The sequence below is a fragment of the Mauremys mutica genome, chromosome 1, assembly GCF_020497125.1.
Source record: "Mauremys mutica isolate MM-2020 ecotype Southern chromosome 1, ASM2049712v1, whole genome shotgun sequence".
In the NCBI taxonomy this organism is placed as follows: domain Eukaryota; kingdom Metazoa; phylum Chordata; order Testudines; family Geoemydidae; genus Mauremys; species Mauremys mutica.
In genome coordinates this window covers 110,207,814-110,338,269 of record NC_059072.1, presented here as the reverse complement: position 1 = coordinate 110,338,269, position 130,456 = coordinate 110,207,814, and the positions used below count along the sequence as shown (strand labels likewise).

Sequence of the window (130,456 nt, the reverse complement as noted above, 5' to 3'; positions counted from 1 at the left end):
AGAGAGCAACAATACCCAAAGTCCGAAGGTGCAAACAATTTGATGTTTATTGGGGTGAACTTAAGGTTACCATACGTCCGGGTTTACCCAGACACGTCTGGCTTTTCGGGGGGAATTTGTAAATGTCCAGGATTTCCCCCTGGACCGCTATTTAAAGACCGAAAAGCGGCTGACAGCGGGGCCAAGCCAGACTGAGCTGCTGATTGGGGCCTCTCCGGCAGCCAAAGCCCCTCCCCAACTCCTCCCCTCCCCTGCAGCCTCAGATCACCGGCAGCACCGGGGTAGTGGGGCTGGCAGCGGCAGCCAAAGCCTCCCCGCTCCCCTTCCCCAGCCTCAGATCGCCGGCAGCGCTGCGGGAATGGGTTCTCCGTGGGGCGCAGAGCCTGACATGCTGCTCTAAGCTGCAGGTAAGGGGGTCGGAGAGTTGGAGAAGGGGCATGGGATCCTGGGGGGCAGTGAATTGCCTGTCTGTATGTTCTAAATAGTAGCTGTTGTTCCCTTAGCAAAATCCTCTCCTCTACAATTCCTTTCCATTTTTGCCTCATTTTTTCCAGTTTATAGTTCTGTTTTAAAGCCTATATTATCTATTCATGTTAATCTGTCTCTCTATTTCAGACAGCATTAAATATGTAACTTGTTTTACTTAGAAAAATAGCTGGAGAGATAATGGTAAGACTATATCACCCAGCATTCTAAAGAGGATCTGTCCGTTACACTTTGTGAATGGGAAAAACAAAACTTGTCTTTGAATTTTATTAACCAATGTAATTGCTTTTAACACATCAGGAAGAAAGGCAATGACTTTAAGAGCTGTTTGTATAATAATGGAAATACTATGGTTTCTCACTGGCTAACTGTTAAACCATCATTTCTTTTGTTTACAGCCACTTGCAGTAGCTATATAATCCCTCACCCACAATGGTGTTCTGTAACATTTGCAATGGCTACTGTCTAAATTCTTGCCAAGCTTTTCATCATATCCAGAGAACAGAGATTAAATTAAGGTAACTGCTAGCTTCAATTCATACTAGTGCTTGTAAAAACTGCTTCATCAAAGCACTTAGTTCAATTTTGCAATAAATATCAGAATCCAATAAAGACTATTAAATCTGACTCATTGCCTACATACGTATTATATTTGGAGACACAGTCAGCTATTATTCAACAGTGATACAAACTGTGGTGAATATAAGACCTGGCCTTTCAAACTTCCTCATAAAAACTCACTGCAAGTCATGCATTAGGAGAAGAATTAAGTGCAAGTCTGAAAATGACCAATATTTATATTTGACAATTCAAGTTCTTTGATCTGGCAGGGAGGTGAATATGAATCCAGAAGAAAATAAAAACACTTAAAGTGCTTAGCTTTTGGAGATCTTCTTAGAGCTTTCTCTATTGACAAAGATTTCAGAGAACTTTTTAGAAGCTACTTCTATTCTGCTTTTATTTACTGAAAGATCCCCTTTTCTATGATCATTTATCAAGGTTTTTATTACAATGATGGAGAATGACTATTTTTGGTTTATGGGAGTGTAGCAGTAATTTTAAAATGTGACTCCCAAACTCTTGAGGACAAGTGCTGTGGCTGGGCATGTAACTCAAGTCACTGAGGTCAGGGGACAGGTAGGGAGCAGGATTCTAGGGGGGCAGTTAGGATGGGGGGGTCTCAGAAGGGGGCAGTCGGGGACAAGGAGAAGGGAGGCTTAGATAGGGGGTAGAGTCCCGGGGGGGCAGGAGTCCCAGGAGGGGTGATCAGAGAACAAGAAGCGGGGGAGGGTGGATGGGTTGGGGATTCTGTGCGGGGCAGTCAGGGCAGGAAGTGGGAAGGAGTGGCTAGGGGGCGGGGCTACACCCCCCACCCCTGGTTTCCTCTTTTTTGAAACTTCAGATATGGTAATCCTAGTGTTGGGTCAGTGCTCAGATGGGAGACCTCTAAGGCGCACCCCAGGTGCTGCAAACAGTGGTGTTACTGATTCAGTAGGTGGTGCTCTGCCCTCTTACTTCAGTACTGAATCTCAGCATGGGACTAGTGGGCATGGTGCTGCTGGAGTTGGCAGCTTTGGGGCGGGGTTTAAAGGGGACTCCTGACCCGAGTGGTCAGTAAGGATTCCGGGGTGTCTTTTACAAGAGCTGCTCTGCAGTGATGTGGCCCAGTTGCAGCGCAGGGTTTTACATTCTGCCTTGCTAAAAATTCTTTCAACTGGATAGTGCAGCTTTCATTGCCTGTCCTAAACTCTCGTGGACCCTTGCTCTGTGCTGGCCTGTGAGAGAGTGTTTTGAAGGTCAGAACTTTTCAGAGTTTCATGCAAACCAAGCCCTACCCCTGTCTCATTTGAAGGCTATTGGAGCATCTTTATCCCTTTCTTCCTTCCTTGATGGGACCCTCATGAGCACTATGTGCACAGTAAGCTGCTGGGCCTGGTTCTGACCTCACGTCTATTTGTGTAAACTGGGATTAGCCCCATGGAAGTGAATAGAATTCTGCTGGCGTAAAAACTGGTGTGAAATCAGAATTGGGCCCAGGTTCCCTTTTGGCAGTGGGAGGGGGTGATTCCTGTGTGTGGGTTTCTCGCTTTCTCTCTGGCTCCTTCTGTCTCTCTTTGGGCCTGATTTTTGAAAAGCTGCCCCTGATTTTGCACCTGCAATTTTGCGCCTGGAATTAATTGCAGTCCTGTGTTGTAGCAGTGCCTGTAGAATTAGGCAACTAAGCCAGCTAAAATTTGGGCCCTCAATGACTTTTGCCTGCAAAATTGCACTCACAGTTATATCTGGGTGCAAATTTGGAGTCAGTTGATTTTTTTGAACATTAGAGATATTGACCTGTGGGTCTCTTTTCCCATTTCCCACTACCAGGCTTATTTTTTTCAGACTATCCTAAAAATAACTCTGAACTCCTGGACAGTGACTTATCCTCTCCTGCAAACGAGAGGCTGCAGAGAGAGCAGGGATGGGATCTGGGGAAAACAGGATTTCCACAGAGGTCCCCCCAGTGCAGATCGGGTTTTGGCCAGGTTGGGCTTATAAGGGGAATGCTTGTCATTGGGCTCTGTCAGGAGATGGTGGGGCCGGAAGGTGCCAAAGACCTGAGTTGGTTCTTTTTCCAGCTGAACAGCTTGACCTGTCCCTTAGTTAGATTTCTTCTCACTCTCTTCTCCCTGCTTGGACCCTCCCAGGTTCTGCACAACTATTTCTAGTGCTATAGATTGAGCCTGAATCTGTAGACCCAGGCTGTGAGACTCGCTGCAGCAGGTTTCTGCTGGCCGTGTAGACATACCCCTACCGAGCAGACTCCCACTTTAGCTCAAGTGGCCTGTGGTTTGGAAGCCAAAGGCTCTAACCCAGCTGCTGATCACCATGGACATCCATGAGTGGGGATGGAATAACTGGGGGAGGGAACAGATCGCCTAGGACTGCTGCTAGGACAAGCTCTTGGCTGAGATAACAAACACTAATTGAAGGGGCAGCAGCACCCAAGTGGGTCTGATGGATGCTCTGATTGTTGCCCCTCAGGGGCTGTCTGTCCCAAGGAAGTCCTGCTGCGGGTGTGAAGTCAGAAGGGAGATCATGTTGACTAATGGCATTGCTTCCCCGCTTCCTCTCTTCTTGGCTTCTTCCACCCCCCCAGGCGACCTTCCTGTTTTCTCTGATTAAATATACCCCTCTGACCTACAACAAGAAGTACGTGTACCCCTGGTGGGGAGACACCCTGGGTGTTGTGTATTTGGTTGTCATGGGTTTTGTTACTATGGCAACTGAGTTAGACTATTAAGGGATAGCTCAGCCGGTTTCAACCGGCTGAGTGAGCTCTCTGTTTCTGTAAATAAAATGGAGGTTTTGGTTAGCTGTCTGCTCTCTGGCCTCAAGTGATTGCTTCCTACACCGGCTGCCCCAAGGATACAACACTGGCGACGAGGGTGGGATCCTGGTGCTGCTCCAGTAACAGAAGGAAGTAGAAGTCAAGGTAAAGACCAAACAAAGAAAAAAAAGCTGCTTGTTTGCACTGACTGTGAAAGTGAAACTAAAAATCATGGCTACTCTGACCAGGCCCCTGGAGCCTTTTGATGAGAATACAGAGCAGTGGCAGGTGTATACTGAGCGTTTTGAGCTTTTTGGTATTGCAAATGACATTACAGAAGCGAAGAAGGTGCCAATATTCTTAACTGTTGTAGGGGCTAAAACCTACTCTCTGCTACGCAGCTTACTACACCCTGTTAAGCCTGAGACTAAATCTTACAGTGACATTGTGGAAATCCTGGGGTCTCATTTCTCCCCAAAACCACTGGTAATTGTTGAAAGATATAGGTTCCACAAAAGAGACCAAAAGGAAGATGAAACAGTTGTACAATTTGTAGCCATTTTAAAAAAGCTAGCAGAACACTGTGAATTTAAAGAGATGTTAAATGATGCCCTGCGTGACAGGTTAGTGTGTGGCCTCTGCAGTGAAGCTATACGGAAGCGCCTACTGACAGAGGCTCAGCTTACATTACAGAAGGCTGTTGATATTGCTGTCTCCATGGAACTGGCTACAAGGGAGGCACAATACATCGGTGCATCCCCTAGGGTGCAAAAAGTGTCACAAGAACTGACCCACAAAACGGTGCAGAGTCAAGAATGTTACCGCTGTGGTAAGCTGGGTCACCAGGCATCAGAATGCTGGTGTAAGGACCTGGTGTGTCGACACTGTGGCAAAAAGGGACACATTGAGTATGCCTGTAAACAAAAGAAAAAGAGGCCTGTGGTCTGGCCGACAAAAAGAGGAACCTTGCATACCATAGAGCAGACCCAGGATGATCAAGGTGACACCTCCTCACAAGAGGAAGTGCCACTGCATGTTTTGTCTTTGGCAGCGGGCTCACATGAATACTGGGTAACCCCCTTATTGGAGGGCAAACCTATACGCATGGAACTAGACACCGGTGCAGCTGTCTCGCTGGTTCCTGAGACTGTGTATAAGGAAAAGCTACAGCATCTTCCGCTTAAGGCAACAAAAACTGTTCTGAAGACGTATACAGGTGAAGCTGTGCCCATGTTGGGCACTATTGATGTTAAGGTGGAGCTCAATGGACAGGCGGCTAAATTGCCACTGTTTGTGGTGAGAGGTGACTACCCAGCCTTAATGGGTAGGTCTTGGCTTGGGAAGATTCAGCTGAACTGGGCAGAAGTGCACCGGATGACTAAAGAAGAAACCAGTCTAACCCCTATACTAAGGAAACATGCTGCTGTTTTTGGAGATGATTTGGGAAGTATGAAGGGAATCACTGTGACATTGAACATTAAACCTGGCAGTCCACCAAAATATCTGAAAGCCCGAACTGTGCCATATGCCATCAGGCCAAACGTTGAAGCAGACCTGGAGCGCCTGGTCACCAATGGAGTCCTAATACCAGTTACCCATAGCTCATGGGCCACTCCTATCGTTCCAATAGTGAAGAAAGATGGCTCTCTCTGGATTTGCGGGGATTTTAAAGTCACTGTCAACCCAGTGTTGTGTGCAGAGCAATACCCGCTTCCCCGCATCGATGACCTCTTCGCAGGCCTGGCTGGGGGACAAAAGTTCAGTAAGATTGATCTGAGTCAAGCATATTTACAGATGCACGTCGATGAAAAGTCCCAAGAGCTGTTGACTATTGTGACTCATAAGGGGCTTTATCGATACTGTCGCCTACCCTTCGGAATCACATCGGCTCCCGCCCTGTTCCAGAGGGCTATGGACCAGATCTTGTGTGGCTTGTCAGGAGTTCAGTGCTATCTGGATGATATCCTGGTCACTGGAAGAAATGAAGAGGATCACTTAAATAATTTAGAGGCTACCCTACAAAGACTGGAAGAGTATGGCCTACGAGTTCGCAAAGACAAGTGTGAATTCTTCAAGCCCTCTGTTGAATATTTGGGACACATCATCGATTCTGCAGGTCTTCATAAGGCCCCTGCAAAAGTTAAAGCTATTGTGGAGGCTCCCCCACCTTGAAATGTAAGCCAGCTACGCTCATTTCTAGGACTACTGAACTATTATGGAAAGTTCATCTCACAGTTAGCCACACTGCTAAAACCACTTCATGAGCTCCTTGGGCAGAACAAGGCCTGGAAGTGGACTGAAGCCTGTGATGTTGCATTTAACAAAGCTAAGGATGCATTGTTAAATTCTGAAGTTCTAACGCACTTTGATCCATCCTTACCCCTGCAATTGGCCTGCGATGCTTCCCCTTATGGAGTGGGAGTGGTCGTGTCACACATTATTCCTTCGGGAGAAGAAAGACCTATTGCTTTTGCTTCACGCACTCTAAGCAAAGCAGAAACTAACTACGCCCAAATTGAACGTGAGGCATTAGGAATTGTTTTTGGAATTAGGAAGTTTCATCAGTACCTGTTTGGGCGAAAGTTTACTCTTCTTACAGACCATCGACCTCTGACATCAATTTTTGGACCCTACAAAGGCATTCCCCCATTAGCTGCTAGTCGTATGCAACGTTGGGCATTGATACTTTCTGCACACACATATGAAATCAAATATCGGAAATCCACTCTGCACGGCAATGCAGATGGCCTCTCAAGGTTGCCTTTACCGGTCAAACATCAAGATAGTGCCCAAAAGGAAATCTTCTACTTTGAACAGGTAGAGAATACACCCATCACTGCTACTCAGATCAAGAAGGCAACCCGCGTTGACCCAGTATTATCCCAAGTTATGGACCTGGTGATGCATGGAAAATCTCGACAAACCTCTCCGGTCTCACCCGACCTTGTTCCCTACATGTCCAGGCGGACGGAGTTATCGGTCCAATCTGGTTGTTTGTTGTGGGGGAGGCGTGTCATTATTCCACCACCCCTGAGATCACAGATGTTAGAACAGCTACATTCTGGTCACTGTGAAATAGTGCGCATGAAGGAAATTGCACGAAGCTATTTTTGGTGGCCTACATTGGACAGTGCTATTGAAGAGAAGGCAAAAGCTTGTATGTCATGTCAGAGTGTAAGAAATGCACCCCAGTGGGCACCCCTACACCCATGGGACTGGCCTGAAAACCTGTGGCAACGTATTCACGTTGACTTTGCTGGCCCCCTTGAAGGAAGCATGTTCTTGGTGGCAGTAGATGCCCATTCTAAATGGCCAGTAGTCTCTATAATGCAGTCCACTACTGCAGAGAGTACTATCCAAAAACTACGAGGACTCTTTAGTCATTTTGGTCTGCCAGAACAACTTGTGAGCGACAACGGACCGCAGTTCGTCTCTCAGGAGTTTCAAAATTTTATGAAGGCAAATGGGATACACCACATCACGTCAGCACCATATCATCCGTCCACCAACGGATTAGCTGAAAGATTTGTGCAGACAATGAAAAACGCTTTGAAATCAGCAAAGGGACAACACTCCATTCAAAAGCGTCTGGATACCTTCTTACTTTCCTATAGAAACACACCTCATGCTACGACCCAGGCTTCCCCAGCCTTTCTAATGATGGGACGACAGCTGCGCACTTGCTTTGATCTGCTGAAACCTTCTGAACCCAGACAAACTGTGCAACATCAGCAGCAATATCAAGTCATCAGACGGGCACCCAGAGCAAAAGACCGAACCTTTAGCCCAGGGCAGCCAGTTTTGGCTCGGAATTATACTTCCAGAGCTAAATGGGTCCCGGCCACAGTCATCACTCAAACAGGACCTGTTTCCTATACAGTCCGGACTGCAGAGAATCTTACCTGGCGGCGACATGTAGATCAGCTGTTGCCAGGTCATGCCAGTCTTCAGGACCCATCTGCAGTTGAGGGGTCTGACTTCACCCCTCCTGGTGAGACACCGAATCATGAGTCACCTGTTCCTGACTGTTCTCCTCCATTACTGCCGGCAGCTGAGATACCCCTTTGCCCAGGACGAGCTGATACCACCTCCTCACCTATTCGTGCTGCGGACCCTGAGCCCCTAGTACTTTCGGGTGCAACAACACCAGAAGTTCGCCGTAATCCACCTAGAGACAGAAGGCCTCCTCATCGGCTGGATCTTTAGTTAGGGCGAACCCACGGTTATGGGGCAAAATAATCCCCAGGGTTTAGCCGGGAATGGAGGCAGTCTACCCTCCTTCTCTAGTTTAGTGTGTGTTTTATTTAGGGGATGTTCTTATTAGGGGGGGAGGAATATGTTGTGTATTTGGTTGTCATGGGTTTTGTTACTATGGCAACTGAGTTAGACTATTAAGGGATAGCTCAGCCGGTTTCAACCAGCTGAGTGAGCTCTCTGTTTCTGTAAATAAAATGGAGGTTTTGGTTAGCTGTCTGCTCTCTGGCCTCAAGTGATTGCTTCCTGCACCGGCTGCCCCAAGGATATAACACTGGGCTGGCTGCTGGCTTTCTCATCTATGGTCTGCATCCCTCTCTGGATTGTCTACAAACTCTCCATGATCAAGGGCTCCCTGAGAGAGGTGAGGTTGCTTCTTCGGGAGCAGGGTCTGGGCCGCAAAGAGGCTGATGGGGGTGGGGGGAGGGCTTACAGGTCACTGGCATATTGAAGTGACAGCCTCATACTCCAATGCGTTTGTTATTCTATAAGGTGCCACAGAACTCTTAGCCTCTTGAGGTGTGATTGGTGTGTTGTGGGTTAATAACAGGAGTGTAGAATTCAGTTACTGGAGCTCAGTCTATTACTGTAAAGAATTAGTGACTTTATTGAATTCAAGCTGGCTGGAGGGCTACACAGAACTAGCTGCCTTCCTGTGCCTTGCAGTTATTGGCTCTCCATCACTTGTCAAACACCGAAGGAAAACAGCTTTGTGGGAAGTGCTGATAGGAGACCAAGTGCAGGCCCCAGGCCAAAAGCAGTCCACTGGGGTCTACAGTTAGCCTGTGGGCTGCCCTCGTCTCAAGTGTGGAGGTCTGGCCTGTGGGGACTATGGAGGCCAGTGTATGATGCAGGCTAGGCTGCATACTGGGACCTCTAGGTCCCCTGATGAGTCCCCACCATCTCATTGTTGGAATGGAGAGTGGTGGGGGCATCAATGGAGGCTTGAAGCCACTTTACACTGCCTGTGTTGTGAGGCAGCCAGGTGCCTACACAGCATTTGGTGTAAGTTAGAGCAGCCTCAGGGCCACTCTTGCACTGTTTTTTCTCCTGGGCCAGAACACAACATGCTGTGACCATGCACCTCCCTCCAGAATGTCCTTGTAACAGGCCGGTGTGGCTCCCCTCCTCCCCTGGGAGGGTTGAGCCCCGGACACCGGAAGGGGCGGGGCTACAGAGCAGTGAGCCCGCCCCTCAAAGGGTCAGGCGGCGACCCGGAAGCATAAAAGCCAGCCATCAGAGCTCAGTCGGAGCCCAGCCGCTGCCGGGAGCAGATGTGCCAGCAGGAGCTCCTGACTGGGAACCCCTCAGGATCTGAGGCAGCTGTCCTGACTGGCCGGAGCTTCCCCGCGCCCGCTACGATGAGGAGCCACCGGAGCTTCCCCGTGACCGGTACTGGGAGCAGCCGCTGGAACTCCCCCACAAGCCCTACGAAGAGGAACCACCGGAGCTTCCCTGCCCCTGCTGTTACCCAGAGGAGCCGCCTGAGCACGCCTGGCCGGACTTCCCCGAGGAGCTGCCAGACCTGCCACCAAGCCCTGGTCTTGAGGAGCCTATGCAGGTTGACTGTCCTGGAGCTGGTGCCCCGGACGAGGTAAGCCCTGAGGGGGAAAATGGAAGTAGCCCGGGGGTAGCCGACCCCTGTCAGGCTACAGACGCAGAGGTCCCAATGTCAGTGTGTTGCGGTCAGGACCCCACTGACCAGCAGCGGTGATAGCCGCTGCTAGGGCCCCGGGCTGGGACACAGTGGAGTGGGTGGGCCTGTGTCCCCCCCTGCCACCCCACTCACGGGTGGCAGTTTTCCCCCTCGCTCAGCCCCTTCTCCAAAAGGGCCTGGGCCTTCTGTATTTGTTGCTGCTCAGCCCCTGCTCCAAAGGGCCGGAGCTCTCTATATACTGTTTGCTGCTCAGCCCCTGCACCAAAGGGCCTGAGCTCTCTGACTGTACTGTTTGCTGCTCAGCCCCTGCCACAAAGGGCCTGAGCTCTCTATATACTGTTTGCTGCTCAGCCCCTGCACCAAAGGGCCTGAGCCACTTTGTACTGCTTACTGCTCAGCCCCTGCACCAAAGGGCCTGAGCCACTTTGTACTGTTTACTGCTCAGCCCCTGCACCAAAGGGCCTGAGGCACTTTGTACTGTTTACTGCTCAGCCCCTGCACCAAAGGGCCAAGGCCTTCCTGAGCCCTAATTGACTCTTATATTGTTGCTCAGCCTGGCAGCAGAAGGCCTGAGCCCTAACTAACTCTGAGAGTGTTATTCAGCCTTAAAGGAACAGGGCAGAACCCACGTAAGAACCACAGGCCGGTGTGGCTCCCCTCCTCCCCGTGGAGGGTTGAGCCCTGGACCCTCACGTTTACAAGTGGCACCTGACCAGGGACTTTGAACCCTTTCCCCTGTGAGAAGGGGCCGGTAAGAGGGCGGTGGTTCGCCCCCTTTCTAGCCAGGAACATGGATATGGAACGGCTGTTCCAGCTGCTGGTGGAGAGCCAGGAGCGGCAGCAGGTGGCCCAGCTGCAGCAGCAGCAGCACGTGGCTCAGCTGGAGCAGCAGCAGCAGCTAATACAGCAGCTGGGGAGCCAGCTGCAGCACCTTATGGGCCCCGCACCCCGCCCCGCTGACTGGCCAGTGGGGGAGGGCGCTGCGGGGGGCCCACGTTTGGCTGCCCCCCTGCGCCTGACCAAGATGGGCCCGGACGACGACCCTGAGGCCTTCTTGGTCACGTTTGAGCGGGTGGCCCTCGTCGCAGGGTGGGCCCAAGACCAATGGGCCACTCTTTTGGCCCCATATTTGACTAGGGCGGCCCAAGCAGCCTACCATGGACTGGCGACAGAAGAGGCCAGAGACTACGACCGGGTAAAAGCTGTGGTCCTGGACGCTTTGGACGTCAGCCCACAGACCTTTAGACAGCGGTTCAGGCTGCAGGCCTACCCTGCGGGCGCCCATCCCCGGATGGTGCCCCAGACCCTGAGGAGGCCTGCCACCGGTGGCTGCAACCAGAGATCAGGACGGCGGAGGAGGTCACCGAGCAGGTTGTCTTGGAGCAATTTGTCCATACCCTGCCTGCCCGGGGAAGGGCCTGGGTACTCCGCCACTGGCCGGCGACCCTGGCTGACGCCGTCTCGCTGATGGAAGGCTTCCTGGCTGCAGAAGCCTCCATAGGGCCCACCTTCCGGCCACCTACCTCTGGGCCCGAACGACCCCATAATGAAAAGAAGGCTACCAACCTGCCCAGCCCGCGAGGTCCGGGTCACGGATCAGAGTCTCGGCCGGGATCCCAGACCCAGCGCTCGGACACGGCTCCCCGGCTGGCAACCCCGGCCTTCAATCAGGGGGCCCCGAGGGCCCGTCGGAGCCCCCCCCTGAACTACCCGAGCAGCCCTCCCTCGGAGCGGGCGTCCCGAGCTCGGTCCCTTCTTTGGATGCGGGAAGGCGGGGCACCTACAACGGGACTGCCCAGAAATGGACTGTAGCTTTGGACAGGTTTACGCCGGGGCCGGCCGGACCCGATTGCCACAGGTCCCCAAGCTCACGGTTCTGGTGATGGTTGGGGACCAAGCCACGCAGGCCTTGATTGACTCTGGGTGCGGCCAGACGTTGGTTCGCCAGACTCTGGGACCCCCAGTCAACCCCCGTTTGAAGCCGATCCGTCTGCAGTGTATTCATGGGGACGTCCGGCCCTACCCGAGCGCTCAAGCCCGGCTAACAGTGTGTGGTGTCACCCGACAGTTAGTAGTCGGCCTGGCACCCCGCCCCTGGCGTACCCCGTGATCCTGGGGCGGGACTGGCCCGCCTTCGAGGAGGTCCTCCGGTCAACGCCAGCGTTCGAGGCCAAACCCCAGGAACCTCCACCAGAGGCGGAGAAGGACGGTGAGGAGAACGAGGCAGGAGGCCAAGAAGCCAGTGGACCACCGGGGGAGGCCATAGCCGAACCCCGCTTCGACACCGACTTCTGCCGCGACCAACACGCGGACCCTACTCTTAGCCGGGCCTATGAGCAGCTCGTGGCCGTAGACGGGTCCGTGATCAATCCTTATCGGGCCAGCCAGTGGCCCCATTTCGAACTACGCTGAGACCGACTCTACCAGGTCGACTGAGACCCCCACACACGGGAACCACAAACGCAGTTGCTGGTACCCTGCTGTCACCGGAGGGCCACGACGTGCCAGCCGCTGGACATCTAGGGCACGAGAAGACCCTTGCCCGAATCCTGGCGCGGTTCTTTTGACCCGGACTCTACCAAGATGTGAAGCGGTATTGCAACTCCTGCCCGGAGTGTCAACTGGCCGCTCCGCCTCAGGTACCCAGGGCACCCTTAGTCCCCATGCCGTTGGTCGAAACCCCGTTCGAATGGGTCGCCATGGACCTAATAGGCCCACTCCCCAGAAGCGCGGCCGGCTTCCAATACGTCTTAGTCCTTGTGGACTACGCATCCCGCTTCCCAGAGGCTATCCCCTTGTGGAGCATCACAGCCCGGACTATTGCCGGGGGAGTTGGTAAACATTTTTGCCCGCGTAGGGTTGCCCAAGGAAATCCTAACCGACCAAGGTACTAATTTTACGTCCCGGCTACTCAAACAGGTCTGCAAGCTCCTAGGGGTGAAGCAGCTGCACATCTCTGTGTACCATCCGCAAACCGATGGGTTGGTGGAGCGGTTTAATCGCACCCTCAAGGACATGCTGAAGAAATTTCCCCCGGGGGAGCTGCGCCATTGGGATCAGTTCCTTCCACCCCTATTGCTGGCTGTCCGGGAGGTCCCCCAGGCGTCAACAAAGTTCTCCCCGTTTGAATTGTTATATGGATGGAGAACACGGGGCCTCCTGGATCTAATGCAGGAGAACTGGGAACAGTCGGCCTCCCCATCCCAAGGCCTCCTCCGCTACGTCCTCCAGTTGCGGGAACACCTTACTCAAGCAGGTACCTTAGCGCGGGAGAATTTGAGGATAGCCCAAGCGAGACAGGGGCAAAACTACAATCGGGATGCGCAGGCACGGGAATTTGCTCCCGGGGACCGGGTCCTACTGCTCCTGCCTTCCAGCGAGTCGAAGTTATTGGCCCGCTGGCAGGGGCCGTATGAAGTAACGCGAAGAGTGGGGCCCATTACCTATGAGGTTCACCAGCCGGATCGACGAAAAAAGACCCAGCTATACCACGTCAATCTGTTAAAGCCTTGGCGCGACCAGGAGGGCCTGCTGATCGACCCTTACCCACCCGAACCGGAACTGGGTCCCGAAGTGATCCAGACGGGGGACTCGGAGGAGCCCCCGCTGGGCAACTTGCTCACGGAGGAACAACGTAAACAGGCAAAATGTCTCCTGCGGGCCTTCCGGAAGACCTTTACGGCGGTACCGGGCTACACGACCCTGGCCTGTCATACGATCCAGACCGAGCCAGGGAAGGCGATACGAGAAACCACCCGGCCCTTACCGTATTGGATGCTCCAGGAGGTCGAAGAGGAGGTCCAGACCATGTTGGCCCTGGGGGTTATCGAACCGTCTCGGAGCGAGTGGCGCAGTCCAGTGGTTCTGGTGCCCAAACCGGACGGCACCCGCCGGTTCTGTATCGATTTCCGACGGGTAAACGCCATCTCCCGCTTTGACGCCTATCCGATGCCCAGAGTGGACGAGCTCCTGGGACGCCTTGGAGAAGTGCAGTTTATCACCACCCTGGACCTCAGCAAAGGATATTGGCAGATCCCGCTCGATGAGGGGTCCAAAGAGAAGACCGCCTTTGCCACCCCATCGGGGCTTTATCAGTTTACCCGAATGCCTTTCGGCCTCCATGGCTCCCTGGCGACCGTCCAGCGGCTGATGGACCACCTACTATGGCCGCACCAGGAGTATGCGGCTGCCTACCTAGACGACGTAGTGATTTACAGCCGCTGCTGGGAGGATCACCTAAACCGGGTCGCCGCGGTCCTAAGAACCTTGCGGGAGGCAGGGTTGACAGCCAACCCCAAGAAGTGCCGGATAGGTGGTCTTCTGCCAGGCTATCTCGGCTACACAGTGGGAGGAGGATGAATAAAACCCCTTGTGGGGAAGGTACAAGCCCTTGCGGACTGCCCAACGCCAACAACAAAACACCAGGTGTGGCAATTCCTGGGCCTCGCGGGGTATTACCGGTGGTTTATCCCGCAGTTTGCCTCGATCGCAGCACCCCTCACTGAGCTGCTAACCAAGAATAGCAACCCCCAACAAGTGCGGTGGACTCCTGAGTGTGAGGCTGCCTTCAGGGCGCTCAAGGGCTGCCTGTGTCAGGAACCGGTCTTGTATAGCCCGGATTTCAACAAGCCGTTCATCCTCCAGACAGACGCATCAGAGACAGGCATAGGGGCTGTCCTGTCCCAGGAAGTAGATGGGGGAGACCACCCGGCACTGTACCTAAGCCGGAAATTATTCCCCCGCGAGCGGAATTATGCTGTGATTGAGAAGGAAGCCCTTGCAGTGAAATGGGCCTGTGACGCCCTCCGGTTTTTCCTTCTGGGCGCCCCATTCACCCTCGTCATGGACCATGCGCCCCTCCAGTGGCTAATGTGCATGAAGGGTAACAACCCCCGTATCATGCGCTGGTACTTGGCCTTGCAACCCTATGCCTTTAACATCCAGCACCGGGCGGGTAAGGACCACGCCAACGCCGACTTCCTATCACGCCTTGGGGAGATGGAAGGATCTGGCCCCGACAAGCGGGAGCCAGACTTGAGGGGGGGGGGTGTAACAGGCCGGTGTGGCTCCCCTCCTCCCCTGGGAGGGTTGAGCCCCGGACACCGGAAGGGGCGGGGCTACAGAGCAGTGAGCCCGTCCCTCAAAGGGTCAGGCGGCGACCCGGAAGCATAAAAGCCGGCCATCAGAGCTCAGTCGGAGCCCAGCCGCCGCCGGGAGCAGACGTGCCAGCAGGAGCTCCTGACTGGGAACCCCTCAGGATCTGAGGCAGCTGTCCTGACTGGCCGGAGCTTCCCCGCACCCACTACGACGAGGAGCCACCGGAGCTTCCCCGTGACCGGTACTGGGAGCAGCCGCTGGAACTCCCCCGCACTCCCTACGAAGAGGAACCGCCGGAGCTTCCCTGCCCCTGCTGTTACCCAGAGGAGCCGCCTGAGCACGCCTGGCCGGACTTCCCCGAGGAGCTGCCAGACCTGCCACCAAGCCCTGGTCTTGAGGAGCCTATGCAGGTTGACTGTCCTGGAGCTGGTGCCCCGGACGAGGTAAGCCCTGAGGGGGAAAATGGAAGTAGCCCGGGGGTAGCCGACCCCTGTCAGGCTACAGACGCAGAGGTCCCAATGTCAGTGTGTTGCGGTCAGGACCCCACTGACCAGCAGCGGTGATAGCCGCTGCTAGGGCCCCGGGCTGGGACACAGTGGAGTGGGTGGGCCTGTGTCCCCCCCTGCCACCCCACTCACGGGTGGCAGTTTTCCTCCTCGCTCAGCCCCTGCTCCAAAAGGGCCTGGGCCTTCTGTACTGTTTGCTGCTCAGCCCCTGCCACAAAGGGCCTGAGCTCTCTATATACTGTTTGCTGCTCAGCCCCTGCACCAAAGGGCCTGAGCCACTTTGTACTGCTTACTTCTCAGCCCCTGCACCAAAGGGCCGAGGCCTTCCTGAGCCCTAACTGACTCTTATATTGTTGCTTAGCCTGGCAGCAGAAGGCCTGAGCCCTAACTAACTCTGAGGCCTGGTCTACACTAGGACTTTAATTCGAATTTAGCAGCGTTAATTCGAACTAACCGCTCAACCATCCACACCAGGAAGCCATTTAATTCGAACTAGAGGGCTCGTTAGTTCGAATTTGGTACTCCACCCCGGCAGGTGGAGTAACGCTAAATTCGACATGGCTAGCTCGAATTAGGCTAGGTGTGGATGCAAATCGAACTTAGTAGCTCCGGGAGCTATCCCACAGTGCACCACTCTGTTGACGCTCTGGACAGCAGTCTGAGCTTGGATTCTCTGACCAGCCACACAGGAAATGACCCGGGAAAATTTGAATTCATTTTCCTGTCTGGGCACTTTGAATCTGACGTCCTGGCTGGACATCGGGGCGAGCTCCGCAGCACCTGCAACGATGCAGAGCTCTCCAGCAGAGGAGTCCAGCCAATCCAAGAATAGAAAGAGGTCCCCAGCCTGGACAGACCGGGAAGTCCTGGATCTGATCGGTGTGTGGGGCGAGGAGTCTGTGCTGTCGGAGCTGCATTCCAGCAAGCGGAATGCAAAGACCTTCAAGAAGGTCTCCAAAGCAATGATAGAGAAAGGATACAGCCGGGATGCAATGCAGTGCCGCGTGAAAATCAAGGACCTGAGACAAGGCTACCAGAAAGTCAGAGCAGCAAACGGACGCTCCGGAGCCCAGCCCCAGACATGCCGCTTCTACGAGGCACTGCATGCCATTCTAGGTGGGTCTGCCACCACTGCCCCACCAGTGACCGTGGACTCAGTGGATGGCATAGTGAACCTGGACAGTTCCTCCTCGATGTTCGCCGATGTGGAAGATGAGGAACTGTCTGTGGAGGACGGCGCAGGCGACAGCGAACACAAAACCGCTTTCCCTGACAGCCAGGATCTCTTCATCACCCTCACAGAGATCCCCTACCAACCCTCCCCGGCCGTTAACCCGGACTCTGAATCAGGGGAAGGATCAGGCGGTAAGTGCTAGAAACATGTAAACATTTATTTTTTATAAAACAGGTATAAAAAATAGAAATACTATATATAAAATTTTCAATGAAAAACTATATGAAAAGTAGGTCCACACATATAGGGATTGAACAATAATCCTCCAGGGGCAATTCAAGAAAGGTCTCATTTAGGTCCTCGAAAAGCCTCCGCAGGAGGTTCCTGGGGAGAGGTGCCTTGTTGGGTGCTCCGTGGAAGCACACTCTTCCGCGCCAGGACATTCTTATGTAGATGGGAATCATCGCCTCTACAAGCATGGCCGCATATGGTCCTGGTCTCTGCAGGGCTTCCCTTAGCATCCGCTCTTTGTGACTCCGAGGGACCCGCATCAGGGTGATCTCGTTCATGAAATGCTGCATCTAATTAGGGCAATTAGTGTATTGTTACTGTTGTGAATGGTTGACTTTTACTTTGCATAACAATGACCCTCGCTTAACAGCCACGTGTTGTAGGCCACATAGGAAAAGCATACATTGATCTTTCCCGTGCACTGGCGGGAGTGGCTGGAAAAGGGTCAGAGTATATGATTTCCAGATTGCCTTTAGCGGGAGGGCACAGCTATCCATTAACTGATAAGCAGAATGTACTGTAAGGCTTACCAGGACTGTCTGCTAGACAGATTCAGCTGTCTCTCCCCACTTGTCCGCTCTCCTGTGCAATGCCGCAGCCAATGAGAGCGTATTCCGAAATCTCGAACTTGTCCCGAGATCTCGTGAGACTTGTTGCCCTGTATGGTCTTGTTCAGAGAAACTGACTAGACTGTGTTCACTGTTCGCAAACATGTATCTGTTCAAGGAAATCAGTTACTTTTCCCATCACACAGCTTCGGCTCTTTCCCGGACTTCCCCGGCATCCCCCTCGCAGAGGCTGGCGCAGATTAGGCGGCGAAAGAAAAAGACTAGGGACGAGATGTTCGCGGAACTGATGGCTTCCTCCAGAGTCGAGGCGGCAGAGCAGACACAGTGGAGGGAGACCCTATGTCAACAGCATCACACACACATCGAACGGGAGGATAGGTGGCGGCAGGAAGACCAGCAGGTGACTCAAACGCTGCTTGGGCTAATGAGGGAGCAAACGGACACGCTCCGGCGCCTTGTTGATGTTCTGCAGGACCGCAGGCAGGAGGACAGAGCCCCCCTGCAGTGTATCTGCAACCGCCCTCCCCCGCCAAGAAGTCCTGCCCCCCCCTCACCCAAAAGTACAAGACGGAGGGGCGGTAGGGGCCGTGAGAACTGTCACTGCACCACTGCATAGCGCTAATGTACCACACACCTCTCACGCTATAAATTTGTAGAAGTGCTTCCCTTACAGGCTCACCCAGTCCCAAATCCAAGTTTCATCCCCCCACTGTGTATTAGATTATTAAAAGCTGTTTGCTGTTATTCACTGTTTCGGTCACGTCTTTCGTGTCAGAGGATTTCTTTGTGTATGGGGTGGGGAGGGGATTTATAATTGCACGATATAGCCTACATTACCAGGGTACAGACTTGGGGGCATGATCAACTGCAGGGCACACACACACTGCAGTCAGTAGGCACCAGGGTCACTCTGTGTGGTGTATGCTGCCCCGGGTCATTCTGTGATGTGTATGCTTGTCCAGGGTCCTAGCACCTGCCACCCCCTTAATGTTAAGGCACGCTGCCCTTACCATGCACTTCCACCGTAGCAACGAGCCTCTCCGCTGCCCTGAGCCCCAGCAAGAGCCCTCATCCACGGACAGATACTCACCCTTCCCCCACACCCCTCACCCCTTCCTACGCCCAAACCCGCAGCCCACTGCCGTCATCCAAACCCCTATCCAAAGAAGGCACCACTCGCCCCTTCCTGCAAACCCACCCCTTCCTGCAATCCCTCCCCTTGATGCACAACCACTTGCAACCGTCCCCCACCCCAGAGACCTATGTAGGAGCAGGAGGATGTCATTCCTCTATGGAACAAGCGGTCTGTACATCAGTGCACACCGTGCCCAGCACAGTATGCGTCCATGTTTCAACAACTGAACAGAAATGCAAAGTAAAACAAAGATTTATTAATAATGAGTGTAACAATTAATTGTATTTAAAACGTGCTTTGGAAGTGGGGGAAACTTGGAGAACGGGGTATGTAACCGCAGATCGAAATCGACACATACAGACACAGGCCCAGGGTAATTTTCTATTGAAAGCAAGTGGAGAGTCAAAGGCTACCCTGCTCTCCGAGGAAACTAGCTTTCAAAGCCTCCCGGATACACAGCGCTTCCCGCTGGGATATTCTCTCGGCACGGGTGTCTGGCTGAACGTAAACTGCAGCCAGGCGATTTGCCTCAACCTCCCATCCGGACAAAAAGGTCTCGCCATTGCTCTCACAGAGATTGTGGAGCACACAGCAAGCAGCAATAACTACGGGGATATTCTTTTCGCTGATGTCCGAGTGAGTCAGTAAGCTCCGCCATCTCCCCTTGAGACGTCCGAAAGCACACTCCACCACCATTCTGCACTTGCTCAGCCGGTAGTTCCTTCTCTCTGTCCAAGGCGCCTGTATAGGGCTTCATGAGCCAGGGCATTAGCGGGTAGGCTGGGTCCCCGAGGATCACTGTAGGCATCTGCACATCCCCAACCGTTACTTTGTGGTCCGGGAAGAAAGTTCCTGCCTGGAGGCGTCTAAACAGACCAGAGTTCCTGAACACACGCGCATCATGAACCTTGCCCACCCACCCAACGAAGATGTTGGTAAAACGTCCCCTATGGTCCACCAGTGCTTGCAGCACCATAGAAAAGTAGCCCTTTCGGTTAATGTACTCGCTGGCCTGGTGGGCCAGTGCCAGGATAGGGATGTGAGTCCCATCTATAGCCCCACCGCAGTTTGGGAATCCCATCGCGGTGAAGCCATCTATGATGTCCTGGACGTTTCCGAGAGTCACTACCTTTGAGAGCAGTTGCGCAACGATTGCGTGGGCTACTTCAATCACAGCAACCCCCACGGTAGATTTGCCCACGCCAAAGTGGTTCGCTACTGACCGGTAGCTGTCTGGCATTGCAAGTTTCCAGAGGGCTATGGCCACTCGCTTCTGCACACTCAGGGCTGCTCGCATCCGGGTGTCCTGGCGCTTCAGGGCAGAGGACAGCAAGTCACAGAGTTCAAGGAAAGTGCCCTTACGCATCCTGAAGTTTCGCAGCCACTGTGATTCATCCCAGACCTGCAGCACTATGCGGTCCCACCAGTCCGTGCTTGTTTCCCGGGCCCAGAATCGCCGTTCCACACCATGAACTTGACCCATTGCCACCATGATCTCCACGGCGCTGCGTACCCTGCTTTGTGAGAGGTCGGCGCCACTCTGTGAATTCCTGTCCTCACCGCGCTGCCAGAGCCTCCTCACCCGATTTCTCAGCAGCTGACTGTGGAAGAGGTGGACGATAAGGTGCGAGGAGTTGACAACGGCCATAAGTGCAGCGATGATCGCAGCGGGCTCCATGCTCGCAGTGCTGTGGCGTCCGAGCTGTAACCGACCAGAGAAGGGCGCGAACAGATTTCCCGCCGGAGCTTTCAGGGAGGGAGGGCGTGATTGACGGTTCTATGATGACAGTTACCCAAAAGCACCCTCGACACATTTTTCCCCCCAGCAGGCATTGGGGGCTCTACCCAGCATTCCAATGGGCAGCGGGGACTGCGGGAACTGTGGGATAGCTTCCCACAGTGCACTGCTTCCAAAGTCGACGCCAGCCCCATTACTGTGGACTCAGAAATTCGAATTAGTGTATTTACTGTGGATCCACAAATTCGACTTCATAAGGTCGAATCCACAAATTCGACTTAAGTAGATTCGAAATAGTCTTGTAGTGTAGACAAGGCCTGAGAGTGTTATTCAGCCTTAAAGGAACAGGGCAGAACCCACGTAAGAACCACAGGCCGGTGTGGCTCCCCTCCTCCCCGTGGAGGGTTGAGCCCCGGACCCTCACGTTTACAGTCCTCTACCTGCCACGAGGATCCTCTAAGCTGGCTTTAGAGACCTTCTGCACATGGGGATCCCTGAGCTTTCTTCACCAACTTTTGCCCCCTAGAGCAGTGCATGGGGATGGACTGTAAGGAAGAACTGGGCCCGTAACCTCTGTTGTCTCCCTGTCTGGGGAGAAAAGCTGCTTTTTGCTGACATTTCCATCGGCAGAGCACCTGTTGATGTCCACAGGGGCTGGGTTAGTGCCGTTCTGCACACCCTAGGAGTGGCCTTTGGATGTGTACAGCCCTGACTATGAGGAAGCAATGGCTGGGTGCTGCTGTTCTCAAGCATTGTGGGTTTGGTCTGCATTTGAAACATGTGCTGGATGGCTCAGGTGTAAAAGCTGGGGTCAGTACGTGGGAGGCTGACTTTGTTTTGGCAGCATCACAGCGCTGGTCAGGGACATGGAAGGGAATTTTCCCTGGGTCCCACACAATTCCTGGGGATTCCCAGCTGCTGTTCAAACTGTCATATCTGGATGTGGGAACTGGGGCTATTCTAGGGCATCCCTGGACTTAAGGGGCTGGTGTCCCAGTACGGGGAGGGCCTACATGTCATGAACTGGGAATCATTCAGCCTGAGATCCAGACGTGATTACCAAATTCCTCCCTGCCTCTCCCCTCCGTGCTGCCTTTGCTGGAAGGCTACTTAGAAAGGGGCTGTTTGCTGGGGGCGCAGTTTGGGGGATGAGGCTGTGGTTGAGCCAGATCCACCCCTACACCCTTGTTCAACATCCGACTTTGTCTTTCAGAGATTCCGCCAGTTGGTCTGCCCAGATGAGGACTTACCTTTCAGTCTGGGTGCAGGGCAGCCCCTTCCTTCCACCAGACCCAGCCTCCTGATGCTGACAGAGCTAGAGTCCCATTGTTAGGGCCACTGTGGCCCCCTGGATTGTTTGATACACTCCTTCCAACTGTCAGATGACTCAAGGATTCTCCACTTGCTGAGGGGAGCAGGACTTGTGAGCTGATCTCTCTTCTGCTGGAGGATTTGATGGGATCAGCAGGGGCTGCCATAGAAGGGTCTCCAGGGACAGTGTGGAGTCAGCAATGCACCTTGCTCATTTCCTGGGGAGCGCACACAGGAGCTGATTCAAACAGCTGAGAGTCCCCAATGCTCCAGTGGGTGGGACAGGAGAGACTCAGCCCTGGAATGGAGACTGTCAAAGGGTCACAGAGGCTCTTCTCCAACATGGACTTTGAGGACCTCTCCATTCATTCCATTAAATCTTTTATCTTATCACTTCTGAGTGGCTCTGCATCAGTTTTGTCTCTTGTGCTCTTTTTGTAAGGGAACTGTCCCTTCCACACCAGGAGTCATTGCTCTTAGAGGTGCTGCTTGTTTCCAGAACTACACAGAGTCCAATCTGCCAGGACCACCACTCTGGGCAGGGGTGATGGGTATTTTGGTGGCCCAAGAAGCCAAGTTCAAGGTGGTGATGCGTTGTGTGTGGCTATTCTAAAGGGGAAAGTCCACACTAAATTAGATGTGACTTCCCCTCACTCATCTCCCAGAATTAGAGAAATATTATATACTCTTACTCCTTTTTTACCTAAGTGGTTAGTAGAAGAAACTGATGATGGAGTCAGGCATTCCTGTTTTATTTACAAGGAATGTACAAAGTCCCATTTCTCTGACCACAGTAGGAATTAAATCAGAGATTGTGTCTTTACTCACAGTTCCAAGCCTCTAGTCAGCACTTAGCCCAAAACTCTCTCTCAGCTTTTGTTCAGGGCCACATTCCCAGTGCTTATCCTGACTCTGTGCTTGCTGTGATTCTCCCTGCTTCTCTGCCTTTTGGCCTCTCTCTTCCACAGACACACAAACCTTCTCAAAACAATATCCAGCAAAACCTCTCCACCCATGCCTTGTGCCTGTGTTGTGGATGGAGGCCTCTGTTATTTCAGCTACCTAGTTCCATATAGGAGCTTAAATGTTTTTTATAATTATCTTAAATGAAGCAGTAAGTTCCCATGTAAATATTCAGGGTGGGTGGAGATCATAATGTCTCCCTGGCTCCCGAGATCAGCTGCTCTTTTTGCTCTCCTCACGTAATGTGTTCCAAAGCAGGAGCACACAAGAAGTTGATCCAAGTCTCCCAGCAATTTATGGATTGCAGCTGAATCCTTGTATATGTTATTGCATGATTTCAGTCCCCTGAGCCCTTACTGTGATCTCTCACTGGGACTGCTCAGGATATCCCAACTGGGTGTTTAATCAAAAACAAAACCGAAAAGGTGCAATTGCTGCTGGTAGTCACAAGGTGGCCTCGCTACTTTAGATCCTGCTAATATATTAGCAATCATTGCAAAAATATGTCATTGGGGTGAATTTACAGCTAAGCTGGCCAGAGGCTTGGGAAGCTCCCAATTTGTGAAGGCAGCCAGATTCACATCCCAGAAATCACATTCCTGGTGCAAGGAGGAGCTACAGGCCAGAACAGCTAGTGTTCAGCTTCTCATTCCCAGCCTCCCCGGGCAGCAGGATCCTGATCATAGAATCATAGAATCTCAGGGTTGGAAGGGACCTCAGGAGGTCATCCAGTCCAACCCCCTGCTCAAAGCAGGATCAAACCCAACTAAATCATCCCAGCCAGGGCTTTGTCAAGCCTGACCTTAAAAACCTCTAAGGAAGGAGATTCCACCACCTCCCTAGGTAACCCATTCCAGTGCTTCACCACCCTACTAGTGAAAAAGTTTTTCCTAATATCCAACCTAAACCTCCCCCTCTGCAACTTGAGACCATTACTCCTTGTTCTGTCATCTTCTACCACTGAGAACAGTCTAGATCCATCCTCTTTGGAACCCCCTTTCAGGTAGTTGAAAGCAGCTATCAAATCCCCCCTCATTCTTCTCTTCTGCAGGCTAAACAATCTCAGTTCCCTCAGCCTCTCCTCATAAGTCATGTGCTCCAGCCCCCTAATCATTTTTGTTGCCCTCCGCTGGACTCTCTCCAATTTATCCACATCCTTCTTGTAGTGTGGGGCCCAAAACTGGACACAGTACTCCAAATGAGGCCTCACCAGTGCTGAATAGAGGGGAATGATCACATCCCTCGATCTGCTGGAAATGCCCCTACTTCTACAACCCAAAATGCCATTAGCCTTCTTGGCAACAAGGGTACACGGTTGACTCATATTCAGCTTTTCATCCACTGTAACCCCTAGGTCCCTTTCTGCAGAACCATGGGGGGACTTAGACATTAACTTGGGTCTGTTGTGGTCAAAGCTGGTGCCATAAGAAGTGGGCAGAATGGTAATTAAAATCCCTACAGGGGACAAGAAGGATTTTTACACAATTGAGGCATCAGCAATTGATCACAGCTGGAGACAGGACACCAGACAGGGTGGACCGGTACATTGAGGTGGCGCGCAGAAGCCTCTTTCGTTGGCTATGTCTGCTGTGCAGTCAGAGGTGTGATTGCTGCTCGGACAGACATAACTGCACGAGCTGTAATCAACCTAGCACAGCTAAAAATAGCAGTGAGGAAGCAGTGGAATGGGTTGTTCCACATGTTCCTAGCCCACATTGGAACCTGTGCCACCATGGCTTCACGGCTAGTTTTAGCTGTGCTAGGTAGACTACAGCTAGCATGGATATGTCTGTCCAAGTTGCAATATCACCTCCACCTGCAATGTAGAGATCTACTTAGGTGCATGGCTGGTTCTTGCTCACATACTCAGGGTCACATTGATCACCAGAATTGGGGCTGGGAAGGAATTTCCCCCCAGGTCAGACTGGCAGGGACCCTCAAGGGGTTTTGCCCTCCTCTGCAACATGGGGCATGGATGACCTAGTAGCATCATCTGGGCATGTCTTCTCCTCTAATCAATTCCCTGCCTTCACAGGGGCCTCAGGAATTGGTACCATCTTTGTAGCCGCTGTTCTCTGCCTGTGACACACAACAATGTGCTCTCCTGAGGACTGAAATGCTTTGGTTGAACTAAAGTCATTGGACTCAACATAGGGGAATCTGAATGAACTATAGTGGCCTGTGATATACGGGAGATCAGACTGGGTGACTTGTGGTCCTTTCTCGTCTGAAACTCTGGTAAATTCCAAAGGGCTGAGCAAATCTTTTCTTCAGAAAGATTCTTATGAAGTCATCAATATGAGAGCACTTTAACGAGAGGGTCACGGCCCTCTGACTTCAGTCCCTGGGGTGGATCATGTGCAAGGAAAAGGCTCATAACTTATCAGCACGTGTGACAGCATCCACCCTCTTTCAGGGTGGCAAGTTGCAAGAGGTGGGCCTGGGAAGCCTGATTTCTGTCATCCAGAGCAAAAGCACCAATTTTCCATTTCCCAGAATTGCTCATGGGACCATAGAGCATTTTGATTCATTTATAGGATTTTATTTGCATGTGGGACCTGTGGCCAGACTCTGTTGTCACCCCCGGCACGGTGCCATTTGAAGCCCCAACCGATGACTTGGATTTCTGAAAAGACTCCGTTACTGTTCCTGTATATGGGCGAAAGGCTGGTCTGGTTGTTCAAGCACAGGACTGGGAGGTAGATGATCTGTGTTCAGTACCTGGCTTTGGCACAGGTTTTGTGCGGCCTCGAGCAAATCTTGTAACCTTACTGTCCCTCAGCTTCCCCCATTTGTGATAGAGAGGGTAATACTTCCCTACATTGCAGTGGTGGTATGAGAATCAATATTTGAAAGTACTTTGAAATCTATGGAAAGGTCCTTATGGAAAAGTCCCATAGAATTTAATAGAGATGTTACCAATAGGATTCCATATGAAATTAGTACAGACCTATAAAAGTGACACTGAAAACCAATGGGATTTAATAGAGAATGAAATCCTTTCCGTAGGATTCTTGGATTTTTTTGTTTTTCAATCTGCTGAAGAATGCAGTAGCAGGGATACTATTCTCCACTGAATTTTATAGGATTGTTCCAAAAAATCTATAGAGATTTTCATTTTCCATTAATTTCTGTAGGGTTTTCCTGTGCAAGTTACTATTAATATAAATATTACTGCTGTGTAATGTCCAGTGAGTTGTATTTAATCAAAGAGGGAGTCCAGAGGTCCATGGAAAGGGTTCTAGCTCAGTCTGCTTAATCAAAATAGTCTTTTTTTCCAGTGACTAGGACACATGGACAAAACCAGCTCATTGATGGGGTGAAATGTCCTAGCTGCTCTAAGTTCCCCCCAAAGGCAAACTGATGATGCAACAGGTAAGTTAAATGTGAATGCTCTTGATAAGGACTCTTGGAGCTGAAATCAATCTACAGGGTCATTACAAAAGAACCAGTAAAACAAGGCACGTGAATTTAGGATAACTCTTGGAAACCAAGGAGCCCAGCTTGGTATGTACTGGGATCTACCCTGTATACTGAGTCTAAGGCAGGGGATTGAGTTTGAACTGATTATATTTAAACTTCTCTCTCCAGACGTCCAGTTCCAAAAGTCTTTGCATGGCTCCTCTCTAAGGCAACTTAAGAGTATCCCAGCCTGAGCAGGGCAGGAATATGCACCAGAATTTAGCATGTGCAATTTTCAAGCACTCATGTTGGCCCAACTCTGCTGCCATTGAAATCAGCAGGAACTTTACTATTACTCCTGCCTGGTCCACCTGGGGAGACTCGTATGTTACATTAGCTCAGAGGCATGCAAAGATTTTGAATACCCCACTCGTGAAGTCCCAGATCAGCCACCTAGCCTGAAAAGTGAATTTAATAGTTTGGGAAGATGGAGCAAATATAGAGAGCCGTGTCTCTTCTGTTACACGTTCTTTAAAATTAGAGGTTTGCATAAAAAATTAAGAGGCTAATGAGATTGTGAATTGCCTCAGCAATCCCTGGAAAGAAGTCAGACCCTTCTTTTCCATCTGATCTTAAAAAGAAATCTATCCTCCTCCCCCTCCCCGTCCCATCAGCACTTGCATCAGTGATGCCTGGGGAAGAATCTGGAGTTCCTTTAACCAGAAGAAGATGCGGTGATGGTGATACAACATGGAAAATAAGTGAGAACACCACCCCACATCCAGTGCTTCTCCATTTGTTTTTTTTTTTAACAGAGTTCTGCTGTTTGAGCTATATCTGCTCCTGGGCCCGAGGAGGGAGATTTTTCCAAAACTGACCACTCTTTTGACTACTCCAAATATGATGCAATTTCCCCAAGGGGTTCTTAGGTTGCAGAAAGGATCACATGACATCTCTGTGGCTTTGGCTTCAAATAGTGAGAGAGGTGAATGCTGAGTGTGGGGGGGTGCCCCTGGCCAGCGTTAGGTGGGGCACCTTCTTAGGCGGCACTAAGAAGAAATTTTAAAAATGCAGAGTCCTGAGTACAGCGGTAAGGATGACCTGCTTGGCAACATTGCAGGATCCTGCCAGACAGAGATCCACCGCCATGTTGTTAACACTCTCTCCTAGATGCTTGTGTGAATGAGCATTTCAGTGAAGAAAATGATGAGTGTTTGACAACCAAGACAATGTGTCATTGACCTGCAATCCAGGGAGTCTCTATACCAGCCTCCTTTTGGAGCACCAGGCACAGCCGTGGTAAGGAGAAGTGTATCTGGGGGAGTTATGGTATAACTACTTGTGAAGGGGCTGTACCAGATGATTCAGAGTCTCCACCCGTCCCTTGTTCCACCTTAGCTGTTAACAGTCCCACCACTTTGCCAGCAGGTACCACAACCAACCCCAATTTGACTGTTCTCCCAGATCCACATTGCTCTTTGCAGCCTCACAGCCTGTGTAGTCCAGGTATCTGCTGGTCTCCTGAACCTATGTCTTGTCCCAACAGGTTCACCTCCTGTCCAGTCAGCCACCCAAGCATGGAGAGAACAGATGCCCAAGACTTTGCCGTATTCTTTCTACTGGGGCCCTCTCTGCCAGTGTCCCTAGCAGAGCAAAAGTCTCTGTTACAGAATCACACAGGCCGACTGTCAGCAGATGTCTCCATTATCTACATGCCCCTGCATACAGACACCTCTTCTACTGCTACCACTGACATCTTTGATAAGGCCCTTTCTGCCTTCTCTCCATCTCAGTCTGTGTCCCTACTTTCTGGTGCAGCACAATAGATGATTCATCTCATCACATCCATCCTGAAGCGGAGAGACTTGACAGCCCTTCTCCACCCAAACTAGTGCAAAAGGCTGTGAATGATGTGCTCCCATAGGAGAAAGCACCGGCGTGGAATCCCAGCTCGTGAATCTTTTGTTGACTTTGTGACATCTCCTGGCCAGTATTCAGGATGACTGTTGATGGATGCATGTAAGATGTGAACCAGTCACTCAGCTAGCTTCTGGGATATGGTGAGCAACACATGGGCAAAAAACCCCCCACAAACAAAGAAACAAAAAAACCAAAACCAAAGCCTCATAGGAGGGATGGAGAGCTTAGGATAAGAAATGTGGATCTACCACAAATATATGTGTCACTTCAACAAGGTGTGGCCAGTACATCCAATTATAGTTTTCACTGTGTAAGGAAAGACCAAGCCTGTTTTCAGTTCAGTGGAAGCCCAAGTAGCAACATTGTGGACTGAGTTACAATTTTGGTAGGAAATGAGGTTGGAAGGACATTGCTAAGATTTTTGGCTAGGATTTTTTGGTCTAATATTGGGGAAACAGATTGTCATTAGTCTCCTTTCCCTGCTTAAGAATTCAGGGCAGATGCGGTGTTTCAGGAAGACAGAAGACGTCAGGGAGGTGAGATCAGACAGAATTCACCCTCATCTGCAGGCACGGCTCAAGGCACCAGCAAAGCAAGCACCTGCTTGGGGCAGCCCATTTGCAGGGGCGGCAGGGATCCAGCATGGGAGCTGAGATCCAACAGGGGGCTCTGGGAGCTGTAGTTCCTTGGTTAGCTCCCTGCCTATAGAACCAGCCCTGGAGCAGGGAAATAACTACATTTCCCAGAATTCCCTTGGCCACTACCAACTGGAAAGGAAGGAGGGGGACCTCATGCAGCAGCGTGCTGTGAGTGGAGAGTATCAGAGGGGTAGCCGTGTTAGTCTGGATCTGTAAAAGCAGCAAAGAGTCCTGTGGCACCTTATAGACTAACAGATGTATTGGAGCATGAGCTTTCATGGGTGAATACCCACTTCGTCGGATGCATGTGAGTGGAGAGTTGCACTGTGAATAGTAGGGAGACCATATTTTAATATTCAAAAAACAAGACACTCCACAGGGAGGGAAGCCCCACCTTGCCACCATCCACTCCCTCCGACTGCCCCCCACAGAAACCCCAACCCATCCAACCCCCCTCCTGCTCCCTGTCCCCTGATCACCCCCTCCCAGGACCCCTGCCCCTAACTGCCCCCCAGGACCCCACCCCCATCTAAGCGCTGCTGCTCCTTGTCTCCTGATTGCCCTGTCCCGGGACCCCTGCCCCTATCTAAGCACTGCTGGTCCTTTTCCCCTGATTGTCCCCTCCCGGGACCCCTACCCCTAACTGCCCCTTGGGACCCCACCCCCTATCTAAGCCTCCCTTCTCCTTGTCCCCAACTGCCCCCTCCTGAGACTCCCCCAACTTCCCCCCTAGGACCCCACCCCCTACCTGTCCCCTGACAAACCCCTGGGACTCCCATGCCTATCCAACCGCTGCCTGTCCCCTGACTGTCCCCCCAAACCCCTGACCCATCTAACCCCCCCTTCTCCCTGCCCCTGACTGCCCCCCCCGAACCTGCGCCCTATCCAACCCCCCCCTGCTCCCTGTCCCTTGACTGCCCCCCCCCCGGAACTCCCTACCCCATCTCCAACCTCCCAGCCCCCTTACCGTGCCACTCAGACCAGCGTGTCTGGCTCCGCGCAGCGCCAGTCATGCTGCTGCATACATGCTGCCATGCTCCCCAGCGGAGCCCACAGCCCCCCCATACACACACACACACACACACTCAGCACCTGCCTTCCAGATTCGAACACCTCAAAATTCTGGAGTGTTCAAGTCCAGTTTGGGCAGCTGTTACTTCATTTCTCCCAAATCAAATATACTGATCCACTGTAACTTGCTGTAGAAAAAAGTAGGATAAAATTGAGCAAGAAATGCTTCCCAGTGGTTATTAGGACTGGAATTGCTATTTTCAACAGCCATTGCCATTTGTTTGTTTGTTTGTTTGCTTTGTTTGTTTGTTTAAAAGGAAGACAGTGATATTGCATTGGCAAATTCCCCATAGAAAGAAAGAGTGGAGCAAAAGAATAATAAAGGCACCTCAACTTTTCCTCATTTATGGAGGACAGTCTTATAATATGCATCCAGATATCCTCCAATCACACAAGCTGAAAATTGTTCCACTTTACTGCAGCTCTGTAACCATATGGGGAACCAATCCTGTCTGTGTTCTGTGCACATCCAAAATTCCTGCTGAATGACCCGACCTGGGAGCGATTTACCAGTGACCCAGGGCTGCATCCGAAGGAGGGTGCAGGTGCGGAGGAGAGAGCCCAGGGCTGGGGTGGTAGGAGGTGTGCGTGGGGGGGCACTGGTGGTGGGGAAGGAGGGAGCCTAGGGCTGGGGCGGCAGGGGGGTGGAGGGAGGGCACTGGTTGGGGGGAAAGGGAGAAGCCCAGCGCTGGGGTGGCAGGAGGTGTGGGTGAGGGGGGGAGAGCCCAGACCTGGGGCAGCAGGGGGGTGCAGGGGGGAGCCCAAGACTGGGACGGAGGGCAGCCAAATTTTTTTTTGCTTGGTGCGGCAAAAAACCTAGAGCCGGCCCTGGCTCTCGATGGGTGCCCAGATGAGTTAATGAAAACCATGGTGGTGATAGCAGCAAAGAGTCCTGTGGCACCTTATAAACTAACACACGTTTTGGAGCATGAGCTTTTGTGGGTGAATACCCACTTCGTCGGATGGTGGTGATGAGATACTATGAACCCAACATCTCCTGGCTGCTCCCGTTGTCCTGATCTTCCTCCACCCTCATGTGTAGGGAACACCAGGTGGTGTGGTGTCATATAAAGGTTTTATTGGCACTTTCTTGGGATGGCTTTGTGAGATACTCATGGTTTTTTCACTCCCAAGCAGCTAAGTGATCTACAACTTGTGCTGGTACAGTCTTTATACCATGCCACATCCCCATGCGCCCTTTCCATACATTGTGTGGGCACTTTAGCTTAGAAAAAATGAATGGTGTTTGGGATTGTTCTAGCCCCTTAAATCACTGCCGTGGGGGAACGGATGATAACAGCCCTCTTGGAATATGCCCTCCATCAGGGTAGCTGGTGCAGAACAGACTATGTAACAGACACCCTAGGGCAGGGGTGGTCAATTATTTTTTGTCAAGGTCCAAATTTCTTGGTCAAGGTATAGTCCAGGTCCAGACTCCAGAGAAATATTTTCACACCTCAATAACAACAATGATGATAATAAGCAAATACAAAGATTTTGTGATCCGTGCGAAAGTGTCTGGCAGTCCAGATTTAGCCCACCGTCTGCCTATTGACTGCCCCTGTCTGAGGGCTTAAAAATCACTCTCCCTTCCCCACTCAAATCCATTCTTCCTTGGACTATTTGAGAGAAGCCATTGGGGTCCAGAAGGAAAATCCTCCCTTTTCATGGTGGACTCTTCACTCCAGTCCCCCAAGTTGGGACAATCAATCCAGAGACATGTCACACCCAGGCCGCTGAGAGCAGGTTTGGGGCCTGGTGAAATTTTTTTTCAGGCCCCCCCAGCAAGGGCGGACCGGTGGGGTCAGTTCTTGGGGGGGGATTTGCAGGTGCGCCTGTGGGGGTGCGGGAGACACCCAGCGCAATTATGGCGGGGAAGATGGTAGGGTCCCCGGCTGGGGGCGGGGGTGTGGACGCATGACCGAGCCTGAGCCTGGCGCCTGACCCCCGCTGCCCGCGCGAGGCTCATTGCCTGGCGTGAGGCAGGGGGGCGGGGCCAGGTGGGAAGGGGGCGGGGCCCCATGTCCCCTCTACTCCCATAGCCGGGGCGGGGGAATGTGAGGTCGCTGGCAGGAGCCCGGAAGTGACGTAGCGCGTTACGCGCCACACCGTGGGCCTCTCTGGAGGGGGGTTCCCTCAGGGCCGTTGGAGCAGCGGCGTGAGCCGTGACGTAGCCCCTCCCCCTCCCCCTCACGCAAGGTTGGGAGTTATTTCCGTTAGGGTGGCTGGAGCAGCAGCTGCACATGGCACACGTTATCCTGCTGCCTCGCCGAGACCCACAACTCCCTTCCCAGTCACTTGCGGGTCTGGGGTGGGGTATGTGTGCCCGGGGGGGTGAGCAGGGCCGACGAGGGGGGGAGGGAAGCCGGACCGCCAGGCCCCAATAATTTGTACCGGCTCCCCCCGCCCCTCGTCGGCCCTGGTCACACCCTGTATGGATTCTTCCCTTCTCTGCCTGATGTGGCAGGCTGCTGCCCCGAAGTGTGTGTACCCTGACAGGGCTTTACCATTTATTTCCTTAGCCGTGGCTGGAAATCACTGTCCTGTTCTGTTCTAGGTGTGGATGGATGCAGGCACTCAGATCTTCTTCTCTTATGCTATCTGCCAGGGGTGCCTGACCGCTTTGGGCAGCTACAACAAGTACAACAACAACTGTTACAGGTAGGAGCAGCCTGTGCCTCTCTCTTCCTCTCACATCTGGCTGAGGGCCGTGTGGGCAGGCGAGCAGAATGTAGTTGGGGCTGTGGCACTCACTGCTTCGAAATCACACGTGGGGCCTACGTCATTTCATCCTATGCTCTTGGCAGCTCTTACAAGCTAAGCAGGGCTCAGCGACTGGACAGGAGACTACCCAGGAAAATGCAGGGGCTACAAGAAATGCCTTTGGTGGCTCTGCTGGTGGCACTCTGCCACCAGGGCAGGGAGAGGGGGCACAGGACTCCTGGAAGTGCCATTGTTGAGTTGATGTGGGTATTGTAAATGTTACCTGATATGGAAATAAGATTTAGTAATGCATGTGGCCAAATTCAGTTCAGTTACCTGGGTCTGATCTCGGGAGAATTAGCCAGTTTCACAGTGGTCTGTTCCCATTTCCTCTCAGGCCTGATCCCCAGCCCATTCAAGTCAATGGGAGTCTTTCGTTTGGTTTCAGAGGGCTTTGGATCAGGTCCCTTGTGATTTAAGGATCCTTTTTCTCTCAATATTTATTCAATTGCTCTACCCTCAGATGATGATTCCTGTTGCCCCTTGTTGTGCCAAGTCCCTAGTGACTTCACTGGGGCATCCTGCTTACATTATATGGCTGCAGCCCCCTGTCATTTTTATTGCCAAGTATAATCATGTAGTTCTTGTAGTGCCAAGGGTCAAGGCTGTAGGCTGCCGAGTTCTGTTTTGGGCTGCTGGCCTCTGGAGGAGTCTCAGGCTAGTGTTAGTGTAAGCAAGTGCATGGATTCGTGTCCCATTCAGAAAGCTGAGCACAAAAGCAATTGCCCAGAGTGGTAAATTTGCAGAGGAAAACAATGCCGTCTCTCTCTCTCTCTCTCTTTGGTTCTGCCCCAACAGGGACTGCTTCATGTTACGTTTCCTGCTTCATGTTATGTGCCACCAGCTTTGTGGCTGGCTTTGCTATCTTCTCTGTGCTGGGCTTCATGGCACAAGAACAGGGTGTGCCCATTTCAGAAGTGGCTGAGTCAGGTAGGTGCTTTCTAAATGTGGCAGGGCCAAAAGAAAAACTTAAAGTATGGGTGGACTTTTTAGGAATTGACACCTTTGAATATGAAGTCAACCCATGAGGTTAGCAGTGCTGTTACCTTGAACCAATCCTACATCCTCTGTAATTGCTAGTGTCCCCAGTCCAGTTGCCCAGAACAGTCTCTGCCTATTCTGCGGACTCAGAGGCCCTGTCCTCCAGAACCACTGCTTTATTCTCTGCTATCCTGATGTACTTAGTGCCACTGTCCAGAAGCAGAGCTGCATTCCCCGTTGTTTTGAAATCCCTGATTCTTCTTTCCAAAACCAGCCACTCAGCCCATGTTAGCAGTTATTATTCTGTATGTCAGTGACCATTGCACGATACATTCTGGGGAAGCGAGGTCTTGGCAGGCTAAGTTTTTTAAATGGCACATCAAACTGGTCTCTGTGTTGCTGGGTCGTTTTGTTGGGGAAACCTCATCCTTACTCAGCTATCTGATTGGCAGGTCCCGGCCTAGCATTCACTGCATATCCAAAGGCTGTAACGATGATGCCTGTGTCTCAGCTCTGGTCCTGCTTATTCTTCCTTATGCTGATTGTAACGGGTCGGACTCACCCCTGCGGCGCCTCCTGCTGGTGACTCCGGGAATTAGCTCTGTTCCAGCGTTCGGAGCGCCCTCTGTAGGCCGGTGATCCACCTGTCTTCAGGCCCCCGTGTCCCTCCCTGGACCCGGTGCCCTTTTACATGGGGTGCTGCCCCCTAGCAGTAACCCCTTTCTCTCTGGGTCTCTCCTCCTTAGGGAACCCTCACCCTCTATCCCCACCTTGCCTCAGTATTTGGCTACTGCCAGTCATTGTCTAGCCCCACATCCTGGGGCAGACTGCAGTATCAGCCTACTCATCACAGGCAAGGAGGGTTTGGACCTGCTGCCTTGGCCTACCCCTGGGCTGCCCTCTGCAACCCCCAGTACCTGTTGGCCCACTGCTAGGCCGCAGCCTGGGGCTTTCTAGGCTGGAGCTCCCCAGCTCCTCAGCCTGTCCCCAGCCCTGCTCCACTCAGGTACTCTATGTCAGCTCCTAAGCACCCAGGCCCATCTCTCTCTGTAGCCAGAGAGAGACTGTCTGGCTCCTGGCGTCCCTGGCCTTTTTATAAGGCCTGTGGCTCAGTTTGGGGTGTGGCCTCAGCTGCAGCCACTTCCCCAATCAGCCCAGCCTTTAGAGCCACTGCTCTCAAGCCCTGCCAGGCCACTTTTAAACCCCTCACAGCAGGAGCGGGGTCCACCCCGCTACACTGATCTTCCTGGGACTGGACAGCCAGATACAGTAAATAACCCTCCTCTTTCCCTTGAACTCCAAGGTGTCTGTCACATGTTTGAGAGCCTCATGTAGATCATAACTCGTGGGTGGGAAATGGTGATGTGCCTCTCAGCCACCTGGAACACCTGTCACACATCCATGTTACTACTTCAGAATGATAATACTTCAAGCTGTCCGGTACATCCCAGCAGTCAGCTGGTGTTAGGTGTTACTCCTTACCAGTGACCTGCAGCACCTGTACTTTCCAGCATAAGTCTCTGACAATCCAGTGACAATCAGCAGCCACACTTCTTTGTCCTTGCCACCAAGCCTGCCCTTACGGGCTAGCAGACATCCCTCATGAACCAGGCACTTTGACACTACATGTGTAGTAATCTCCTCTAAGTTCACTAGGACTCCCTTTGTATTGTGACAAGCCCCATCTGTAACTGTAGTTTGATGGCAGCTCTGACTGTACTACGAGTATTCTTGATTCCAGGTGTGACTTGTGACCCTCACTGTCTCCTGGCTCCAGAGTAGCTGCTTCCTGGCAGTAACTTCTTTTATATCACAGTGGTTCCTTGTGACACACAATTTATTTCTTGATAATCCTTTGTGATGAGGTGCAATTCCCTTACTTTCTCCATGTTCCATGTGTCATTTCTGTTGTACCTGAACATCCTCCCTACTCCAGGTGCAAGGCTTGTGATAACCTCACTCAGTTCGAGGTGTGGTTCCAATCACTCCACCGGGCGCTCAATTCCTGATGTTGCACCAGTGGTAACTCCACTTCCTTTGGGACTCAGATGCAGCTACACCTCCCAGTTTGCAAGCAGTTCATGCTTCAGGTGTAGGAAAAAGAGGGGACTAACTGAGTGGAAGAATGGAAGTGGGGAAGAGGATGGGTAGGGAAAGAGAATTAGGTCCTTGGTTTCTTGACATGAATTCTTCTGCAGTTCGTCTGTGTTGAGAGCCTGATGACGGCCATTGTTGACATGTACCCAAAAATTCTCCAGAAGAAAGGGCGCCGGGAGCTGCTGATCCTGGCCATTGCAGTCATATGCTACCTGCTTGGGCTGATGCTAGTCACTGAGGTAAGAAGGGAAGTACATGGTGGGAGAGAGGGATATGGACTTGTTTGGAGCAGTATTATCTGCAGCAAGTTTGTATCTCACACTGTTAGTTATTCTCTCTCTCTTTAGCTTAGTTTATTAGCTGGTGAATATCAGAACCAGTAGTTCTTCTTTTTTATATAGTGCCAGGTGAGATGTTGTCATACTGTATAGCTGAGCCTTCCTCTGGGGTATGTCTCAGAGAGAACCTAGCACAGGGGTCAGCAACCTTTCAGAAGTGGTGTGCTGAGTATTCATTTATTCACTCAAATTTAAGGTTTCGTGTGCCAGTCATACATGTTAACGTTTTTGGAAGGTCTCTTTCTATAATATACAACTAAACTATTGTTGTATGTAAAGTAAATAAGGTTTTAAAAATGTTTAAGAAGCTTCATTTAAAATTAAATTAAAATGCAGAGACCCCCCCAGACCGGTGGCCAGGACCCAGGCAGTGTGAGTGTCACTGAAAATCAGCTCGCATTCCGCCTTTGGCGCACGCACCATATGTTGCCTACCCCTGAACCTAGCACCAGGGAAGGGCCACCTGAAAGGAACTGTATATTCAAACTCCAGTCCTGATGGCTCTCAGGTCAAAAGTAGAGGAGCTACATGTGAGATGAGAATGCTGCAAGTCTTTGCCATGGTGGAGGCCTTCCAAGGGAAGGCACAGTTGTCTGGCTGTCATCTGTGGAAAACAGGACTTGGGGGTATGAAGGCTGTTGATAGCAGGTCCTAGACTAAGTTAGAGCAGTGGCTCTCAACTTTTCCAGACTACTGTACCCTTTTCAGGAGTCTGATTTGTCTTGTGTACCCCCAAGTTTCACCTCACTTAAAAACTACTTGCTTACAAAATCAGACATAAAAATAGACAAGTGTCTGTCGGAGGGAAAAACAGAGTTCTCACTCTCAGGTTGGGTGCAGCAAATCAGATACTTTATTATCTCTAGCAATTACGTGGAGGGAGAGAGCAAAACAGGTCTCTCTCTAGGTAAACAATTACAGCAAGCATTTATACCTTTTGTTACAGACAATAATGGGCAACAGCTGCATTTTGTTTATACATAGGTCATCTTGATATCTTATTTTTCTCACCTCCTATTTAAACTATAGTCTACATTCTATACTTATCTAACACAAGGTCGCAACAACTTCTCACACAGTTCTTTCCCACTCGCCTCACACAATCCTCGCTTCTACAAATCTCGCGTTATTAGGGTTACAGCTAGCCTGACTCTTGCTCACAAACTACATTATTTGCATTAAAATCCCCTTCGTTTCCATCTCTAATTCCACACACACCCCTTTTGTGCTTCTAGCACAACAAACATTCTTAAATCTCTATTTGCATCAAGCCTTGGATTTCAGATTCTATATCAAATGCGACAACCTTAGGGGTTTTAATTGGATGCAAAGACAATACATGATTAGTATGGACATGAAAGGTATTACTATTATTATGTCCTTTACAACAACAATAACATATTCCTAGACTAAACAACAACAATAAAAGCAGTAACATTCCCACAGTAATAATATGATGGGGTTATTGTACAATTTTAGTCACAAAGCACAACACCTCATACTTAGTACATAAAGTAGACACTCTATAAGCTGTATGAAAGGCATACTTTTCAACTTTATATCTATTTTGAAGCATGTGAATTTCCCCTTGTAATTCAGAGATTCTTTGAACCTCTGGTAACAGTGAAAGCAAATTTTGAAATCGATCAGGTACTAAACTAGTCCAATTAAAGGGTATCTGAAATCTAAGGGCTACTTGTAAAATTCTATCCACAGGCCAGTAAATAATATGACTGCCTGCAGCAGTAGTGAGATTAAAATGTGTATCTCGCAACGTGGTGGTTTTAGCATACACACAGCTATCATTAGCTTGAAAAAGTAGGTGCCCTGTCAGGGTAGTTCCTCCCAGCAAACATTGTCATGAACAGTGACAACTTCCCTTTGCTTCTATTTCCTTTATGCACTGAAGCTGCCGGAGTTCTAAGAGCCATAATGTCCACTGATTCCCTATTCTAATCCAAATATCAGGTGCTATTCCAGAAGCACTAACAGAAAATCAGCTAAGCATTACCAGGTGGGCTAAGCTCCCAGATATCACAGTGAATAATCCAGTCCCACATGCATCCTCCCCATAGACCCGACAGGATTCGGTATGTGGGAGCCCCCACCCCTCCTACTGGCCCCTATGCTTGGGAGGAGCACTGCGAGTATATACAACTCCATCCTGAAAATCTCCAAGTATGTCTCCATGGCCACAAATCAGATGGCATTCCTGAGGTATCTGTAAGGGCAGTAGGCCATGCCTCATGCTTGAGATCACTCCGAATGGCCATCAGCTGGTCATTCAGGAAACCTTGAATTTCTGAACATGCCAAATCCCACTGCAATACCTTCCCAGCCTCAGTGATATTCAATACCATCTCTGTCCACAAATCCTGGTTATTGAACTAAGGGCAGAAATAACATGTAATTCACCAACTCCAGCTTGCACCTGGGTCAGCAGTGCTCCAGTAATAAGACCTGTGGCTTTCTCTAATTGTCTTAATTTCTCATCATGTTCTTGGCTTTTAAAAATATTCCAAATTGCTGCTGCACTATTGGCACCAATCCATAGGGATCTGGCCAAGTCCCTCTTCTTTCTAGAGGAAATAACCCAGGCCCTTTGCTGTGCTAATCTAATGGCAGCCCCTTTTGAGCAGTTTGAATATGTGGAGGTGATCTGAAAACTTGATAAGGGCAGTGTGAATTTAACAGTCCCTAGTGTAGTATTAATCACAGTCCGTTGATATCCTAATACACTTCTCTTTGGTGTAGTACTATACCACATCTGTTAGTTGTATACCTTTATATACTTCCAAGAGGCATTCGCATTAATGGCATAAGAGGGGGTATATTGCAATAGGGTACAGGTTACATTATTAGTTACTGGAATCATTTCAGTACAAGTAAACTTTCCAGTGGCAGAACACACTCTTTGAGTATGAGTCTGATTATTTACTAATTGGGTAACCGAAACAATAAGGACCCCTTTCCCCTGATATACTACAGACCCATGGAATGGCCATTATATCAACCCCATTATAAAACCTTAATTTCAAATTCTTGAAGCTCATTTGTAGTGATGTCATATCTTTTATCTCCTCTGACCAGTCTTTTTCCACTCATTGCTCGCTTATATGGGATGTCCCGAATCTTAAAAATAAATTTTTCCAAACAATATTTAAATAAATCAACTAAAGTGTGAAGGCCTTGGCCATTGGGTTTTATCAGATATATGGCATTGTCTGTATTTGGATGTGTTACAGGGATAATAATGTAATGGAAGAAATGGCAGAGGCAGTGGTAACAAGGTGCCTTTGGTATTTATAATTTAAAATCCAGTTAGGGAGGGCAATATATGCTGAAGGCCTTATCCAAAAACACTGAGTGCAGCCTGTAGAATAAACCCCAAAATCCAATCAATACTACATTCCCAAGCATGGTCCCACAAGTTTCTTCCTGCCAGTGAATAATTCTTTGTTTCTTCACCAGAGTCAGTTCTTAATGTCTTTTGTAGTCAGGAATCCCTGGACTTTGGTGGTTTCAGTGGAGCAGGTGTTCCCTTCTCTTTTCCTAAAACAGTCGTGGTTCAGCATGGTACAGGGGAGAAGTTATTAGCACATTACCCTGTAATGCAGGCCTGCACTACTCGTAAAGTGACGAGGGCCATATTACTTCAAATAAAAGAGCTGAGGGCCGAAACCCCCTCGGCCCTGCTCGACTCCTCCCTCCTCCGCCCCGTGCCGCTGAAACAGCCCCCCCCAGTGCCACCCAGGCCCCCAAACACACACACACACAGCACCGCCCAGCCCGCGGAAACAACCCCCCCAGTGTCACCCGCCCCATGGAAACAAACCCTCCTTCCCTAGCACCGCCCCACCGAAACAACAGTATTGAACCTTGGTAATATGTTATAGCGGGCCCCTAAAGTAGAATAATTAAGGTAAAAGAAAACTGTCTTTTTGCTAGAAGTAGAATAAGATCTTCCCCACACTTTGTAATCAATTGCCCTATTGAATGAATGAGGTGTGAATGAGGAAGGCAGCACCTCCAGACAGCTGCAACCCTTGGAGAGGGGATGGGAGTCAGACCAGATCAGGTCAGCCACTGACTCACTACTTGCCTCCTCAGCTCCCCTTTCCCACCGTTGGCTCACCTGCCTCCCTGCCACTGCCCACCCGCTCACCTCCTCAGCCCCACCCCGGCTCGCCAACTCACTCCCTGCCACTGCCTGCCTGCTCGCCTCCTCAGTCACCGGCTCACCTGCCCCCCCGCCACTGCCTCCCCCCCCCGCTCGCCTACTCACCCCCAGCCATGCCTGCCTGCTTGCCTCCTCAGTCCCCCGGCTCGCCTACTCACCCCCCGCCACTGCCCACCTGCTTGTCTCCTCAGCCTCCCCCCCCCCAGCTCACCTGCCCCCCCCACCTACTCACCTCCTGCCACTGCCCATCCGCTCGCCTCCTCAGTCCCCCTCCCTCAACCACTGCTTACCTACTCACCCCCCCGCGGGCCGCACAGTGAGCCCACGTGGGCCGCATGTTGTGCAGGCCTGCTGTAATGGTTTGATTCTTCTAGAAAAATCCAAAGGCACAATAGGTCTGTCAGTGGATAAGGGAGAGGTTACTAGCACTTCACCTTATTCTTTTTCCCTGCTGTCCAGAAGGCACAGCAGAGCTAGAAGGAGAAATAGGCTGATCATCAGTCGAAGAGTCATTTCCAGGAGGAGGGGTCTCTTTTTTTTGCAGTGAGTAGCGTGGGTCCAGGTAGGTAGTCCTTGGCACTTCACAGCAGTGTTGGTGGTTAACAGGACTTGGAAAGGGCCTTTCCAGCATGGAGCCAAAGCAGTCTTTCATTGGTGGACCTTTACATAGATCCAATCTCCTGGTTTCAAGGAGTGGCAGGACTGCTAGGGATTTGGGGGGGGGGGAGGGAGCACTTCTTTTACCTATGCGAAAAGAAACCTAACACATTTCATTAATGCCTGGCAGTGTTTTGCAGATTTTACAGCTGCTTGGGCACATTCAAGTCTCCCTTGGCTTTTTTTAATCTACAAAGGAAACTTCCACTCTTCACTCATACACCTTTTCCCAACAATGAACACATACACATTGCCATTATACAGTACTTTAGTCTTATTATTCAATGTATGCCACGTAGACTCTTCCAGTAAAATAACTTTATTACAGAGCTTTGGAGCAACAAGTCAGGACAAGCATACCCACTTTTGAGGAGTCCACTTGGTACAGCCTCTGGTGTCCAATAGATTCCCTTCCTCCCAGCCCTCTGGCTAGAAATCTGGGGTAGCCAGAAGGATCCGATGTGCAATATGGGGAGTTGGTTAACCTTTCATGTCATTTGTTTCCAAAGACTGTTGGTGTGCAAATTTTAACAACAATTTTTTCAATTTAAAAGATCTGGCCAATGAAATTTCTTTTTTCTTACTTAAGCAAATGTATTAGACTTTAGTATATCACATTTTCCTGATTTATCCAAACGCTTTGTATTTCAAGTTGAATAAAACAAGTATCTGTATTTTGATGTAACCCTTCCATTTGATTTTGAACTAGACTGTCATATGAAAATATTAAACACAGCAATTCTGGCCATGAGACAAACACTACAAAACAGGACATAGAACACAGAACATAATTCCTATTGTGCCAGTAAATGCATGGTACGTTGAATGCTGTTCAGCTGGCATTAGTTTTCTCTAATTATCTGAAAGACAATACCCCTTCTGGGCAGTCAGTCATTGCTTAAAATATTCCCTTAATATACGAATACTCTTGCTGATTTCAGGCAAAACAGAGGAATTACCCCATATTTTCTTGTATTTGTTTCATAGGCAGCCCAGGTTTCAGTGGCTTCTACCACATCAGTTAGATAATTTGCATTAATACAGATGCTTTCTGGCTTGCTTCTGAATCCAAAGCTATCTACACCTTAAAGACTCTTACTTAAAAGAGACACAATTGTTTTTACCAGAATTTTGATTGCCTTTTACTTTTAACTCTTGCTTTCAAAACACACAACGATCTGAAAGAAAACACCACTTATTGTATCCCCTTAGAGCCTAATAGGATTTTAATGATGTAGCACTGTATATTTACATTTCTTTAGCTAATTCGATTAAATTGTTTATAGCCAAATGATAGCAATCAAATAATTTCTTTGCCTGGATTTATTTATACTTACTCTTTTCCTTCCACTATGCCCTCAAAGTTTCCAACCTTCTTTTCCAATCTCTCTATCTGTTGCCTGACCACTTGGTCCTGATCCTGCTTTTCTCGCTGAACAGTCCCTTCCACGGGCACTGGCTTTGTTCCACTACCAATTTAGCTAGGAGGGTGGGCTTCTCAACTAGCCCTCACCTTTCCTGCTCTCTTCCCTTAAGCATTCTTACTCACAAAGCTACCCGAGTTCTCCTCCATGAGGCTTGCCACCTGGGCAAAAACGCATGGCCCATTAGCATTTAACTATTCAAATTCGTCTTTGTGGCAAATATACTACTGTTACGGCGTATGCTGAGCATAAATGGTTAAAATTTGACAAGTCCTTGAAGGACCTGTATTTGCTTAGCAGTGCTTCCTTTTCTGCTTGGAAGTCGTGTCTCAAGGCTTGCAACTTGCCCTGGGCGTAGGTTTGAGTTGCTGCCTGGTTCATAATCTAAGCTCTTAATTGCTCAATTCTAGTTATCAAGTACATATCTCTTCCCTTTTCTCCGACAATTTGGGGGCTTGTCTGGGATGGCAACGCCTGCCGAGACAGCGGCAACTGCTGCGGGTCATTCCCCTTTGAACCTCATTGCACCACAATAGAAGTAAGAGACCTTTTGAAATCTCTGGGTACGTCTACACTACGGGATTATTCCAATTTTACATAAACCGGTTTAGCAAAACAGATTGTATAAAATCGATTGCGCGCGGCCACACTAAACACATTAAATCGGTGGTGTGCGTCCACGGTCCAAGGCTAGCGTCAATTTCTGGAGCATTGCACTGTGGGTAGCTATCCCGTAGCTATCCCATAGTTCCCGCAGCCTCCCCCGCCCCTTGGAATTTCCGGGTTGTGATCCCAGTGCCTGATGGGGCAAAAATCATTGTCGCGGGTGGTTCTGGGTACAGCCTCACCCCTCCCTCCCTGAAAGCAGCAGACAAGCGTTTCGCGCCTTTTTTGCTTGGTGAACTGTGCGGACGCCATAACACAGCAAGCATGGACCCTGCTCAGCTCAATACCGCAATCGTGCATGTTTTAAACACCTCGCGCACTCTCATGCAGTATATGCTGAACCAGGACCTTCAAACCGAGGCGAGGAGGAGGCGGATACGGCAGCGCGGCGATGACAGTGATGAGGACGTAGACACAGAATTCTCTCAAACCGCGGGACCCTGCGCTTTGGAGATCCTGATGGTAATGGGGCAGATTCTATCCATTGAATGCCGATTTTGGGCCCGGGAAACAAGCACTGACTGGTGGGACCGCATTGTGTTGCAGGTGTGGGACGATTCCCAGTGGCTGCGAAACTTTCGCATGCGTAAGGGCACTTTCATGGAACTTTGTGACTTGCTTGCCCCTGCCCTGAAACGCCATAATACCAAGATGAGAGCAGCCCTCACAGTACAGAAGCGAGTGGCGATAGCCCTGTGGAAGCTTGCAACGCCAGACAGCTACCGGTCAGTCGGGAATCAATTTGGAGTTGGAAAATCTACTGTGGGGGCTGCTGTGATGCAAGTAGCCAAAGCAATCACTAAGCTGCTGCTACGAAAGGTTGTGACTCTGGGAAACGTGCAGGCCATAGTGGATGGCTTTGCTGCACTGGGATTCCCTAACTGTGGGGGGGCGATAGATGGAACCCATATCCCTATCTTGGCACCGCAGCGCCAGGGCACCCAGTACGTAAACCGCAAGGGGTACTTTTCAATGGTGCTGCAAGCACTGGTGGATCACAAGGGACGTTTCACAAAAATCCACGTGGGATGGCCAGGGAGGGTTCATGATGCTTGCGTATTCAGAAGCACTACTCTGTTTAAACGGCTGCAGCAAGGGAATTACTTCCCAGACCAGAAAATAACAGTTGGGGATGTTGAAATGCCTGTCGTTATCCTGGGGGACCCAGCCTACCCCTGGATGCCATGGCTCATGAAGCCATACACAGGCAGCCTGGACAGTGGTCAGGATCTGTTCAATTACAGGCTGAGCAAGTGCAGAATGGTGGTGGAATGTGCATTTGGCCGTTTAAAGGCGCGCTGGCGGACATTACTGACTCGCTCAGACCTCAGCCAAACCAATGTCCCCTATGTTATTGCTGCTTGCTGTATTCTCCACAATCTCTGTGAGAGTAAGGGGGAGACCTTTATGGCGGGGTGGGAGGCTGAGGCAAATCACCTGGCCGCTGATTACGCGCAGCCAGACACCAGGGAGATTAGAAGAGCACACCAGGAAGCGGTGCGCATCAGAGAAGCTTTGAAAACGAGCTTCATCAATGGCCAGGGTACAGTGTGACTGCTGTGTTTGTTGATGAACACCCAACCCCCCTTGATTGACTCATTCCCTGTAAGCAACTCACCCTCCCCCTTCGAGTACAGCTTACTTATGCAAATAAAGTCACTCTCGTTTAAAAATCATGAATTCTTTATTAATTTATTATAAAAAGAGGGAGAGAAGTAAGGGTGTGGTTTGGGAGGAGGATAGGAAGGATGGAGAAGGCCATTAAAAATTTCACATTAACGACAGCCTTCTGGTTGGGCTGTCCACGGGGGTAGAGTGGGCGGGTGCACGGAGCCTCCCCCCACGCGTTCTTACACGTCTGGGTGAGGGGGATATGGAACATGGTGAGGGTTGAGGGTGGTTATACAGGGGCTGCAGCGGCACTCTGTGATCCTGCTGCTGTTCCTGAAGCTCCACCAGACGCCGGAGCATGTCAGTTTGATCACGCAGCAGCCCCAGAGTTGCATCCCGCCACCGCTGATCTTCCTGCCGCCACCGCTGATTTTCCTGCCAGTCTTCCTGCCGCCACCTCTCATCTCGGGTGTCCCTCCTGTCCTCACGTTCACTGGCCTCTTTCCTGTAATTTGATACCACGTCCTTCCACTCATTCAGATGAGCTCTTTCATTGCGTGTAACTTCCATAATATCCGAGAACATTTCATCTCGCGTCTTCTTTTTCCTCCGCCTTATCTGTGCTAGCCTTTGGGATGGAGTAGGGATGGTTGAAAAATTTGCAGCTGCATGAGGGAGAGAAATATTTAGAAAGATACATTTTACAGAACAATGGTTATACTCTTTCACAGTGAACAGCTCTATTCACCTTACATAGCACATGTGATTTCCCTACAAGGTCGCATTTTTCATCTTAATAGTGAGTGCCTGCAGCTCTGGAGTTACAGATCTCACAGACACAGGTCCAGGCTTCAGAATTCAGCTTGCATGCGGCCATGGTAAGCTACTGTCTTTCGGCGTCTGTAGTGATTTACCCCTCCCCCCAACGCATGGCTAATACCACGCTAGCTCCCTGCTAATCAACACCCTTCCCACCCCCCCACCCACTGCGTGGCTGGCAGCTTGGGGAAGCCCCGCTGACCAAACACAAAAAAGATCATCGGCATTTCATTCCTCCCCTCCCCCCGCTTGGCTACGTGGAGGAAAGGATTTTTTTTAAGCTGCTGCAGTCCACGAACCCAGTAGGAAAATGGCCATCCCCCTTAATTAAATTCCTGATTTTTAACCAGGTTATCCTGAACGATATCACTTTGCTGAGGATAACACAACAAGATAAAGAACGGATGCTTCTTGAATGCCAGCAGTCACCGGGACCATACGCTGCTATGCTTTGCCACGCAATGATACCTGATTACTTGCTACATGCATGGCGTGGTAAAGTGTCCTACCATGGTGGGCGGAACAAGGCTGCCTTGCCCAGAAACCTTCTGCAAAGGCTTCTGGAGTACCTACAGGAGCGCTTCATCGAGATGTCCCTGGAGGATTTCCTCTCAATCCCCGGACATGTTAACAAACTTTTCTAAGTAACTATACTGTCTGCGAATGCATCCCAAGTCCTCAGGGCAAATCAATCATTAAAAAACGCTTGCTTAAAAAACAATGTTTGCTATTTACAAAGGTACACTCACCAGAGCTCCCTTCCATGGCGTCATTGTCTGGGATACTTGCTTGGGAGGGCTGGGAGGAGGGTAATTCCGTCAGGGCGATAAAAAGCTCCTGGCTGCTGGGGCTCACGGAGTGCTGTGTGCTCTCTGCTAGGTCTTCCTCCTCTTCTTCATCTTCATCTTCCCCGTCTGCATAATCCTCAGCCATGGCAGAGATTACAACCCCCACCTCGGAATCCACGATCAGGGGTGGGGTACTTGTGGCGCAGCCCCCTAAAATTGCATGCAGCTCAGCATAGAAGCGGCATGTTTTTCGACCTGCCCCGGACCTTCCGTTTGCTTCTTTGGTTTTCTGGTAGGCTTGTCTGAGCTCCTTAACTTTCACTCTGCACTGCACTGAGTCCCTGCTGTGGCCTTTATCCGTCATAGCCTTAGAAATTCTTTCAAATACTTTTTCATTTCATCTTTTGGAACGCAGTTCTGTTAGCACTGAATCCTCTCCCCATATAGCGATCAGATCCAGTACCTCCTGTGCAGTCCATGCTGGGGCTCTTTTTCGATTCTCAGGAGACTGCATTGTTACCTGTGCTGATGAGCTCTGCGTGGTCACCTGTGCTGATGAGCTCTCCACGCTGGGGAAGCAGGAAATGAATTTCAAAAGTTCACGGGGCTTTTCCTGTCTACCTGGCCAGTGCATCCGAGTTCAGAATGCTGTCCAGAGCGGTCAGTGGTGCACTGTGGGATACCGCCCGGAGGCCAATACCATCGATTTGCGGCCACACTAACCCTATTCCGATATGTTAATCCCGATATTAGCGCTACTCCTCTCGTCGGGGAGGAGTATAGAAACCGATTTAAAGAGCCATTAAAATCGATATAAGGTGCCTCCTAGTGTGGACGGTTGTGGCGTTAAATCGGTTTTACGCTCCTAAAACCGATTTAAACGCCTAGTGTAGACCAGGCCTCTATTGGGGTGTTGGAGGAGGACTGTCCGTGGGGCCGTTTGTCCCTCTTGGGCTTATGCCATCTGAACGTATTGACTGTGCAGCAAGATCAGATGCAGAGTGGTACTGGGGAACTGTTTTGCCACCCCCAGTAAGGTTAGTTTGAAGTGGTACTGAGGACTTAGTTTGCCACCCTCAATAAGGTAGTTGTATGCGGTACTGGGGACTATAATTTGGCTGCCCCCAATAAGGTTAATGCATAAGGGAAATGCATTAGGTTAATGCACTGGTGCTGAGGGGTTGTTACCGCCTCAAAAAGGAAAGTGTATTGAGTCCGGACATAAGGTAAAGATGCATCGTGATATTTAAAATAGAGGCCTGGGAGGAGGGGGGGGGTGATGTATACACCAGTGTGAATGAGTGTCATAGGAAGATGCCCAGAGCCATCTGTGAAGCCGTAGGCTCGTGACCAGAGATGCTCCAACGCAAGCCCTGTGACTCCACCTAGTGGACCGGTAAAAGATTCTGACTAAGGTGTCTCTCTCGGACTGGCGTCGTCCGGCGAGGGGCCTGCCTGGGTCTAGGATTGTGTGATCCCATCTTCGCTTCCCTTTTCCTCTCCGCGTGAGCCACTGACTGGTCTGATCATCTCACTGGAACCAATTAGAGTAAGCAGCGCCGTCTCTCTGAGACTAGCCGACGCTCTTTGCTGAAGGGAGGTGTAGGAGGGTCGTGGACATCCTCATTAACCTTTCCTGTGTGAATTACCTGAGCGGAAGGTGGTGTGATACCCTTAGTTTATGAGCCGCTAGCGGACAGGGCGCCTCTCTGTGTATGTGATTGGAAAATGAATGGCGGACAGTTTAAGCATTCCCTCTCACCCTCTAAGGGTACCCCCAGCATAATACATGTATGTACATTATGGTCCTAGAACCTGCAGATATTTAGAAAATTCAAATCTTTACACGTGTGAAAATCCATCTAAACAATGCCCACTGGAAGGTACCTTCAATCTAGATAAGATCATACATCTCAGAGGAGATTTTAATCACCAAAAAGCTTCTGACACACAGTGGGAGCAATTTGTCTATTGAGGAAAGGAATTGGTTAATCGGAAATTCAGCTTGGCCCAGAGACAAAGAGAAATCTATGCTTTTAATTGCTCAATTCTAGTTATCAAGTACACATCTCTTCCCTTTTCTCTGACTTCTCTATTGCCCAGTCCTGCTACGACTGGGGTTAGATCCACCTGACACCCTTCCCGGTCAACCAGGGTGGAGAGAGGAATGCTAAACCCCTCTTTGGTTCTCAGACTTACTACGGCTGAGAGTGGGCACACCTTTAATCATGCAGTCCTCAACGTATAACACCAACAGTACCAAACAAAGCAAACATAAAATAACAAGGGCAAAACAAATAGATGGTGTGCATTCCGCAGGGTTCCCCCCTTACTCAATTTTCCACCAAACTGTGACAGATTTCTGTTATCAATCTATCCCTCGTGTCAGGTAATCAGGCTGACACCGCAGGATTGTTTGGGGAAGATAAAGAAAACACACCATATGACTGAATTTTAAAGCTTCATTAATAAAATAAAACAACAACAACAGAGAGCGTTGGGAATGCTCCCACATCACTCAGGGGAAGAAAAACGTTAATGACCCAAGCCCTAATCCACTTTCATACTCACACACGTTCGTCCAGGCTGGCCACATCTGTGTGTAACGTCCAGAGAAAGGGGAGGAGGTGGACGGGAGATTATCCTGTATGCAGCTTTTCCAGAGATACGCTGTGCAATCTCCAACTTGCTTCTGCTCTTGGGAGGGCTGTTCTTTTACACCCTGGGGTCTCCTGTGGTGTCTCTTTCAGAGATTCTAATCCAGGCCGGCTGCCTGTGGCTTCTTCAGCGTCCCCAAACCATGCTGGCTCCAGGGTCGCAAAGGCAGACTGTTGGATCTCACTGGTCAGCTAAGCTTTGCAAATGTAACCTCAGTCCTGTAACTTGTATTGCCTTTGGTTTGCCTCTGTCTATATTTTTTCACAGCCAGCTGGGGCTGAAAACAGTTTTTTCTTTGTACTTGGCATGGTCTGTGTTGATTCTTGACCTTGAATGCTAAATTTTACTGCAGTACCTTCCCAGCATGTGGAGGAGAGGGATATGGACTTGTTTGGAGCCATATTATCTTCAGCAAGTTTGTATCTCACACTGTTAGTTATTTTCTCTCTCTTTAGCTTAGTTAATTAGCTGGTGCATATCAGAACCAGTAGTTCTTCCTTCTTATACAATGCCAGTTGAGATGTTGTCGAACTGTATAGCTGAGCCTTCCTCTGGGGTATGTCTCAGAGAGACCCTAGCACAGGAGTCAGCAACCTTTCAGAAGTGATGTGCTGAGTCTTCATTTATTCACTCAAATTTAAGGTTTTGTGTGCCAGTCATACATGTTAACGTTTTTGGAAGGTCTCTTTCTATAATATACAACTAAACTATTGTTGTATGTGAAGTAAATAAGGTTTTAAAAATGTTTAAGAAGCTTCATTTAAAATTAAATTAAAATGCAGAGCCCCTCAGACTGGTGGCCAGGACCCGAGCAGTGTGAGTGCCACTGAAAATCAGCTTGCGTGCTGCCTTTGGCACACGTGCCATAGGTTGCCTACCCCTGAACTAGCACCAGGGAAGGGCCACCTGAAAGGAATTTTATATCCAAACTCCAGTCCTGATAGCTCTCAGGTCAAAAGTAGAGGAGCTACACGTGAGATGTGAATGCTGCCAGTCTTTGCCATGGTGGAGGCCTTCCAAGGGAAGGCACAGTTGTCTGGCTGTCATCTGTGGAAAACAGAACTTGGGGGTATGAAGGCTGTTGACAGCAGGTCCTAGACTAAGTTAGAGCAGTGGCTCTCAACTTTTCCAGACTACTGTACCCTTTTAAGGAGTCTGATTTGTCTTGTGTACCCCCAAGTTTCACCTCACTTAAAAACTACTTGCTTACAAAATCAGACATAAAAATACACAAGTGTTGCAGCACACTGTTACTGAAAAATGGCTTACATTCTTATCTTTACCATATAATTAATAAATTAATTAATAGGAATATAAATATACTTACTTTTCAGTGTATAGTATATAGAGCAGTATAAACAAGTCTTTGTCTGTATGAAATTTTAATTTGTACTGACTTCACTAGTGCTTTTTATATAGCCTGTTGTAAAACTAGACAAATATTGAGATGAGTTGATATACCCCCTGGAAAACCTCGGAGTATCCCCAGAGGTACATTACACCTGGTTGAGAACCACTGATTTAGAGGAAAGAAGTAATTGATAACTGCTCCCCACACTCTGGAGACAGCAGGATCTTGCTATCGGATACAACCCTTAACCTCTCTTAGTTGGCATTCCTGCAGTCATCTGAAAAGTCAGAGGTCCTTGCTCAGATTTTACTTGAGAGAATTCCTGCAGAAGGCAATAGGAGTTTTGCCTGAGTAAGGTCTGGGTAAAAACTGCATCAGGACTTCAGGATCTATCTTAACTTCCCTGGGGCTTTTACACATTGCTCATCGCTGTGGGATAATCTAAACACTGCACAAAGCCGGCTCAGTGTTTGGTGGGATTAATAGGAAAGCTTTTCTTCTGTCTCAGTGGCCATTCAAGGGGTTGAATAATTTTCCAATGTGTCTGCTCCACTTTTTTCTTTTCTTGGAGGTGCAATTTTCTTGTCAAGACAAGTTGTGAGAACACAAGAGAGAGTCAGATTGTACAAATAGCTCTCCTGAGAGTAGAACAAATGCTCAGTCCATTGTACTGTCATTGCACAACAGAGAGCCAAAGGCCGTTGCCCCCATAGGGCTTCCAACTATGCTTGGGACCCTTGCAACATGTAGAGATGGGCTTGAACTAGAAACCCAGCATCTAAACATACTGAACTTCAGGGTAGTTCACACCTGGATCTAAACTTCATGGCTTATGCCCAACGCTCAACATAGCCAGGGACCACATTCAGAAACAGTGCTAGCAACTTGCCAGGGACAATGGTCTATAGCAGCGTTTTAAAAAACCCAAATCCCTGGTCTCTGTGGACACTGAAATCATGCTATGAAATGATTGTGAAACATCATCCTGGCCCCATGCCTGATGATCATTTTAGTGCAAGGTGGTACCTAGTATAATTTCCTAGTGTGGACAAGCCTAGAGAGAGATCCCTCCTCCTATGCCCCTTTGCTCTGTGTGCAGTTCCCATCTCTCTCAGCCTTGTTTTTGTATTTGTCCAAATTCCAGCCAAGCCATTTTCTCTTGCACATACCCTTTTGCTGAGCCCTCCACGTCTCCCCTTTCTCTGCTTGACACAGGGTGGAATGTACGTCTTCCAGCTGTTTGATTATTATGCTGCCAGCGGTACATGCCGACTGTTCCTGGCCATTTTTGAAATCATCTGTGTTGGCTGGGTGTATGGTAAGTGGAACACAAGGACCCAGGCTGCTATGGGAGGGATGGGAATAGCCGTGTCAGCCCCAGGGAAAAGCAGGAGTGCCTTGTGCATCTGATTTAATCTGTTGACCCATGGGATTCCTCAGTCCCCATACGCTTAGTGTAGGAATGATTCTTATCTCTGCTTGGAAAGGGATTTTCCCAGGAAGAGAAGTGAATTCCGTGTTCCTGCTCATTCAGGCAGAGGTTCTGTCTCCCACGCATTGTGCTGTTCTGCCAGTGGACCTCTAGCTCTTTCTGGCTGACACAGACTATGCTCATTTAGAGCAGAAGAGGATTCTCCACGTAGGAGTGGCAGTGGCTGCTGTTTTATGGCTGACCTGTCATGTGATCTCCCTCTGTCTTTCTGTTAATTTAATCCTGACAATTTATTTAATCTGAAATTCCATATACATACACACTGTGAATTAGCATGCATAAAACTCATTTGCATAGTGTCTGGCCACAGTTACAAATGAAATTAAAGGTCTGATCTAGCGCTCAGTGAAATCAATAGCAAAACTCCCAATGACTTCAAGAGGAGCAAGGTTGGACCCCCAAAGCTTGTGCCTGCTCCCTCTGTGTGTGCATGTGTCTGTGTGAGAGAGATTTATACAAATGCAAAAAACAGAGCATGGATTCATTGCAGGACCACCCAAAATGCTGCCTTAGAGCATCACTTCACTTCTGCTCTAGTTATCTAAAACAGTCCTCATGGTTTCAGTCTCAGCTCTGATGCAGCGAGAGGACTGTATGTGAGCTCTCGTCTGGAACAGTTAATCCTGGTGTGTACACTGTTGTTTGGAGAATGCTCCCTGCAGCATGTTATTGGGGCATCAGCCTTCAAATCCAAAGCTCTGAAAACTTATCAACTTATTCTATGCTCGGTTTTCAGAGCTGGGAAAAAATTACATTAGTGCTTCCCCTTTGGCAAATGCCATCAGTGGATTTGACAAGGCCTGGTCTGTTTACAGGACTAAAGCTGTGCACCAGAAATCTGAAATCCTTGTAACAATGCCTTGCTGACAGGCAGGAGGAAGCTACCTCGTAGTTGGCAATAGGGAAACCTGGAATGTGTGTTTGTGTTAGCGCCACTGCTGTAATACTTTGCAGCGTAAGCCAGAGAATCAGTGCTGCCAACCCATAGGCAGGGGAAAACCCATTAACTGGCATTAGTCACTTTTTTTTTAACTAACTTCCCCATTTTTTTCTACTGACTCCATTTCAACACTCTTAGAAATGAAGCCAGCAAGTGCAAATTAGAGTAAAGCCATTACAATCACAACATGTATTGTCCTGGCCTGACCTATGAGGAAATGTTTAAAAAAAAAACAAAAAACTGGGCATGTTTAGTCTTAAGAAAAGAAGATGGTGGGGGGGAGGTGAGGAGGTTGAGAACAGTCTTCAAATATATTAAGGGCTGTTCTAAAGAAGTCGGGGATCAATTGTTCTCCAGGTCCACTGAAGGTCGGACAAGATGTAATTGGCTTAATGTATAATAAGGAAGATTTAGGTTAGATATGAGGAAAAACTTTCTAACTATAAATAGTAGTTAAGCACTGGAATAGGCTTCCAAGGGAGGTTGTGGAATCCCCATCACTGGAGGTTTTTAAGAACAGATTAGACAAACACCTGTCAGGAATGGTCTAGGTTCACTTGGTCCTGCCTCTGAGCAGGGGCTGGACTCGATGACCTCTTGAGGTCCCTTCCCGCCTCACATATCTATGATTCTATGAATAAGCATGCATGCTAACACTCAGCAGGATAGTGGCTCCCAACAGGGCTGGCTTTCTTCTTCATTCCCAGCTGCTATGTCCCATTACAGACTCCTAAGAGTGCACTGACTTCATTGCTAGTAATTCTTTTCTACATGAGCAATTGGTGAGGTTATCACCAGGATGTTATATGATCACAGTTGGGAAGGGATGTGGCCTGTGCAATTGTGAATGGGGAGGCGTGATGCTCAGGAGGCCCTCTGTCTGTAAATGTGGTCCACGCCCTGGCAGTGTTTGAGAAGCCTTGCAATAGGGGGAATGAAATCTCATTGCCATAGAATGAATGGAATCCTCCCCCTAGAATTTAAACACAGCCTGGGTTTTCTTCCACAAGATCACCTGGGGAGCTTCACCTTGAGGATGCATCCCTCAAACCGACCTTTTCCTGGTGGAGATACAGAGTCACACAGGGATTGGACCCCAGGATCTGTTCCCTTTTTAGTAACATGGAGGGAGGAGAGTAGTTCCCTTTATGGGACTCTTTCACTAATTTCTGTAATGTGTGTCCAGCTACGACTGCTCTGGGCTCCTTCCTGCATATAAAGATTTACGAAGAACAAGGGATCCCCCTCACCACCCTCACAGAGCATTACTCCTCTGACTAACTGCATGGGTTATTCCTTTCTCTGGAGCACTAGCATTGACCATCAGATACCAGATTTAATGATCCATGTGGTCTGATCAATCCTGTGCTTCTAGTCAGGTATGATTCTAAGAGGTATTGACTGCCTGCAGCTTTCACTAATATCAAGGAGGGTTGGAGCTGCTCAGCACCACTCAGTATTAGACCCAAGGCCTGGAAATGTCTGATCTCTTAGCGGCAACACTCGAGTTATAACTTGAGTGAAACTTTGCAATGAAGATAAGCCCATAATCAGTTCCTGCAGGAATTAAGCTGTTTTGGAGGGGTAGGTGGGGAGGAGAAGAGGTTTCTAGCTCCTATGATTGTGGAGAGAACCTTCCAAAGGGAAGCAGAGGCAGCACTGTCAGACTGAGTTTGGAGAGAGAGACGCCATTGCTTCTCTTTTGTGACTGCACCCGGGATACCTTACACTGCTCCTTTGGCAAGCAGTGTAGCCAGCCACTGGAGGATTCCACCTGCATAGGAGAACCTCAGGAGGCGGTAGTTGCTGTAGTGGCTTTATGTCAACCCCTCTCCCTGTAGTCTGTGCAGGAGATAAGGCCGGAGGAGGGGAGCATAGCTCCAGTGACCGCTGGCTGCCACAACACCCCCTTGGAACCATTAGAAGTCAGAGTCTAGTAGAGAATCCACCAGTCCTGTCTAATTTATGCCAGGAACATGCCCTGTGTTTGCACAGTCTAGGACTGAGGAGCTCCAGGGGGCAGTTCTGTGCCCTAGCCCCAGCTGCACCAAGCCCATCAAGAGGCGTGAGAGCTCTTCCCGCCTCACTGGGGTGCTGTGTTTCAGGAGCTCTGCTGTCATTGCAATTGTAAACTCGCAGGGCAGGGACTCTTCCTGTGTGTTTGTGCAACACCCAGCAGAATGGGGCCCTGATCCTGATTGGGTGCTACAGCAATGTAATTAACACAAGAATGAATTACACTTTTTTTTTTGGCCCTCCTCCCATCTTCAGCGTAGATTCCTGGACAACTAATCTTTGCCGTCGCCTCTTCTCTTTCATGACATGATCCCTGGCTGGTGCCCTTTCCTTCCCCTCTCATGCCTCCTCTCACTCTTCTGCTTTCCTTTCCCTTCTGCAGCTTCAGCCTGCTGAACAGGTATTTGTGCTTTCCAATGGATGGGTTGCTTACAGGGCTCTGCTGCCTCTTTGCCAGACTGCCCTATTTTAGCTTCTCTCTGGCTATGCTTTGCAAACTCATGTCTTTAATGCCTCCTCATCAGTCTCCCTCTATTGCGGGCAAGGTGAAGGCCTCTGAGGACTTTATCCTGGTCTAAATATTGCCACATAAGGTTTGCACTGAAGACTGCAAATGTCTTTCCATTTGTTCACCTCTGATGAATTCTCTTTGCCCGTGCCTTGTGCTGGTTTCCAGTTCTCCCACCCCATGACACAGCTCACTCTTGCCCATGACTATAGCATTTTCATGGTCAGTAAGCTGGCCCTTGGTTTCTTCCCCTCACACATGCACCACGCACCATCTCTCTGCTTCATTCTTCATCACTTTCCTTAGAACCCATGTTTCTGTTCCATGGAAGGTTGTTAAGTGTCAACCTGATTTTTTCAAACAGAGAGGCCTCTTACTCTTCGTGACGTTGTTCAGCTTCCCCAGCGGCTGAGAGTCTGAAGAACTTGGGCCAGATCCGCAACTGGAGCTATGCCAGTGTGCACCAGCTAAGGATGTGGGTCGTGGTTTCCATTCTGGGCTTTCTTATTGCTTAGCTGGGCAGATCTTGGACAAGTTACTTAGCCTCTCTGTGCCTCAGCTTGCTCCTCGGTAGAATAGGGACAATAATATCTACTTTTGTAAAGTGCTTTGAGATCCTCAAATGAAAGGTTATATAGGACTGTAAATGACAATTATGCTACCCTATGAATGGGTTGTATAGTTGAATTCTGCTTTCGGCTTTGGTGAGTTCATTTCAAATTAGAGAAAGAAGGGCAATCAAACTGAGGATGGTAGTTACTGTATGAGTAGACCAATTGCACCTTTTAATCTTTTCTCATAATACAAGAACAAGGGGAGACAGAGAGCAACAAATTTAAAATGGATTGAAGGAAATCTTTTCTTCTCTAATGCACTGTATAATTAACCTGAGGAACTCACCATTGTCTTGAGAAAACCAAAATTTAATAACTTCAAAATGGATTAGACACATTTGAACTTAAACAGCATCTGCGGTTCTTATAGGCTAGATAAAACATTATACCCTGAAACATCAGGATGCAGAGCCACTATAAACTGATCACCAGCTGGGTTCAGAAAGAAACTTCCCCTCTGGGTATAGGTTTGCAAAATTAGGGGAACTGTCAGTGTGTTTTTTAATGTCTTCTAAAACATCCAACTCTGGTCACTTGCAGAGGAGATATTAGGTCTCATGGACTATTGCTTTGTTCCAGTATGGCAACTCTTAGGATGCACAGGATCCTGTTCCTTCCAGCAAAGATCACTCTGGGGAGATCTTTAGGGCATTCCCTCCCGTAATGCATATAATCCTTCCAAATCTGTAGTGGGAAGAAAGGGCAACACATGCTGTGCCTCCAGCTTCTTCTTAGCTAGAAAGCAATGGTGACTGGGTGAACTGATAACTTCTTCAGCCTGATTACTTTGTCATTTGCTTGTGAAAGGTAGATCATGCAAACCTCGTGTTCAAGGGCATGCCAAATCCATTCATGTCAGGTCCTACCATGTTCCACTACATCATCCACTCCTTGCAATGGGCGTGCTGGAACCACAGAAAATGGTGTTTATCTGGAACACATTTGGAAAAGGAAACATTCATACTACTACTAAATATAATTAGATGAATATAGATTCCTGTGGAGAGGTGTCTTCTGTGTTCTCCTTGCTATTGTTTGGTTTATTTGCTTTTGAAAAAGAGCTCTTTCCCCAGTCATCCAGGATTTCCCTTCCACTTGATCCTGTAGAGAAATCCAGGATGAACGTTTTTCTTCACACAATGCACAGCATGTACAACTCTTTGCCAGAAGATGTTGTGAAGGCCAAGACTATAACAGAGTTCAAAAAAGAACTAGATAAATTCATGGAGGATAGGTTCATCAGTGGCTATTAGCCAGGATGTGCAGGGATGGTGTCCCTAGCTCTGTTTGCCAGAAGCTGGGAATGGGTGACTGGATGGATCCACTTGATGATTACCTGTTCTGTTCATTCCCTCTGGGTCACATGGCATTGGTCACTGTCAGAAGACAGGATACTGGGCTAGATGGACCTTTGGTCTGACCCAGTATGGCTGTTCTAATGTTATGTTCATGATACTCTATTGACTTCAGAAGATTTACACCGGGGATGAATTTGCCCATGCTGTATTGAACATCACAGTATGTTCCTGTGGAAAGATTGTGCAATGTCACATAGACTATTCCATGGGCCTGTTTGAAACTGGAAAGTGATATCAGTAAAGCTGGTCCAAAAAACACTTTTTCCTCCATATGGAAAATTTCAATTTTTCAGGAGAAAAAAGAAACCCACCACACTGAATATTTCTGGCCAAAGTCAGAAATTCAGAAATGCTGCCTCATGGGAGTTTTCTGGTGCCTCATGTCCAAATTCCTCTAGGGGTGGACAGTGGGCTCCCTGGACAGACTATATATCTCTTGATATGCCCCCAATCTCCCCTCTTTACTGAGCCACTGCAGTGCATCATGGGAATCACATGGATGTGGTGCATCATGGAAGATGCAATACATCTGGGGAACCCAGCCATAGAGAATGAGGGCATGAGCCATCCACTTCATCTCCCATTAAGAACCATGTCAACATTTGCAAACTGATTTTTTTTTTATTTCAGCAAAAAGTTTTGATTCTTCTTCGAGTGCTGTCCCTGTGGGTGCTCCACTCTAGGTGACAGTGCGTCCCGGCGCTGTCGATCGGAGATTTTCGGTAGCAGTGCCTGGTTGGGGCGCACGCACCCAGATGGTATCTCCCGTCTAGTTGGAATCTTCCTGAGTGCGTGCGCCCCACACCCTCCTCAGTTCCTTCTCAACCGTCCTCGTCTGAAGACGGGACTCGGAGCAGTGCTGCCTTCTCTTCCCTGGTATCTATAGGAAACAGTAACAAAGAACATAGAAATAATTATTAATTACTTCCCAGTTGTTTCCCTTCCTTTAGTATAGTTACATAGTTAGTTACTTAGTTAAAAAAAATCACTTCAGACTTGTCTCTCACTGAGACACTCTCCCCTGCCATTTCTAATTTACAATGCCAGGGGCTTCAGGATTCAAGAGGTGTGTTTTCTGTCAGGACTCCATACCAAGGTTGGATGGGCACTCACATTGTGTGAAGTGCCTCGCGGAAGCCTACATCCCCGCAAAGTGCCTCCACTGTATGAGCCTCGAGTCAAGGGCTCGGCACGACAGGGACCTGCGGCTTAAAATGCTTCTCATGGAAAAATCCCCGCAGCCGCTTTCGGAGATGGGGAAAGTTAAACCCACTCCCACATCCTCCCCAGTCAGATCTGAACTGGTGGGGAGCGTTGCTTCACCCTCCCTGGAGCGGAGGCAAGAAGCAGAGCAGTCTTATAGGAGAGACTTTAACAAGGGTAAGGGTCTCCTGCGAGATCCCTACCCTCTGTGCTGACAGTGCCAAAGGTAGGCGCCTCAGCCCCGGATTACGCCTCAACAACGGCTCCCACAGACTGTAGAGGCGGAAATTCAACCTCCCGGACACAGAAGGATTCCGCGGCACCAAGCACCTCAGCGCTAAAAATAGCCTCGAAGCCGGCTGCCCGCTCTGCCCCGGTGCCGACAAAGCTGTCGGCACCGCAAGCCTCAGGGCGGAAGGAAAAAAAAAAGCCACGGTGCAGACCGCGCGCTCTGCCCTGGTGCCGGGAAGAACGTCGGCACCGAGCCTGCCTTCCGCCCCCGCACCAGCAGCAGACCCCCTGCAGGGCACCTCCAACCGACCCACTGCACCGCTCACACTTTCACTTTCGCTTCTTAACATGACACAGCACAGCCCCACCACCTGAACTGGCTACCTTCACTGAGAGTGAACCTGATCTACAACAGCAAGCAGAGTTCTCCGCACCTCCCTCTCCTCCCCCACTGGAGCCTTTTCCACCTCAGGCTAAGGTCCGCAGCCACCAGCCTCAGTTTCCCTACTTCGCTCCCTATAAATGAGGCACTCTTGGAACCAGGTGACGCTCTCTGGCAAACTCCAGCTTCTTTATTACCAACCTGCAGAAAAGCCGAACGTAGATACTATGTTCCTGCTAAGGACGCTGACTTCCTATTTTCTCACAACTGAACTCTTTCATTATCGATGCAGTCGCACAAAGAACGAAACAGCCACAATATCAGTCCACCCCGCAAGACAAGGACCTTAAACGCCTTGACGTCTTGTGTCGCAAGGTTTACACATCCTCCACTCTACAATTCTGGATTGCAAACTACCTTGCACTCCTTGCCAGGCATGACTTTGATAACTACAATAAACTTTTGAATTCGCCTCTTACATTCCAGAGGACAGGAGAGCGGACTTTAAATCAATTCTGAGTGAGTGCCAATTGATTTCCAGAACAGCCCTACAAGCCTTTTTAGACACGGCAGACACAGCAGCCCGTACAACTGCACCGGCTGTGGTTATGCGCAGATCTTCATGGTTTTCTGCATCTGGCATCCCTAAAGACCTGCAGAACAAAGCGGAGGACCTCCCCTTTGATAAATATAAACTGTTTTCTTTAAAAAAAAAACAAAAACCTGATGAACTACTTCATACAATGAAAGATTCTAGAGCGACACTGCACACCCTGAGCATTCACCCATCTCTTCCCAGGGGTCAACAATACCAACCCTACCAAAGACCACATACACAACATTCTTATCGGCCTCAACCCAAACCTTACCACATAAATAGGAATCGCGCTAGACCCCCTAAGCGCAGACAAAATCAAGCTCAAGCAACCACTTCCCATCCATCTGGGAATAAACAACAATTTTAAAAGGTTGGTCCAGGGTCTGTGCGACCACTCCTTGATTCCACAGCCTATTTGCCCATTTCGCCACCGCCTCCAGAGTTTCCAGCATGCCTGTCAGCAAATTACTCCGGACCGCTGAGTCCTCGAGATAGTTCAGTCCGGTTACTCTAGCCCAGGCCTGCACAACATACGGCCCGCGGAGCCTCACTGTGCGGCCCATCGGGGGATTCTAAATCCCCCGCACAGGGCGCTCTGCGGGCAGTCCAGAGCCCTTTGAATCCCAGCCGCGGCAGGGAATCAAAGGGCTCTGGGCTGCCTGCAGGGGCAGGGAGCCCAGAGCCCTTTAAATCTCAGCTGGGGCCGGGATTCAAAGGGCTCTGCGCTGCCCGCTGCGGCGGGGAGCCCAGAGCTCTTTAAATCCCAGCCGTGGCTGGGAATCAGAGGGCTCTGGGCTGCCTGCAGCCGCAGGGAGCCCTGAGCCCTTTAAATCCCAGCCGCGGCCGGGAGTCAGAGGGCTCTGGGCTGCCGGCAGCCGCGGGGAGCCCTGAGCCCTTTAAATCCCAGCCGCAGCCGGGAATCAGAAGGCTCTGGGCTGCCGGCAGCCGCGGGGAGCCCAGAGCCCTTTAAATCTCAGCCGCGGCCGGGAGTCAGAGGGCTCTGGGCTGCCTGCAGCCGCGGGGAGCCCTGAGCCCTTTAAATCCCAGCCGCGGCCGGGAGTCAGAGGGCTCTGGGCTGCCTGCAGCTGCGGGGAGCCCAGAGCCCTTTAAATCCCAGCCGCGGCCGGGAGTCAGAGGGCTCTGGGCTGCCGGCAGCCGCGGGGAGCCCTGAGCCCTTTAAATCCCAGCCGCAGCCGGGAATCAGAAGGCTCTGGGCTGCCGGCAGCCGCGGGGAGCCCAGAGCCCTTTAAATCTCAGCCGCGGCCGGGAGTCAGAGGGCTCTGGGCTGCCTGCAGCTGCGGGGAGCCTAGAGCCCTTTAAATCCCAGCTGCTGCTGGGAGTCAGAGGGCTCTGGGCTGCCTGCAGCTCCGGGGAGCCCTGAGCCCTTTAAATCCCAGCCGCGGCCGGGAGTCAGAGGGCTCTGGGCTCCCTGCAGCTGCGGGGAGCCCAGAGCCCTTTAAATCCCAGCCACGGTCGGGAATCAGAGGGCTCTGCGCTGCCCGCAGGGGCAGGGAGCCCAGAGCCCTCTGACTCCCGGCCGCGGCTGGGATTTAAAGGGCTCTGGGCTCCCCGCGGCTGCCGGCAGCCCAAAGCCTTCTGATTCCCGGCTGCGGCTGGGATTTGAAAGGCTCTGGGCTCCCCGCGGCTGCCGGCAGCCCAAAGCCTTCTGATTCCCGACCGCGGCTGGGATTTGAAAGGCTCTGGGCTCCCCGCGGCTGCCGGCAGCCCAGAGCCCTCTGATTCCCGGCCGCAGCTGGGATTTAAAGTGCTCAGGGCTCCCCGCGGCTGCCAGCAGCCCAGAGCCCTTTGAATCCCAGCCCGTGGCCGCTGATTGCCCCCTCCTCGGACCCCTGCCCCAACCGCCCCCCAGGACCGCCACCCCCTATATAAGCACCACTGGTCCTTGTCCCCCGATTACCCCCTCCTGAGACATCTGCCCCTAACTGCACCTTGGGACCCCAGCCCCTATCTAAGCCTCCCTTCTCCTTGTCCCCAACTGCCCCCTCCTGAGACCCCACCCAACTTCCCCCCAGGACCCCACCCCCTACCTGTCCCCTGATAAACTTCTGGGACTCCCATGCCTATCCAATTGCTGCCTGTCCCCTGACTGCCCCTCCGAACCTCTGCCCCATCCAACCCCCCCTGCTCCCTGTCCCTTGACTGCCCCCCAGAACCCTCTACCTCTTCTCCAACCCCCAAACCGCTTACTGTGCCACTCAGACCAGTGTGTCTGGCTCCGTGCAGCTCCAGACAGTTGCTGCCATGCTCCCCCATGGAGCCCACAGTCCTCTCCCACTCCCAGCACCTGCTTTCCAGATTTGAACACCTCAAAATTCAGGAGTGCTCAAGCTCGGTTTGGGCAGCTTTTACTTCATTTCTCCCAAATCAAATATACTGATCCACTGTAACTTGCTGTAGAAAAAGTAGGATAAAATTGAGCAAGAAATGCTTATTAGGACTTGAATTGCTATTTTCAACAGCCATTGCCTTTTTGTTTGTTTGAAAGGAAGACAGTGATATTGCATTGGCAAATTCCCCATAGAAAGAAAGAGTGAAACAAAAGAATAATAAAGGCACCTCAACTTTTCCTCATTTATGGAGGACAGTCTTATAATATGCATCCAGATATCCTCCAATCACACAAGCTGAAAATTGTTCCACTTTACTGCAGCTCTGTAACCATATGGGAACCAATCCTGTCTGTGTTTTGTGCACATCCAAAATTCCGGCTGAATGACCCGCCCTGGGAGCGAGTTACCAGTGACCCAGGGCTGGGGTGGCAGGAGGTGGGGGGGCACTGGTGGGGGGGAGCCCAGGGCTGGGGCAGCAGCAGGGTGGAGGGAGGGCACTGGTGGGGAGGAAAGGGGGAAGCCCAGCGCTGGGGCGGCAGGGGGTGTGTGTGGGTGGGGGGAGAGCCCAGGACTGGGGCAGCAGGAGGGTGCAGGGGGGAGCCCGGGGCTGGGAAGGGGGACAGCCAAATTTTTTTTTGCTTGGGGCAGCAAAAAACCTAGAGCCGGCCCTGCCAGGTTCCCCCAGCCGCCGGAGCCCCGGGCCCTTTAATTTGACCCTGAGGGCTCCTAGCTACCTCTTTAGCTGGGAGCCCCTGGTTGATTTAAAATAAAGTATCACCTCCCCACCCCCAACCTTCCTTTTTGGCCCACAGCTGTTTTGGTGGGGCGACGCTGGGGAAGGAGGGTTTGTTTCCGCAGGGCTGGGCGGCCCTGGGGCGGGGTGTTTCCTCGGGCTGGGAGGTTTCGGCCCTCAGCTGTTTTCTTTGGAGGAATGTGGCCCTCACCGCTTTACGAGTTGTGCAGGCCTGCTCTAGCCCATTCATATCCTATCCTCCTCCCCTTCCCCATCCCTTTTCAGGGACCCCTCTCATGAGTACCTGCTTCGCGCAGAAGTGGCTCACCTTGTACAGCTAGGCGCAGTGGAGCCTGTGCCGATGCAACATCCAGGGAAAGATTTCAACTCCCATTACTTCCTGACCCAGAAAAAGACTTGGGGCTGGAGGCCTATACTAGACTTACGCCAACTGAACAAATTTGCGAGGATACAAAAATTCAAAATGGTCACACTGGGCACATTAATTCCTGCACTGGATCAAGGGGACTGGTTTACTGCCCTTGACCTACAGTACGTCTATTTTCATATATCAATTCATCCAGCTCACAGACGCTTTCTACGCTTCACAATCGGTCATGACCATTTCCAATACAGAGTTATTCCTTTTGGCCTCTCCACAGCGCCGAGAGTCTTTTCCTAAACTCTAGCTGTGGTCGTGGCTCACCTCCACAAACACAGGGTCACGCTGTTCCCCTACCTGGACGATTGCCTCATCAAGGGCAACTCCTATAGCGAGACACTCCAAGCTACTCTTTCACTATCGCCCTCTTTCACAGCCTAGGCCTCCAAATAAACACCCAAAAATCCACCCTGACACCTACACAACAGATTGAGTTCGTCAAAGCTCATCTCAACTCAATCCAGAACAGAGCCTTGCTCCCATATCACAGATTCCTCGCTATCACGCAGCTCAAACGCACGCTTTCATTTCATCCAAGGACGCAGGCAAGACTCTGCCTACAGCATCTTGGTCATATGGCAGCCACCACCTTCATAGTCCAGTACGCCAGGCTGCACATGAGATGTCTTCAGGGCTGGCTCAATTCCAATTTCAAACCCAACAGACACACCTTAGGGATGCTGTTAACTCCTCCTCCCAACGTTCTAGCTTCCCTACAGTGGTGGACAAGACCAGAGAACCTCTGCACTAAGGTTTCCTTCCAGAAATGATCCCCAGCACCACGGACGCTTCCCTAATCGGTTGCGGAGCGCATTTAGGGGGACACAGGGCACAAGGCCAGTGGTCTGCATCAGAGACACACCTAAACATAAATCTCTTATTGCTCAGAGCTGTGAGATGAGTGTGCCTTCATTTTCTTTCCCTCATAAAGAACAAATACCTGCGAGTCTTAACAGACAACATAGCATGTATGTACTACATCAACAGACAAGGGGGAGCACGCTCACATTCCCTTTGCATGGAAGCCATCCGACTCTGGAATTGGTGTATATAACATCAAATACAGATCAACGCTTCCTACCTACCAGACTGCCACAACACTACTGCCGACGCACTCGGCAGGCACTTCTCGACGGAACACGAATGGGAACTGCACCCAACAATACTTCAACAGCTCTTCTCCCTCTGGGGCATCCCATCGGTAGACCTCTTTGCCTCAACCCAGAACCGAAAATGTCCCCAGTTTTGCTCCAGAGTGGGACTCGGAACTGCATCCCCAGGAGACGCATTCCCCATCCCGTGGAACAACTTTCTCCTGTACGCCTTCCACCAATCCCTCTGCTACACAGGGTTCTTCGGAAGATTGTGGACCACAAGGACCGGGTCATACTTATTGCCCCGGCTTGGCTGAGACAGACGTGGTATCCCTACCTACTCTACATGTCCTCCCATCACCCACGGGCTCTCCCCAACAGGCCAGATCTCCTTTTCCAGAACAACGGACTGGCTCTTCACCCTAAGCTCCACAAGCTCCACCTCACAGCGTGGTTCCTTCATGGTTCCATACCCATGAACTATCCTGTTCTGAGCAAGTCCGATATGTCTTCCTGCACAGTAGGAAAGACTCCACTCATAAAACCTACCTGCAAAAGTGGAAGCGTTTTGCCCTCTGGTGCTCACGTAATCACTTAGCACCCAATACGGTGACTCTCCCTATCATTCTAAACTACCTCTTGGAACTAAAACAAGACGGACATTCGCTCAGCTCCATCAAAGTGCACCTGGTGGCACTTACCTCCTTCCATGACCTCTTAGCAGGTTATTCACTCTTTACCCACCCAACCATAAAACGATTTCTCACAGGCCTGCAAAACCTCTACCCTGAAATTCACCTCATAGCTGCTTCATGGAATCTTAACTTCGTTCTACACGCTTTCATGAAACCTCCATTCGAGCCCTTGGCTACCTCCTCTCATCTCCATATGTCCATGAAGGTGGCTTTCTTAGTTGCCATAACATCGGCAAGGAGAGTAGGTGAAATGAGTGCCCTGATGGCCCACTCTCCCTACACAATCTTCTCCAAAGACAAAGTCACTTTGAGACCACATCCTAAATTTCTTCCTAAAGTGGTATCTACCTTCCACCTCAACCAACCTATATACTTAGCTACTTTCTATCCCGAACCTCACAAGATCCACAAGAGGCAACCCTGCATACTCTCGATGTCAGGCGAGCAATTGCCTTTTATTTAGACAGGACTAAACCATTTCGCAAGTCTCCACGACTCTTTGTTTCCATTACCGAAAAAATCAAAGGGTATGGCTATCTCTAAACAACGTCTGTCCAAGTGGATCTCTGACTGCATCAGATCCTGTTACCGTGCGAAGAATCTTCAACCGCCCGACGACATTAGAACTCATTCCACTAGAGCCATGTCGGCATCCATTGCCTTCTTACACAACGTTCCCATTCCTGATATCTGCATAGCGGCTACATGGTCATCTGAACACACGTTTGCAAAACACTATGCTCTAACGCAAGACACCACGGCAGACACAATAGTAGGTCATACAGTACTATCTTCAGTACTCCCTGCCATATCTCCAAAGTCCCACCAACCGTAGTGGGTACTGCTACACATTCACCTAGAGTGGAGCACCCACAGGGACAGCACTCGAAGAAGAAGAGAAAGTTACTCACCTTGCAGTAACTGAGGTTCTTCGAGATGTGTGTCCCTGTGGGTGCTCCACTCCCCGCCCTCCTCCCCTCTACTTTGGAGTACTGAGATGACTCTCCACGGTAGAGAAGGAACTGAGGAGGGTGTTGGGCGCACGCACTCAGGAAGATTCCAACTAGATGGGAGATACCATCTGGGTGCGTGCGCCCCAACCAGGCACTGCTACCGAAAATCTCCGATCGACAGCACCGGGACGCACCGTCACCTAGAGTGGGCCACCCACAGGGACACACATCTCGAAGAACCTCAGTTACTGCAAGGTGAGTAACTTTCTCTTTCCAAGTTTTCAGATTTTAAACAAAAAAAGGTCAATTTTCTATGGAAAGTTGAAACTTCATGGAAAATTTTGCTTTGTCAAAAACCCAATTTGCCTTAAAAAACCATTTTGAGGGAAAATATTGGACCAGTCCTAGATACCAGCTAGGACAATTAAGCTGAAAGCCCAAGATGTATCCGTCTGGTTACTAGGGCAGAATATTCTTCAAAGAGCCCCTCCACCCACAGCCACACAGTTAATCTAACAGAACTGTCTCTTGTTGACCTACGGGGCACATTACAAAGCCTGTGTATACCCACAGGTTTATTGGGGAGGGGGGGTCAGCTAGGTTAGGGAGTTATTTTAGGCCGAAATTGTTAAGAGTGGGTGCCTAAAGTGAGACACCTAGCCATAGGGGTCATTTCAGAAAAATTCAGGCAGGCAAAATTTGCTTTCCTGATGACCACATCCCAAGGTGGGGAGGAGAGAAAGGGATGGCAAAAAGTGGAAGACATAATGGAACCTGGGTGACGGTGAAAACCAAGGCCCAGCAAGGGACAACTGCCCTTCTTGCCCCATAGCAAACAACACCCCTGCACCTTTCTCCATATTTAGGCATCTAAATAAGCGGCCTGAATTCCAGAAATTCTGAGCACCTGGAGAACCAAATACATCCCTGCTGTATGGAATTAGAGCTTCCATTTTAGTAAAGCATAACTGAACCTGGACTTGGCATGAGTAATTTCTGAAGAACAAAAATTCTCACCCCCCCCCTTTATCTCTCTCTTTCTCTGTCCCTTCCTCTGCTGGTCAAGGTGCAGTCTGTTTCTATGACAGCATCGAGGACATGATTGCTATTATCGGCCATGGCCGCTGATTAAGATGTGCTGGCAGGTTGTCACCCCTGGTGTTTGCCAGGTTGGTACAAACTATGATGAGGCATGTTTGTACAGGGATCCTAGAATCTGAGTGAAGAAGAGAATTTGAGAGGGGCACTAGTGTTTCATAGAATTGCTGTGGAGGAGCAGTAGCTTCTCTGTAGTTGAAGCTGGAATTAATTTCCATTGTAAAGCCTTGTCTTAGGTTTGGAAATTTCACTTAGCCTGAAAATTGGCATATTTATTCTGCAGGCAAAGGAGAACGTATCTGCAAAGCCTGAAGGGAATTGATCATTTTTGAATTTCAGCCCATTAAAGAATTACCGTGTTCTGAAATGTTCTCTTCTGTCTACATTTCTGTGACTCCCGCTAGTTCAAAAACAACTTGTTCCATAAAGTCAAATCACTTTGAAAATGCACCCACCGACTGTTTGAAGAAAACAGTTTATAATTAAGGAAAGATATTGACTATTTTTGTCTCGTGCCCAGTTTTGTTTCCATTGATTTCAGCAGATGGTATGGGCCTAATCCTGTTCCCGTGACCGTCATGACATTTGTTTGCCATTGACTTCAATGGGATCAGAATCAGGCACTATGGCCAAAATCTTCAACAGCTTGGATAGGCACAAATAGTTTTTGGAGCTGCCACCTGAGGGCTCCAATGGGAGTTGAAAACAATCAGGGAGTTTTCAGAGCTGCTGCTTGGTCATGCATGAGTTGCTGAGAGCTCAGTGGTTTGTGTGCTCTATAGGGCTGGGTGCAGGCTGAGAGCTCATCTTTCAATCAGTATTTTCAAAGAGGGCCTTGGGTGCCCCAGGGCTGTTCTCAGAGCTGAAAAGTCAGTCCTGTCAGAGGCATGACTAAGCCAGGAGTCACCAGAGAAGGTGCCCAAACTGCAGCCCCTGATTGGCTGCTCCAGAGTTTCTGCACCCTGACTACAGAGAGCTTACAGATAAGGACCTTCCTCCTACACATACATTGGAGAGAGAGGGAATTTCCTGGAGATTTAGAGGATCCATGTTGTAGAGGGCAAGGCGAGGTAAGGATTTGGGTAGGGGCTGGAAAGGTGGGGGGATAGGAGGTAGAAGAGCACTGAGACTCACATCCCAAAGGTTCAGGGGAGGGGAGGGGTTGATGAATGGAAAACAGCACATGGGGGAGGGAAAATTCCAAAACCAAAAAATGTTTCAAAACTCAGTTAAGGCTGGTAAGTAACAGCAGTGTACATACCTGTTGCAGCGCAGGCGTGCGTGGACAGAGCTCAGCAGTCAATATGATTGAAAGCAAAGTCATTTATTTCTCTCCAGCATGCTCTTATATACAATTAAAATCAAGCAATCAAGCAGTTGCTAATTGGTTAATAAAATACACACAGGCACAACTGTAACTTCATTGGGTAATTACCATTCTGTCTAACCTTCTAATTTATTATCCTGTTACTGCCTACCAGCAGATAAGAACTAGCCTCATCCTTGAAACTGCATATCTAGCTTCCCACACTCTCACCAAAACAATCCCACACCTCCCCCCTTTTCTCATAATAAAAAAGGGAAGGCACAGCAAAACATTCCCAGCTCATAGCATCACATTACTACAATCTATTACACAGCAAAACTAAAAGCAAATTTAAACACCAGCTGCCTAACTAAACCGTAACAAAATCTTCCGTGGTTCCCTAGCCTCCTACATTCCTCCCCTCGCTTTCTCAAGCGCTCCGGTACAACAACAGCAGCATAACCTTGAGCTAATCTAGCAATACAAGCACCAGCATTCCCATTTGTCTGCTTGCGCTTAAACAGAACAAAAAATTACACAGAGAGCAGAGAAAATTACAGTCTAAGCCAGATTTTTCCTACTTCCATTACATTATCCGTTACAGGGGGCGGGACTGAAGAATCCCAAAACAACCTCAGAGCTTCATCGCACACATGGCTTCCACCCTGAGGAATTACGAACGAGAAGTTCAGTTCCGCTCACACTCCTAACGCCCAAATGAACAGAGCAGAAAAAACAACAGTAACCGGTTAAACAAAACAGAACCAAAGCTAAATAGTGCACCAAAACCAAATAGTGTTTCCTTAATCTATTAGGGCTCACCTTTAATCATGCAATTCTTAACATATAACACCAGCAGTACCAAACAAAGCAAACATAAATATAACAAGGGTAAAACAAATAAATGGTGTAAATTCTGCAGAGCTCCCCCGTTCATAATTGCTCACCAAACTGTGACAAATTTCTATTACCAATCCATCCCTCATGTGTCAGGTGATCAAACTGACACTGAGGGGGGGGATTCACAGCAGAAAACACAACATAAACCACATAAACATCTCAACAACACCACAACAATTCTGGCCAGAAAACACATGTCACAAACAAACATAAAACATAAAACATAAATGTAAACTCTATAAATAAATGCATGATACATTAAATGCTATGCAGCTAACACCAATTTTCTTTAATATCTAAAAAACAAAAACAAAACTACCCCTACTGGGCAAGCAATCATTACATACAATATACAAATACCCTTATTACTACCAGGCAAAAAAAAAAAAAAAGGAAAATTACATCATCAATTAAATCATTTACAGTAATACAATTGCATCCTGGCTTACTTCTAAATTCAAAGCTATTCACAGCTTAAGGGTTCTCACTATTAACTTCTACTTTTTAACACTAAAAAAAAAAACATCACCACTTATATGCCCTCAAGCCTAATACAATTACAAATACATAGCACTATATACATTCTTCAGCTAATACAACAAAATTATTCATAGCCAAACAATTACAAACTAATATCTTTGCCTAAATTTATACACAAACATTTCAAAAATACCAAAAACTTTACTCTTTAGCATCTTTACAAAAGATGCTCTAGCAACCACAAAATTAACTTTGTACTCTCCTAAAAATTACTAGCTTGTCTTCCAACAACAACCTTTCTCAACTAAATCACCATTCCAAGTATCCCCCTGAATATTTGAAATTCCTAAGCTTGTGCTCAATTACCTGTTCTGTCCCCTACACCCTCAAAAATTTCCAACCAGTTTTCTAAATTCTTTGTCTCTTGCCTGCCGCCTGGGCCCGATCCTTTTTTCTTCTCCAAATTCTTTGTCTCTTGCCTGCCGCCTGGGCCCGATCCTTTTTTCCTCTTGCTAAACCGTTCCTTTCATGAATACCAACTTATCCCACTATCAATTTAGCTAGGAGGGTGTACTTCTTAACTAGCCCCCACCCTTCTAGTCTCTGCTACAAGCAATTATCTGTACTTTCCCACCGTGGGGGCTACATTTTTATGCATAACATCTGCTTTCAACCTATCTATTTTAATATAGGCTACATCAAATATCAAGCAATCTTACAGCTACCAATAATTAGCACATAACACAAAATTTACAAAAATCTAATAAGGCTAACAAAAGCACTTTACATAAAGGTACTTTGGGTCACACAAATTCAAAGCCATTCTCCCGAGTTACCTAGATTTATGCCTAGTAACACCAACTCCTCCCCCCCTTGAGAATACTCAACAAACCTTTTGGCTGAGTTTTCTCAAACTCTAAAAACAAAAAAACAATTAGGCTCTAAAAAAACTGGGGTCAGTAATGGGGGGGGGGTAATATCATTTACAATCCAATTAGGGGGGGGCAATACATGCTAAAATTTTTATCCAAAACACAGGGCACAGCCTGTAAAATAAATCCCAAAATCCAATTAACATCACATTTCTCAGCAGGAGTCCCAAATTTCTTCCTGCCAGTGTACAATTCTTTGTTTCTTCACCAGGGTCAGTTCTCAATGTCTTTTTAGTCAGGAATTTCTGGACTTTGGCAATATCAACAACGTGAGTGTTTTTTCTTCTTTTCCACCACCGTCGTGGTTCAGCTTCTACGGGGGAAATAATCAGGACTTGGGGGCTGCAGCGGACGAGGGAGAAATTAGCCAGCACGTTACCTTGTCCTTTTGTCCTGCTATTTAAAAGCACAATGAAACTAAAAAATAATTAGGCCAATCATCAGTAGAAAAATTCTCCTGATGTGAAGGGGTCTTTTGCAATAAAATCATGGGTCCAGGCAGTCAGTCTCCTGGTTGCAAAATTGGCAGGGCTGCTAGGATCTTTGGGCAGCTCTTCCATACCTGTGAAAGGAGACAGCTAACACATTCCGTTAGTGCCTGGCAGGATTTTGCAGCTCTCATTAGCTTTTTTGGGCGGTTTTTCAGCTCTCATTAGTCTGAGCTGTGAGCAATATGTCCTTGACCAGGGCCAAAAAGAAAAGAATGAGCTGTCTTCGATTAACTCATGCTGTTCTTTTACTTTCCCTGCTTGGCTTCTTTTAAACTGTAAATCCTGTGTCAGAACACCCAGCTGTTGCTGCTCATACCGGAGAAGCATAACGGTTTTCCCGGCACTGTCCCAGGCTCAGACCAGCCAGCGTAGGATGCCTTCTCCGGGCTTCTGCCAAAACAACTTACTTGCTTGTAGGTCCAAACGACCTCCGGGGCCACGGCACGAGCCTCTGCCTGCGCCGTGCACTCCAACGTCTTCCCGTCCAGGGCTCGCTTCCAGTGGAGCACCTCCTCGTCCTGTGCCGAAGGCCGGTCAGGAGGAGCCTCCCCAACTCCCCCTCTCTTCTTAATAAGTGAATCAGTGCAGCAGGGGAAATCTTTTCCCCCTGTCGGTTCATAATGTGCAAATAAAGCTTCTGTGTTATCTTTTCTTCAGCTGATACAGCGGTACTCATATTAGCTGCTCTGCCCTTCTCCGCCGCGGCTTATAGCCGCCCTTCTCCTCCGCGGCTTATAGCCGCCGCTTTCCTCCGCGACTTATAGCCGCCCCTCTCCTCCGCGGCTTATAGCCGCTCTCCTCAGGGCTCAGGTGCGCCTCTCTTTTCGGACGCCCGGGGGCTTCTCCAGCACTCCCCGCCGCAGCTCCTCTGCTCGCCTCTGGGCTCAGGCTCCTGGCCGTTCGCCTCTGGGCTCAGGCTCCCGACACTATCATCATTCGATACGAGTCACGTCGAGGTCCGGGGGCTTCTCCAGCACTCCCCACCGCGGCTCCCAGCCGCCCGCCTCTGGGCTCAGGCTCCTGGCCGTTCGCCTCTGGGCTCAGGCTCCCGACACTATCATCATTCGATACGAGTCACGTCGGATAAGCACTCCCCGCCTCTGGGCTCAGGCTCCTGGCCGTTCGCCTCTGGGCTCAGGCTCCCGACACTATCATCACTCGATACGAGTCACGTCGGGGTTAGCCGCTCACCTCTGAGCTCAGGTGCGCCTCTCTTTTCGGACGCTCGCCTCTGAGCTCAGGGCTTCTCCGCCTGGGTCAGGCCACCGACACTTTCATTCGATACGAATCACGTCGGGGTCACCATTTGCTGCAGCGCAGGCGTGCGTGGACAGAGCTCAGCAGTCAATATGATTGAAAGCAAAGTCATTTATTTCTCTCCAGCATGCTCTTATATACAATTAAAATCAAGCAATCAAGCAGTTGCTAATTGGTTAATAAAATACACACAGGCACAACTGTAACTTCATTGGGTAATTACCATTCTGTCTAACCTTCTAATTTATTATCCTGTTACTGCCTACCAGCAGATAAGAACTAGCCTCATCCTTGAAACTTGCATGTCTAGCTTCCCACACTCTCACCAAAACAATCCCACACATACCCATCACAATATTTCCAACTCCCAAACACTTAGGACCAAGAATATAACTAGGTAAGGAGATCACAAATCTTCTACTGCTTATACATCCCTTGTCAGGAACCGTCTCTCACCACCTGTTTCTGACTCACCATGTACCCACCTGCTATTCTGACTCACCATGTTCTTCATTCCTCAAGCGACCTTCCTATTTTCACTGATCAAGTACACCCCCCTCAAATACAACAACTGGTACGTGTACCCTCCGTGGGGTACGCTCTGGGCTGGTTGATGGCTCTCTCTTCCATGATCTGCATTCCACTCTACGTCATTTGCATCCTGCTGAAAACCAGGGGATCACTAAAGAAGGTAAAAGAAGGTCTAGAACTTCTAGGTCACAGATTCAAATCCAGCCCAGGTCATCAGTGACTAGAGACTGTGAGTGCTTCCCATTGGCTTGTGTGAAATGAATAGATGGTCTCCATCCAGTACAATAGAACCTCAGAGTTATGAACCCTTGGGAATGGAGGTTGTTCATAACTCTGAACAAAACATTATGGTTCTTTCAAAAGATTAGAATTGAACATTGGCTTAATAACAGCTTTGAAACTTTACTATGCAGAAGAAGAATGCTGCTTTCCCTTTATTTTTTTTAGTAGTTTACATTTAGCACAGAACTGCACTGTATTTGGGTTTTGGTTTTTTTCTCTGCTGCTGCTGCCTGGTTGCATCCTTCCGGTTCCAAATGAGGTGTGTGGTTGACCAGTCAGTTCATAACTCTGATATCCGCAATGCTGAGGTTCTACTGTACTAGTATGAAACCACCTCGGCAACTGGCCCTAATTGAACCTCTTGTTGAGAGGCTTAGAAGAGAGGTCGCAGATGAATAGAGATGTGGGGAATAAAGTACCCTCCTGCTCCCAGAGGTGGTCACTGTGGATCACATTTGAGACACATGAGTGGGACAGTGGGGATGAAGATAGTCCTTATGCTGCCCATGCTGTCTTTGATCTGTGGCACTGTCAGTACAGCAGTTTTCACGATTGTGAATGTCATTCAAACAATTCAATGCGTAGCATTTCTTTAAAGGGATAGACATAGAGGAGGGCCTGGTTCACTGAGGCCTGACACCGTGTTCGTTGGTTACATCTTTGTAAAGTGGCCATAAGTTAGAATGGGAGCAATTTGCACTAGTGTAAAATGATGACACGAGATGCAGGGAAATGGAGAATCTGGCCCGAACTGTTTGGAAATGCTTCCAAAAGAATATAGTGACTCAATGGTGTGACCAAATAGAAATGTCTCCTAACATCTACCTTTCCTCTATAGGCACGTGACCATATCTGTCAGTTCTTTCCAATGCATCCCTTTTCCTGTCAGCCCTTTGATTCTCTAGCTGAGTGTTGTGATGTGATGAGAATGGAAGGAGCTGTGTAAGAGAAGGCTCTCTTGCCAATATCATTTGAGACCATGAAAGGATAGGGAAAAGGCCAGTGTAGATGAATGGAGAGATTTGGAAGGAATGCAGAGAGAAACCAGAATTGTGCATTTGGCTGGAACAAGTCCATGGAGAGTTTTAAAAAGAAAGAGGAACGTTTTGGACTGGATGCTGGAGAAAATGGGGAAGCAGCAGGGTCATTTGAAGCTGTGGCTGAAGATGATGTGTTGATGTTTTGTGGGACAAAGGTACTTTCATTTGGTAGCTACCAGTTTATGGGAGCCCAAATCCTGAAGCCCTTACTCAGGCAAAACTCCCAGTGACTTCATTGGAAGATTTGCCTGTATAAGGAGTTATGGGTCCATAGTCAATGGGCGATACCCAAAACAGTGGTCAGGATCGCCTCCTCACAGGATGGGGCTCAGAGGAAGACATCTCAATGAGGACCTCCTTGGCTAAGTCCTCCCCTGATCATTCCGTCTGGGTGGCCTGGCATTTGCCTACTGCAGAATGACCTGCAGCGGCTGTCGCTACACTGGGAAGGTTCTCGTGAATTTGCTCAGCTCCCAGGGGATCAACAAGCACCTCGGCCTGCCTGGAGCGGGTCAGATCTGCAGTTCTATGTGCAACCGATATGCATGAGTATGATGATGCAAGGCAACCATAATGCTGACTTAACCGACTAGTGGAGGATTCCCCCAATGTGGCACAGAGCTGTCATAGCAGCATCTATCTCTACCCTTCCCACTCTCTGGTGCAGAGAGTGTTGATGGAAAAGGGAGTTTGACTGAGGCAATGCTATACTCCGTCAATGCCTGGCTCCCAGAAAGGCCCCCTGAGGACACAGGCTTCTGGGCTTAAATTTCCAGTGGAGATCAGCTGCCCCCAGGATTAGGGGGAGTGAAGGTGGCATAAAGCACCCTCCTGAGTTGTGCCAAGTGCAAGTCCTGGATCAGACACTGGCTCTTTACCTCTGATCTTCCCCTTTCTTCTTACCAGTGTCTCCCCTGGCCAGGGCTGCCCCAGATAACTCTTCACAAGGTGTATTACCTAGCCCTGCCCTGGCCTAGGCAATCTCACCAGGGTCAGTATGGGCAGGACATATGACTTGCTCCCAGTCTATACAAAGCTGCCTTTTCCCTGCCAGTCCCCTCTTCTTCCATCACAGGGATCCTGAACTTGTGGAGAGCCTTATGCAAGGTTCTAAGATGTCTGTGTGGGAGGTGGGGGTGGGAAATGGGGCCATGGAGGTGGCCACCCCCTATTCCAAGATCCACACACCCTAGGTTACTTCCTTGTGAAGACCTGGGGAAGCACAATCTCTCCCCTTTTGTCCCAGTTTGAATGACAGCTCAGGCTGATGGAAATGGAAATGAATTGGGGAGGGTGGAATGTAACTCTGGGGAGCTGGGGGGAGTTATTCAAATCTCGCTAAATGAGATGAGTGGAGAGGAGAACCCTGCAGTACTATTGCATCAGGGAAAAAAATGGGCTCACAATGTCCTTTCCAGCTCAGTCACCTCAGGGAAGGTGAATCCATGCCCATGAGGCTCTTATTTCCTGGCTAGGAACTCTAACTTAATTAGAAGTGACAGGGTGTGTGGCAGTGCTGATTAGTGCCAACCTCAGGTGCCTAATGAGTTACAAGGCAAAGCCCCATTCAGAGGAGAGGGGGAGAAAAGCCTTGAGCAAATGGGGAAGGGAGGAAGGCAGAGAAGACAGTCGAGGAGTGCAGCCTCCTGGATTGGAAACAGCACTGGGAGTCAGAAGACCTCCTTTCTAGTATTGACTACATCTGTGCTCTTAGGCAAGTGACTTGGTTTTACTGGCCCTCTCTGCACAAGGAAAAGGGTGCTTTTATCAGCTGGACCAGCTTTATGCAGTTGAAAAGGCCCTTAACACCTGGGCCTGGTCTACACCAATTTTGTAGCAGTATTGCTATTTTGGCTAGGATTGTTGTTTTTAATTGGATTGGTTATACTGGTACAACCCTTTAATGTGGATGCAGTTATATTGATATAAAGGTGCCTTTTGTGGGCATACCTTAATCCCCTTCCCACACTGGAATAAGCTAGACTGGTATAAGCACTTTTATACTAGTGGAACTGTTCTTAGCTTTTAGCTGTGGAATCTCCTGAGCCTAGTGGCGCATGAGGCAACCCATTTTCCCCACTGCTGTCTGTCCAGAGCAAGATGTTTGTAGTCTCCATGATGGTAACATCATTTTCAGTCATCCTGCAATAAGTCATTCATTGTCCTCCATGCCTTCTTTTCCCCCCAGGAAGGAACCAGTTTAAGACATACCTTGTGCTTATGCCACGTGGTTACCTGATGGTATGGCCAAACCACCGTAGCAGTCTCTGTCTGATCACAAAGGTCCTAGTGGATTCTCGATCACTGACAATTTTTAATTCAAGATTGGATCTTTTTCTAAAATGTAAGTTCTATGGCCTGTGTTATGCAGGAAGTCAGATTAGATGATCACAGTGGTCCCTTCTGCCCTTGGCATCTATGAATCATTGAGTCCTCAGTCTGCTGACCCATGTGATGCAACACTTCCACATTGGTTACATGATTTTTCTAGTGAGTTCCTTAAATTCTTTTTAAGCAATGCTTGTGGAGTGCTTTCAGCATCCTCTTGTGTACTTCTGCCATCTGCCATGTTTCTGGGTGCACAACAGAACTGTACAATCTCATTTTTGTGTGTAGATGTGTCTTACTCTTCCAGATGTTTGACACATGGGAAAATGATCCACTGGCTTTGCCAATGCTTGCCTTCACATCTTTAGGGAGATGGCCATTAGCAGATATTGTACTTCCAAAATAGATTAAGTCATTAACTCTTTTGTACTCTTCTCCATCAATCACACATCTGCCCGTGTTGATAGCATTCTCTCCTGTCTCCATGATTTTGGTCTTCTGTATACAGATACAAAATCCCACTTTGACTGCTTCTGCTTTTAGGTTCATAAAGAGTTTTTCATTCCATCCCAGTTGGTATCCAGCATGACTATATTGTCTGCAAAATCTAAGTCTTGCAGCCTATTTCTTGCCTAAACAATACCAGTGTTCTCGTCTTATCATCACAAAATCTATGACAATACAGAAACCAAGTGGAGAAAAAATGCAACCTTGCCTTATGCCAGTAACACTCTTAAACCATTCTGTCTTTCTACTTTTGGTCCTGATGCAACCTTGTCATACAAAGCTTTTATCAAATTAACTGTCTTCGCTGGGATTTCATAGTGTCTCAAGATCTTCCAGAGGGCATCTCTGTGCATGCTATCCAATACTTTCATAAAATCAAGGATGTTAAAAGCTATATTCTTCTGGTATTCTAAGCCTTTCTCAATGAGTCTTCTCAAGGTGAAAATCTGTTCTGAACATGACCTACCAGATTGAAATCCAGCCTGTTCTTCCCTGAGTACTTTATCAATAGCAGTTTTCATCCCATTCAAAATGATAATACAAAACACTTTCCCAGATACAGCTAGGAGTATCACCCTTCTCTAGTTATCACAAATAAGCTGTTCTACCTTTTCAGGGATTTTGCAGATAACACCTCTTCTCCAATCTTTGGACAGGTGTCCCATCTCCAGACCTCTGCAACTGCCTGCACATGTAATTCACCATCACTTCCTCCCCAGCATTTAACATTTCAGCATTTGTTTTACCCTAACCTGGTGCTTTAGCACTCTTCAGCTGGTTTATAGCCTTAGTTCCTTCCTCCGAGGTGATTACTTGTAGTGGTATAGATAAGACCGCTACGTCTTCACATTTCTCAGTATGTGTTAATGGTTCTGGCTGGTTTAGCACAGCATGGAAATGTACCATCGAACGGGCACTCTGTCCATCCTTTGTGGTTGAAATCGTACAGTCTTGAGCTTTTCTACACAATTCTACAAAGGTTAGAGCAGGGGTCGGCAACCTACGGCACGCGTGCCACCTTTGGCACGCGAGCCAATTTTGCCTGGCATGCAGCTGCCAGCCGGGGTTGCGGCTGGCTGAGTGAAGCAGGGCCGGCGGCAGGCGCTCCCCCCTCACCGCACTCAGGTTCTGCGGCTCCCGGGAGTGTGAGCCGCCAGGGCATGGGGCCCTGAGCCTGCTGCAGGAGGGGCGGCGGCGGTGGCAGCTCACACTCCCGGGAGCTGCAGAGCCCAAGCATGGCGAAGGGGAACCGGGGGGTGCATGAGGCCCGCTGCCCGCATGCATATGCTGCAGGAGCCCCCCCCCCCGGGGGGGCACCCGAGAGTGTGAGCCGCCGCTGCCCCTCCTGCAGCTCCCCCCATCCCACCGCCTCAGCACTCTGCGGGGGAGGGGCTGTGTGCATAGCAGCCCAGCAGCATGTTTTGCCTCCACGTAGAGCCAGCCTCTCACCGGCATGGGCCTGGTAAGGGGAGTCCTGGGGGGCAGTCAGGGAGCTGGGGGGGCTAGATGGGTTGGGAGTTCTGGGAGTCCTGTCAGGGGGCGGGGAGTGGTTGGATGGGGCGTAGGAGTCCCCGGGGGTCTGTCTGGGGGTGGGGGTATTCATAAGGGTTGGGGCAGTCGGGACAGGTAGGGAGTAAGGTCCTAGGGGGGCAGTTAGGGTGGGAGGGTCTCAGGAGGGGACAGTCAGGGGACAAGGAGCAGGGAGGCTTAGGTAGGGAGTGGAGTTCTGGGGGGCAGTTAGGGGCAGGGGTTTCAGGAGGGGGCAGTCAGGGGACAAGGAGCGGGTGGGAGGAGGTTGGGGGTTCTGACCGGGGCAATCAGGGTGGGAAGTGGGAGGGAGTGGATGGGGGCTAGGGCAGGGCTCTCCCCTCTTTTTTGATTGCTGAAAGATGGTAACCCTAGGCAAGGGGGGAGCCAGGGGGCGCATGGGGGCTGGCACCCACATACATCCACTGCAGTCTACTGGCGCCCCTGGGCAGGAGGGGCACAGCTGCTCCCTGCCAGCAGTGCCACCACCGCCTTTGCAGGGCTGCTGCCCCCCTGCACCACGCTGGCTCCTCCATGGCTGGAGCTTGCTGCTGCTGCAAGCAGGACGCTCTGGCTCTCTGGTGCCTCCGGAAGGTGGCTCCTCCCTGCCGTGCTGCTGCAGTGGCCCAAGCCCAACAAAGCCAGTGAGTGGACTCCGGGTGGGGGCCACCTGGGTGGGGTTGGGAGGGCTCGCAGGGGGGCTGTGCACCCTCCAGAGGAGTTCAGGGGGCAGGGAGGGGGGAACCTGGTCTGGGGAGCAGCCCCTGGGCACAGCTGGCCCCTGGGGTCTATAAAGGCTCGTTGGGGATTTGCCCCTCAATGAACCGATGTGCAAGGTGGAAGTTTCACCTAGGTGGCAAAATATCCTTGCACCGGCCCTGCCCCAGGGGGTGCGTGCACCCCAGGTTAAGAACCACTGCACTAAACTGATAAGATCTGCATTTTAATTAAATTTTAAATGAAGCTTCTTAAACATCTTAAAAAACTTGTTTACTTTACATACAATAATAGTTTAGACTTACAGAGAGAGAGATCTTCTAAAAATGTTAAAATGTATTACCAGCACGCGAAACATTAAATTAGAGAGAATAAGTGAAGACCTGGCACACCACTTCTGAAGGGTTGCCGACCCCTGGGTTAGAGCATTGAGATGTCAGTTGTTTAGATACTAGAGAAAGCTTTTTAGAATCCTCTCTCCTATGTGCCTCCACGGTGTCTCTTGCTTTATTTTCCATCCATTCTCTAAGATCTCTTCTGGCTAATCTTTTAACTTCCTTGCTTCTGTCCGCATATTCTTGTTGCAGAATAGTTCTAATATTGCTGTCTCATTCTTGTCGCTTTCTCTTCTTTAATTTTTTCCTCTATTCAGCTAGCTTCCATGTATTTGGTTGGAGCCATTCTTGTTTCTTAGATAGTCTCATCCCACATGGTAGTCCTGGATGCATCCTCACTTGCTTCTTTGAAAAACTTCCGTTGTTTTTCTGTCATCCATCTGTGTCTTTAACTCTTTAAATCTATTGCTAAATTGCATCTTGAAATGTGCCTTCACTTGGATCTACTAACTTTCTAGTATCATACATTCCTTCTGCCTTGAGTGTTGTTGTTTTTTTTATTTTTTTTATTTTTTTTAAGTTTTATTTTGATTGTCCCAATAACAAGATGGTGGTCACTTCTGATACTAGCACTCCTGTAAAGCCTAGTGTTCAACTGTGATCTTCTCTAGCACCTGCTAAAGGCAACATGATCAAGCTGTTTCTGGGTGAAGCCATCATTTCATCTCCACGTCAGTTTGTCTTTCCTTGTGTGAAAATGCATAGACTGCATAGGACACAGAATTATAAAAACATTTTCCATTGTCAGTCTGTTCTAATATGCCATTTCTACCCATAATGTGCTCAGATCCAGTATTATCATAGCCAACCTGTGTATTTAGATCTCATATAGAGATAACAATATCATATTTATTGATCTTGCCAAGGACACTCTGCAACCTTTCAGAGAAACAATCTTTGCCTTGTTCATCACAATCATTTGTCAGGTGCATAACACTGAACAAGTGTGACTTTTGCTTGGTTTGTCATAAAGCAAGCGTCAGTATTCTTGAATGTGCAGATACCTATTCCTTCGGTGCTGCAGTAGCTTCCTTGCTAAGCTTAACCTTCCCAATGTTTATCATCTTCTCTTCAACCATGCCTTCCAATGATAATTAGATGGGTCCAGTCCACCTCATCTCAGTCAGTCCAGATATCCTTAGGCCAGAGATTTTCATTTCTTGATAACTTGTGTCAGTCTGCCTGTGCTCTGAAGTGATCTACCATTCCAACTCCCAATTCTTGACTTAGTTTTAGCTGTGAAGATACCCCATTTCAGATTAACAACTTCCTTGCGGATTTGATTCTCCAGCATCAGAATGTCAGACGGATTTGCTGGTTGATCAGTACTATTTTGTCTTACATCCAGCACATCATGGTTCTCCACAGTTGATATTTGTATTTGCAAATCTATGACAGATTCATCTTGTCTCCAGGATGTTTCTGTAACAGAGCATTTTTGTGAGACCAGTGGACTGCCTTTAGTTTGGCTCCTACCCTTTGACCTTTCTGTCTTGGGTGACCTTACCAGGAGTTTTACACCTGCCAACATAACTCTCAGGGTATCTGGAGCACACAAGCATATGCACCACATCAAGGTGCAGTCCCTGGGGAAACTATAGCTGTCCTCACACTGGAGGGGTGGTTATTGCATTAACAAGACCGATATCTGCACACAAGTTTTACCACTTTAATTATAAGACTTCAGCTACCTAGTCTACAACACAACCAGCTTACACAACTGAAAGAGGTTAAACTGTCTGCTATTAAAGGTATATGGGGGCCTTTGTGACTTAACTTACCCAGCTGTAAAATGGGAATGATACATATCCACCTTTGGTAAGCATTTTGAGATCTACAGCCAAAAAGTTCCTGTAGATGCCAAATATTTTATTATGATGTGTTAGTGCTAATTTATAGTGTGCTCAAGTGACTGATTTAGTCAAGTACAGATAAGGGATTTTTGTGTTTACCTCTCACTTTATAAAATGTCAGATATAACTTACATGGACTTTTAAACTGCCTCTTTATAAAGAAGCTTCCAAGGACTTGGATTGGAAATGCAGGAAGGGGTCTGTCCACCAACCCCACTCCCCGCCAAAAAAAAGAAAAATCCTCAATGAATATTCTGATTTTGAAATGGAGTTTCCCTGACTGTGCTTGTGCCCCTCTTTCATTCACTGCCTATGAATATTTTAAGCAATGCAAGTACTGGCAGCAAAGCTCCAAGGAACAGCATGCTGTATTTAGAGTGAATATTGCTATATATTCATGGAAAGCACATTTCTGATTGGTAATTGTGACTATTCACACCAGCAAGCTGACTCCCAGAGTTCCACTGGGCCAATCAGGAAACACAAACATTGTTACCTTATGTGTCCAGTTAAAAACAGCTCAAATTCCAAACATGGAATCACAAACAAGCTACAGGCCAAGAACTATGCCAGAAATTACTGGATGAATATTTTTTAGTAAATTAAAGAAAACAATCTGTTGGCAGGCAATTCACAAACAGAGAGAGAGAGAGAGTGTGTCAAAATTAGTTATATAAATGAGTTAATTGCTCAGCCCTGTTTGTGATACGGTCTGTAATCATGTGATCAGATGAGTGGTGTGTGCTGAGCCAGACAGTCAGGGTAAAAAGACACATGTAGCTATGAATATCAATGTCTGTTAGAAAAGTGTTTTGATGCTCAATGAGTCTGAAAACCAATGAGAAACACTTTCTGGTAGTCCCAGGGAGTGCAGGGTCTTTATTATCAGCCCTCCGAATCAGATGAGTTCAGAGGAGCCACAACTCCCATTGAAGGCAGCGGAAGGTGTGACTACTCAGCACTACAGACAAATTAAGTCACAAGGGGCTTGTCTGAGGCCACTGGAGATGTGAGGCAGAACCAGGCATAGAACCCTTGTGTACTGATTCCCATTCCTGTGCCTTAATCAGAAGACCATCCCTCCTCCCATAAAATACATTTCTAGTGCACCTTGTGATACATGTCCCAAAATGTAAACAAATAGCAACACTGTACGCCTGGAGGTTGAATAATCATGGATGAGAACTGGCTAAAGATCAGAAAAGTAAAGAGAGAGAGAGAGAGAGTGTGTGTGTGTGTGTGTGAGAGAGAGAGAGAGAGAGAGAGAGAGAGATGGAGGAGAGGAATGGAAAGTGGAGAGGATTAGCTCTCTGAAATGCCTTTGCCCACAGCAATTACTGTGGATTGCTATTGGGTGTCAGTTTGTTTATCAGTTTAATTAACAGAGATTCCCTCCGTCTGCCTGTCTCTCTGCAGAGGCTAAAGCAACTCACTTCCCTAGCAGAGGACTTGCCTCAGCCAAAGAAGCACGGGGCTAGAGTGTCTGAACCATTGGAGAGCCCCAAAGCAGAATACAGGATCTCATCCCCATCAGCTACGGAAGTGCTCATAACCACAGAGAAGGAAACCGACTTGTAAAGCATATGGGAAAGGATTTCGCCTTTGCATTCTGGTCATAGGCGTGTGCAGCACATTTCATTAGGGTGTGCACCCAGGGAGCCCCGCCCAAGCAGGGCCGCCCAGAGAATTCAGGGGGCCTGGGGCAGGGCCGGGTCTTTGGCGGCAATTCAGCAGCAAGCCCCTCTCGGAGGGAAGGACCTGCCGCCGAATTGCCGCCGAAGAATGAAGCAGCGGCAGTAGAGCAGCCTAAGTGCCGCCAATTGCGGCTTCTTTCCCCCCCGCCCCTCCGCTTGTAGCACTTGTACTCACCGGGCAGTGCTCCAAGGCTTCAGCAGCGGGTCCTTCACTCGCTCCGAGTCTTTGGCTGCACTGAAGGGCCCGCCGCCGAAGACTCGGAGCGAGTGAAGGGCCCGCCACCGAAAACCCAGAGCGGCTCGCGAGGCCCCTGCAGGGCCCGGGGCAAATTGCGCCACTTGACACACACACCCTGGGCGACCCTGCACCCAAACCCTGCCCCGATCCACTCCCTCCCACTTCCTGCCCCCTGACTGCCCCGCTCAGAACCCCCAACCCCCCATGCTCCTTGTCCCCTGACTGCCCCCTCCTGGGACCCCACCCCCTAGCTAAGCCTCCGTGCTCCTTGTCTCCTTACTGCCCCCTCCTGAGACCCCCCCACTGTAACTGCCTCCCTAGAACCCTACCCCCTACCTGTCCCCTGACTGCCCCGACCCTTAGCCACACCCCCACCCCCAGACAGACCCCCGGGACTCCCACGCTTATCCAACCGCTCCCTGCCCCCTGACAGGATCCCCAGATCTCTTGACCTATCCAACCCCCCCTGCTCCTTGTCCCCTGAACGCCCCCCCCAGAGACCCCCTGCCCCCTAATCACCCCCCAGGACCCCACCAACTATCCAACCCCCCTGTCCCCTGTCAGCCCCAACCCCTAGCCACACCCCCGCCCCCTGACAGGCTCCCTGGGACTTCCACACCCTATCCAATGCCCCATTCTCCATCCCCTGACTGCCCCCAAGACCCTCTGACCCATATCCTACCCCCCTGACCCGGCCCCATTACCATGCCACCGCTCAAAACAGAGTCCCCACCAAATCCCACCCCGGACATCCCCTTGACCAATGACGTGATGGCACTTACGGGGCAGGCGCAGAGAGCACCAACCAAGCTGGAGCGCAGCGGTGGAAGAGCGCTATGACTGACGTAAGTCAAAGGTCATGTGTAGTGCTGGGGAGGCAGCGATTGGCTGGGTGGGCCTGGGCAGGGAGGCAAGGGGGGGTCATGGTAGCAGCATAGGGTTCACTGTGTGACACAATTACAACAACTTTGTGCAGCTGCTGGGGAAGTTTGTACAGGCAACAAATTTCCGCCTGCCCACGCAGGGTGTCCCTGTCACCCCGACTCATAGGTGCTGACTTTTGATTTTGCCCCATTCTGGCTCCACCCCCTTATCCAAGGCTCCGCCCCCACTCCACCTCTTCCTGCCCCATCCTCCTAGACCCCCCAAACAACACCTTTTTGCCAACTGCCTCCCCTAAATGCCTCCAACCAGCCGCTCACTCCTTTCTGCCCCCTCCTGCCTTAAGGGCAAGGTGTGGGTGCTGGAGGGGTACTCTGCCAGTTTTGAGTGGAGGCTATTTTCAACATATTTATACACTTTCATTCTCATTATTGAAAGTGTGTCTATCATTGGTATCTCCCCTTCCTGATGTTTCCCAGTTCTTGCTCTCCACCTGTGTCCCTTTTCCCCACCTCTCTCTGCTCCCCACTTCCTGGTGGCTCTGTTTAGCACCTGCTCCCACCCATGCACTCAAAGCAGCTCTGTCTCCTCCAAACTCCAGGATAATGCCCAAAGGGAATGCAGGGACAGGGCCATCTGTAGGATTTATGGTGTCCTATGCAGTATTATTAAACTGGTGCCCCTATGCCTAACTTGGGGCACAGCCACCACCCTGGCCCACGGACCCCCAGAACCACACACCCTCCCCCATTGCTGACACACACCGAGCTTCATACGCAGCAGATGCTGCAGCAGCCCGGGCTCGCAGCCTGGGGGGGAGGGCCAAGGCAGCAAAGGATACCGAGCGGCCCGGCCTGCCTCATGGCGGCGGAGAGTCACAGTTCCCCGCCCCGTATCCTCTCCCTCACACAGAATGCGCCGCGCCAGCTCATTCAGCTCTGTGAATATGGCCTCTGCCTAAGGAGACTGCAGCGTGCGCTGGGTGTGCTGGAGCCGACCCGCGCTTACCTGCTGTCCCGGTGGTTCCCCAAATTTTCAGGTGCCCTACGCAGCCATGGATGCTGCGTATGCCTCAGGACGGCCTGAGAAGACAGGAGGTATTTCAACTTGAATAAGGCATTAGATACAGTTTCACATGACAGTCTCCTTTGGAGACTAAATTCAAATGGAACAGCTATAAACTGAAATGCCAAAAACTACATCGATTTATATCAAGGCTGCATAGTTAAAATCACAGGAAAAGCTGAAGTTAAGGGCCCATCAGCCGCATTACCTCAGCTCCATGGCATGTATATTGGTATATAGACTGTGTGACATAATAGCAGCCTAATGAACTGAAGCACACACTGAACCAGAAAAAGAAGAGGGGCAGATCTACTTTGTGGCAGTGCTGGAAGGAGTTAACACCCCATTTCCCCTGCCCCACCCCCTGCATTAGTAGAGGTGGGTACTGAATCAAAAAAGGAAATGGGCTGTTATAGGATTGGAAAAACTTCCCTCAGCCAGCATCCTCGCACACTCATCTGTTCATCGGAGATCTTTTATGAGGTTACATCTGGGATCTTGTCTTCACCACAAGAACAAGGTGTGTTCTTAACTTGAGTGAACTAAGTCAAAGTAAAATCCTAGTGTGGACAAAGAAGTCTGTGGTATTCCCATGAACTAGCAGATTAAGTTAAAAACTAACCTCCCCCATTGTCTTTACCTAGACCTGTTGACTCGTGAAAACTGCAAACTGGCTTGCGTTCTCTAGGCTATTACCGTGTGTTAGTTATCACCTGTTAGCTAGCTTGAGTTAACACCCCTTTCTTCCTGCTGTAAAGATGGAGCCTGTAAGTCTAAGGACCCAGCTAGCAGGGTACTCTGCAGCAGAAGGCAAGAATCCATTGGCAGAGGCAGCAGAGGGAGAAGTGGGCCCTGCTATACATTTGACACATCCTCTGCTGAATGTAGGGAGTTCTGGGTCCATCAGCACAAACTACCATGCTCTGCTGTCAGAGGGGACCATGGGAAGAGAGGAACCCAGTGACAGAGCAGGCTGTTTGGTAGGAATCCACCTGTCAGGAGGCTGACTACTCCTCATTTCCATCCAGTTACTCCAGAAGTGCTGGAGAAAGGGCCCTAATTTCGGAATTTGGGGGGGGAGGGGTGTTTGTTAGCAGTAAATTCCCTCCTTAAAAGTTGGTTTACAGCACTTATATGCACAGAATATGCCCCCATGTGCAATATTTGTACTTGTTTTTCATAGACTTGTGTATATTTTGGAAGACTTTGTATTGAACAATACTCTTAAAAATAACAGTGTTTCGTCAGACTGTTCTTTTCTGTGCAGATAGGTAGATGAGTGGGAGGGTTTAATCTCCAGCTAGTGGTGCTCCTGTTCAGTAACCCAGCTGGATGCCCTGCTGATAGAACTGGCTGGAGAGGGGTGGAGAGCTGAGTTCAGTCCCTAGCTGGTCAGGCACCAGTATAGAGTCAGGATGCCTGGGCTCAATACCCGTAGTTAGTGAAACTCTTGAGTGACAATCTGAGAGGTTAAGGTTAATCAGGTGAAATGCCTGATTGGTTGAGTTTTAAGTTAGTTTTTATTAGCCACTCTTCACTGGTCATAGGACACAACCTATAGATGAGACTTCTCTCCTCAGCCTATGAAGAAAACTGCAGTTTGTTGTCCTGGGCACTGGAAGGAGGGGTGACCTTTTACTAATACCTGGTACTGGTTTCCTACTGAATTTTGCTGTCATTTTATGCTTCATTTGCCATAGTGCCAGTTGTCAAGGAAGCAGAATTCACCCTGTGGAGAAGGGGGCAGCAGGACAGATCTTGCAACACTTTTTAAAAAAAATAAACCAATAGATCCTAAACCTTCAATTGCTTTGGAGTACTGGCACCATTCTGTATCCCCTACCTGTGAGCCTTTTCTGCAAAGGAGGACATTTATTTTTGGAGCTGTCTGTTTTGGTTTGTCAAGCCTCAGCAGGGAGAGTCATGTAGAAAGGAAAGGAATTCCCTCAGAGAAATGGATGCGGTTCCCCTGCAAAGTCAGCCATGAGCTGTTCAGTGTTACCCTCCCTTGTGACATGCTGTAGAACAGTGGTCTCCAAACTTTTTATGCACAGGATCACTTTTTGAATTTAAGTGCAACCCAGGATCTACCCTGCCCCTTCCCTAAGGCTCTCCCCTTCCCCGAGGGCCCATCCCACTCACTCAATTCCCCCACCTCCATCGCTTGCTCGTCTCCCTCACTCACTTTCACCAGGCTGGGGCCAGGGGTTGGAATTTGGGAGGGGGTGCAGGATCACGGCTGGGGCCGAGGGGATTGGAGTGTGGGAGGGGCTCTGGGCTGAGCCTGGGGTTGGAGTGCAGGAGTGGCTGAGGGGCGCAAGCTCTGGGAGGGAGTTTGGGTGTAGGAGGGAGCTCCGGGCTGGGGCAGAGTTTGGGGATGAAGGAGGGGGTACAGGAGGCAGGGTCTGGGAGGAGGCTCAGGGCTGGGGCAGGGGGTTGGGGTGCAGGAGGGGGTTTGGGGTGATGGCTCCGGGAGGGGCTGGGAGTTGGGGTGCAGGAAGGGTGAGGGCTCCCACCGGGTGGCACTTACCTCAGGTGGCTCTCGGTCAGGGTGGATCGGGGCTAAGGCAGACTCCCTGCTTGCCCTGGCCCCACACCGCTCCTGGAAGTGGCCAGCACGCCCCTGCGGCCCCTGGGATATGGGCATGTGGCTCAGTGCGTTACTCCTGCCTGTAAGCACCGCCCCCACAGCTTCCATTGGCCGCAGTTCCCCCTTCCCAGCCAATGGGAGCTGCGGGGGTGGTGCTTGCAGGCAGGAGCAGCATGCGGAGACCCCTGCCCTCCCAGGGGCCGCAGGGACATGCTGACCACTTCCTGGAACAGCATGGAGCTGGGGCTGCCTTAGCCCAGCTGCACTGCTGGACTTTAGTGGTTGGAGATTGCGACTGACTGTCAGAGGTTCCAGGATCGACCAGTTGATCATGATCTACCAGTTGGTGACCACTGCTGTAGAAGCTATGAGCGCGCTTATGAAATGCAGTCACTGTACTTTCCCCTCCTGCAGACTCTCAGAACTACAGTAGTTTCCACTATAAGGCTTGGTTGCATCCCATGCAGGGGGTAGCGGGGCTACCACCTATTAGGAACATAGAAATTGCCAGGCTGGAGCAGAACAGTGGTCCATCTATTCCATGAGCCAGTCTCAGCCAGTGATCAGCACCAGATGCTACAGAGAAGACATTGCAGTACGTGAGAGCATGGTGCACCCCTCAGTGCCATTGGCTGCAATGGGTCAGCGAGCTTCTGAGTAGATTGAGTTTGATCATGTTCACAAGCTCACGCTTTATTAGTAGCTGGCACAAAGTTTTAGCTCTCGCAGTGAAATGTCCAAAAATCCTAACTCCCATCCATGCTTTGTTGAAGGTGCCAGTTATGCTCTCGTTGGTCTCTTCTGAGGCTACCTCTCCTTTCTGTGTCCCAGGCCTGGTCTGTATTACAAAGATGGGTTGATGTAAGTTGTCTTGCACTGACCTCTTTGTACATGTGTCTATGCTCAAATGCTCTGGTCAATGTAAATGCTTCCTGATGTTGATGCAGTAAAACCACCTCCCCCAACAGCGTGCAGCCATGGTTGACCTGCTGAGGTCAATGTGGTGCAAGTGTAAACACTGTGTGATCTGTGTCAACCCTAACAGTCCCCCAGCAACCGTCCCACAATGCCCCACTGTGGCAGTGGCCATTCTGATCACAATTTTAAACTCCAATGCTCCCCACCTGAAAGTCCCCTGTGTGTTTTTGAAATGCCTTTTCCTGCTTGCCCACCTTGGTGAACACACCTAGCAGCTCCCCCCGGTTGTGTGCACTAGACGCAATACTGCCTGGAGTAGACAAGAGATGGTGGATCTCCTGGGCCTGGAGGAAGAGGCTTTGCAAGCACAGCCATAGCACCATGGACATCTACAAGCAGATAGCACAGGGGATGCAGGTGTATGACAGGGATCAGCAGCAGTGCCACATGAGAACAAAGGAACTTTGCCAGAAATACCAAAAGGCCAGGGAGGCCTCTAATAAATCTGGTGGTGCCCTGCAGATCTGCTGCTTTTTTATTGAACTGCCTGTTGTACTTGGAATAGTCCCCACCAGAAACCCATAGGCCACTGTGGATACCTCGGAGGAGCCTGAGCTAGAGACCCCGGCCATGACAAGTGAGGAGAAGGAGTGGAGAGACTTAGCGAGGAACTCCAGTGAGCCTGTGAGCCAGGGCCTGTTTGAGACTCTATCACAGAAAACAGTCCTGCCAGGTAAACACGAATGAGCCTGAGAACGGGGAAGAGAATTTGGGGGGGGGAGGGGTGTATGTGCATTTCCCCTTACAGTCTTTACACTTAATGATGGCACCCAGCTCATCCACAAGTTAACAAAACACAGCTATTGGAGACACAAGGTAGGTGAGGTAATATTTTTCATTGGACCATCATCTGTTGATGGAAAGTACAAGCATTCAGGCTACACAGAGGTGTTCTTCAGGTCTGAGGAAGGAAATTAGAGTGCCTGAGCTAAATACAAGTTGGAACAGATTGTTAAGTAAAAGGAGTAACGCAAGTTGTAGGAGGCCACTTGAAAAGAAGTAGGCAATTGAGGGTTACATTGTTATGCATAAGGGATTTGAAGTAGGCAATTAAATGTTAGCAAGCAGTGGGGTGTGTTACAAATTCTTGTAATGAGTCATAAAACTGGTGTCCCTGTTGAGTCCATGGTTTTAAGTGTCTAACAAAGTTATGGATTTAATTCCCAGGCTAGCCTTTTGAGGGTGTTGCGCAGATTTCCTTTGAGGAAGCAAAGAGTACTTGTAAATATACAGCAAGCACCACACAATTCATCTGAAGGTGCATCTGAAGAAGTTAGGTTTTTTACCCACGCAAGCTTATGCCCAAATAAATCTGTTAGTCTTTAAGGTGCCACCGAACTCCTTGTTATTTTTGTGGATACAGACTAACACGGCTACCCCCTGATACTTGACACAATTCATAGGATCACTAAAATACCCAGTCTTATTTATAAAAGTACAGCAAACACCAGACCCTTCCTAAGAGCATCCTAATATTCAGACCAGAGAACACTCCAAGAGAGAACACTGCTGTGAATGACCTTAAAGTGCTCATTGAAAGCCTCCCTTAGTTGCACAGCTTCATGTTGGGCTCTTGTAATGGCCCTTGTGCCTGGCTGTTCAGAGTTAGCCTCCTCACCTCCCCACAGGCAGCAACTTTCCCCTCTTTGCCTCATAGATATTATGCAGGACACAATAGGCAGCTATAACCATGGGACTATTGTGACATTGTATAAAAGATGGGTGACCATTTATAATATTATTCATCCCATTATTATATAATTGCAACAAATCTTGTACAAAGTACATCATTTAAGGTATCAATGGAAAAGTTAGTCTGTCAAGTATGATTATCCTGGTTAAATCCATGTATCATCACAGTATCTGACGTTCTGACTATTGGTGATGTATTTGTATCGCAGATGTGTTTGTTCTTGGGGGTGACACCCACAGGGTAGTTTATATCCAGTCTCTCCAGTCCATTGTGAATGGACTAGTCAAGCTTGATGGGCCACTAAGAAGAATCAACTGTCCAGATAGCTCTTCCTGAGGATGTCTCGCACCACAAGGAGCCAGTGGCCACCCCTGTGATTTAACAAAACATATTGGGGCATTCAGGGGTGAGCTGGAGCCGGTTCACACCGGTTCGCGCGAACCCGTTGTTAAATTTAGAAGCGGTTTTAGAACCGCTTGTTAACTAGCTTCCCTGCGAGGGAAGCTTTGATGGGCTCTGCCTGGGAAGCCTGTAATTCCTCCTCCCGGCCGCCGGGGGGCGCTGCGCTGCGCTGCGAGAGCCATGTGAGCTGCCTCCTGGCCCTGTTGCTGCTCCTGCTCTTTGGACCTCTGGCCCTGGGGCTCCTGCTGCTGCTGCCTGGTGAGTCCCCGGCTGCTCCCAGCCGCTCCCAGCCCCTCCCCCCAGGTGAGTATCTGCGCCCCTCCCCCGCCTTCCCTGCCCCCAGCCAGCCCCTCCCACAGCCACCCCCTGCCCCCTGCCCACAGCCACCCGCAGCCCACAGCCAGCCCCTGCTACAGCCACCCACAGCCAGCCCCTGCCCACAGCCGCCCCCTGCCCACAGCCAGCCCCTGCTACAGCCACCCCCAGCCAGCCCCAGCCACCCCCTGCCCCCACCCCCTGCCCCCAGCCACCCACAGCCACCCCCTTCCCCCAGCCAGCCCCTGCCCGCAGCCAGCCCCTGCCCGCAGCCAGCCCTCTGCCCACAGCCAGCCCTTGCCACAGCCACCCTCTGCCCGCAGCCAGCCTCTGCCCGCAGCCCCTGCCACAGCCTCTGCCCACAGCCGCCCGCAGCCACCCCCTGCCCACAGCCATCCGCAGCCCGCCCGTCTGCATCACCTGCCCACAGCCAGCCCGTGTCACTCCCTGCCTCCAGCTAGCCCTGCCCCATGCCCCTATCTGCAGCCAGCCCCACATCCACTGGTGCCCTGCAGTTCCCAGGGCAGTAACCCTGCACACCTGCTTTAATGGGGGGGGGGCAGGGAGCAGCTGGGACCCACACATGTGCACACCCTAGAGTGACCAGACAGCAAGTGTGAAAAATCGGGACGGGGGTGAGGGGTAATAGGAGCCTATATAAGAAAAAGACCCAAAAATTGAGACTGTCCCTGATCACCACCCACACATGTGAAACGGAGCTCATTTCTAGTTCAGCCCCATCTTTTTAAAAAAGAACTTTAGGTAGGGTTAAAATACATCTGTATTTTCCTGGACATGTCAGGCTTTTCGGTTCTTAATCACCTCCTGGGAAAATATGGAGGTATGGTAACCCTATTGGTACAAAAAATACATGCTGTCGCACATCCCTTAAATCAGAACTTTTTATAGGGAACCCGTTGTTAAGATTTTGGCAGCTCATCACTGGGGGCATTTGATGCAGACATGTGACTTCAGACTCCCTCTTTGTCAGTAACTTTCCATACACGGGCTATGGGCTTTGTTTGGTATAGGTAAATTTCCATGCACATGGCAGAGAATATAAAAGACACCTGAGACATCTCCATTTTGTCTCTTTCCTGCTACAGTTCTCTGGACTGGATTGACAACTGAAAGGAGTGTTTTGAACTACTGACTGAGGACCTTCCAATCTTTTGGAAGTTACCAGTGGGACTTTTGCAAACCAGCAGACTATTCCTTCACTGCTACAAACCTGATTCAAGGACTTCCCAAACACTGGTGAGTATATGATCTTTTAACCATATATAACTCTATTCTTTACTTTTGTTAATTCTTAGCAGGGTGGATTTGATTGAAATCAAATTGATTTAAATCATGATTGATTTAAATCACTAGTCAGGAAGACTCAATTTAATCATGGTTTTCTACATTCTTGCGGGTTTTTCTGGGTGTGTGCCGTCGTTCGCTCCTCCCTCCGTGAAAGCTATGGTAGACACCATGCTGCCAGCAGATGGTGCAGCACGGTGCACCACCTGTCTCCTGGTATGTTGAATCCACTTCCAATGTCCTCTCCTCTTTCTATCTACTCTTTCATCTAACCATTTCCCACCATTTCTCTGCCATCGTCAACAGAGCTGCACAGCTTCCGCTGCTTTCTCCAGATTGTATGTGCTGGGATCCCGTGGAAGCTACAGAAGGCAACAATTCTCCGCTGTTTCTTGGCCATCATGAACAGAGCCGCATAGCTTCCGCCACAAACTCTGCTCACGTTTCCACTGCAAACTCTGCTCTCACCACTTTTTCCATGTTGTTGGTCCTGGGCTCCCGTTGAAGCTACAGAAGGCAACAAATCCCTCCTGGTTCTCGGCCATCGTGAACAGAGTCGCACAGACAATCTGGAGAAAGCAGCGGAAGCTGTCCTGGGCTCCTGTGGAAGCTACAGAAGACAACCATTTACCGCCTTTTATCGGCCATCTTGAACTGACCAGCTCATTTTGCGTCCTTTTTCCAGGATTACCCGTGCAGGCGCCATTGCGCGGCAAACATGGAGCCCACTCAGATCTCTGCTGCAGTTTTGACTATTGTAAATACCTCGCGCATTATCCAGCACTATGTTCAGTACCTGCAAAACTGGACGGGGAAGCAACAACAGTGCTATTACTATACCGATGAGGACATGGACATAGACATTCCTAGAAGCACGGCATGTGGTGATTGGGAGATCATGGTGGCATTGGGCCAGGTTCATGCCGTGGAATGCCGATTCTAGGCCCGGGAAACAAGCACAGATTGGTGGGACCACATAGTGTTGCAGGTCTGGGATGATTCCCAGTGGCTGCGAAATTTTCGTATGTGTAGGGCCACTTTCTTGGAACTTTGTGACTTGCTGTCCCCTGCCCTGAAGCGCAAAGACACCAGAATGAGAGCAACCTTGACCGTTGAGAAGCAAGTGGCCATAGCACTGTGGAAGCTTGCAATGCCCGACAGCTACCGGTCAGTCGGGAATCAGTTTGGAGTGTGCAAATCTACTGTAGGAGCTGCTGTGCTGCAAGTACATAAGAACATAAGAACGGCCATACCGGGTCAGACCAAAGGCCCATCTAGCCCAGTATCCTGTCTACCGACAGTGGCCAATGCCAGGTGCCTCAGAGGGAGTGGACCTAACAGGCAATGATCAAGTGATCTCTCTCCTGCCATCCATCTCCATCCTCTGACAAACAGAGGCTAGGGACACCATTCCTTACCTATCTTGGCTAATAGCCATTAATGGACTTAACTACCATGAATTTATCCAGTTCTCTTTTAAACGCTGTTAAAGTCCTAGCCTTCACAACCTTCTCAGGTAAGGAGTTCCACAAGTTGACTGTGCGCTGCATGAAGAACTTCCTTGTATTTGTTTTAAACCTGCTGTCTATTAATTTTATTTCATGACCCCTAGTTCTTGTATTATGGGAATAAGTAAACAACTTTTCCTTATCCACTTTCTCCACATCACTCATGATTTTATATACCTCTATCATATCCCCCCTTAGTCTCCTCTTTTCCAAGCTGAAGAGTCCTAGCCTCTTTAATCTCTCCTCATATGGGACCCGTTCCAAACCACTAATTATTTTAGTTGCCCTTTTCTGAACCTTTTCTAGTGCCAGTATATCTTTTTTGAGATGAGGAGACCACGTCTGTACGCAGTATTCGAGATGTGGGCGTACCATCAATTTATATAAGGGCAATAATATATTTTCAGTCTTATTCTCTATCCCCTTTTTAATGATTCCTAACATCCTGTTTGCTTTTTTGACCGCCACTGCACACTGCGTGGACATCTTCAGAGAACTATCCACGATGACGCCAAGATCTTTTTCCTGACTTGGTGTAGCTAAATTAGCCCCCATCATATTGTATGTATAGTTGGGGTTATTTTTTCAAATGTGCATTACTTTACACATATCCACATTAAATTTCATTTGCCATTTTGTTGCCCAATCACTTAGTTTTGTGAGATCTTTTTGAAGTTTGTCACAGTCTGTTTTGGTCTTATCTATCTTGAGCAGTTTAGTATCGTCTGCAAACTTTGCCACCTCACTGTTCACCCCTTTCTCCAGATCATTTATGAATAAGTTGAATAGGATTGGTCCGAGGACTGACCCTTAGGGAACACCACTAGTTACCCCTCTCCATTCTGAGAATTTACCATTAATTCTTGCCCTGTGTTCCCTGTCTTTTAACCAGTTCTCAATCCATGAAAGGACTTTCCCTTTTATCCCATGACAGCTTAATTTACGTAAGAGCCTTTGGTGAGGGACCTTGTCAAAGGCTTTCTGGAAATCGAAGTACACTATGTCCACTGGATCCCCCTTGTCCACATGTTTGTTGACCCCTTCAAAGAACTCTAATAGATTAGTAAGACACGATTTCCCTTTACAGAAACCATGTTGACTATTGCTCAACAGTTTGTTTTTTTATGTGTCTGACAATTTTATTTTTAACTATTGTTTTGACTAATTTGCCTGGTACTGACGTTAGACTTACCGGCTGTAATTGCTGGGATCGCCTCTAGAGCCCTTTTTAAATATTGGTGTTACATTAGCTAACTTCCAGTCATTGGGTACAGAAGCCGATTTAAAGGACAGGTTACAAACCTTAGTTAATAGTTCCGCAACTTCACATTTGAGTTCTTTCAGAACTCTTGGGTGAATGCCATATGGTCCCGGTGACTTGTTAATGTTAAGTTTATCAATTAATTCCAAAACCTCCTCTAGTGACACTTCAATCTGTGACAATTCCTCAGATTTGTCATCTACAAAAGCCAGCTCAGGTTTGGGAATCTCCCTAACATCCTCAGCCGTGAAGACTGAAGCAAAGAATCCATTTAGTTTTGTTGCCGGCACAGAGGCCCGAGGCGACAGCAACAGTGGTTCGTTGCCCGGTGTGCTTCGCTTCCAATAAACACACCAAGGTGGAGAAGCAAAACCAAGGTTTATTTGAGCCCAAATAAGGTGGTGCAAGGGAGACATATCAATCTCAAATCCTGCACACCCATACAAGCGGTTTTCCTCTCTTTATACATAACTTCAGCTAAGCATTCCCATCACCCCCACACTCCTCCTCTCCCCCCACCTTTCATTCCCATGCAGCAAATACACTTTGCAATAGCAATTACCTTAAGCAATTAAGTCATACTTGGCAAAAACCACTTTAGTTCGTTAGCAACTCTTCTGTGATCAGTTATCTGTACTTTCCCACCGTGGGGGCTACGTTCTCATGCATATAACTTTAATTACAGCACCTGCTTTCCGCCTATCTTATTTAGTATTGGCTACATCTAGTATCAAGCAACCTTGCCACTACCAGTAATTAGCACATAACACAAAAGGTTACAAAAGTTTAGTAAGGCTAACAAAAGCACTTTACATAAAGGTACTTTGGGTCACATAGGCCCAAAGCCATCCTCCCGAGTTACCTAGATTTATGCCTAGTGACACCAACAACTCCCCCCTTTGAGAATACTCAACAAACTTTTGGCTGAGTCTTCTCAAACTTTAAAGACCGAAAACAATGAAGCTTTGCAGAAATATGTACAACTGCTCTTTTGAGCTTAGTCACCCCAACCCAAGAATGAACGCATGGACAAAAGAGTGGAATGTTCATTTAACAACTAAGGGATTGGGGCACTGACTATAAATCAGGTAGGTATACCAAGTGGTTTAATTTCCCAGATGTCTCGGTGAATAATTCAGTCCCATATGCATGCTCCCCATGGACCCAGCAGGATTCGTTATGTGGGAGCCCACACCCACCCTAACCGGTCCAAATGCTTGGAAGGAGCACTGTAAATGTACACACTTCCATCCAGAAAGTGTCCAAGTATGTCTTCATGACCACAGATCGGATGGTACTCCTGATATGTCTGTAAGGGCAGTGGGTCAAGTCTGGTGCTCAAGATCACTCTGAATGGTCATCAGCTGGTCATTCAGGAAATCCTGAATTTCTAAACATACTAGATCCCACTGCAATGCCTTCCCAGCCTCAGTGATATTCAATACCATCTCTGTCAGTAACTTCTGGGTCATAGGACTAATGGTGGAAATGACATGTAACTCAACAACTCCAGCCTATACTTGGGTTAGCTGAACTTCAGAAATAAGGCTAGTGGCCCTTTCTGGTTGGCCCAATTTCTTATCATGTTCTTGGCCTTTAAGAATATTCCAAATGGCTGTTACACTGTTACCCCAGCCCACAGGGATCTGCCCAATTTCCTCTTTTTCCAGAGGAAATAACCCAGGCTCTTTGTTGTGCTAATCTAATGGCAGCCCCTTGTGAGCAATCTGGGTATGTAAAAGTGATCTGAAAACTGGATAAAGGCAATGTCATTTAAAATCCAATTAGGGAGGGCAATACATACTGAAAGATTTATCCAAAACACAGGGCGCAGCCTGTAGAATAAACCCCAAAATCCAATTAATACCACATTCCCAAACATGAGTCCCACAAGTTTCTTCCTGCCAGTGTGTAATTCTTTGTTTCTTCACCAGGGTCAGTTCTCAATGTCCTTTCTGGTCAGGAATTCCTGGACTTTGGCAATGTCAGTGAAATGAGTATTTCTTCTCCTTTCCCGAAACAGTTGTAGTTCAGCATTCTACAGGGGAGGGATTATGAGTACATCACCCTGTAATGGTTTTGCTTCTTATAGAAAAATTCAAAGGCACAGCAGATTTGTTCGTGGACAAGGGAGAGGTTTAACCAGCACGTCACCTTGTCCTTTTTCCCTGCTGTCCAGAAGCACAATAGAACTAGAAAAAGGAATAGGCTAATCATCAGTAGGAAAATTCTTCTGAGGTGGAGGGGTCTTTTTGCAGTAAGAATCATGGGTCCAGGCAGTCAGTCTTTGGCACATCACAGCGGTGTTGGTAGTCAGCAGGACTTAATAAGGGCCGTTCCAGCATGGAGCCAAAGCAGTCTTTCGCTGGTGGTCTTTTTACATTGATCTGGTCTTCTGGTTCCAAGGAGTAGCGGGGCTGCTAGGGTCTTCGGATAGTGCTTCTTTACCTGTGAGAAAAGAAACCTAACACATTGCATTAGTGTCTTTGCAGATTTTACAGCTGCTTGGGTATATTTAAGCCCCCCTTTTTGGCTTCTTTTAACCTACAAAGGAAACTTTTACTTTTTATTTATACACCTTTTGTTAACAATGAACACATACACTTATTATTTAATGTATGCCACATATACCCTTTTACTAAATTAACCTTATTACAGAGCTTTGGAACAACAAGTCAGGACAAGCACACCCACTTTGAGGAGTTCATTCAATACAAACTCTAGTCCAATAGCTTCCCACCATCCCCAGCCCGCTGGCTAGAAGTCTGAGGTAGCCAGAAGGATCCCTTGCACAATATGGGGAGTGGGTTAACTCTTCATGTCCTTGCTTCCAAAGACTGTTAATATGCAAATTTTAATAACTTCAATTAAACAATCAATTTAAAAACTTTCAATTAACAGATTTGGCCAATAAAGTTTTTCTTTCTCTTAAGGAAATGTACTAGACTTTAGTATATCACATTTTTCCTGATGTATCCAAACACTTTGTATTCTAAGTTGAACAAAACAAGTATCTGCATTTCAATCCAACCCTTTCTGCTTGATTTCAAACCAGACCATCCCATGAAAATATTAAACACAACAATTCTGGCCACAAGACAAACACCACAAGACAGAACATAGAACACAAAACTTAATTCTGTACTCCATTAGTAAACGCATGGTATATTGAATGCTGTTCAGCTGGCATTAATTTTCTTTGATTATCTGAAAGACAAAAACAGAGGTCTGCCCCTTCTGGGCAGTCAATTATTACTTAAAATACACAAATACCTTTATTGATTTCAGACAACACAGGGGAATTACCCCATATTTTCTTGTATGTGTTCTTACAAAGTTCAACTGCTGTTCCCTTTAGCAACTATAGAGTTAACTTTGCCACTTTGCCTTAAATCACTTACTTGTTCCAACCTGTTTTTTTTAATGTTTCTGTTTGTTGCCTGCCCGCCTGGGCCCGATCCTTCTTTTCTCGCTGAACCGTCGCTTCCATGGGTACCAACTTATTCCACAACCAGTTTAGCTAGGAGGCTGGGCTTTTCAACTTGCCCCCACCCTTCTGGTCTTTTCCCTAAAACATTTTTACTTACAAGACTACCCGGGTCCTTCCTTTTTTTTCCAACCACTTTATTACCCAGTCCTGCTACAACTGGGGGTAGATCCACCTGCCACCCTTCCCGGTCAACCAGGGTCGATAGAGGAATGCTAAACCCCCCTCCAGTTCTCAGACTTACTGCGGCTGAGAGTGGGCACACCTTTAATCATACAATCCTCAACATATAACACCAACAATACCAAACAAAGCAAACATAAAATAACAAGGGTAAAACAGATAGATGGTGTAAATTCTGCAGGGCTCCCCCATTCTCTATTTTCCACAACCAGCTGGGGCTGAAAGCAGTTTTTTCTTTGTACTTAACATAGTCTGTACTGATTCTTGACCTTGTACACAGAGCAGTTTTCTCTTTATCTCTGGGGTTAGCCGAGTTTCAAATTAACCCGTTCCTAGACAAATTGCTCACACTGTGTCAGAGGCTTTTCTTTGTGATTAAAAGCTCCTCTGAGATGTATGATCTTATTTAGATTGAATGTACCTTCTAATGGACATTGTTTAGATATAAAAATTCCAATTCTCTAAATACCTGCAGGTTTTAGGACCATAATGTACGTACATGTAACATACTGGGGTACCCTTAGGGGGTGAGGTAAAATGTTTAGACTGTCCCTTACCCATTTTCCACTTACACACACAGAGAGGGTGCCCTGTCCCCGCTAGCGGCACATAAACTAAGGATCTCTCCCTACAGGGCACTTACACAGGAAAGACACTCACACACCAAGACCATTATTTCCTATTACCACGATGCATCTTATCTTGCTGTACAGTCAATAAGTTCAGATTGCGTGAGCCCAACAGAGACAGACGTCCCCAAGGACAGTTCTCCTCCCAGTGCAGCTCTGGGGCTTATGATGAGGGATTTTTTACAAGAGCTCTACATACAAACAGCTTCAGAAGCTACCTGTTCGCTGACAAAACAGGAGTAATTGAAGGATCGTGTTGTAATTAAGTGATCCTTCCGGTGGCCACCTTTCCTGGCTCTCTAGCTGATACTGAGGCCAGTCTACTATACAGAACCTTTTCAGTTTACTTTTAGTCAATGGATCTGATTTAAACACTTTCCAATTCATCAGAATGCATTCTAAGGGTGTACACCGTGCCCTGCCTGTACTCTGTCCTTGCCCCATACCACGGGCTTGCCCTTGACCCACTATAGGACGCTCTCTCGTCTAGTGGGAATTACAACGGCTGGGCGTCCCCAGCCTCAGGCAAAAGTCCACACCACTGGACTGTTCCTACCTTATCCACAGGACCGGTTCCTCACCGTCACCCGCAGCTGCTTCTCCACTATCTGAGCGCGTTGCACCGTTGTGTCCTCCAAGGTCAGCCTGACGCGTCTCTGCCGAGGCCCCCGGTAAAGGCACCGGTGTGCGCTGGGCGTCGGCTGTGACCATCGTCCACCGGCCATTGGAGGAGTCCGGGCAAGGCACAATTTTGCCTCGAGCCCACCCAGGGACGCCAAAACTGTTGCCGGCACAGAGGCCCGAGGCGACAGCAACAGTGGTTCGTTGCCCGGTGTGCTTCACTTCCAATAAACACACCAAGGTGGAGAAGCAAAACCAAGGTTTATTTGAGCCCAAATAAGGTGGTGCAAGGGAGACATATCAATCTCAAATCCTGCACACCCATACAAGCGGTTTTCCTCTCTTTATACATAACTTCAGCTAAGCATTCCCATCACCCCCACACTCCTCCTCTCCCCCCACCTTTCATTCCCATGCAGCAAATACACTTTGCAATAGCAATTACCTTAAGCAATTAAGTCATACTTGGCAAAAACCACTTTAGTTCGTTAGCAACTCTTCTGTGATCAGTTATCTGTACTTTCCCACCGTGGGGGCTACGTTCTCATGCATTTAACTTTAATTACAGCACCTGCTTTCCGCCTATCTTATTTAGTATTGGCTACATCTAGTATCAAGCAACCTTGCCACTGCCAGTAATTAGCACATAACACAAAAGGTTACAAAAGTTTAGTAAGGCTAACAAAAGCACTTTACATAAAGGTACTTTGGGTCACATAGGCCCAAAGCCATCCTCCCGAGTTACCTAGATTTATGCCTAGTGACACCAACAGTTTCTCCGCAATGACTTTATCGTCTTTAAGCGCTCCTTTTCTATCTCGATCATCGAGGGGCCCCACTGGTTGTTTAGCAGGCTTCCTGCTTCTGATGTATTTAAAAAACATTTTATTACCACCTTTGGAGTTTTTGGCTAGCCGTTCGTCAAACTCCTCTTTGGCTTTTCTTATTACATTCTTGCACTTAATTTGGCAGTGTTTATGCTCCTTTCTATTTGCCTCATTAGGATTTAACTTCCACTTTTTAAAGGAAGTCTTTTTATCTCTCACTGCTTCTTTTACATGGTTGTTAAGCCACGGTGGCTCTCTTTTACTTCTTTTACTGTGCTTCTAAAATTGGGGTATACATTGAAGTTGAGCCTCTATTATGGTGTCTTTAAAAAGCGCCCATGCAGCTTGCAAGGATTTCACTTTAGTCACTGTACTTTTTAACTTCTGTTTAACTAACCCCCTCATTTTTGCATAGTTCCCCCTTTTGAAATTAAATGCCACAGTGTTGGGCTGTTGAGATATTCTTCCCACCACAGGGATGTTGAAAGCTATTGTATTATGGTCACTATTTCCAAGCGCTCCTGTTATAGTTACCTCTTGGACCAGCTCCTGTGCTCCACTCACGACTAAATCTAGAGTTGCCTCTCCCCTTGTGGGTTCCCATACCAGCTGCTCCAAGAAGCAGTCATTTAAAGTATCGAGAAATTTTGTCTCTGCATTTCATTCCGAGGTGACATGTTCCCAGTCAATATGGAGATAATTGAAATCCCCCACTATTATTGAGTTCTTAATTTTCATAGCCTCTCTAATTTCCCTTAGAATTTCATCATCACTATCACTATCACTGTCCTGGTCAGGTGGTCGATAATAGATCCCTAATGTTATATTCTTATTAGAGTATGAAATTTCTATCCATAGAGATTCTATGGAACATGTGGATTCACTTAAGATTTTTACTTCAGTTGATTCTCCATTTTGTTTCACATATAGTGCCACTCCCCCCTCCCCCCCCCGCACGACCTGTTCTGTCCTTCTGATATATTTTGTACCCCAGAATGATTGTGTCCCATTGATTGCTCTCAGTCCACCAGGTTTCTGTGATGCCTATTATAGCAATATCCTCCTTTATCACAAGGCACTCTAGTTCACCCATCTTATTATTTAGACTTCTAGATTTTGTGTACAAGCACTTTAAAAACTTGTCACTGTTTATTTGTCTGCCCTTTTCTGATGTGTCAGAATCTTTTTTATGTGAATGTTTCTCATCTGATCTGGCCCTTACATTCTCCTCTTCCATCCTCTGCTCCTGACTATAACCTGGAGATTCTCTATCATTAGATTCTCCCCTAAGAGAAGTCTGTGTCTGATCCACATGCTCCTCTGCAGCAGTTGGCTTTTCCCCATCTCCTAGTTTAAAAACTGCTCTACAACCTTTTTAATGTTTAGTGCCAGCAGTCTGGTTCCACTTTGGTTTAGGTGGAGCCCATCTCTCCTGTATAGGCTCCCCCCATCCCAAAAGTTTCCCGAGTTCCTAATGAATGTAAACCCCTCCTCTCTACACCATCGTCTCATCCATGCATTGAGACTCTGAAGCTCTGCCTGCCTACCTGGCCCTGTGTGTGGAACTGGGAGCATTTCTGAGAATGCTACCATAGAGGTCCTGGATTTCAGTCTCTTCCCTAGCAGCCTAAATTTGGCCTCCAGAACATATCTCCTACCCTTTCCTATGTCATTGGTACCTACATGTACCACAATCACTGGCTCCTCCCCAGCACTACACATAAGTCTGTCTAGATGCTTTGAGAGATCCGCAACCTTCGCACCAGGCAGGCAAGTCACCATACGGTTCTCCTGGTCATCACAAACCCAGCTATCTACATTTCTAATGATCGAATCTCTCATTACTAACACCTGCCTTTTCCTAGCAACTGGAGTTCCCTCCCCCGGACAGGTAACCTCAGTGTGAGAGGCAACCCCAGCACCATTTGGAAGGAGGGTCCCAACTATGGGAAGGTTTCCCTTTGCTCCCGTTCACTGCTCTGCTTCCCTGGGCCTTTCATCCTCCTCAATAGCACAGGGGCTGTCTGACCAGAGGTGGGACAATTGTACAGTGTCCCGGAAAGCCTCATCAACATACCTCTCTACCTCTCTTAGCTCCTCCAGTTCCGCCACCCTGGCCTCCAAAGTCCGTATGTGGTCTCTGAGGGCCAGGAGCTCCTTGCACTGAATGCACACATACACCACCTGCCCACAGGGCAGGTAATCATACATGCTACACTCAGTGCAATAAACTGGATAGCCCCCACTCTGCAGCTGGGCTTCTGCCTGCATTGTCTCCTAGTTAATGAAAGGGTTGTTTAAAGCAAGAAGTTTTGAATGTAGCTTGGTTTATAGGTTTTATGGGGAATAAATCGAAACAGATAGAACCAGTAAGGGACATAAGAACATAAGAAAGGCCGTACCGGGTCAGACCAAAGCTCCATCTAGCCCAGTATCTGTCTACCGACAGTGGCCAATGCCAGGTGCCCCAGAGGGAGTGAACCTAACAGGCAATGATCAAGTGATCTCTCTCCTGCCATCCATCTCCATCCTCTGACGAACAGAGGCTAGGGACACCATTCTTACCCATCCTGGCTAATAGCCATTTATGGACTTAGCCACCATGAATTTATCCAGTCCCCTTTTAAACATTGTTATAGTCCTAGCCTTCACAACCTCCTCAGGTAAGGAGTTCCACAAGTTGACTGTGCGCTGCGTGAAGAACTTCCTTTTATTTGTTTTAAACCTGCTGCCCATTAATTTCATTTGGTGACCCCTAGTTCTTGTATTATGGGAATAAGTAAATAACTTTTCCTTATCCACTTTCTCAACATCACTCATGATTTTATATACCTCTATCATGTCCCCCTTAGTCTTCTCTTTTCCAAGCTGAAGAGTCCTAGCCTCTTTAATCTTTCCTCGTATGGGACCCTCTCTAAACCCCTAATCATTTTAGTTGCCCTTTTCTGAACCTTTTCTAGTGCTAGAATATCTTTTTTCAGGTGAGGAGACCACATATGTACACAGTATTCGAGATGTGGGCGTACCATGGATTTATATAAGGGCAATAATATATTCTCAGTCTTATTCTCTATCCCCTTTTTAATGATTCCTAACATCCTGTTTGCTTTTTTGACCGCCTCTGCACACTGCGTGGACATCTTCAGAGAACTATCCACGATGACGCCAAGATCTTTTTCCTGACTCGTAGCTAAATTAGCCCCCATCATGTTGTATGTATAGTTGGGGTTATTTTTTCCAATGTGCAGTACTTTACATTTATCCACATTAAATTTCATTTGCCATTTTGTTGCCCAATCACTTAGTTTTGTGAGATCTTTTTGAAGTTCTTCACAATCTGCTTTGGTCTTAACTATCTTGAGCAGTTTAGTATCATCTGCAAACTTTGCCACCTCACTGTTTACCCCTTTCTCCAGATCATTTATGAATAAATTGAATAGGATTGGTCCGAGGACTGACCCTTGGGGAACACACTAGTTACCCCTCTCCATTCTGAGAATTTACCATTAATTCCTACCCTTTGTTCCCTGTCCTTTAACCAGTTCTCAATCCATGAAAGGACCTTCCCTTTTATCCCATAACAGCTTAATTTACGTAAGAGCCTTTGGTGAGGGACCTTGTCAAAGGCTTTCTGGAAATCTAAGTACACTATGTCCACCGGATCCCCCTTGTCCACATGTTTGTTGACCCCTTCAAAGAACTGTAATAGATTAGTAAGACACGGTTTCCCTTTACAGAAACCATGTTGACTATTGCTCAAGAGTTTATGTTTTTCTATGTGTCTGACAATTTTATTCTTTACTATTGTTTCAACTAATTTGCCCGGTACCGACGTTAGACTTACTGGTCTGTAATTGCCGGGATCACCCCTAGAGCACTTTTTAAATATTGGCATTACATTAGCTAACTTCCAGTCATTGGGTACCGAAGCCGATTTAAAGGACAGGTTACAAACCTTAGTTAATAGTTCCGCAACTTCACATTTGAGTTCTTTCAGAACTCTTGGGTGAATGCCATCTGGTCCCAGTGACTTGTTAATGTTGAGTTTATCAATTAATTCCAAAACCTCCTCTAGTGACACTTCAATCTGTGACAGTTCCTCAGATTTGTCACCTACAAAAGCCAGCTCAGGTTTGGGAATCTCCCTAACATCCTCAGCCGTGAAGATGAAGCAAAGAATCCATTTAGTTTCTCCGCAATGACTTTATCGTCTTTAAGCGCTCCTTTTGTATTTTGATCATCAAGAGGCCCCACTGGTTGTTTAGCAGGCTTCCTGCCTCTGATGTACTTAAAAAACATTTTGTTATTACCTTTGGAATTTTTGGCTAGCCATTCTTCAAACTCCTGTTTGGCTTTTCTTATTACACTCTTGCACTTAAGTTGGCAGTGTTTGTGCTTCTTTCTATTTGCCTCACTAGGATTTGACTTCCACTTTTTAAAGGAAGTCTTTTTATCTCTCACTGCTTCTTTTACATGGTTATTAAGCCACGGTGGCTCTTTTTTTGTTCTTTTACTGTTTTTCTTAATTTGGGGTATACATTGAAGTTGGGCCTCTATTATGGTGTCTTTAAAAAGGGCCCATGCAACTTGCAGGGGTTTCACTTTAGTCACTGTACCTTTTAACTTTTGTCTAACTAACCCCCTCATTTTTGTATAGTTCCCCCTTTTGAAATTAAATGCCACAGTGTTGGGCAGTTGAGGTGTTCTTCCCATCACAGGGATGTTGAATGCTATTGTATTATGGTCACTATTTCCAAGCGTTCCTGCTATAGTTACCTCTTGGACCAGCTCCTGCGCTCCACTCAGGATTAAATCTAGAGTTGCCTCTCCCCTTGTGGGTTCCCGTACCAGCTGCTCCATGAAGCAGTCATTTAAAGTATCGAGAAATTTTATCTCTGCATTTCGTCCTGAAGTGAAACGTTCCCAGTCAATATGGGGATAATTGAAATCCCCCACTATTATTGGGTTCTTAATTTTGATAGCCTCTCTAATTTCCCTTAGCATTTCATCATCACTATTACTGTCCTGGTCAGGTGGTCGATATAAATATAATGTTATATTTTTACTAGAGCATGAAATTTCTATCCATAGAGACTCTATGGAACATGTGGATTTGCTTAAGATTTTTACTTCATTTGAATCTACACTTTCTTTCACATATAGTGCCACTCCTCCCCCTGCATGACCTGTTCTGTCCTTCCGTTTTTTTTTGTACCCCGGAATGATTGTGTCCCATTGGTTGCTCTCAGTCCACCAGGTTTCTGTGATGCCTATTATATCTATATCCTCCTTTATCACAAGGCACTCTAGTTCACCCATCTTATTATTTAGACTTCTGGCATTTGTGTACAAGCACTTTAAAAACTTGTCCCTGTTTATTAGCCTGCCTTTTTCTGATGTGCCAGATTCTTTTTTATGTGACTGTTTATCATCTGATCCAGCCCTTACATTATACTTTTCCGTCCTCTGCTCCTGACTATAACCTGAAGATTCTCTATCATCAGACTCTCCCCTAAGAGAAGTCTGTGTCCGATCCACACGCTCCTCTGCAGCAGTCAGCTTTCCCCCATCTCCTAGTTTAAAAACTGCTCTACAACCTTTTTAATGTTTAGTGCCAGCAGTCTGGTCCCACTTTGGTTTAGGTGGAGCCCATCTCTCCTGTATAGGCTCCTCCCATCCCAGAAGTTTCCCCAGTTCCTAATGAACGTGAACCCCTCCTCTCTACACCATCGTCTCATCCACGCATTGAGACTCTGAAGCTCTGCCTGCCTACCTGGCCCTGTGCGTGGAACTGGGAGCATTTCTGAAAATGCCACCATAGAGGTCCTGGATTTCAGTCTCTTCCCTAGCAGCCTAAATTTGGCTTCCAGGACATCTCTCCTACCCTTCCCTATGTCATTGGTACCTACATGTACCATGACCACCGGCTCCTCCCCAGCACTACACATAAGTCTGTCTAGATGCCTCGAGAGATCCGCAATCTTCACACCAGGCAGGCAAGTCACCATACGGTTCTCCCAGTCATCATAGACCCAGCTATCTACATTTCTAATAATCGAATCTCCTATTACTAACACCTGCCTTTTCCTAGAAACTGGAATTCCCTCCCCCGGAGAGGCAACCTCAGTGCGAGAGGCAACCCCAGCACCATCTGGAAGGAGGGTCCCAACTACGGGAAGGTTTCCCTCTGCTCCCATTGACTGCTCTACTTCCCTGAGCCGTTCTTCCTCCTCAACAGCACAGGAGCTGTCTGAGTGGAGGTGGGACTATTGTACAGTGTCCCGGAAAGCCTAATCAACATACCTCTCTACCTCTCTTAGCTCCTCCAGTTCTGCCACCCTGGCCTCCAAAGTCCGTACATGGTCTCTGAGTGCCAGGAGCTCCTTGCACCGACTGCACACATACGCCACCTGCTCACAGGGCATGTAATAAACTCAGTGCAATAAACTGGATAGCCCCCACTCTGCTGCTGAGCTTCTGCCTGCATTGTCTCCTAGTTAGTGGAAGGGTGGTTTAAAGAAAGAGGTTTTGGAATGTGGTTCGGTTTACAGGTTTTAGGGTTTTAGGGGGGGGGCCACAGGAAAGGGGTTACGGCCGGCGAGGGACTCCCACTCCCTTCCCACTCCCCTTCCAAACTCCCTTGCGAAACTCCCTGTTAGCAGCCCCTGGTCGCTTGTGCGCGGCTTTATAAAGCCCTGGCCTGAGTGAATGCCCCGCCCACTGATTAAGGCTCAGCCAATTACCAGAGGCTTCGAGCTTTCAAACCTGCCTCCAACTGCCAGCCAGAGCACACGGTCCCTCAAACAACCAACCAAACAAACAGACTGACAAACACAAGCTCAGCACACAGCAAGTAACCCCCAAACACAAACAAACACACACTACGGACAGTCACTCCGCTCCCTTCCCACTCCCCTTCCAAACTCCCTTGCAAAACTTTCTGTTAGCAGCCCCTGTTCGCAAAGTAGCCAACACAATCATTGAGCAGCTGCTATCAAGGGTAGTGACTTTGGGAAATGTACAGACCACTGTGGATGGCTTTAATGATCTGGGGTTCCCTAACTGCGGTCGGGCGATAGACGGAACGCATATCCCCATCTTGGCCCCGGCACACCATGACGGTCAGTACATAGACTGCAAGGGGTACTTTTCCTCGGTGTTGCAAGCACTGGTGGATCACAAGGGACATTTCATCGACATCAACGTGGGATGGCCGGGAAAGGTGCTCGCATCCTCAGGAACTCTGGTCTGTTTGAACAGCTGCAGGAAGGGACTTACTTCCCAGACCAGAATATTACTGTTGGAGATGTTGAGATGCCTATAGTTATCCTCGGGGACCCAGCCTACCCCTTAATGCCATGGCTCATGAAGCCATACACAGGCACCCTGGACAGTAGTAAGGAGCAGTTCAGCTATAGGCTGAGCAAGTGCAGAATGGTGGTAGAATGTGCTTTTGGATGTTTGAAAGGGCGCTGGTGCAGTTTACTGACTCGGTTAGATCTCAGCACAACCAATATTCCAATTGTAATTGCTGCTTGTTGTGTGTTCCACAATATCTGAGAGAGTAAGGGGGAGACTTTTATGGCAGGGTGGGAGGTTGAGGCAACTCGCCTAGCTGCCAATTTCACACAGCCAGACAACAGGGCGATTAGAAGAGCGCAACAGGGCGCACTGCGCATCAGAGAAGTTTTGAAAGCTAGTTTCATGACTGGCCAGGGTACGGTGTGACAGTTGTGTTTGTTTCTCTTGAAGTTACCCGCACCCTGTATATATGAAAGGAAATAAAGTCAAAATTGTTTAAAAACTGTTCTTTATTATTTGATGCACAATGCATTGAGAGCAATTATAAGGTAGACTGGGGGGAGGGGTGTTAGGGGGGTGGAGGAGGAGGGAAGGACAAGTCCAGAAACAAAATCAAAAGTTCGCATATCCCAGCTTTCTGGTGCTTGGGCGATCCTCTGGGGTTGAGTGTGTGGGTCCCCGTAGCCTCCCCCCTCGTGTTCTTGGGAGTCTGGGTGAGGAGGCTATGGAACTTGGGGAGGAGGGAGTTTGATTATACAGGGGCTGCAGTGGAAGTCTGTGGTCTTGCTGCCTTTCCCGCATTAGATCCACCATACACTGGAACATGTCAGTTTCCTCCCCCATGAGCTTGACCATAGCGTCCTGCCTGCTCTCATCGCATGCCTCCTTCCTCTCTTCGTGTTCCTGTAATGCTTTACGGGACTCCGCAATTGTTTGCCTCCATGCATTCAGCTGGGCCCTATCAGTGTGGGAGGACTGCATGAGCTCGGCGAACATGTCCTCCTGAGTTCGTTTTTTCCGCCTTCTAATCTGGACCAGCCTCTGGGACAGAGTAGACAGGGGCCGCGTTGAAACATTTGCACCTGCAGGAAGAGAAAAGGTAGGGTAGTATTTTAAAAAATACATTGCGAGGTTCTGCTTCTTCTACATTCATTTTGATGCTTTCAAACTGCTGGGCCCCCTTTCCCACAGCAAGCAATGCCTGGTGGGTTTGCCATATAAAAGGAGGGCCTGCAGGCTCTCTGGGATGATCACTGCACACAACAACCACCCCCCCGCCCCCCACCGCGTGGCTCCAATCAGGCTCAGAGCAGGGATGAGCCATTTACTGTAAACGCGAACAACCCAGCGCGGCTGGGTTCCCCCCTCCCCCCCGCCCCTCTCCGCGTGGCTCCGATCAGGCTCTCACTCACTAGAAGTACCTTCTCCAGGGTCATGGAACAGGAGCCCGCCTTGGGAGTGAGGGGAGGCAATTGGATCCAGCGTTAAGATTAGTTCCTGGCTAGGGGGGAAAACAGATTCCCCCCTTGCCGCCTGTTCACTGTCCTCCTTCTCGTCCTCCAATGTCTTTTCCTCCTCGCTCCGTGCAACTCCCCCCTTGCAGGTGTCCATGGACAGTGGTGGGGTAGTGGTGGCATCACCCCCTATAATTTCATGGAGTTCACGGTAAAAGCGGAATGTATGGGGCTATGACCCAGAGTGCCTGTTTGCCTCCCTGGCTTTTTGGTACACTTGCCTGAGCTCCTTGATTTTTGTATGACACTGCTCTGTGTCCCTGGAGTAGCCTCTTTCCGTCATGGGCCTGGAGACTTTAGCGTAGGTATTTGCATTCCTTTTTTTGGAATGTAGTTCTGCCATAACACACTCATCTCCCCAGCATGTGATGAGATCCAGTACCTCCCGTTCAGACCATGCTGGCGCTTGTCTGCGAATCCGGGACTGCGTGATCTCCTGTGATGGTGGACTGTGCCGATGGTCACCTGTCCTGCTGGTGACCAAACAGGAAATGAAATTCAAAAGTTCCCGGGGCTTTTCCTGCCCACCTGGCTAGTGCACTGGAGTTGAGAGTGTTGACCAGAGCAGTTACAAGAGAGCATCCTGGGATAGCTCCCGGAGGCCAATAATGTCAATTTCTGTCCATGATACCTTTAACCCAGGATTGTGATCTCGATTTAAGCGCTACTCCACTTGCCGAGGTGGAGTACAGAAATCGAATTAAAGAGCCCTTTAAATCGAAAAAAACCTGTTTGGTCATGTGGACGGAATCTTTTTTTTTTTTTAAATAACTCGGCTAATTCCTAAATAACAGGCTAGTGTAGACCAGGCCTTAGGTTTAACAGAGACTGGGAATGGTTGGGCCATTACACTAATTGAATCTATTTCCCCATGTTAAGTATATTCACACCTTCTATGGGTCATCTCGATTATCACTTCAAAAGTTTTTTTTTCTCCTGCTGATGATAGCTCATCTCAATTGATTGGCCTCTTACAGTTGGTATGGCTACTTTCACCTTTTCATGTTTTCTGTATGTATAAATATCTTCTTGATGTATGTTCCAGTCTATGCATCCGATCAAGTGGGCTGTAGCCCACGAAAGCTTATGCTCAAATAAATGTTAGTCTCTAAGGTGCCACAAGTACTCCTGTTCTTTCAACACACAAATACACTTTAACAAACCTATTATTACATTTTTAAAAATACAAGTGTCCCGCTGAAAACACGGTGAATGTCATAGTTTTCGGGTCATTACAGATATCCCTAGAAATCCCATTACAAACCATGTTATTTGTAATGTCATGGAATGACGATGCTGGGATACCTTTAGCAGATCAGAAAGTAAGAAGATTTCATAGATGAGGGGGAAACTATTTTAAAATGGTTACTTCTAACATTTCTGTGCTGACAACCTCCAAAGCCTACTCAGTAGGGGTCTGCAAAAATGACCCTTTTAATAGGCACTAGGCCTTTTCACACATGGGTGATTGATAGGCTGGGAACTAAATTGAACCTGCATTTACAGCATTGCCATTACAAAAGTCATGTATTCCTCCCCCCAAAAGCATGATTTTTAAAAAAAAAATAACACATTGGGATTCTTTTTCTTTGTTTCTGGTTTGTGAGTCTTTGGGGTGCAACTTCTGAACGTTTTCAAGCTTTCCTCTGCAACCAGGAGGGTTAGAATCTCGCTTTTTTTTTTTTAAATGGAAACTGAGATTTCATGCTGTCTCTTGATTCATACAGCTGGGGCATCAGTAATAACTCCAAATATCATGAGACGCAACAAAATCACAAGAGGTGGCAACCCTGTCGAGCCAGGCTTTCACTGCTATATGCTGAGGCCCAGGGAGCCTGTACGGTGGCAGAAAGGGCCAGATTTTAAAAGGTATTTAGGTGCCTAAAGATTTTCAAAAGCACGTAAGGTACTTTTAAAAGTTCCATTAGGTACCTCTGAGCATCTTTAGTGTTTAAATTCCTCTATAAATCTGATGCAAGGTCTCCAGGGGTGTGAGGCAGGGCATTCTGACTGCAACCTCCCTTTCAATTGTGAGTCAGGGCATAAGACTCCAGAGCAGACCAAAAACAGAGAGTGATGCTAAGTGATGAGCTCATTCAGCACAGCACCCGGGCAGCCTCCACTGGTGGGGCTCCTGTTCACAGATTTTTAAGGCCAGAAGGGACCATTGTGATTGTTTTGTCTGATCCCCTGGATAACACAGGCCACAGGATGTCCCTGAATTAATTCCTGCTTCAAGTCCAATAGCTGTGGTTGAACTAGAGCAGAGGTCTGCCATGGGGTACGTCAACTCATCTAGATATTTACCTAGATGCACAACAGATGACATAAAAAGCACTGGCGAAGTCAGTACAATTACTTGTTTATACTGCTCTACGTACTATACACTGAAATGTAAGTACAATATTTATATTCCAATTGATTTATTTTATAATTATATGGTAAAAATGAGAACGTAAGCAATTTTTCAGTAATAGTGTGCTGTGATTCTTGTATTTTTATGTCTGATTTCGCAAGCAAGTAGTTTTTAAGTGAGGTGAAACTTGGGGGTATGCAACACAAGTCAGACTCCTGAAAGGGATACAGTAGTCTGGAATGGTTGAGAGCCAATGAATTATGGCATATCTTATAGAAACACATCCAAACTGGCTTTAAAAATGGTCAGTGATGGAGACTCCACCACTTTTAGTAAGTTGTTCCGATGGTTAACTGCCTTCACTGATCAAAATTAGGACATTAATTCTAGTCTGAATTCATCTAGCTTCAGCTTCCAGACATGGATGCTGAGCTATAAACAGTGTGTGTTGTTTGTAACAGAATTGTCTCTTGCTTTTCCCCAGGATTTTTGTGCCTCTCTCTTTCACTAATGGTTATTAAGCATGCAGAGTTAACACCTATTTAGTTAGTTATGTGTGTTCAGAATTCTTTGTATCCACCTCTGTGGTGAGTTTTAGCTTTTGCTGGTGTGTGTGTAAGTCAGATAGTCTGAGAGAGGATTATGCCCTTGTATTTTCAATTTTTTAATTGCGCCAATCTGATATACGTGTACTGACAGAATCCTGTTGAATAAATACATCAATGCTGTTGAATAAATACATCACTGCTAGTATGTAAGACTGGTTCACAGCTATAAATAGAGGTGGTTTATAACCTTGGCAAAACTTTCTGAAGTCTCCCTCCCTGTTTGGAGGAGCAGGAGGCTGTTTGTGCCACATTTACCCTGGGCAGACTTGTCAGCAGCACTTTCAGGTCATGCTGGCAAGAGTCCTGCCAACGGGCTGACGTACGGCCCATCGAACGACTGTAAAACAATTTCAAACTATTCAATTCTATTGACAGCAGCAACTCCCCCACCGGGACGAAACCCTATTAATGAAACCAGGAGCTCATTTCCTGCCAGTGTGTCACATGAGCAAACAGTAGCAGGACACATTTTCTCTCTCACACACAGTTTGTCTTTCTCTCATGCACAGACACAAACAATCTATCTATCCCTCCCTCCATCCATCCAACCACTGCAGTGTCCAAGCAATAAACTGGTAAGATGCATCTGCCTGGCACTGTCCAATCGAATGTAGATTTGAAAGCAGATTCGAGTCTTTGCTCTTCCCAGCTTCTGAGCTAGCTCTGGTTTTCTTCTTTTCTCACTTGCTCACTCACAACTTGCACTAAGGGCCAGCTCCAAAAGGCTACGCCCTTAGGAAACCTTTAGCTGAAGATACCAGCCTCTCAAAGGCAATAGTAGTAGTAGTAGCAGAAGTAATATCACTCTTTCAAGGATATAATTTTTCTGGGGAACTAGACTTTTTGCCACAGTCACTTGGTGTAAAAACAGCCAGAAATGTGTGCCAGTGGGAGAGTGCTCTCCCAATAACAAAAAGTAAGGTTCAAAAAATTAAAAATGAGGGTCACACCCCACTATTTTTCCTCCTTTACGTCAAAAGGTTTGGGTCTTCCTTGTCACTCTTCCCTCAGGAGGAGGCAGTGTGTCTGATCTGTGATTGACAGGCATCATGTGTCCAATGTGTTACATTTTTATCTCTTTTGCTGTGTTCTTCAGGTTCTGATACCACCATCATCACTGTGGAAGCTCAGATGGATTATTATTCCTCCTGTAATGTCTCTCCTCTCCACATTGCATTGCCATTGTCCTCCTCATGTTTCCTCCTCAAATCTGCTATTCTTCCCCCCCCGCACTACTCCCATCTCCCATCCTCTTTTCCCACACCCAAGTGCTCGTGAGGTTAGATTCCAACAGCCAGTGTTTCGCATTCAGGCCATCTCTACACTAGGAGGGTTTTGCCAGTGTGGTTATACCCAGGGAACCAACACAAGTTATACCAGTGGTTCTGAAACTTCGGTACTGGTGCCCCCTTTTGCATAGCAAGCCTCTGAGTGCAGCCTCCCTTATTAATTAAAAATACTTTATCTATTTAACACCATTATAAATGCTGGAGGCAAAGTAAAGTTTGGGGTGGAGGCTGACAGCTCGTGACCCCCTCTAATAACCTTGTGACCCCCTGAGGGGTCCTGACCCACAGATTGAGAACCCCTGAATTATACCAATATAACCATGATAGCTCAATGGTTTAATCATTGGCCTGCTAGACCCAGCGTTGAGTTCAATCCTTGAAGGGGCAATTGTGGGATTTAGTTGGGAATTGGTCCTGCTTTGAGCAGAGGTTGGATTAGATGACCTCCTGAGGTCCCTTCCAACCTTGATGATATACCAGTAAAACAGCATCTTCGCTAGAGCTTTTATCAGCATAGTTACATTGGTAACAAAAATCACACCCCATCCTGGCATAGCTGCGATGGCAAAACTTTTAAGTGTAGACAAGTGCAGGGCCGGCTCTAGGTTTTTTGCCGCCCCAAGCAAAATAAAATTTGGCTGCCCCCACCCCAGCCCTGGGCTCCCCCCCCGTACCCGCCTGCTGCCCCAGCCCTAGGCTCTCCCCACCCCACCTGCACCCCCTGGCACCCCAGGCCTGGGCTCACACACACCCCGTGCTGCACCAGCTCTTGTCACCCCTCTTCCCCCCCACCAGTGCCCCCCACCCCCTGCCACCCCAGCCCTGGGCTCTGCCCCCTCCACCCACACCCCCTGCCGCCCCAGCCCTGGGCTCCTTCCCCCCTCCCCCACTGCACCCTCCTTCTGCCCCAGCCCTGGGTCACTGGTGGTGACTTGCTCCCAGAGCAGGTCATTCAGCAGGAATTTTGGATGTGCACAGAATACAGACAGGATTGGTTCCCATATGGTTACAGAACTGCAGTAAAGTGGAACAATTTTCAGCTTGTGTGATTGGAGGATATCTGGATGCATATTATAAGACTGTCCGCCATAAATGAGGAAAAGTCAAAATGCCTTTCTTATTCCTTTGATCCACTCTTTGTTTCTATGGGGAATTTGCCAATGCAATATCACTGTCTTCCTTTTAAACAACTTAAAAAAAAAAAAAAAAAAAGCAATGGCTGTTGAAAACAGCAATTCCAGTCCTAAAAACCACTGGGAAGCATTTCTTGTTCAATTTTATCTACTTTTTCTAGAGCAAATTACAGTAGATCAGTATATTTGATTTGGGAGAAATGAAGTAACAGCTGTCCGAATTGAGCTTGAACACTCCTGAATTTTGAGGTGTTCAAATCTGGAAGGCAGGTGCTAGATTCCCTTTCTGAATATTAGCTAAATCTGGAAAGGAAAAGTCTATTTCTGCTTCCATGGCTCAGAAGTGGAAATTCTCCTAAGTGCCTGGTACTGTATCTAACGTTGCCCAGGTCCAGTAGAGCCTCCCCTCCCTTACTTTTCATTTTAAATTCTAGTGGGATTCACATATCTCCCTTGCTAGGCTTCAGATAGAGAGGGGCACTGTCCATTTAGTCCACCCAATTCCTTCTTCGGGGGCTGCAAGGTGAGGTCACACCAGTATCCCTAAGCCAGTCTGGGGATGTCTTCTGAAGGGGATATCTGGGCCAAAGCCTTCTACTCCTTGGGCACACTTGTTCCCCATTCACAGTGCCATCCCACTCTAGCAGTGAGCTCAAGCTGCAGCTTGAGGTTTCAGTTACCATACTCCCTCCCCCCCTTTCCTATTGGTAGTGGCCAAGGGAATGCTGGGAAATGTAGTTCTTCGAGTGCTTGCTCATATCGATTCGAATTAGGTGTGCGCATGCCGCGTGCACGTTCGTCGGAAGATTTTTACCCTAGCAACACTCGGTGGGTCGGCTGGGCGCCCCCTGGAGTGGCGCCACTATGGCACCGGATATATACCCCTGCCGACCCATCCGCCCCCTCAGTTCCTTCTTACCGCCCCTGTCGGTCGTTGGAACAGTGGAGCGTGGCATAGCTGACCTCCACTTCCCTAGCTACTCGTAGTTCTCTCATTCCTTGTTGTGTATATAGTTAAAAACTTTTTATATAGTTCAACTTAGTTTATCACTTTATAGTATATTTAGTATAATATAGTTAAGAGGGGTTTGGGGAATAGCCCCTTCCCCGCACCCAGTGCCGGGGCCCATGCCCGGTTCACCGGGTTTCAAACCGTGCTCGGCCTGCCGCAGGCCGATGCCAGCAGGAGACCCGCATGACTCCTGTCTGAAGTGCCTCGGGGAATCGCACCTGACAGCTAAGTGCCACATTTGCAAGGCTTTTAAGCCAAGAACAAAAAAGAAGTGGGACATTAGGCTAAAGCAGCTCCTCATGGAGGCGGCTCTCACCCCTCCGCCTTCGGCACCGATCGCTGGGCACTCTTCGAACAGAAGCACCCCCTCGGCGCCGGACCGCACCAGTATGGCCAAGGCTCCTCGGCACCACCCGTCGCCGGCACCGAGGCTGGCTCGACGCCGCTCCCTCTCCCCAAGGTCAAGAAAGACGAAGACTCCTGCTGCTTCTGTGCCACCTGCACCGCAGCCAGAGAGCTCATCCAAGTCGGACCGCCCGGCGCCGACACCCGCCGCGGCACCATCGATTCCGGTCCCACAAGGGCTGTCGAGTCCGGTGCCTGTCAGCTCCCTGGCTAGACCCGTAGAGCTTACTATCCCGTCCACGCCGGAGACGTTCTCAATGGCGAGGGATCTGATTTCAATGACAGAGTCTACGCTGCCTCCGCCCCTGGCACCGCCGGTGCGGGCGATACAGTCTATAGGCAAGCTGGCCTTGATTCGGCCACCCTCTGTCGGCACAGCAGACCGGCACCGTTCAAGATCATGGTCCCGCAGACGTTCCAGGTCCCGACGGCGCTCCCGCTCCCGTCGCCGCTCGGAGTCCCGGCACTGTTCTCTCCGGTACCGGTCGCACTCGCGGCTCCGGTCGGCATCCCAGTCGCCAGCCTGCTATTCTCAGCACCACTCCAGCTCCCGGCACCGCTCCAGGCACCGTGACTCCCGTAGCCATTCCCAACGCCGAGCCTCGAGATCGCGGTCGACCTCCCGGCACCGTTCCGGTCGCAGGTCCCGATCTCGTTCCTGGTACCAGTATGCCTCCCGGTACTGGTCTCCGGTGCCGAGTAGAGCTAGGCTAGCTAGAGACATGGACTCTGCTCAGGGCCTCTCCACTCCTCCATGGCCATCCAGGCACGCTTCAGAGTCATAACCAGACTTATGTCTCCCCCCATTTGAGCCGTTGGTAACATGCTCGTTGCTATACCTGTCCTGGAAGACAGCTTTTCTCATAGCCATTACATCGGCCAGACGAGTTTCTGAGCTTCGTGCTCTAACGGTGCACCCACTGTATACTGCGTTCCACAAGGACAAGGTGCAGTTACGACCACACCTGGCATTCCTCCCTAAAGTGGTATCGGCATTCCATGTCAACCAGGATATCTTCCTTCCGGTCTTCTTCCCGAAGCCGCACTCATCACGACGGGAGCAACAATTGCACTCCCTGGACGTCCGTAGAGCGCTCGCATTTTATATCGAGCGGACAAAATCATTTCGTAAAATGCCCCAGCTCTTCGTCGCAGTGGCAGACCGAATGAAGGGTCTACCTGTCTCATCCCAGAGGATCTCATCGTGGGTAACGGCGTGTATCCGTACTTGTTACGACTTGGCTCATGTACCCTCGAGCCACCTCACTGCACACTCTACCAGAGCTCAGGCTTCATCTGCCACCTTCCTGGCTCGTGTACCTATCCAGGAGATATGTCGTGCAGCTACCTGGTCTTTGGTCCACACCTTTGCTTCACATTATGCTCTGGTCCAACAGTCCAGAGATGATGCAGCCTTTGGCTCAGCAGTTTTGCACTCTGCAACATCTCACTTCGACCCCACCGCCTAGGTAAGGCTTGGGAATCACTTAATTGGAATCGATATGAGCAAGCGCTCGAAGAAGAAAAGACGGTTACTCACCTTTGTAACTGTTGTTCTTCGAGATGTGTTGCTCATATCCATTCCAAACCTGCCCTCCTTTCCCACTGTCGGAGTAGCCGGCAAGAAGGAACTGAGGGGTGGATGGGTCGGCAGGGGTATATATCCAGTGCCATAGCAGCGCCACTCCAGGGGGCGCCCAGCCGACCCACTGAGTGTTGCTAGGGTAAAAATCTTCCGATGAACATGCACGCAGAGCGCACACACCTAATTGGAATGGATATGAGCAACACTTCTCGAAGAACAACAGTTACAAAGGTGAGTAACCGTCTTTTCTTTCCCTGCTCCAGGGCTGGTTCTAAAGGCAGGGACCTAACCAAGGAACTACAGTTCCCAGGCCCCCCTGTTGGTTCTCAGCTCCCAGGCTTGATCCCTGCTAGCTGCCGCCCCTGCAAATGGGCTGCCCCAAGCCGCTGCTTGCTTTGCTGGTGCTTAGAGACGCTCCTGGACAAGTGTAGGGTGGTTTGGCCAGGGCTCGTCCCCCTCCGGGGCCGCGGGGAACCAGGCCACCTTGTTACTTGGGTCAGGTGTGTCGGGGAATTAGCTTGGCTGGGCGGCAAACAGTGAGCAGCTCTGGCCCTCGGGCAGGGGCTGAGCAACCAGTTCAATAGTACCAAGCCCCGGCCCTAGATCAGGGCAGGCAAGAAACAGTCAGTAGCTCAGGCCCTCAGGCAGGGGCTGAGCAAACAGGTTGAAGAGCAAACCCCAGGCTCCTGGCTTTGAGCAGCAGGGGAGAAGGGGAGACTGCCACCCGTGCAGTGGGTGTCAGGGGGGACACAGGCCCACCCACTCCACTGTGTACCAGCCCAGGGCCCTAGCAGCGGCAGAAGACCCACTGCTGCGTCAGTGGGGATCCTGACTGCAACACACTGACATTGGCTCTGGCAATGCTGCAGCCAGACTTGGGTCGGCTGCCCCCGGGCTACTTCCTACCTCCCACTCTAGAGGTACCTGGGTCCGGACGGCGTCCTCCACGGGGTCACACACCATGGACTTCTCGGGGTAGCTGATGAGCGGTTGATTTGGCAGCTCCTCGGGTAACTGGCACATGGTAGGCCTGGCAGTTCCTCAGGGTAAGGGGCGAGAGGTAGGCTTGGTAGTGTCTCTGGGGTCGGGCTAGCATCAGGTGTTGGCTGGTCTGGCCAGTCCTCTGTTCGGCCGCCGATCACCGTGGTCTCCCCACTGGGAGCTACACCACAGGCGTCTGGTCTCTCCGGTGCCTGAGCTTCAAGTGAGCGCTGGGCTTTTATACTTCCTGTCCTGTGCCTTGACCTCTGAGGGGCGGGTGCAGGGTTTGCTGGCTCCGCCCACTTTGGTGTCCAGAGAGAGTCGTCCCCCTCCGGGCTGGCGGGGAGCCAGACCCCTCGCTACACACACACACGCACACCCTTAAGTCTGTCTCCTGCTTGTCGGGGCCAGACTCTTCCATACCTCCCAGGCAGGACAGGAAGTCAGCATTAGAGTGGTCCTTGCCTGCCCTATGGCGAACTGTAAAGGCATAGGGCTGGAGAGCCAGGTACCACCACTGTATTCTCATATTATTGTCTTTCATTTTATTCATCCACTGAAGCGGGGCGTGTTCAGTGACTAGGGTGAACGGGGCTCCAAGAAGGTAGTAACGTAGGTCACCAGGGCCTCCTTCTCCACCACTGCGTAGTTCTTCTCCCACGGAAACAAATTCCGGCTGATATATAAGACCAGGTGGTCTTCCCCATCTATCTCTTGGGACAGGACGGTGCCCAGTCCTACCTCCGAGGCATCCATTTGGAGGATGAAGTCTAGGTTGAAATTTGGGCTGTAGAGGACCAGTTCATAGCAGAGACTCGTTCAGGATTCCTGAAAAGCATCTTTGCATTCCGGGATCCAAACCACACGTCGAGGTCCATCCTTAGTTAAAAGGCCGGTAAAAGTAGCAGCAATAGACACAAAATGGGGAATGAAATGCCAATAATAGCCAGCGAGGTCCAAAAACTGTCACATCTGATGCTTTGTGGTGGGAGGCAGACAGGCCGCCAGGGCCTGGACTTTTCCCACAAGGGGCTTCACTTGTCCATTCCCTATGGTATAGCCCAGATAAGTAGTCTATTGCCATCCGATGCAGCATTGTTTTGGGTGGGCTGTCAACCCGGCGGCCCGCAGGGATCTCAGGACTGCCACTACCCGAACTAAATGATCCTCCCAGTTGCGGCTGTAGATGACCACATCGTTCGGGTAGGCAGCCACATAGTCTCGATGGGGTTGGAGGACACGGTCCATCAGCCGCAGAAATGTGGCTGGGGCCCCATGGAGGCTGAAGGGCATCCAGGTGAAATTGGTACAGACCTGTTGGGGTGGCAAACACAGTCTTCTCCCTCGAAGCGGAGTTAAGGGGGATCTGCCAGTAGCCCTTGCTGAGGTCAAGTGTGGTGAGGAAATGAGCCTCCCCTAACCAGCCAAGCAGCTCATCTACGTGTGGCATAGGATATGCATCAAATTTGGAAATGGCGTTGACGCATCGGAAGTCGATGCAGAAGCTCCACGTCCCATCAGGCTTGAGTACTAGAACTATCGGACCACGCCATTCACTCTGTGAGGGTTCAATTACGCCTAGCTCTAGCATGGTTTGTACCTCTTCCTCGACGATCTGCCGCATGTGGTGCGGCAAGGGCCTGGTCGTTTCTCGGATCACTACCCCAGGTTCTGTCTGAATGGTATGATAAACCAGGGTTGTGTAACCCAGCTGGCCGGTGAAGGTTTGCCGGAATACCAGAAGGCACCGGGCTTGCTTGTGTTGTTCATTTGTGAGGGTCTCCGCAAGCTGGGGCCCCTCAGTGTCTTGGGTTAGGGTGGCATGGGGGCCCAGTTCTGGCTCTGGTGGGTAAGGGTTAATTAATAAGCCCTTGCGCTCCTGCCAGGGCTTCAGGAGGTTGACATGATACCGCTGGGTTTTCTTACATCGATCCGGTTGGTTATCCTCATAGGTGATGGGTCCCACCTTCCGGACCATCTCATAGGAACCCTGCCAGTGGGCCAGTAGCTTGGACTCTCTCGAGGGCAGGAGAAGCAGGACCCAGTTCCCAGGTTTAAAGTCTCAGCTCTGCATGTCTCGGTTATAGGTTCGTGCTTGAACCTCCTGGGCAACCCTTAAGTTTGCCCGGGGGAGCGTCCTGGCCTGAGTGAGGCATTCCTGGAGCTGGAGGACATACTTCAAGAGGCCCTGGGTTGGTGATGGAGCTTGTTCCCAGTTTTCGCGCATCAGGTCGAGCAACCCCCGTGGGCAGCGGCCATACAACAACTCAGAAGGGGAAAACTTTGTAGAGGCCTGGGGCACCTCCCAGATCTCCAGAAGCAAAGGCAGGAGTAGCTGGTCCCATTGGCGCAGTTCTTCTGGGGGGAATGTCTTTTAGAGTACGATTAAACCGCTCAACCAAACCGTCAGTTTGTGGATGGTAGATAGAGGTTTGCAATTGCTTGATCCCCAGGAGCCTACACACCTGCTGCAGCAATTGGGAGGTAAAGTTGGTGCCCTGGTCCATGAGGATCTCCTGGGGCATGCCTACACAAGCAAAGACCTTCATGAGCTCGCCCACAATGGTTCGGGCAGTGATGCTCCACAGCGGTACTGCCTCCGGGAAACGGGTAGCATAATTTACTAGGACCAACACATACTGAAACCCCACGGTGCTTTTCGGAAGGGGCCCCACCAGGTCCATGGCCATGAGTTAGAAGGGCATTTTGACTATGGACATGGGGACCAACGGGGCCTTGGATGTCCGTGGGGGTGTGGTTAGCTGGCACTCTGGGCAGGAGTTACAATAGCTGCTTACCTCCTGATGCACACCGGGCGAGAAGAAGCGTGTCAGTATCCGGACTAGAGTCTTCTCGTGGCCCAAGTGCATGGCAGCAGGGATGTTGTGGGCGAGTTTCATTACTGCCCGCCGGTGACAACGAGGCACGAGTAGTTGGCTCTGGGGTTCTCCAGTGCGCGTGTCCCCTTCTACCCGATAGAGCCGGTCCTGTCATAGTTCGAAGTGTGGCCACTGCTTCACCCGGTGCAGGTCAATTACGTCCCCATCGACTGTGCCTAGTTGCTCGTAAGCGTGACTGAAAGTGGGATCTGCCCTTTGGTCACAGGGGTTCAGCAGCAGCTTCTGGAGAGGAGTCCTCAGGCTCTTCTTCCGGTCTGTTGGGGTCTGGTGCCTCCTCCCCCTCTGACTGGGTCTCACAGAGGCTCCCTTCCAGTGCTGGGGTAGTGGCAGGCCTCTCGTCAGCATTGGAGCAGAGGACTTCTGGAAAGTCTGGCCAGTCCCGCCCCAGGATCACCAGGTAGGCGAGCCGAGGAGCCAGGCCAACCACCATCTATTGTGTGGCCCCGTCCACAGTCAGTCGGACTTGGGCACTGGGGTAGGGTTGTACATCACTGTGAATGCATTGTAGACAGAGCGTCCCCAGGCGTGGGTCAGCCTAGAGGCCTAGGCTTTGGCGAACCAGCGCCTGGCTGCAGCCTGAGTCAATTAGGGCCAAGGTTGGGCAATCCGTGACAACCACTGGCACCGTAATCTTGGCGGCTTGTGGGCATTGGGTGCAGACTTCTCCCGTGCAGACCTGGCCAAAGCTGCACTCCATCTCGGCACAGTCTTGCTGTAAATGGCCATATTTCCCCACAGGAAAAACAGGGTCCAATATCCGAGCACCCAGGCCTGGACAGTGTTCCCACCTGGCCCATGGGAGGGCTTCGGTTGGCCCCTCAGCAGATTGGGGCTCCGGGCCTCATGATGGATTATGTGGCTTGCTCTAGGTGACCCCCCTTTTCTTTGGATTAGGGCGCTCCGGTCCTGGTGGGGCAGCTCGAGTGATTCGACAGCAAGGAAATCCTCCATCAGTGTGATGGCAGCAGTTAAGGTCATAGGCCGATGGCAAAGGATCCAGGCCCTCCCTCGCGATGGGAGTATATGGATGAATTGCTCCAGAATAATCTGTTCAACAAGCTCATCCGAGGACCACATTTTGGGTTGTAGCCACCGCTTGCAGGCTTCCCTTAACTCTTGGGCTACCATCCGGGGTCGGGCCCCCATAAGGTAGAGCAAGTTCCAGAACCGCTGTCGGAAGTTCTCCGAGTTAACGTCCAAGGCATTTAAGATTGCTGCCTTTACCCAGGTGTAGTCCCGAGCTGCGTCCCTGGACAGGCCCTGATATACGGTTTGGGTGGTCCCAGTCAGATATGGGGCCAAAATAGTAGCCCATTGGTCTTGGGCCCAGCCTGTGACTAACGCCACCCTTTCAAAAGCTAGCAGAAAAGCTTCTGGGTCATTGTGAGGGCCCATCTTTGTCAACCGGATGGGAGGGGCTAGGCTGGATGGTCCAGTGGCATCCGCAGGCTGGGGCTCCGCAGGACAGGGCAGCAAGGTCGCCAACTGCTGCAGGCATTGCCGCTGGTGGTCCCATATTCTGGTGTCCCAGCTCCAAAATCAGCTGTTGCTGTTGGGTCCCGAACTGCTGGACCAGCTGCTGCTGCTGCTGGAGCTGGGCGGCCTGCTGCTCTTGTTGGCTTTCAGCTAAGAACTTAATAAGCTTGTCCATATCCATGGTCGCTCAGGCACGCTCCACCGCAGGTCCCTTCTCACAAGGATTGGGGGATCAGGGCCCCCATTTTCCACCACGTGTAGGGCGGTTTGTCTCCCTTCGGGGTGGCGGGGAGCCAGGTGTGTCGGGGAATTAGTCTGGCTGGGCGGCAAACAGTCAGTAGCTCAGGCCCTCAGGCAGGGGCTGAGCAAACAGGTTGAAGAACAAGTCCACAGGCTCCTGGCTTTGAGCAGCTGGGGAGAAGGGGAGACTGCCACCCGTGCGGTGGGTGGCAGGGGGGACGCAGGCCCACCCACTCCACTGCATACCAGCCCGGGGCCCTAGCAGCAGCAGAAGACCCGCTGCTGTGTCAGTGGGGATCCTGGCCACAACACACTGACATTGGCTCTGGCAATGCTGCAGCCAGACTTGGGTCGGCTGCCCCCAGGCTACTTCCTACTTCCCCCTCTAGAGGTACCTGGGTCCGGACGGCGTCCTCCACGGGGTCACACACCACAGGCTCCTCGGGGTAGCTGGCAAGTGGTTGGTTTGGCAGCTCCTTGGGGTAACTGGCACACGGTAGGCCTGGCAGTTGGCGGTAGGCTTGGTAGCGGCTCTGGGGTCGGACTAGCATCAGGTGTTGGCTGGTCGGGCCAGTCCTTGGTTCAGCCACTGACCGCCATGGTCTCTCCACTGGGAGCTACACCACAGGCATCTGGTCTCTCAGGTGCCTGAACTTCAAGTGAGCTCTGGGCTTTTATACTTCCTGTCCTGCTCCTTGACCTCTGAGGGGCGGGCACAGGGTTTGCTGGCTCTGCCTACTTTGGTGTCCAGGGAGGCTCGTCTCCCTCCGGGGCGGCGGAAAGCCAGACCCTCTCGCTACAACAAGGCATAAGGGTTTAATCTAACCAGAGCGTTACATTGCGTTAACATTAAGGGCATGGGTACACTTGCACATGTAGAGCACTGGGAGTTAAACCAGCTTTTGGAGACTGCAGCAGGAAAAACGCTTCTGTGTGTTTACACTGTCAGATTTAAGCGCACTGACATGGCCACATTAGCAGCTCTTGCAATGCCACAGAGAGCAGTGCATTGTGGTAGCTATCCCAGTGTGCAAGTAGCTGCAACATGCTTTTCAAATGGGGGAGGGTGGAGTGTGACAAGGAATGTGTTGTGTGTATGTGGGGGGAGAGACAGTGTGTTTTGGAGGGCTGAGAGTGTGTCAGCATGCTGTCTTGTAAGTTCAGACAGCAGCAGACCCCCCTCCCCTCCCATCTCTCTCTCTCTCAGACACACTCACAGCAACAACATTCCACAGTAATGGTTTGCTTTGTCCCGGAGCAGATAAGCATGCCGGCTGTCAGAAGCGGAGCTTTGAAAGGGGATATCCGCATTCCTACAGCCAATTCCAAAATAATGACAAGAGTGGCCACTTGACTTCAGGGGATTATGGGACATTTCCAGAGGCCAATCACAGTGCAGTAATGCAACACCTCGTTCACACTGATGCCCTGGCGTTTCAGCCGGGGCGCAGCAAGCATTATGCTTCTCGTGGAGGTGGATTACCAGGAGCGCTCCATCTGTAGAGTCCAGTCACTCTACACGCCTTGCCAGTGTGGACATGTCAGGAGTTAGGGTGCCTGGGTCTGCTTTAACTCTCTCTAACTTGCAAGTGTAGTCAAGCCCTAAGTGTAATTTTAATGGAATGTGTTGTTAAGAGGTCTAGTTAAGTGGCTGCGGAAGGGTGTGTGGCCATTCTTATTTTGATTAAACCAGGCTAATTTCAGTTTAATTTAGGTTGATCAGGATCAGATTTAAGCTAAACTGAATTTCAGGCTGGTTTACAGACAGTGTTTACATGAATTAAAAGTGATACAGTTCAGTTGGCACAACCTCTATTGTATCCCACTCAGGGCTTGGCTACACTTACAAATTTGCAGCGCTGCAGCAGGGTGTGAAAACACACCCTCTCCAGCGCTGCAAATTGCGGCGCTGCAAAGCGCCAGTGTGGTCAAAGCCCCAGCGCTGGGAGCGCGGCTCCCAGCGCTGTACGTTATTCCCCACAGGGAGGTGGAGTACGGACAGCGCTGGGAGAGCTCTCTCCCAGCGCTGGCGCTTTGATTACACTTAACGCTTCAAAGCGCTGCCGCGGCAGCGCTTTGAAGCGCTAAGTGTAGCCACAGCCTCAAGGTATCACAGCTTCCATCGGTCCATGGCATTACAGACAGCATGGTTTGCAATGGGATGCTGGGTATCTCTGGGGCATTTTTGATTGAACAAAAACCTGTCCCACCAAGGTGTTTCAGAGGGAGACTTCTTTAAAAAAAGAGTTAGTTAAAGTTAATATCGATAAACAGATGTTCCAAATCTTTAACTAAATTTATCACAACAAGCCATTCTGATAGGAACTTCTTTATATTGATATAACTGCACCCATGCTAGGGATTGCACTGATTTAATTATACTGCTATAAATCAATGCACAGATGGTGTGTAGACCATCCCTGAAATAGTCTTAAAGCAGAATAAGAGTGTCTACACTAGGGGTTTGAACTGTGTTAACTAATCTGGTTTAACACAAGATTGTGAGGCCTGGTCTACACTAGGACTTTAATACGAATTTAGCAGCGTTAATTCGAACTAACCGCTCAACCGTCCACACCAGGAAGCCATTTAATTCGAACTAGAGGGCTCTTTAGTTCGAATTTGGTACTCCACCCCGACAGGTGGAGTAACGCTAAATTCGACATGGCTAGCTCGAATTAGGCTAGGTGTGGATGCAAATCGAACTTAGTAGCTCCGGGAGCTATCCCACAGTGCACCACTCTGTTGACGCTCTGGACAGCAGTCGGAGCTTGGATTCTCTGACCAGCCACACAGGAAATGACCCGGGAAAATTTGAATTCATTTTCCTGTCTGGGCACTTTGAATCTGACGTCCTGGCTGGACATCGGGGCGAGCTCCGTAGCACCTGCAACGATGCAGAGCTCTCCAGCAGAGGAGTCCGGGCAATCCAAGAATAGAAAGAGGTCCCCAGCATGGACAGACCGGGAAGTCCTGGATCTGATCGGTGTGTGGGGCGAGGAGTCTGTGCTGTCGGAGCTGCGCTCCAGCAAGCGGAATGCAAAGAGCTTCGAGAAGGTCTCCAAAGCAATGATAGAGAAAGGATACAGCCGGGATGCAATGCAGTGCCGCGTGAAAATCAAGGACCTGAGACAAAGCTACCAAAAAGTCAGAGCGGCAAACGGACGCTCCGGAGCCCTGCCGCAGACATGCCGCTTCTACGAGGCACTGCATGCCATTCTAGGTGGGTCTGCCACCACTGCCCCACCAGTGACCGTGGACTCAGTGGATGGCATAGTGAACCTGGACAGTTCCTCCTCTATGTTCGCCGATGTGGAAGATGAGGAAGGGTCTGTGAAGGACGGCGCAGGCGACAGCGAACACAATACCGCTTTCCCTGACAGCCAGGATCTCTTCATCACCCTCACAGAGATCCCCTACCAACCCTCCCCGGCCGTTAACCCGGACTCTGAATCAGGGGAAGGATCAGGCGGTAAGTGCTATAAACATGTAAACATTTATTTTTTATAAAACAGGTATAAAAGAATAGAAATACTATATATAAAATTTTCAATGAAAAACTATATGAAAAGTAGGTCCACACATATAGGGATTGAACAATAATCCTCCAGGGACAATTCAAGAAAGGTCTCATTTAGGTCCTCGAAAAGCCTCCGCAGGAGGTTCCTGGGGAGAGGTGCCTTGTTGGGTGCTCCATGGAAGCACACTCTTCCGCGCCAGGACATCCTTATGTAGATGGGAATCATCGCCTCCACAAGCATGGCCGCATATGGTCCTGGTCTCTGCAGGGCTTCCCTTAGCATCCGCTCTTTGTGACTCCGAGGGACCCGCATCAGGGTGATCTCGTTCATGAAATGCTGCATCTAATTAGGGCAATTAGTGTATTGTTACTGTTGTGAATGGTTGACTTTTACTTTGCATAACAATGACCCTCGCTTAACAGCCACGTGTTGTAGGCCACATAGGAAAAGCATACATTGATCTTTCCCGTGCACTGGCGGGAGTGGCTGGAAAAGGGTCAGAGTATATGATTTCCAGATTGCCTTTAGCGGGAGGGCACAGCTATCCATTAACTGATAAGCAGAATGTACTGTAAGGCTTACCAGGACTGTCTGCTAGACGGATTCAGCTGTCTCTCCCCAATTGTCCGCTCTTCTGTGCAATGCCGCAGCCAATGAGAGCGTATTCCGAAATCTCGAACTTGTCCCGAGATCTCGTGAGACTTGTTGCCCTGTATGGTCTTGTTCAGAGAAACTGACTAGACTGTGTTCACTGTTCGCAAACATGTATCTGTTCAAGGAAATCAGTTACTTTTCCCATCACACAGCTTCGGCTCTTTCCCGGACTGCCCCGGCATCCCCCTCGCAGAGGCTGGCGCAGATTAGGCGGCGAAAGAAAAAGACTAGGGACGAGATGTTCGCGGAACTGATGGCTTGCTCCAGAGCCGAGGCGGCAGAGCAGAGACAGTGGAGGGAGACCCTATGTCAACAGCATCGCACACACATCGAACGGGAGGACAGGTGGCGGCAGGAAGACCAGCAGGCGACTCAAACGCTGCTTGGGCTAATGAGGGAGCAAACGGACATGCTCCGGCACCTTGTTGATGTTATGCAGAACCGCAGGCAGGAGGACAGAGCCCCCCTGCAGTGTATCTGCAACCGCCCTCCCCCGCCAAGAAGTCCTGCCCCCCCCTCACCCAAAAGTACAAGACGGCGGGGCGGTAGGGGCTGTGAGAACTGTCACTGCACCACTGCATAGCGCTAATGTACCACACACCTCTCACGCTATAAATTTGTAGAAGTGCTTCCCTTACAGGCTCACCCAGTCCCAAATCCAAGTTTCATCCCCCCAGTGTGTATTAGATTATTAAAAGCTGTTTGCTGTTATTCACTGTTTCGGTCATGTCTTTCATGTCAGAGGATTTTTTTGTGTATGGGGGGGGAGGGGATTTATAATTGCACGGTATAGCCTACATTACCAGGGTACAGACTTGGGGCCATGATCAATTGCAGGGCACACACACACTGCAGTCAATAGGCACCAGGGTCACTCTGTGTGGTGTATGCTGCCCCGGGTCATTCTGTGATGTGTATGCTTGTCCAGGGTCCTAGCGCCTGCCACCCCCTTAATGTTAAGGCACGCTGCCCTTACCATGCACTTCCACCATAGCAACGAGCCTCTCCGCTGCCCTGAGCCCCAACAAGAGCCCTCATCCACGGACAGATACTCACCCTTCCCCCACACCCCTCACCCCTTCCTACGCCCAAACCCGCAGCCCACTGCCATCATCCAAACCCCTATCCAAAGAAGGCACCACTCGCCCCTTCCTGCAAACCCACCCCTTCCTGCAATCCCTCCCCTTCATGCACAACCACTTGCAACCATCCCCCACCCCAGAGACCTATGTAGGAGCAGGAGGATGTCATTCCTCTATGGAACAAGCGGTCTGTACATCAGTGCACACCGTGCCCAGCACAGTATGCGTCCATGTTTCAACACCTGAACAGAAATGCAAAGTAAAACAAAGATTTATTAATAATGAGTGTTACAATTAATTTGCTTTAAAACGTGCTTTGGAAGTGGGGGAAACTTGGAGAACGGGGTATGTAACCGCAGATCGAAATCGACACATACAGACACAGGCCCAGGGTCAGTTTCTCTTGAAAGCAAGTGGAGAGTCATAGGTTACCCTGCTCTCTGAGGAAACTTGCTTTCAAAGCCTCCCGGATACACAGCGCTTCCCGCTGGGATATTCTCTCGGCACGGGTGTCTGGCTGAGCGTAAACTGCAGCCAGGCGATTTGCCTCAACCTCCCATCCGGACAAAAAGGTCTCGCCCTTGCTCTCACAGAGATTGTGTAGCACACAGCAAGCAGCAATAACTACGGGGATATTCTTTTCGCTGATGTCCGAGCGAGTCAGTAAGCTCCGCCATCTCCCCTTGAGATATCCGAAAGCACACTCCACCACCATTCTGCACTTGCTCAGCCGGTAGTTGAAGAGTTCCTTCTCTCTGTCCAAGGCGCCTGTATAGGGCTTCATGAGCCAGGGCATTAGCGGGTAGGCTGGGTCCCCGAGGATCACTGTAGGCATCTGCACATCCCCAACCGTTATTTTGTGGTCCGGGAAGAAAGTACCTGCCTGGAGGCGGCTAAACAGACCAGAGTTCCTGAACACACGCGCGTCATGAACCTTGCCCGCCCACCCAACGAAGATGTTGGTAAAACGTCCCCTATGGTCTACCAGTGCTTGCAGCACCATTGAAAAATAGCCCTTTCGGTTAATGTACTCGCTGGCCTGGTGGACTGGTGCCAGGATAGGGATGTGAGTCCCATCTATAGCCCCACCGCAGTTTGGAAATCCCATCGCGGCGAAGCCATCTATGATGTCCTGGACGTTTCCGAGAGTCACTACCTTTGAGAGAAGTTGCTCAACGATTGCGTGGGCTACTTCAATCACAGCAACCCCCACGGTAGATTTGCCCACGCCAAAGTGGTTCGCTACTGACCGGTAGCTGTCTGGCGTTGCAAGTTTCCAGAGGGCTATGGCCACTCGCTTCTGCACACTCAGGGCTGCTCGCATCCGGGTGTCCTGGCGCTTCAGGGCAGGGGACAGCAAGTCACAGAGTTCAAGGAAAGTGCCCTTACGCATCCTGAAGTTTCGCAGCCACTGTGATTCATCCCAGACCTGCAGCACTATGCGGTCCCACCAGTCCGTGCTTGTTTCCCGGGCCCAGAATCGCCGTTCCACACCATGAACTTGACCCATTGCCACCATGATCTCCACGGCGCGGCGTACCCTGCTTTGTGAGAGGTCTGCGCCACTCTGTGAATTCCTGTCCTCACCGCACTGCCGGAGCCTCCTCACAC

The 130,456-nt window shown here is 49.4% G+C and overlaps 1 protein-coding gene and 1 long non-coding RNA gene across 2 annotated transcripts; both read left to right on the top strand.

Annotated features, from left to right (window-relative positions):
- The first annotated feature begins 31,710 nt into the window (after nucleotides 1-31,710).
- LOC123351602 lies at nucleotides 31,711-33,217 on the top strand. The gene is made up of 3 exons (XR_006574043.1): nucleotides 31,711-31,838; nucleotides 32,080-32,183; nucleotides 33,084-33,217. It is a non-coding gene; the product is annotated as an uncharacterized LOC123351602 (long non-coding RNA).
- A 2,263-nt stretch (nucleotides 33,218-35,480) lies between these two features.
- On the top strand, nucleotides 35,481-82,806 carry LOC123351594 (sodium- and chloride-dependent betaine transporter-like). Its single transcript, XM_044991056.1, has 4 exons — nucleotides 35,481-35,602; nucleotides 51,071-51,173; nucleotides 72,451-72,620; nucleotides 82,526-82,806. The coding sequence occupies exons 1-4, from the start codon at nucleotides 35,486-35,488 to the stop codon at nucleotides 82,685-82,687; spliced, it is 552 nt and encodes a 183-aa protein (XP_044846991.1). The 5' UTR covers nucleotides 35,481-35,485; the 3' UTR covers nucleotides 82,688-82,806.
- The last annotated feature ends 47,650 nt before the right edge of the window (nucleotides 82,807-130,456 follow it).

Coding starts and splice junctions, on each gene's coding strand:
- LOC123351594 (XM_044991056.1), top strand. CDS start 35,486: ATGACGGCCATTGTTGACATGTACCCAAAAATTCTCCAGAAGAAAGGG. Junction 35,603..51,070: donor GGCTGATGCTAGTCACTGAG/GTAAGAAGGGAA, acceptor TGCTTGACACAG/GGTGGAATGTACGTCTTCCA. Junction 51,174..72,450: donor CTGTGTTGGCTGGGTGTATG/GTAAGTGGAACA, acceptor TTCATTCCTCAA/GCGACCTTCCTATTTTCACT.